The sequence below is a fragment of the Canis lupus genome, chromosome 6, assembly GCF_011100685.1.
Source record: "Canis lupus familiaris isolate Mischka breed German Shepherd chromosome 6, alternate assembly UU_Cfam_GSD_1.0, whole genome shotgun sequence".
Taxonomy (NCBI): domain Eukaryota; kingdom Metazoa; phylum Chordata; class Mammalia; order Carnivora; family Canidae; genus Canis; species Canis lupus.
The window spans coordinates 40,132,212-40,266,747 of NC_049227.1; the positions used below are offsets into that span (position 1 = coordinate 40,132,212).

Sequence of the window (134,536 nt, forward strand, 5' to 3'; positions counted from 1 at the left end):
TGCCCCCAGCCCTGCTGGGGTGCTCGGGGCCCTTGATGAGTGGACGGGTCCCCGGGTCCCGAGGGAGCATCAGCCACCTGGCACTTAGATTTCCTCATTTTAGCCACGCTCCCTGGGGGGACACTTCCTCTACCCGGGGTTCGGGGCAGCTGTGAGTGGGCTCCGTCCTCCTGTCCCCTCCTCTCCCTCAGTGGAGGAGAAGGCTCCAGATGCCCAAGAATGAACACAGAGGAACATTCTGGAGCGTGGAGACCCCCAAGCCTGGGGAGACACATCTAGGATGTGCCTTTCCATGGGGCAGGTCAGCGTAACCCTGGACGGACTTGGGAAGAAGTCTCCCAGAAATGCTCTTCTCACTGCTCTGCCTTAAAAAACAAAATCAACACCAAACAAACCCCTGCTGCTACTTTACATAGATGGAACCTTGCAGAACGTCCGTCCCCTGTCAGCGGCGGGAGCTCAGGCGGGCCTCCCCTCCTACTCGCCATCTAGTTGGATCCCCCCAATGTGTGAGAGATCATAACTCATTTATTTACTTGAAGGGTGTGGGGAAGCTCCTGGTCGGCAGCCTACAAAGAACGTTCTAGTCTAACGGAGCACAGGAGCGTGCACTGTGGCCGGGCGTGCACACGCCTGGGAGGGGACTTGCCACTCATCGGTCACCGGCCTGTGGGCTTTCCGTGGGACTGCGGTTTGAAATCGTCTGAAGGACGAGCCCTTGGCCCACGTCTTCTCGGCTCCTCGTGCGCTGCCCCCCACTCCCCCCGCTCTGGCGACCCCACGGAACCGCGTCTGGTGCGGGAGTGTTGGGCACACCTCAGGGTCTTGCTCATGCAGCAAACACTCCCTGAGCGTCCGGCTGCATCCAGGATGACCTAGGTGCGGGGTGACACTCACGCAGTCATGGCGCAGTCATCCTGTTGAGCTCAGGAGGCTGCCCATGTTGGGATAGGCCTGCCCTCCACCCCCTGCTCCCCACCCACACTGCAGCCAGGCATGAGCAGTGTGGAAGTTTCCACGCCTGTTTACTAGGGCGACCACCCTCTGGGACACATCACTTCCAGTGCTAAAATGGGAAATGCCCAGGAAAACGGGCGAGTTGAGCATCCTACGGCTAACCAAGCCCTGGGAGGGGCCAGGCTGGGTCCCCGCCCAGCAGCTCCACCTGCCTGGGACATGGCTCCGCCTGCACTCGGTGCAGCCACTCACTCCAGGCCAGAGAGGAGAGAGCTCCCCGGTGCTGAGGGAAAGAGCAGAGGATGAAGCTGGTTACCGGGACCTGCTCTGGACCAGGGCTGAGCTCACAGGCCCCTGCGTGGGGATGAGACTGTAGAACACCTCAGGGGATGCAGCTCTCCCGGGAAGTCTCTCTCTCCGCCTGTGCAGCAGCCTGGGCCCCTGTGCGGGTGCCTGCAGTCCCCTGCACTTGTCCTAGAGGACCCTTTACTGCTGGGCCAAGGGGACGCAGAGCCAGATCAGTCTCCTTCTTTAAAGCCCAGTATCTGCTGCATGATGGTCACTGGATGACTGGACAGATGGATAGATGGACAGACGGGTGGATGGATGGATGGATGGATGGATGGATGGATGGATGGATGGATGGACAGATGGGTGGATGGACAGATAGACAGATGGATGGATGGACAGATGGATGGATGGATGGACAGATAGATGGATGGGTAGATGGATGGATGGAGAGACGGATGGATGGATGAATGGGTGGATGGATGGATAGCAAGAAGGATGGATGGACAGATGGATGCACAGATGAATGGATGGATGATGATAGGTGATGGATAGAAAGAAGAATGGATGGTAGGAAGGATGGATAGAAGAACAGATGAATGGGGCAGCCCGAGTGGTTCAGCGGTTTAGTGCCACCTTCAGTCCAGGGTGTGATCCTGGAGACCCGGGATCGAGTCCCACATCGGGCTCCCTGCATGGAGCCTGCTCCTCCCTCTGCCTGTGTCTCTGCCTCTCTCTCTCTCTCTCTCACTCATGAATAAATAAAATCTTAAAAGAAAAAGAACAGATGAATAGAAAAAAGGATGGGCGGATGGATGATGGATGGATGGACAACAGGTTGCCTGGCTGGCAGGCCAGCCCCTTGCTGAGATGTGAGCCTCATCACTTTAGCTCAACAGCAATGTTGGGTGACGTGTGTTGAGTGGCTGCTTCTAACCAAATCCTATACTGAGCACAGGCTCACATGCCTCCCCCGTGTTCCCAAGAACTGTCTCTGGGGAGGTGGCCATTGTCCTTGTCATTTTACAGATGGACTGCTAAGGCCAAAGAGGCCCGTCAGCTGTGCGAAGCCATGCACCTTGGGAAGCCCAAGCTGCAGACGCCAGGCACCATGACTCAGGGTAAACTTGGACCCTGCCTTGACATCCTCTCCCTATTTGGGAAAAGGCAGAATAGATGGGTTCCTAGAGCCAGAGTCACCCAGGTCCTCAGCCACCTCATCCCTCCCACAAGAGCAACCAAGTTCCTAAGGGGACTTGAGTGGCCCCAGGAAGCGCGGAGAAGGGGAAGCTCCTCCCTCCCTGCGGGGGCAATGCCCAGGGTGCCATGGCCCGCCTTAGGCTCTCACACATTTGAGGGGGGCACACACTCAACCATCAGACAGTGAGTTGCAAAGACATCGACAGTGCTTCCCAGGGGTTCCTGGACGCCTGCCACCTGGGGGACACTTGTAACCTGCAAACAGGTGTGGCCTCTGCTCCATGCAGCGTGACTTGGGGTGGAGTCCCCCACACCCAGCAGCAGCCAGCACTCGCCCTCCGTCCGTGGGACAGGCCGTCCTCTGGTCTCAGCGGCCCGGGAACAGCCCTGGGGCCATCTGCTCCCTGCAGAATGTCGCGACGGCCAAAGGAGAGGCCACGGCCCGCAGAGACGTGCTGAGGCTTGGCAGCTGTCCAGCCGTACCTCTGTCCCCTGACGTCCAGCCAGGGAAGGGCTGTTGACTGCCTGACCAACATTGGTTTCTCCCCGATGTCCTCGTCACCCCTGGGGCAGGGGAGACCTCTACCACAGGCCACAGCCATGGGGGCATCGGACGTGCTGCAAAGCTGCAGGAAACCAAGGGGAAGATTCGGCCAGTTTTTGACCCCCTCCCAGGGCTGCGGGTCACAGGGTCAGGAGCCGTGGGCAGTGGGACCCCCTTATGAACTCCCACTTCACAGACTCTCCACTCTTGCCCTCCCAGCCTCCCAAGGAGCTCAATTTTTCTGGGTGGGAGAGCCGGATCTGTGGGTGGCACTTTTTCCCCGTGACGTCTGAATAACCATGACAGCAGCGAAGGGTGGCAGAGCCGGGCTCCGGGAAGAGCTTCTGGGTCTCCCCCTCTTTCCTCTCCGCCCCCCACCCCTGCCTTCGGCATGTCTCGTCTCACAGTGGGGGGAGCACCGCCGTGCCAGCCTCCGTCCCCCACACCCCACCCCAGGCCAGGAAGTAGCGTCCAGGAGCCAGAGCACCCATCCCAGAGTCCCTTCGCATCCAAATATTTACTGCTGTGTCTGCACACGAAAATTAATACACCCGTTCTGTCTGCAGTTCCCACTGCCCGCTTTGCCTCTGGGGATCCGGCCAGGCCCGCCCGGCCGCGATGCCAGCGCCCACAAAGCCCGCACAGAGGCCGGCTGGCTGCGCATACAAAGCACCGGGCCCGGCCATTATCATTCCGGAGCCGAAATCCACCGCGGCGCGCATCTCATCGGTCATTCAGCAGCCCTTAATGACTTGTCAGTTCCTTGCCCTGCCATTTTCTGTCTAATTAATTCTTTTATTGTGCACCGGATAAAGAAAGACAAAGGCCTCCCCGGCAATAATGATTCATTAAAATGCAGCGCCTTCGCCGGGCTCTTGGCCCCGCACCAGCCCGGCTGCTCTGCCCGCTGCAGGCCCCACCGCCGCACTCCCGCCGGGCCGCGCGCCCCTTAACCCTTTGCAGCCCTGCGGGCCAGCCCACGGCTGCACCTCTGGACCCGCCGCCTTAGGCCTCAGGCCTCAGGCCGGTGGGGAGGCTCCCGCTGCTCCAGGAAGAAGCCCCTCCAGACTCAGTCCCAAACCCGGGGGGTGGCCCACACCTTCCCACGGGGGCCTCAGCACCTCGCCCCTGTCCCCCACACCCCACACCCCAAGGCCGGGCCGTGGGGGCGGCAGGTAGGCTGGCTGTAGGTCACTGGGAGGGGGAGGAGCAGAGCCCCAGGACGCTGGGGACAAGTCTGCCAGCGGGTACCTGTCACGTGTCCCGTCACGTGCGCTGAGCCAGGTGATTCCTCAGAGCACCTTGGTGAGGCCATCACCGACCCAGGTCATGGGAGGAAACTGAGGCACACAGGCCACCCGTGAGCGGCAGATCTTCTGGCCCCTGGCGGGGACGCCCGGTGCAGAGGCCGGGACAGGTGCCCCCGCCCCCCAGCTCCTAGTGCACCTTCTCCACCTGGTTCACGGTCTGTTTTCTTGCCGACAAACCCACCGTCCTGTGCTGACGAGCAAACCCAAGTGTTGTGTGATCAGAGGTAGCGACGCGCCAATCGTCGCCCTGAGGCATCCGTGCAGAGCCCCGGGCACAGCCAGGTCTGATCTCACTGCGCCCCCCTACTCCGGCACCACCCGGGGACTCATCCCCATCTTGCAGTGGGAGAGCCCAGGTGCCGACAGGGACAGCAGGAGAAGGGGAACCCCTGGCAGCCCGGCTCCCACTCAGCACCAGGACGGTCCCCACGGGAGGGCAGGCCCACGTCCCAGGTGTGACACCCCCCCCCCCCCCCGCCCCTGTCAGCTACCCCTTCTCAGCTTTTCTCCTCGGGAGCCCCGGGCCTCCGAGGCCCCATCGGACTGGGGATGGTCTGCACACCCGCTCCCTCCAGGACCCAGGGACCCCACGAGCAGGCAGGCTTGGGCCAGAGTGACACCGAGAAGCAGGAGGCACAGATTCATGTCTCAGAGACACAGACAGAACCGTGATCCTCCACTTCCTCCCCGACCTCCTCTTCTTGGGGAGGCAGCGAGGGGGCTGGGGTGGGTCCCTGCAGGCCCCCAGCACGCCCTGCCAGGAAGCCATACCCCCTCGCATGCAGGGGCTGGCTCAGCCCCCAAAGTGTCTTTGGGGCGGGGCTGGGGCCGCAGAGCCAGCTTTGGGGGGCAGGGGCCTGAGAGGCAGCGGGGCAAGGCCGGCAGGGAGAGCAGAGGCCCAGACCAGGGAGCAGCATTTGGGGCAGTTGCAGGTGCAGGTCTCCTTCCCTTGGGAACGATTCTGCGCCATGTGCCTGGTAGCGGCAGCCCCGTCTCCCTTGTCTTGGGGACGGGAGCCCCTCACCCACTGCAGGGTAGGATCCCGCACCCCTGGTTCCCTGGCTCTGAGACGGGGCTCCGGTCAGCACAGGTTTTCCTTGAAGCCTGGTGAACATGTCCTAGGCAGGCCGTCCACCCTGGGTGGGAGCACACATCTAGCGTCCGGTGGCGGTCAGTCACCACCCACAGACACGTTACCAGCCCCGAGGTCCGGCCCTCGGCCCTGGAGGACCTGGTCAGCCGGACCTGAGTCCATGAAGGTCCTCTGTCCAGGGCCGGCCTGGAGGCCCAGGGCCAGACAGAGGGGAGGAAACACTGGAGTCCGTGCAGCGGGCCACATCCCCGAGTCTGCAACACCTGCACCGGGTGCCGTCCCCCACAGCTGGCCGGGTGGCCGTGGAGCCTGCCCCCGGGACAGGCCGCTGAGCGGGCCAGGGGCCCCTCTCAGGCAGCTGCTCAGAGCACGCAGGCCCTCCCCGAGCCCACAGCCGCCCCAGCCGGGGACCCACACCCCAGTACAGGATCCACTCCTGAAATCTGATATCGTCCCAGGAAGGGCGGTTGTGCACAGCGCCAGAGGGGCTTTCCCAATCTACCCCAGCAGGTCCGGGCTATAAACACTGTTTCCCCTTTGTCTCTGAATAGGGCACTCTGTTCAGCTGAGATCACAGGCAGTGCGCCGTGCTCTGGGGAAGGAAATGAAAAATGAGGAACTCTTCCCAGCAGCGCGTCCCCAGGATGGGCCCGTGGAACGCTCTCGGCGAGAACGGAGCTCCGGATGCGCTTGGGCGGCCGCCCCCTTGGACTTGGGCAAGGTGGGGCGAGGCCAGCCCTGTGAATAATGTTGTCTGCTGGGAGCTCACTGGAAAAACCCTCACAAGCCTGAGGACCAGGGCCGGCCGGCCCAGGGACCCCTCCCAGCTGCCCTGCCCCCTGGGGGGTGCACCCTGGACCCTCCTCACGGCGTCACTGGGGCCTGGGCCTTGGGGAGCGGAGGCCCAGGACTCTCAGGGCCCGTGGCTGTGGGCTCAGCCTCCAGTGCCTGGGAATGTTCTGACTGGGAGGCCAGCAGCCCAGCCCCGGAGAGCAGGGTGAGGGCACTGCGGCTCCGCGGCCTTGGCCCAGGCAGGGGCACCGCCTCGCCAGAAAGGGCGGCCGTCCTCGCTCTCCTGGAAGCCCCGTGAGCTCCGGTGGAGGAGATCCACACGCGGCGTGGCCGGGCCGGGGCCAGCTGGGTTGGCAGGAGGGGTGGCCGGGCCCCCAGGTTACCACGCAGGAGCCCCTCCAAGTGCAAACAAAACTGGCAGAGCCTGCAGCCCTGGGGAGCCTGGCAGGGCCCGGCCGGCGCTGGGGCCGCACAGGGGCAGCCCGCTCCCTGCGTCAGGGAGCTGGGTGCAGGGGGTTTCCTGGGGTTGGGGTGTCAGCGCGAGAGCCTGGAGGGCCATATGGAGCTGGACAGCCCTTGGCTGGACGCGGGGCGTGCTGGACGGGCTCCACGCAGGCATCCGTGGGCCTGACTGGCAGCCCCCTCCCAGACCCCGCCTTGCCCGGGAGGCTTGGCATGCCCTGGACCTCACGAATCCTCATAAATCCGGGCAGCTCTTCCCAAACACTGCTCTTGGCAGGCCCTGGACGTGGCTCTCCAGCGCGGGGTGAGGTACGCGCCCTGGATCACAGCCACACAGGCGGCTGGCAGACAAGAGGACGGGGCGGGCGCCCCCTTGCCCGGGCCACCCCATTAGAAGAGCAGAGGCAGTTGCTTTGAGGATCTGGGTTCTCGTGAGAAGCGCGATGCTCCTCCTCCCCTCCTCCCAGCCGCAGACGCAGAGGCCCTAGATGCATCCCCAGGCCCCGGCGGGTGCGCCCAGCCCGGCGAGGCCCCCGAACCAGCTGCATGTGCCGGGGAGGCCCGCCGGGGGGTGAGGCCGGTGCCTGCCGCAGCTCCCACAGCCTCTTCTCCCTAGAAACAGTCCACCAACCAGACAACCCCGCCTGGTGCCTGCAGGGCGGCTTTCACCCAGCTCCCAGCCTGGCTCCGTGCCAACGCCCGAAAAATGCCGTCAGCCACCCAGAAACCGGCTCCGGGATTCGCCTGGGAGGAAACCGCGGCCCGGGATCTGGACCCGTTTTGCCTACTGAATAGGCCCCCAGGGGAAGGAAGACTCTGGCGGCTGGGCCCGCAGCGTCCTGGGGCCTCTGAGATTTGTTCAAATCCAGACACGGCCCCTGGGGGGCGGCGGGGGGGGGCGGCATTGGCGGTGCCCCAGGGCTGGGGCACCACGTCTGCCCTCTCAGGGGCTCTGAGATGGGCCCGGGGTGAGCCCCACGCCTGCCACGGACGAGGTCCTTCCGAGCCAAAGCCCAGGCGTGTATGGAAAGCAACACGCGAAACACAGCCCACGTAGATAAAAAGCTTTTTTTTTTTTTCTTTTAATTTTATCAAATTGGTCTGTACAAAAGTTAGCGTTGCTTGGTCAGAAAGTCGCGGAACAGAGCGGGTAAGTGACAGCGGAAGCCCAAACTCCACGCAGGCGCGGGACAACAGATTTTGCATAAAAATGAGTTTGCTGAGGTTCCCTGCCCCCACCCCCAGAAAGAGATACGCCAAAAAAAAAAAATTCTTTTTTTTTTCTAGAAAAAGGTAGGAAAAAGTAGAAAAAGTAAAAAGAAGCAACTTCTCAGGTGTCTTTAAATGTACAAAGTGTAAAGGCACAAGTTTCCATGAAGTAGGGGTTATCAGTGCTCGGCACACAGCGGAAGCAAACGCGTCAATCAGGGGTTATTCGCCTAAAACTAAGACTCTAAACGCTTTAGTGGAGGTTTTACTTTCACAGCTTGGAGGTGGCGTCTGGTTCCTAAGGGCCGAGAGTCACGTGCTTCTCCAGCCACCCCATCCACTACCGGGCATGGTGGTGGGCAGGGAGCGACCGCCTGCTAAACCTGCCGTGACGCGGTGGCCGGGCCAGAGACAGAGACAGAGACAGAGGACGAAGCAGCGGGCCTCACCTCCCTCCCTCCCTCCCTCCCTCGGGGTCCTGGCCTCCATTCCGTCTTAAAGTCTACTCTCTGCACAAATCATTAATTAAAGATAAAATAATACAGAACATAAATACATTTCAACAGCTTCCGGAACTAATCGAACGTGTTTTAAGCTTCAAAAAATAAAAATTAAAAAAATAAAATAAGAAGAGAGAAGTGTTAGTTGCAGCCAAACCTCGCTCAGGAAGAGCCTAACTGCAGGGGGCACCTGAGATCTGCTGGGCTGGACCCAAGCTCCCCGCGAGGCTGGCAGGGACCTTGGAACACAGGCGGCCAAGACCCCACACCTCTTCCCTCCTTTCTGTTTTATGCTGTGGCTGCTTTGTGTCTACTGATATGCAAAACCGAGGCCTTGGTGTCCTGTGGGAAGAGGACTCCACGCGACACCACGGCCGCTGTCCCCGGTTCCAGAGTCGCCAGTCACCGCAAAGAGAGTGTGGGAGGAGAGCTTTGTCGCCAAAGATCTGGAAGCCACGTGGCCTCAGTCACAAAGTGTGGCTCCCTCCGCACACGTGACCAGGCACCTGCCAGAGCCATCACCTCCTCTCCCGTCGTGAGCGAGCACACACACCCCTTCTGGAAGACCCGAGGCTCTGTCCTTGCTGAGATAAAGGTTCTCCGTCCCCGAGTCCGCGACGCCGGTCCCCTCCCTGGACCGCAGCGCCCTCAGGGCCTGGTCAGTGTCGTGTACACGGGCTGGTCCCAGTTGCCGGGTGGGCTGTGGGCGGGTGGCACGGAGAGGCCGCCGAGCAGGGGCGAGGCGTAGGGCCGCCGCGAAGGGTGGAAGTAGGGGCACTGGTAGAGGCTGGACGGGCAGCCGGGGTACGGGCTGTAGTAGCTGGGGGCCTGCAGGTCGGTGTAGTCACACTGCGAGCTGGTGAAGGAGCTGGCGGCCGCGGCGGGGGCGGCAGTGGTGACGCTGGCCTGGCCGCTGTAGGAGCCGTAGTCAGCCCGGCCCGGGGAACCGTGCGACTGGTCGCCGTAGTGGCTGGGGCTCAGCTGCTCCGTTTTGATGTGCGGCCGCGGGGGCCCCGCCTCGGTGGGCGATGCCGAGGCCGAGGGGGCTCCCTTGTGGGCCCACACGGGGGACGCCCCGATGCCGGCCGCCGCCGAGTGCGAGTAGGAGGCAGCCCCGTAGGAGCCAGCAGCGGGCTGGCCTGGCTCTGTGGGCAGGGCCGAGTGGCCGTTGAGGGGCAGGTACTGGTCGAACTCGTGCACGTCGAAGGTGTCCATGTTGCCGATGACCTCGCTGCTCAGCTCCGAGATGTCCACGTTGCTGAAGTCGATGTTCTGGCGCCCGCTGTCCGCCAGGCGGCGGCCTTCCAGCTTCAGCTCCGGCTTGCCCCCGTGGTGTAGGTCCGTCTTGGGGGTGGTGGGCGGGGTGGGTGGCCCGTGGGTCTGCCCTAGGGACAGAGCACATCTCAGGGATGAATGCCCCTTCTGTGGGGGGCCGGCCTGGCTGGCGGCGCGCACCCAGGAGGGAAACCAGCCCGCTAACTGCCGCAGGTACCAATCAACGGCTTTTTGTTTCTGTACGTTTCCCAGAAATTCCAGCAGAGCCAGACCCAGACCTCACTCCTTGGCCAAGGAAATTCCGTTAAGCGCTGTTGTACAGGAAGAGCTGGGGCCGTGGAGGCCCCACCGTGAACACCCAGGTGGGGGGAAGGAGAGGAAGTGCCCAGCACCCCCGCACACGGCCACAACAAGAACCTCACAAAACGGATCCCCCCCACCCCACCCCCAGGCTCACAGCTTTCGCCAGCGTGACCGAGACTGCTGGACTGGCCCGGGCTCTCCCCTGACCGACTGTCTGATCCTAAGGCTGGGCTGCTGACCACCGCGCCAGGGGTGGGAGTGCTGGCTTGGCATCCACAGAAACGCCTTCAGGCAGCAGCACATGCCCACGGCGCACGGCGGCACCGATCAGGGCAGAGCTGGGACATCCCCAGTGCTCAGGGGGCTCTGAGCACACCCCCACCCCCGCCCCCACCCCGCTGTGTGCACTGGGGACTTGGGGGCGCACGAGAACATCTGGTTGTCTCCAAGCTGGCTGCCCTGGGAGTGAGCCCCTGCTCCCCACCTCCACCCTCCATCCCAACGGACGCCGGGACCCCCCTTCCCCTGCTGGGGCACCGAAGGCTGTGGGGCCCCAGGAGCCCACCTGCGTGGTCGCCGTGGTGGTGTGGTTCCCCAAGGCCCGCGTCGGCCTTGTACACGGCACTGCCGGGGTGGGGGCCCAGTTCGGCCCCGGAGTCAGAGTCGCCCTGGCCCGTCTTCACGCTCTTCCTGCGGCGCGGCTGGTACTTGTAATCCGGGTGGTCTTTCTTGTGCTGGACGCGCAGCCGCTCCGCCTCCTCCACGAAGGGGCGCTTCTCGCTTTCGCTCAGCAAGCTGCAGCAGCAAAGGCACAAGTGGGCTGGCCAGGGCCCCGAGCCTGGGGAGGCCCTCCCTGACCCTGGCACTCACAGGGAGGCCTGCGTGTGCTCCACACCAGGCACGCGCTCCCCTCTCTGCGGACACCGGGGTGGGGGGTGGCGGCAGGGGCCAGGCCAGCGAGGACTTCTGGTGAGCCCTGTTCTCGTGTGGGTCAAAGGAACATGCTAGAACAAGACCCAAACCTTTCCATCTCCATCACCCTCTTACTTCCCTTCGCCTGGAGCCTGTGTAAGTCTCCTCCCTTTGGGGCTTTCTAAGCGGGCGGGGGAGGAGGCCGAACCCAGCGGAGAACATGCTGTGGACAAAGCGACGCTTCCTGGGAAAGGGATTCCGTGGGCAACTGAACTGCCCAGACCTCCAGGAACACAGGCAACACCAGCGTGCTCCTTGCTGAGGCTCAGAACACACGCCGGCCTCTCAAACCCTCCAGAAACTCACCCCCAACTGCCCGTGGGACGGGGTGCAGGGATGCCAGGGTCTGCTGTACGCGGAGCACCCAGAGACACAGACCCAGAGGACAGAGGTGCAAACTCCCAGTGTCCACTCACGGAGAGAGGAGTAGGAAATGGGGACCAGCGCCCCAAACCCACAGCCACCCATCTTAAACCCAAGTAGAACATGTTGGGTGGGGATGGGCTGCGCTGAGCAGCCAGTGACACTACTGGTGCCCTACTTTCTACAAAATCGTCCAGCTTCACCGGGCACGAGTGTGCACAAAGCGTGCCTGCGCTGGCCCCATCCCGCATCCCTCAGCCGTCCTTGCAGAAGGGTGCAGAGGTGCAGGGTGGGGGAGCGAGGCAGCTGAACGGACATGCACCCCCTCCATGTGTGTTGACTTCCCCCACAGGCTGGTCAGGGAGTGGAAGGGAGCCCTTTCCAGACAGGCGCCTCCAGACAGCATCGCCTGGTACGGGGTCCCGCTTCCAGGCAGAAGCCGGCTTTCCTGGGGGAGGGACAGGCCCCGGGGCGCTCACAGGAGGGGTCCCCAGCCTCAGCGGGCGCGCTGGGGGTTGCGCGCTGGCCCTGCAGCCCCGGAGCGCCCGGGCGCAGTGGGTGTCCCGGGTCGGGCGGGGGTTTGCCCAGGGCAGAGGCCGGCGCCCCCCCCCTCCCGACCGCCCCCCGCAGCCCGCCCGTCCGGTCCGGGCCAGAGCCCGGATCCAGGCCGCCACTCACCGCCACAGCTTGCCCAGCGTCTTGCTGAGCTCGGCGTTGTGCAGGTGCGGGTACTGGTCCGCCAGCTTGCGGCGCGCCGCCTGCGCCCACACCATGAAGGCGTTCATGGGCCGCTTCACGTGCGGCTTGGCCTTGAGCGTCCCGCCGCCGCCGCCGCGCACCGGCATGGGCACCAGGCTCCAGTCGTAGCCCTTGAGCACCTGCGACACGGCGTCGCGGATGCAGGCTGGGAAGCGCTCGTCCGCCGCCTCCGCCGCGTCGCCCCGGCCGCCGCCCCCCGCGCCCCCCGCGCGGCCCAGGCCCTCCGAGCCCGCGGGCGACGGCGGCGCGTCCGAGTCCGAGTCCTCCACGTGCGACATGGAGCTCGCGGTGCCCGACGGGCTGCAGGGCGGCTGCGCGCGGGCCTCGCTCATGTCCAGCATCGGGGCCGCGCGGACGGGCGCGCTCCGGGACCCGCTGCTCCGCGGCCGCTCCGCACCCAGGCCACGCCGCCGCCCGGCCCCGCCGCTCCGGCCCCGCCGAGCGCCCGCAACAAGTTTCTTTAAGCGGCGGCCCCCGGGCTCCGCCCCCCGCGCGGCTCCCTATTGGCCCGCGCGCGCCCCGCAGCCCCCGGGGGTGGAGCCCGGCCGCGCGCCCCGCCCCGCGCCGCCCCACGCGGGGCCGCCGCTCGCCCAGGGCCGGGACCGGGGGTCGCGGCGCTCGGCCCGGTGGCCCGGCCCCACCGGCCCCACCGGCCCCACCGGCCCGCGCCGCGCACAGCCGCGTCCCCGGAGCCGCCCCGCCGCGCGCCCCCAGCCCGCCTGCCGCCGCGGGACCCTCCGGGGCGCCCCGAGCCCGCGCGCCGCGCTCGTCCAGGTAAAGCGCGGCCACGGCCCCCAGCCCGGGGCGGCTCCGAGTCGGGAAGGCGCGGGCGGGGCGGCGGCCGCAGGAGCCGCGGAGGGGGCGGGAGCGCCGGGCAGCACCGGGCTGAGCCTCGCTGCGAGTCCCTGGGGCCGCCCGGCGGATGGCGCGGCCGGACGCGGGGGCCCGGGGCCTTCCGGGCCTGACCCCGGAGAGGGGGCGCTGAGGCCGCGCGGCGGGGCGGCCCCGGGTGGCCTGGCGGGGAAGCTGGCCGCGCGAGGAGGAAGAGGGGCGCGCGGGGAGGCGGGGCGGCCCGGGCGCCTCCCTGGAGGAGGGGGCGCGGCGTGGGGGGGGCTGTGCGGCCTGGCGCGGAGCAGATCGGCGGGGTCGGAGAGGGGACGTTCCCCCGGAGGTCGGAGGTCAGCGCGGGCCGCCGCTCCGAGTCCCCGCCCGAAGCCGCCCCCGCGACTTGGCCTGCGTCCCCGCGGTCCCCGAGGGCGGCTCGGATTATTGGGCCAAACCCGCCCGGAGGCGACGGACCAGCTGCCCAGAGCTTCGCCGCAGGCCCTGGGGTGGCCGAGTGGGAACTCCTGCGGCTGCGAGCTGTGGCCCCCGCGCCCGGGTCACCCTAGGCAGCGGCACCCAGTTCCCTACCGCGCCCTCCTCAGGCAGAGGCGCCTGGGCGCAGGTGCAGGGGTGCGGCAGGAGGGCTGGTCAGCTACCAGGAGACCAGATTGAAAGTCGATGCGCCGGGCCCAAGCGTCTCCCTGCTGCTCGTTTACCAACCCAGAGACCACCACCGACGCTGGGACTGCCCAGGACAGGCTTCCTGCCCTCCCCCAGGCCCCCTCCGCCCCCCTGACGTGCCCCTGCCCCTGCACTTTCACCCTCACGCACCCCTGCCCCCCCCACCAGTGCCTGGGTTGTGGGTTCAGTTCGCACTTGGGCCTGGGTGGCCTGTTGGTCCCACTGCGGGTCTAGGGCAGGAGCCTGCCCCTGGGGCTCAGGGGCTGCCCAGGGATCCTGCAGCCTTGCCTCTGAAACATGTGTGCACCCCTGTGGGGGCATCTCAGGGCCTAAGAGGGGGTTAACCCACACTACCTGTCACCTGCAGGTGACTCCGAGGCCCTGCCCCACATCACAGAACCTGATATTCTGCTTATGGGAAAGTGGCATTGGGGGTGTCATTGTCTAAGGTAAACAGCCCAGGGTTGGTGGGGGGGTGTGCACCTGATGGCAGAGGTGCGTCCTCCGGGAGTGGCCTCTGTTCTGGCGTCCTGTCCTGTGGTTGGCTTCCCTTTGCTCTGTCGCCTGCCAGGGAACGCCCTCAGCTGCTGGTCTGTGGTGGCCGCCCCTCGGAGGTCCTGCCCTCCACTGGGGGTCCCCGCTGTGCAGTTGGGGACTCCGAGGGAGGGCCCAAGTGGGGGTTGCCTGAGGGCCCCCATCGATCTTACTGGCCCATGGGGACCTGTGCAAGTGCAAGCAGGGGGAGGGTTGAGGTTGGCAGACCTGGCCCAAACTGTCCTCCCCCACCCACCAGAAAACAGGTCCCACCCCTCCCTGCACCCAGCAGGCCGTCGTGCGCCAGGTCTGGGTTTTCACGAGGAGCTCTGCTTTGCGAAGCTGCACTGGGACGTCAGGTAAGGCACCCTCTCTGTGCTCCCCATCGGCCCGCAGAGGGTCAGGGATAGGTGACTACCGGGACCCTTGGAGGGAAATCGGCCAGCTCTGGTCCTAGGCCCCCCCTGGGGAGGGGGACGGGTGCTGGTGGGCGGTGCACACACGTGTGTGCAGCCTGTAACTCCCACGGAAGGGGTGGGAGGGCAGATCCTGCCAGGCCTCGGCCCAGGCTGGCTGAGGGCATATGTATGCGCTTCCCCACAGGGCAGCATCCGGGCACAGCTCACTAGCCCAGGGCAGGCAGCGGACACGTGGGGTGGCACCTAGAAGTGCCCCAAAGCCTCCTGGGCTTCTGGAAGCCCTGTGTCCTGGCCCGTGTGCCATCCAGCCTCATCCTCCACTAGTGGCGAGCCCGGTTCACGTCCTCAGCTGCCGGGCAGGCCCTGAGTGTGTACCAGGGTGTAGCCTTCAGAGGAAAGGGTGGCTGCGGTTGGTTCCTGTGTCCACCAGTATTGACAAAGCATCTGTGCCAGGGGTTTCAGTGGGCAAACACCAAGGAGCTGAGGCACTCACCATGGCGGGAGGGTGGGGGTGGGGGTGGTGTCCAGGAAGGGGGTTTTGAGGAGACCTGAAGCTTCCAGCTGCTTGAAGAAAGAGGAAAGGCCATTCCCTCAACTGAGGGGGTAGGGAGGTGCTCAACCTGTGCAAAGGCCCTGAGGCAGCAGCGAGCACAGGTTATCTGAGAGTGACACTACTGTGATTTAAAACTTGAGGGACAAAAAAAACTAAAAAAATAATAAATAAATAAATAAATAAAACTTGATGGACAGCTGTTTGAACCTCTTCTCGGTCCACCTCTTGGCATCCATCCCCCCCTTAGTTCTTCCTTTCGGCCCTCAGCGGCTCCAGTCCACATGACCTTACCTTCACTTAGTGGCCTTTGCGGTCTCAGGGAGGTGACCTCGTGGGCCGTGGGTGGACCGTATCCCTGCCCCTGGGGTGTAATGAGGATTCTAGACCTACACCCCCAGCTGAGGCTGCAAGGGCGCCTGTCAAGACAGAAATACAGCCTGGCAACCCCCGTGCCTAAGAGCCCTGGCCAGTGCAGGCCCGAGGGCTCCAGGGGGACGTTCGCCAGGAGACCCCCAAGGCTCCCAGCACGTGGCTTCCAGGGAAGCTCAGGAAGCCCGTGTGCGTGTGTGTGTCGGGCACCGGAGCAGCCGAGGGGGGAGGAAGGGCTGCGAAAGCCACCACGGACGAAGGCACCCTGCGGTCACCCCTGTGTCACCCTGCCCGTGTCTCCGCCCACCCTCCGCCCAGCCCTCAGCCCGGGCAGCCTGGGAGGCCATAGTCCGTGCAGTCCCTCAGAGGAAGGCCTGGGGCGGCCTGTTCCCTGTGTGTCTGCAGCCGTTACCTGGGCCTCAGTGAGCCAGCCCCGGGCAGTTGGCATCACGTCCTGGGAAGCCCCGCTCAGTGTCAGAGATTAATTGGCGCTTTCAATTACTGGCTAGTCCGCAGAAACCAAATGTCCAGGCCAGAGATGAGCAATCAGCTCTGAGCAGCGGCTCGGTCAGGACCGCCCCAGCCTGCCCTGCTGGGTCTCCCGAGAGAGAGGCGAGGGGCTCGCAGGGGCGCCAGGAGTCCAGCGTCCCTTGGTGACAGACTATCGGGGCTCGGGGCCAAGCTTTTTGTGGAAACACCCCTCCCCGACTTAGTTTGCCAGCTGGCGTGGAAGGTCTGGTTTGGGTCGAAGCCCTCCGCCCGGCTGGGCTGATGTCTGCCAGGGAGCTGGCCGTCTGTGCGTGCGGGGGAGCCCGGGAGGAGGATCGCGCCCAGCCTCCCCCATCCGCCCCTGGCCGGCCCGTCAGGGTGCTGGTCCTGAGCACCTCGCTCCAGCACGGCGTTCGCTGCCGCTTCGGGGCGCCTCCCAAGCTCCAGGCAGGGGTGAAGGTGCCCCAGGCTCTTCCTCTGCCCCTTCTTGCCGGCTCCCGGTGCGAAAACCCACATGGCCCCGGGGTGACTGCTGGCAGCCCAGGGGACCCCCTGCCCCAGTGGCCATTATTTGAAAAAAATTGGGGGAGAGGGCAATGCTTCATGGAGGGCTGAGCCCCAGTGAAGGTTGTCTGCCCAGTGACATGTGCTACGCAGATGTGTCAGGAACAGCTGTGGGCCTGCTCTGGCCTCCGCTCACCTCCTGACGGTAGAGATCTCCCCGGCCTCCGGCTGTGCCCATCCATCTGTCCTCTCCCCGGCCTGGGCCTGGGGGGCTGGCTCCACGGGTCTTGGTGTGGGTCTTCGACGGCAGGCAGAGGCTGCTTCTGTAGCCCACGACCATCCTCAGGCGGGGTCCCAGGGGCTCCAAATGCGGTCTTCCTTGGGCAGAGGTGAGCACCAGGTGCCAGCAGCATCATCCACGGGGGAAACCGAGTCTGCCGAGGTGTTAGAGACGTGCCATCTGCCCGTGCCTTCCTCTGGACGCTTGCACCCCCTAAGCCTTCCGGCCCCCAGCGGCTCCAGCACATTCCATTCCTTGCCCACGCAGACGGGCATTCTGTGGTACCAGGCCCCTGGGTCCCCGGGCCCCAGACCCCACCCTCATTCTGCACTCTGGGCTCCTGCCCCCTGGCCCCCAGTCCCCAGGGCCCCTGCCCTTCACCGTCACCTCGGTCCCCCCCCAACCCCCCACCCTGTGCACAGGCCCCGTGCAGAAGGGGAGCCAGGACTCTGGAGGATGACTGTCACTCCAGAAAACCAGCCTTCGAGCCCAAGTAGGCTGTGCTTGTCCTTCCAAACTTAACTTTCAGATTTAATGAGGCTTCCTGTTCAAGATGTCCAAGTGGGAACCCCTCGGAAGCGGAGCCCCGCATCAGTTATGACGGAGAAAGGCAAATGCTAGCCTGAAATAAAAATATCAGACAGAAAAAAAAAATCCTCTTTCGGAGTGAGGGGCCCTGGCTGGCTCTGCCACCAGGGAAGGTTCCAGAGACGTGCCCGTGCCAAAGGCAAATTAAAACACACCCTGTCAAAAGATTTCCGCTGTCTCCCAAGTATTTATTTTTCGGAACTTGGTGAAGGAGGGTTTAATTAAGACACCCTGAGGCGGGAGCCTTGTACTGAGTGGAAAGAAGCCGGTGGTTCCTGGGAGTCCGTGAGGCCAGCTTGGAGCAGGCGTGGTGGAGCTTCGCCCCTCCCCAACCGGGCTGGGGTCAGGGGCTCCCCCGGCTGCACACCTTCAAGGGGCTGAGCCTTCTAGTAAAGCATGAAAAGAGGGGCCTCGGGCTGGTTTCCCCAGGGCGTGGAAAGGGGTTGGAGGGACCCCCAAGAAGGTGCGGAGTTCTGGGAGGGAGGGTGTTCGAGGTCACAGGACTTGTTGCCGACGGCCCCCTGTGGCCCCTTGACTTCGAGTGAGTTGTGGAGGGGTCCGCGGTGCATGTCTGAGCTGTGGGCTCAGCGCGGGGCCCGTGGGGGCCGATGGGCGTGCGGTAGCCAGCCCCTGATGTTCCTCTGTTTGGGCTCCTCCTCAGTCCACGCCAGCAACTTCCAGAAGCACCTCTGCCCACTGCCGGAGCCTAGCTCCCTCCTCAGGGACGTCATCTAACACGAGTGCCACCCGTTCTTTTCAGAAGTGAATTGTCTGCTTTAATCACTGGGCGGGAGTCACAAGAAGGTGAGACACAGTGATGGATGGTGTTGGCCGCAAGCTCCCCGGCCTGTGAGATAAGCAGTTTGGGTCAAATCAGGGATGTTGGACGCAGGCGCCTTCTGGGGCCTGGTCAGGAGGGGAGCGTGCAAGCTCCCGTGGGCGAGGCTGGAAGGAGTGCTGGTGCCTGAGGGAGGTGGGACAGAGGCCCCCCGTGGTCCCGACGGCCAGCCAGCGTCTTGCTGCCCCCAGACCTCTGCTGGCCCGAGATGCACGCCCGAGCCCCGCTCTGTGGGTGCCAGTGTGCGCCGACCCGGACCTTCGGTTTCAAGGCTGTTTGTTACACAGCATCATCGAGGTGACTGGTAGACACAGCCTGCGGACCTCTGTGTGCGGCCTCTGGCCTGGGCAGTTTCCAGGACAGAATCTGACTCCCAGATGAAAGAAAACAAAGTCCCTGCACATTGTCTCCCTGCATCGGGCCCGACGGCCACGGAATGTACCAGCACCGTGACTGTCTGCTTTCCTCTGCCCTGCAAGGGCAGCTCACCAGCTCGCAGGGCCACACAGAGCCGCGTCTCCCTCTGGGGTGCGGGCGTGGAAGTGCTCGTGGCCCGGAGCCGAGGGTGCCAAGAGAGGAGATGGGTGAGCCAAGCAGAACAGCCGTCTGTGAGTCACAGTTCCCAAAAACCAGCAAATGGCCCAGCACCTGCTCGGCCACCCCCACCTGCTCCTGCCAGCCCTACCCGGGTCTTGGCCACTGGACAGTCACGGTGGGACCAGCCCAAAGTGACCACCCCCCCCCCCCGCCCCAGAAGAAAGTGACAGATGTTAGCGCCTGCGGGTTCTGCCCCACCCCTCCCATCAACAGATATCAAGACATGAAAAATTGGGGTAAATGAAGGGTGGGCGATTAGGTCGGGCCCAAGCTGGGTTCTCGTGGGTGCCAGAGACAGCTGCAAATGCCCGTCAGGGACACTTGCCCTGATGCAGCGGGGCTGCCAAGCCAGGGTGCCTGGGGACAGCTGGACGAGGTGCCGACACGGGGCTCATTCCTCCGTGAAGCCGTCCTGCAGCTGCTGGGAGTCCCGCCAGCCCCCGGGCCTGTGTGTGCCTCCGCCCGGGCTGTATAGGAGGAGCCGTGCATGGGACCCCCGGGCCGGGCTCCCTGCTTGGGGCTCTGGCTTATCCACAGGTCTGTGGGATGCCAGCCCCAGGCTTGAGCTGACGGGTCCTCTGGGGGAGCCTCTCTCTCTCTCTCTCTCTAGTCAAATTCTGGGCTCATCCTCCTGGCTCCATCCAGGCCGGGGCTGGGCACCAACCCCTCCGTAACCAGCTTGACTTTTTCTCAGAGTTTGGCTTGAAAATGTGGGCTCAGGAGCCCCGCCACCCACCCAGGCTCCCAGTGTGTGTGTGGGGGTAAAGCCCCCCCCCCGACCCCTGTGTACCTGCGGTTTGCAGCCACTGAGCCCACGGGGTGAGGAAGCCAGCGAGCTGCCTCCCCAGCACCAGCCTCCACCCCTGCAGTTGCCTCAAGGTTTACAAAAAAGGTTTTGTTTTTAAGTGCAGTGCTTTCTTGGAGCATAAGATGTCCCCGAATCTAAATATTAGTCAAAGCTCTTAGATGCTCCCTCATCTAGATGAAGAGGTAGGTTTGGTGTAAATGACGTGACCTATTCCAACAGGGAAAAACAGTGCCTTCTAGGACGTTCTGGAACAACATAGGGTATTTTTAAGATTTTTCTTCTTTTTTTTTGAAACGGAATTCACATGGCATAACATTCAAGCGTTTTGAAGTGTACAGTTCTGTAGCATTTAGTGCATTGCTGGTGTGCAGCCGTCCCCTCTGCCTGGCTCCGGAATCTTCCCGTCACTCCCCGCCCCCAGCCCTAGACAACCACCCATCTCCTTTCTGTCTCCGCGGATTTGCTGATCCGGAACGTGTCATGTACATGGAATCCGACGTGTAGCCCGTGCGCCTGGTTCTCCCACTTTGCATGATGTTTGTGAGGTTCCTCTATCTTGTAGCAGGTGTCAACACCTCACTCCTCCTTACTGCTGAGTTACAGACTCGTGTGCTTCTGGTTCAATTTGGGTGCACATAGGCAAGCGCCGAGCCACCGGCCAGGCTTTCCGCGGCCCAAGCCCCGCTCCGCAAGGTCCGCTCCCGCGTGGGTGGGTTCTGGACCCTCGGACTCACCGGACCTCTGCAGTCCACTCCCAGGAAGGCGGGTCCCGGAGGAAGTGTAAGAACCCGAGCTCCCAGTGGACCTCTCTGATGGCCTCGCCCACCCTGGGTAAACCCGGAGAGGGAGACTGGAGCCCAGCGAGCTGGATGCTGGACAAGGACGCCTTTCTGCTCTCCACAATGCCCCATTGTGCCCTCCTCTGGGGAGAACAATGCAACCCGGGCCAGGGGAAGCTGAGGACAAAGGGCTCTTTGTCAGGACCGTCCCCACCTGAAAAGCAGCGCCCTGGGTCACACCTGATGGCGGAGCTGTCCTTCCGTGCTGTGCCCTGAGCACCTCCTGTATCCAGGGGACGCATGGAAGCTCGGGTGGGCTTGGGCTGAGGGGCACTGGATCCTCCGCTTGGACCAGACAGCCGTGCTGGCTCATCCCTAATGCAGCCCCCGGGCCCTGGAGACGAGGTGCAGAATGTAGGTTTGCTGGAAGGACCTGGAAGCATGGCCAGGACGGACTGTCCCCTGACCTCCCCGCCCCCGGAGGCGGGGAGGCCTCGGGCACAGGCTTCCCTGCTGGGGGCTCACCAGGGTGCAATGTCTGTGCCCCCCCACTGCCGATCTTTTACATGTCCCACTTTACAGCTGGGCTCTGAAAGGAGAGTTTTCACAAGAAAAAAAAAGGGGGCACTTTTTAAAAACTCACAGTATAGGATGCACATCTGCTATCACCCAACAGCTGGAGGCTGAAGAAGTGTTCCAGCAGTTGCTGGCCTGGCCTAGATTGGGGGGGGGGGGCAAGTCCAGAGCCAGTCCCTGCCTTTATAGAGCTCACGCTGCAGGTGGTAAAGATATAATTAAACAAGACTGATCATTTGACCCACAAGTATTAATAATTTAGATGTCAGAACACTCCGCACAAGATGTCAAAAGCGAACAAAAAACTCGGGACAAACATTTGCAATATGCACACAAGAATAGGATCTGTAATATGTAAAGAGCTGTGAAGAATAAAAAAGAAAACCCACACCCACCTCAGTGATTTGCTTCCAAGGACCAGTTTGCCCACTAACCGCCTTCCTTTAAGGAGTGCCCATGAGCCCACCCACTGGGCGCCACCTGTCCTGAGCGGTGCCTGGGTGGAGTTGCTGATGTTGTCACCAGGTTCAGCGGGGCCACAGGTGGGTAAGTTCTTTCCTGGGGACCCTCAATGCACCACCCTCCCCCAGGCCTGGAGGTGCGGTCTGGAGAGGGGTGGGAGTCCTGCCCAAGCCGACGGACCTGGCTGATTTCAGGCCCCTGGCTAGCCGTGTGGCTGACACCCCGACACCCTCCCCGGACAGGAGGTGAGGGCGTGGTAAGGGGACACCCGGGGACCCCGGCCGCGCCGTGAGCCGGCTCTGCTCCAGCCCTGCCTCTGCTGGAGCGCGGCTCCCGGCTGCGCACACGGACGCTGAGCGGGCCCACCGCGGTCCCGGCCCACCCAAGGGAGGGCGCAGGCGGGCAGCCGCCCAGGTGCTTACGCGGCCCCGGTGACGGAAGAGCCGAGGCCCGCGCGGTGCAGCGGGAGCCCGGGGAGGACCTCCCGTCGCCCTCCCGGCGGCAGCACCACGCGCGGCCTGCGGGGGGCGCCCGCGCGCCCGCACTAGAGCGCGCTCCCCGCCCGGGGCGTGGCCAGTCGGGGGGCCGTGGCCAGGCTCCCGCTCGGGGCGGGGCGTCCGGGCGCGGGGCGCTCCCGGCGCATGCGCACTGGTGGCCCCCCGCAATGGCGGCGCCCGAGGAGTCGCTGAGGAAGCGGAAGGCCGGGAAGGCGGGCGGCGGGCCTGGGTCTCCGCCGGGGCCGGGGCTCGACCCCACGGGCTGCTCGGCCGGCCTCCGGGCGGGCACTTTCTGGCTGACTAGGATCGTGCTCTTGAGGGCCCTCGCTTTCATTTACTGTGAGTCCGGGGGCCCGGGGCTCCGTCGCTGCTGCCCTCGCCTCCGGGTCTCCCCGCGGGACGCGCCCCCGGGACTCCTGGCCTCGCCCCGCCTCCGGTCCACACCCACCCTGCCCCACGGCGCCCCGCGGCCCCACGTGCCCCTGGCCGGGACGCTGCCCCCCGGAACGCGCCTTCCCATGGGGGCGCCCCTCCCCCCCGACGCTCACCCCCAACCCCCTGAGACGCTCACCCCCTCCCCCGGGATGCTCCACCCTGCCCCCCCCCGACGCTCCCCCCGGACGCTCCCCCCGTCCCCTGGGATGCCGCCGGCCCCCCCCCGCCCCCCGACGCTCCACACCCCCGTCCCCCCGACGCTCCCCCTCCCCCCCACGCTCCTCCCATGCTTGCCCCTCCACGCTTCCCCCCTCCTCCAGACGCTCCCCCCAACCCCCTGAGACGCTCACCCCCTCCCCCGGGACGCTTCCCCCCCCTCGACGCTCCCCCTAACCCCCTGAGACGCTCACCCCCTCCCCCGGGATGCTCCACCCTGCCCGCCCCCCCGCCCCCCCGACGCTCCCCCCGGGACGCTCCCCGCCCCCACGTCCCCTGGGATGCTGCCCCCCCCCCACGCTCCACACCCCCGTCCCCCCGACGCTCCTCCCCCCACGCTCCTCCCATGCTTGCCCCTCCACGCTTCCCCCCTCCTCCAGACGCTCCCCCCAACCCCCTGAGACGCTGATGCTCCCCCCCACGCTCCTCTTACCCCCAGACACTTCCCCCGACGCTCCCCCTTCCCCAAGACGCTCCCCCCTCCCCCGGGACGCTCTCCCCCCACGCTCCCCCTCCCCCCCCACACTCCCTCCTCCCCTGAGACGCTCTCCCCCACGCTCCCCCTCCCCCGGGACGCTCCCCCCACACACACACACTCCCCCACGCTCCTCCCTGGGACTCTCGCCCCCCTGGGACGCTCACCCCTGCCCCTCTGGGACTCTTACCCCCTGTGCCCTCCTGGGACGCCCCCCCAAGGAGTCCCTTGTCCTGGGGATGGCCGGCCTCAGAGGACGCATCCCCCTAGACCCCCCCCTTGGTACTCTACCCCCCTATCGTCCCTCCCCCGGGACCCTCATCCCGAAACCCCTTCTTCCGGGACATTTGCCCTGCCCAACGCTCCTGCCCTCAACTGGCTCTGGGTGCCCCCCTGCGCTTGCCCCCCCTCGCCCCTCGCAGGGCCCCCTCCTTTCAGGAGGATACCCAGTGGAGTGTGTCTCCCTCTCTTCTTCCCGCTGGGTGGGCTGAGGTCTGGAGCAGCGGGGGTGGGGGACGAGGGTGCTGGCAGGTGCCTTCCCCACCCATGCTGGTGGGCCTCCACGGGCCTGGGCGCTGGGCATCTCAGCTGTGCCTCAAGCTCTCCCCTCCCGGAGGAAGAGGCAGTGTCCTTGAGCCAGGACCAAGCTGGCTTTTGTGTGTCCTGCCTCAGGGGGGCGACCCAGGGCCCTGGGGTCACCTGTGTGGGCTCTCCTGGTACCTCCCTGCCCTCTGTCCCTGTAAAAATAGTTCCTGGCTGCATGGCAGGAGCCTCCACAGTTTTAAATAGCCATCCTGAGTGGTTGAGCGAGCTGTCACTTGGCAGAAGGCAGCGGAGACAGGGTTGCCCCGGAGGTCTGCGTGGACTGTTGAGGGGGCAGCAGCCAGGCGCCTCCCTGGCAAGCACGGCTAACAGCAGCCTCAGGCTCTGGGGGAGCGGGGATCCCCTGTTCAAGTTGGGATGGTTCTGGCTGCTGGGTCAGGCACATGTCTTAGGGCGCTGAGCGCAGAGCCACCTGCCTTGAGACGTGTGTTTTCTCCCTGGCTTCTCTCTGTTTGGGGTAGACTCCGTGTTTTCGGCTGTGTGAAGGCCTCGTTTCCCATCGTCCTGGGAGGATGTTCTCTGGCCGAGATGGCCCTGGGCAAGTGGGCACACATCCTGCCGTGGTCTCTGCCTAGAGAGTCCAGATCATTCTGGTAACAGGAGCTACATCAGAGTTTCTGAAGTCCCAGGGTTTTTCATGATGCCAACGGGGGCTGCCCACGTGTCACTTGATGATGAATTTTAGAGTTGTCCTTGCGGACTCCCGACCCCACCACAGGCTGCACGGGGAGCCCCTGCCCTGGGCTTCATCCTCTGCATGGTTAAGAGAGTTCCTACAACAGATGTTGCTGTCCGTGTACCTGTTGGCACACCTGTGAGCGTGCAGCTGCCTCAGGGTTCTGTGCGTGCTGCTACCCTCCGCCTAGGGGCAGCTCCTGCTTCAGAAAACTTCCCGGACTTCTTGCTGATAGTCTTCATTGTCGCTCTTTGTCCCCATGGGATGCTCTTCCACTGTGTCTCCCTTCCATCCCCCCGTGCCCCACTCCCAGCCCCTTGGTGTGGACTCTCAGGACACAGACGGCCCACGCAAGAGGACCCTGATCCTCTCGGGCTGTAGTCACAGTTCCTCAGGTCTCACGTCACTGTCTGGTGTTCTTTTGTTCTCTCTTTGCTGGGATTTATCCCCAAACAACTTTCAAGAAAGAATTTGGAGGTGAACTTCCTGTGTTTCTCTTGCACCCGTGGGAATTACTGATTTTCTTGAGTCTTTTTTTTTTTTTTTTAAGATTTTATTTATTTATGAGAGACACAGAAAGAAAGAGAGAGAGAGGCAGAGACAGGCAGAGGGAGAAGCAGGCTCTATGCAGGGAGCCTGACGCGGGACTGGATCCTGGTCACACCCTGGGCCGAAGGCAGCGCTAAACCGCTGAGCCACCCGGGCTGCCCTGATTTGCTTGGGTCTTAGTCTCAGTCAAAGCAGGTTTTCTCAGAACTTTTTGGGTTGATGATGAGAAGTCGTCACACAGCCTGACCCCTGCTGCTCCCCAGATGCCTAAACAGAAACACATCCGTTTGTCTCCGTGTATACTCTGGCATCAAACGTGTGTGGCGGGGTTTTCGCCAGAAGCAGTCCTGACACTGTGTGCCCGGCTCAAGGGCAGGCCCTCGGGCTGAGGGCCCTCCCACGAGCCCGCCCCCACCTCAGAATGCCATCCACAGGTCCAGGCTGTCAGCCGTGCTGCTGGCCCCCCAGCTGTAAGTCGGGGTTCTCACGACCCCTTCCTGGACCCGTAATTTGCTGGGACGGCTCACTTAGGTTTCGGGGGAACACCTCACTTAGGTTTTCTGGTTCATCATCAAGGGGGTCGACTTGGGAACAGCAGATGAAAGACACCCATGGGGGGGTGGGGAAGGGGCGCCGAGCTTCCAGGCCCTGCCCCTCCCGGCACCTCCACGTGTTCCCGCCCGAGGCTCCCGAGCCCCTGCACCTCGGGCTTCTGTGCAGGCCCCGTGGTTGACCAGGCCCCTGGTGGTGGGCAGGGTGTGCAGCCTTCTGATCCCACGTCGGGTCCCCTGGCCACCAGCCCACAAGCTCTGAGAGTCACGTGGTTGGTGTGAACCCAGGTAAGGGGGCAAGGGGCTTGTTCTGCTCCCTGGCAGCCCTGACCCTCAGGAACTTCCCAGGAGGCAGGATGGGGAGCAGAGAAACACTTCTCCTCCTGGGGCGGCAGCCCTGTGACCTGAGTTTTCCTCTGGAAGCTCTCAGAGCCCCTGATGCCTTCTCATCTTATTCTGGATCCTTGCTATTTGCTGATGTGTCTGTGTGGGGGTCCCTTCCTCATTCTTTCCCAGGGACTCAGTCGGCTCGTTCATTCTCAGGACTCCTGCGCTCCTGGGCAGCTTCTGCCTCGAGGCCCTGTGTGTCTGAACACCCCGAACGTGCCCTGTTCAGGACCCCTGCCCCATCAAGCCTCCCAGCTTGGCTGGAGCCTGCCTGAGAAGCCACTTCACGAGGCTAAGCAAGGGTCTTTTGGAGCAGATGGGTCCCTCCCAGGCCCTGTGGCCTTTGTCAGTGTGGCCACCCTGGTCAGCTGAGTGTCCATGAGGGGTGACAGAGGGGTCTCCCAGGAGCTCTGAGCACTGTGGGAACACGGGATGTGGACACCTAAACAGATTGCCTGTCTCAGCTCTGCACTGGCCACGGAGTCCCTGGGATAACATCTCTTTGAAAATCCTCCTCCTGGGCACCTGGTGGCTCAGTGGTTAAGTGTCTGCCTTTGGCTCAGGGCGTGACCCCAGGGTCCTAGGTTCAAGTCCCGCATCAGGCTCCCTGCAGGGAGCCTGCTTCTCCCTCTCTCTCTCTCTCTCTCTCATCAATAAATAAATAAAATCTTAAAAAAAAAAAAAGAAAGAAAATCCTGCGAAGGGTCTCCAGGCTAGTTCAACTCTGATTCCTGCTTTTGCTTCACACGCAGGTTTTGTGCACTTGCCCTGTTTCTTTCCTTACTTCTGTTACATGTGGTAGTTTTATGCCTCCTTGCCCCCGACCAGCAGCCGCTAGAGGTGAGTCTACCCTGCACTTTCCAGAAGCAGCAGCTTGTTGCCCTCCCCGTCAGGGTATGTGACGGCTCCCCAGGCTCTCGCAGCTCAGATGGCGTCCGGTGCAGGGTGGAGCAACACCGTGGGCATCGTACTTGCACAACTCTTAGCTGTTCTTTGGACATTTTGAGGAAAAATGGAACTGAAAGAAATCCTGCTTCGTTGTATATAGTTGGTTCTGAGAGTTCGTGGAGATGAGTTCTTGTTCTGTGCTCTAGGCCACTAGGGTTCTAATGAAATGCTCTGCTTGGTTTTATAAGGTTCTTTGAAAAACGCTTCCAGGTTGTTGAAAAAATGAGTAACACTGCCTACTTCTGAGCTCTCTACAGCACGTGCCTCTAAAGGAAAAGCCCTGGACACTGCTGTGCCAAGGGCCAGAATTTCACCACACTAAGAAGCAGCCCGCAGACATTGGCATTTGGGGATGATTCGGTTTTAATTTTATAGCAATTCATCTGGATGGGAGAGAAACGTAAATATTTGTTTGTATGTTTTCTTTTTTTTTTTTTTTAATTTTATTTATTCCTGAGAGACACAGAGAGGGAGGCAGGGTCCATGTAGGGAGCCCAATGTGGGACTCCATCCCAGGACCCCGGAGTCACGCCCTGAGCCGAGCCTAAGGCAGTCACTCAACCACCCAGCCACCCAGGCATCCCTATTTGTTTTCTAAAGAAAATATTTGCAGACATCCTTGATAATGCATATTTCGGTAATTGGTCACCTCTCCTAGAGGAGTCTCTGGGTTACCCCTCCCGCCCCCCCCCCCCCCAACAGTGAATGGCTGAGCACCTCCAGGCCTCTGCCTGGCCTCCTGCCTTCCTAGGTGGGGGTGGAGGCTGACTAAGCCTTTGTAGGTTCAGTTGATTGGTTTAGCTAGCTTTTGAGATGCTGGGATATTTTGACTTTTTCACTTCTTTCTACTCAGCTGTTTCTATAACAGAAGTGGAAGTTGAAATAGGCTTTCTTTTCTGAAATTTTAATCCAAGCTAATGTTCATTGTTTCCTGGTAAGTAAGGTAGGAAGTTTCCTATGCTTGCCTTAGAATTGCTTTTTAAAACTAATTGGTGAGTGCTGCTTGGGTGCTCAGTAGGTTGAGTGTGTGCCTTGGGCCCCCGTCTCGAGAGGAGGGGGTCCTGGGATAGAGAGCACTGCTCAGCGGGGAGTCTGCTGCTCCCTCTCACTGTGCCCCCCCCCGGTGCACACTCTGTCTCTCAAATAAATAAAATCTTCAGGAGAAAAACAATTGGTGAGACTGGCGGGCCTGATAGCTCAGTCGGTAGTGCGTCCGACTCATGATCTTGGGGTTGTGAGCTTGAGCCGCACGTTGGGCATAAACATTACTTAAAAAAACGAGAGGCCCTGGGCAGCCCAGGGTGTGATCCTGGGATCCCGGGATCGAGTCCCAGGTCAGGCTCCCTGCATGGAGCTTGCTTCTCTCTCTGCCTGTGTCTCTGCCTCTCTCTGTCTCTGTGTCTCTCATGAATAAATGAATACAATCTTTAAAAAAAAAAAGAGAGAGAGAGAGAAGCCCTAGAACTAATTGGCTTAGTTAATTTAGTTTAGTTTAGCTTGGTTTAGACCAAGCGTTTTCCCTCCACGGCGATGGAGTGTGAGTTGCGGTTTGCAGGAGGAAGCACATGCCTCTGTTCAGCCGTTGCTAATTAGGTCCCTATGTGGGAGAGCCCCAGGGTTCTGGAATGGACCGCGGCCACCTAAGTCAGGGAAGAGACGGGCTGAGCTCCACCTGGGGGAGCACCCTCTGGAGGTCCACTTCTGCCCAAGGTGGAGGCAGGTGAGGGAGAAGAGCGCCAGCGTGAGCTCCGCTGCCCTCCCACTGACCCTCTGTGGTTGGGTGGTGGGCTTTCATCTTCAGGTGACTCCCACCTGGTGGCCCTTCCACCACCAGAGCCCGCCCCTTGGCCTCCCGTGGTCATGTGAAGGGCAGGCCTCACTTCTCTTTCTCCGCTGCTGTGAGCTGCATATAGTGGGCTTTCAAGAAACTTAACAAACAACTATTAGGCAAACTCCGGACTTCATTGGGATTCCCACCAGGGCCCTTTCCGGTCCCAGGCCCCCGGGCCACACTGCCCTCAGCCGCCTCGCCTCCTGCGTCCCCCTGGTCTGCAGGACTCCCCTGGCTTCTCAGGACCCTGACAGTTTGATCATTTCTGGTCCCGTATTTGGTACGACGCCCCTCACCCCGGGCGTGTCTGGTGTGTCTCCTGACGAGATGGTCACCAGATTGGGCGCCTGGGTCCACACGGCTCCACGGGTGATGCCGACCCGGGTCACCCGGTGAGGTGCGTCTGCAGGTGTCTCCTCCCGTCGGGTCACTGGGCCCAGCGTGTGCCCGGGTCATCATCTGGGATTCCTCTGTAGGGAGGGCTTGTGCGCTCCCTCCGCTTCTTCCTTGGTCCTCACCTTTCCTTACGCGTTGGGTTACGGTCCCACGTGGCTCCTTACCGTGGCTTCAGATTGCCCGGCCCTGCTCAGCACTGGTGCTTTCTGCTTGGTCCCCTCCTGCCGCGGCCACATGCTTCCATTCCTTCTGTTTCGGCTCTGCCTCACGCCAGTGCCGTCGAATGCCTCGGGCCCCTCGTGTCTCCCGGCCCTAAGGCTTGCCATTTCTCCAGTTGTAGTTCCTTTGATTGGAGAGTGGTGTTAGAGACCCAGATCTGTGTGCTGGGAGTGCCAGTCGTTGTGCGTGGGGTCATCTGCATCTCCACATCTCCGCATCCGCATCCCTGCATCTCCACCCCAGTGTCTGCTGAGGGTACCCTGAGTTCACACTGGCATCTCCCATCCGAATCCAGCACCCAGGGTAGGTGCACTCCTTCCTTCCTTGAGCGTCTGGAACTTCCTGGGCCCCTGGTGAGTATCTGGCCCCACCATCGGCCATGGTTTAATTGCTCCATCCACTGCACCTGCAGAGCAGTTCCAGAATTGTCCGCCTGCCTCGTGAGAAAAACCAGCCAGGCTCCAGTGTTTATAAACCATTCCTTTGGTCTCTGTCCTCACAGTTTTCACTCCAAGCATTTTCCAAAGTTACTTAGGGCGGCTCTCCCCCCATCAGCTCAGTGTGGTCGTGTTAGACATTGGCCATCACCTTCCATTCCTTTGTCACACTCTGCATTCCATCCCAGTGTCCCCTGACCCCCAGATTGGCTTGTTTTCATCGTTTGTAAACATTAAGGTTCACTTTTTGTGACATGTGCTTCTATGGGTTTTGACAAACCCGTGCTCACCCGTCACCCTGGAACCATACCAATAGTTCCGTGCCCCCGACACTCCTGTGCACAACTACTGCCCCCCCACCGCACGCCCTGCGGTTGTCCACATTCTGCCCCTGTGGCTTTGCCTTTTCTAGTGTAAATGGAATCCTGTAGTATGGAGCCTTTGAGTGTGGATTCTGTTAGTTCGCGAAGGGCATTTAGGACCCTCCATGCTGCGGCATAAACCAGCGGCTGGCTTGCGCGTTTTGTCTTGATGGTTATCCCAGTGTGCGCATTGGCCGCCTGTATTTCTGTTTGCTCCCACGTGAGGGACTCTGCTGTCCCGGTGTTAGCAGCAGTAAACCATGTGCGTGCAGGCCCTCGTGTCGTGTAAGTGTTCACTTCACGCTTAGGCAGATCCCTAAGCATCTGGTTTCTGGGTCATAGATGATAAATCTTTTTTTTTTTTTAAGATTTTATTTATTTATTCATGAGATACACTGAGACAGAAGCAGAGACACAGGCAGAGGGAGAAGCAGGCTCCCTGCGAGGAGCCTGATGTGGGACTTGATCCCCGAACTGGGATCATGCCTGGACTGAAGGCAGGCGCTCAACTGCTGAGCCACCCAGGGGCCCCTCGCGCTGGGGCTTTAATTGGCGTATCCTCAATAAATGATAGTGAGCATCTTTCTTGCGTGTATTTACCATCTGTGTATCTTATTTGTGTGAAACCGATGACTCAGTATCCAGATATTTTGCCCCGTTTAAACATTGGGTTGGGGATCCCTGGGTGGCACAGCAGTTTGGCGCCTGCCTTTGGCCCAGGGCGCGATCCTGGAGACCCGAGATCGAATCCCATGTCGGGCTCCCGGTGCATGGAGCCTGCTTCTCCCTCTGCCTGTGTCTCTGCCACTCTCTCTCTCTCTATGTGACTATCATAAATAAATAAAAATTAAAAAAAAAACAAAACATTGGGTTGTCTGTTTCCTTACTCTTGAGTTTTAGTGGTACTTTAAATAGTCTGGATACGAGTCCTTTGTCCGGGCCTTTATGTGGTTTGTAGATGTTTTCTCCCCATCTGTGGCTTGTCTTCTCATTCTCTTACAAGTATCATTCACAGAACAGCAGTTTCTCATGTGACGAAGTACAGTTGATCAGTTTTTTTCTTTCTTGGGTCACACTTCCGGTGCTGTGTCTGAAGACTCACTGCCACACCCGAGCCATAGATTTTCCTTTAGAAGTTCCCTAATTTTACATTCCGCGTTGAGCTCTGTAGTCCTTTTTGAGTAAGTTTCTGTGGAAGGTGTGACATCTGTGTCTGGGCTGGTGTGTCTGCATCTTCGTGACGGATCAGCTGGCTGTACTGGTGTGGGTCCATCCCTGGGCTCTGTGTCCTGTTCCCTGGCGTCCGTGACCCTCCTTTGCCAGTACCACGCTGTCTTGATTGCTGTAGCTTTGTAGTAACTCTTGAAATTGGGTAATATGAGTTCTTCAACTTTGTTCTTTCTCAGAATTATTTTGACCGTTTTAGTTCCTTTGCTTTTCCACATCCATTTTAGAATCAGCTTGTCAATATCTACAGAGAAGCTTACTGGATATTTTGATGAAGATTGCATTGAATCTATAGATCGGATCAGAGAGAATTGGCATAGATGTAATGCTGACTCTCAGTCCATAAACTCATCAGTCCATAAACATGATGCATCTCTCCCTTTATTTAATCTTTTTTTATTCCTTTTGTTAATGTTCCGTGTGTTTTCCGCATACAGATTCTGCTTGTGTTTTCTTAGAGTTTTTTCTATGTACTTTTTGGGGATTGCTATTTATTGTAATTTAAAAATTCAGATTACAGTTCATTCCTGATATATATGAATACAATTGACTTTTATGTATTGCTCTCGTATTTTGTGACCTTGATAAACTTTTTTTTTTTTTTAAGATTTTATTTACTTATTCATGAGAGATACAGAGAGAGACAGAGAGAGAGAGAGGCAGAGACACAGGCAGAGGGAGAAGCAGGCTCCATGCGGGGAGCCCGACGTGGGACTCGATATCGGGAACCCAGGATCACACCCTGGGCTGAAGGTGGCGCTAAACCGCTGAGCCACCCGGGCTGCCCAGATAAACTTATTTATTAGGTCCAAGAGGGGTTTTTTTGGTATTTTTCTGAGATTTTCTACGCAAAGCATTGTATCATCTGTTAACGAAGACAGCTTTTTTGCTTTCTTTCCAGTCTATATGCTTTTTACTTCTTTTGGTGACCTCACTGTATGAGCTGGGAGTTCCCATACAGTGTTCAGCAGGGTGGTGCGATGTCCTCGTTTTGATCAGATCTCAGGGGAAAGGACTGAGGTGCTGGCCTGGAGTCTGGTGCTGGCTGTTGGTTTTTTATAGCCGCCCTTGTGGGCTGATGCAGTTCCCTTCTGTTCCCAGTGTGCTCAAAGTTTTTATGAGCGGCTGCTGAATTTTGTCACTGTTTTCATGTGTCCGTTGATACTCTTACTTCATCTGTTATTTCGGTGAATCACATGACTTTGTGAGTGTCGAACTAGCCTTGTGTTTCTGGCATGCAGTTATTTGTGATTTATTACCTGTATTTCTTCTTTTGAGAGTCTGGGTAGTTTGTGTCTTTCGAATAATTGGTCTGTTTCAACGGAGTTGCTGAGTTTATGATCTTGGAGAGATTTGTGGTATTCCTTTATGATCTTTCTAATGTCTCTGGAGCCAGTAGCAGGGTTCCCTTCTCTGTTCCTGATACTGCTTCTCTCTTTCTTGATTAGCCTGGCTAGAGGTCTATCAATTAGGTTCATCTTTTTTAAGAACCAACTTTGGAAAAAGAAAAAAAAAAAAAAAAAAGAACCAACTTTGGGTTTTCTTGATTTTCTCTATATTTTTCTGCTTTTTAATTTCATTGACCTCTACTCTTAAGTTTTTATTTTTTATTTTTATTTTTATTATTATTATTATTATTTACTCTTAAGTTTTTATTTTTTTTATTTTTTTATTTTTATTTTTTTTTTAATTTTTATTTATTTATGATAGTCACAGAGAGAGAGAGAGAGAGAGAGGCAGGCAGAGGGACATAGGCATAGGCAGAGGGAGAAGCAGGCTCCATGCACCGGGAGCCCGATGTGGGATTCGATCCCGGGTCTCCAGAATCGCGCCCTGGGCCAAAGGCAGGCGCCAAACCGCTGCGCCACCCAGGGATCCCTACTCTTAAGTTTTTAAAGGTTTCTTTCCTCCTGCTTGTTTTGTGTATCACTGCTATTTTTTTCTGATTTTTTAAAGTAGAAGTTTAGACTTAAGTCCTTTCTATTTTTCTAACACGAGCACTTTACTGTAAATTTCCATTTAAGTGCCACTTCAACAGCGTCCTGCAATTTTTGATATGTTGTGTTTTCAATTTTTATCCAGTTATAAAAAATCTTATAATTTTGCTTCTGCTTATGGGATCCCTGGGTGGCGCAGCGGTTTGGCGCCTGCCTTTGGCCCAGGGCGCGATCCTGGAGACCCGGGATTGAATCCCACATCGGGCTCCCGGTGCATGGAGCCTGCTTCTCCCTCTGCCTGTGTCTCTGCCTCTCTCTCTCTCTCTCTCCGTGTCTTTCATGAATAGGTGATAAAATCTTTTAAAAAATAAAAAATAGGGCAGCCCCGGTGGCGCAGTGGTTTAGCGCTGCCTGCAGCCCAGGGCATGATCCTGGAGACCCTGGATCAAGACCCACGTCAGGCTCTCTGTATGATGCCTGCTTCTTCCTCTGCCTGTGTCTCTGCCTCTCTCTCTTGCCTCTCTCTCTCTCTCTCTCTCTGTGTCTCTATGAATAAATAAATAAAATCTTTAAAAAATAAAAAAAAATAAAAAATAAATCTATGGTTTATTTAGAAGTGTGTGGTGTAGTCTTGAAAGATTTAGGTATGTTTCCAGTAACATCCTGTGGCTGATTGGTTTGGGGCACACATTATTTAGATTCTAGTTCTTTTTTGTATGTTGATCTTTACTGTATGGCTCACAGCGTGAAGCATCCTGGCGAATATTGCACATATAGTTGAAAATCGTATATTATTTTGCTGTTGGGTAGAGTGTTCTAAGGATGTCACGTTATTATGTCTTACTTTTTCATACTATATGGCAATCTATAAGTGTCAGGTCGAGTCAATAATATATACATAGGATACAGACATATATGTATTATGTGAGGTTTATTTTTTATTATTTTAGGTGAGGTTTAAATATATGTAAGTTTTGTTGGTAGATTCATGCACATTAAATATTACTATGTCCATTTGTTGATTTGCTGTAATTGTGCAGTGTCCTTTCTCATCCCTCATATTATTCCTTGTTTTTATGTTTCTTTTATCTGATATTAACATAACCATCAGCTTTCTTTTTTTTTTATTAAAGATTTTATTTATTTATTCATGAGAGGCACAGAGAGAGAGAGAGAGAGAGGCAGAGACACAGAGGGAGAAGCAGGCTCCATGCTTTAAAAAAAAAAAATTCTCATTTAAAGCAACAGATTTAAAATCTGTACTGCTAGTTGTTTTCTATTTGTTCCTTCCGTTCTTTTTTTTTCCCTCTTTTCCTGCCTTCTCTTTGGTTAGTTTAGCATTTTCTATATGATTCCATTTTTGTGTCTGTATTATTATTTAGAATTGCTTAAATTTTTATTTGCTGTCCCATAGAACTTGCAGTGAACATTTTACTTTTTTTCTTTTAAGATTTTACTTATTTATTCACAAGAGACACACACACAGAGAGGCAGAGACACAGGCAGAGGGAGAAGCAGGCTCCATGCAGGGAGCCCGACGTGGGACTCGATCCCAGGACCCCAGGATCACGCCCTGGGCTGAAGGCAGGTGCTAAACTACTGAGCCACCCAGGCATCCTCCTGAACATTTTATTTATTTATTTTTTATTTATTTATTTAAAATTTTATTTATTTATTCATAGAGACACAGAGAGAGAGAGAGAGGCAGAGACACAGGCAGAGGGAGAACCAGGCTCCATGCAGAGAGCCTGACGTGGGACTCGATCCAGGGTCTCCAGGATCACGCCCTGGGCTGCAGGCGGCGTTAAACCGCTGCGCCACCAGGGCTGCCCCCTCCTGAACATTCTAAATTAACCTGAGCCTCCCTCCATGTGATAGTTACACTGGTTCTGTGTGGTACATGGTCCTTCTAGGAGTGTGTTCCAGTGTCTCTCTCCTGCGTCTGTGCTGTTTTCTCGTATGCTTTCCTTCAAAGGCTTTATTCATTTTTTTCCTTTTTTTTTTTCTTTCCTTCATAGGCTTTAGTTCATTGTTGCTGGCTTTGCCTTAGATGAGGGGTCGCACACATTTCTATAGCCTAAACCAGTGTGTGTGGAACTGGAACCCAACCACCGCCATGCTCCATTCTCTACCTCCATCCCATCCCTGCCTCGGGATGCGGTTTTACTCACCCTGCAGGTTTTACTCACCCTGCAGGCGTCATCAGCAGCACCTGGCCATGTGTGTGTGTGTGTGTGTGTGTAACCGCCCTGAGACGGCCTGTTACCTGGCTCTTTCCCCCTTGGTGGGCGTTGAGTTTCCCTGCTCTTCACGTTCACAGCTAGAAATGCTATGCTCTCTCTCCTCCCGTCACATCCCTTTGCAAACACATCCGTGCACTCAAGTCTAGAGAATGCAAATGTACTCTTGTAGGAGTGGGACTTGAAGGAAACCAGTGATCTGAGTGCAGGTGATCGTGACTTCCCCGTGAGCTGTGGCATGAGCTCTGGGCCCTGTAGCCCGTCTGGAAGGGGCACCACTGACCAGGCCTACAGGCAGTGGAGACGTGTGTGATGACGACAAATGCTAAGTGTGGTCTGGGGTCATTAACTGGCCGTTCACTGGTAACTAGATACATGTGTTCCGTCAGCGTCCATCTGGTGTGCACATCCATGACATGTGTCGGTAGACACAACCCATGTAGGTCTGTATATATGTACACATAAAGCCTCGCTTCTCCAGATTGGGTCTTCCAGTATTTCTGCCAAGATTTTGAGAATTAGACCTCTTGTGTCCCGCCTTGACTCCAAACTGTTGCTCCGACTCCACCTTGTCTACTCGCCCAATGAGGCCCCTTCCTGCGAGTGTCCACGGATGGCTGGGCTCCTGCTCATGGTCCTTTGGTCTTTTTCTTCCAGTTGTGGCCTTCCTGGTGGCTTTCCATCAGAACAAGCAGCTGATTGGAGACTGGGGCCTGCTGCCCTGCCGAGCGTACCTGAAGAGCGTACAGCAGTATTTCCGGGGCCGCGTGGGCTGGGACGCCGTGAGCTATGCGCCGACTGTCCTCTGGCTGCTGGACTGGTCACACATGGACTCCAACCTGGACGCCCTGGCGCTTCTCGGGTTGGGCGTCTCATCTTTTGTCCTGGTCACCGGCTGTGCCAATATGGTGCTCATGGCCACTCTGTGGGTTCTCTACATGTCCCTGGTCAACGTGGGACAGATCTGGTAAGTAGGAAGAGCCGGGGTCCTGTAGAGCAGGCATGCAGTACCTCAGCGTCCTGGGCATGTCACAGGCCGCAGAACAAGCCATAGCCTCAGGGCAGCGGGGGACACGAGCAAGCTTTCTTCTTACATTAGTTCAGAAGAGTATTGCCATCTTAACTCGGTGGTAGTACAGTCTGCTGGTTGCCAGTCGACCAAAATCCAAGGGACTTTCTTTATTGAGAATAATCACGACTCTGTAGGGCATGGCATGACTACCCCCAGAGACCCGGTAGTCAGCATCCTGGGGCTGGGGAAGCTCTGAGGTGGATGCAGGGTTGCGCGTGGGCTTCTGGGAGGGCTCTGGTCGGAAGGGGGGGCTTGATTTGGGAGGCTTGTTTTTTCTGTTCTCCCCCCTGTGGCTCCTTCCTTGTTCAGGAGGAACCAGTACCAGCTCATGCCAGGAGTCACAGGCCAGGCTGGCCCTGCTGGGGTTGGGGGCAGTGAGCTCCCATGCCAAGCAGTCGGAGGTGGCAGTGGAGGCCCCACTGGTGTGGAGGCTGGAGAAGTCCTGCGGGAAGTGAGAAGGGGTGTGCAGGGCGGCACACCGTCCTGGGAGGCCCAGGAAAAGTCAAGTGGCCACGGGATGCTGTGCTGTGTTTGAGCAGGTCACAGGGATGCCTGTCTGCTTTCCAATTGTGGGCTCCAGAGGGAGAGAAGAATCACCCACCAGAGGAAGCACTGGGGACTTTGAAGAAAAGGCAGTTTTGAGAGAAGCTCTGGGGAGGGGTTGGTGTCTGTGCAGATGCATAGGGAGTAGACGTGTGCGTCTGCATCTGTGCAGATGTGGAGGAGGGTAAACATTTTCGGGGTGACTTGGAGTGTTCTGACCAAGCGGCCGTCGGTCCTCTGGGCGAAAAATGTAGGTCCGGGGTCCCACCAGTCTGTCCATCGCAGGCCCAGGGTGGAGAGGCTCGGTGGTCCTCCCAGAGCATGGGCTGCAGCCCAGACAGTCCCCGCCTGGGCACGTGGGATGGTCCCTCAGTGTGGCCGTGGGCTGGGGGCTGTCCGGCGGGCCGCGTCAGCTACCCCGACTGCAGTTGCACCAGGCGTGCACCACTTGGAGAGGAATCGGGCTGGACCCTTGCCTGGCCCTCTTCCTGGCTGTGTGAAGTGCCAGTTAGCGCCGCCCTGGGGAGGACAGGTGGGCATGTGGGTCGCCCTGAAAACCCCTCTGCGGCGCCCACTCCCGGGCCCTCCTGTCACGGTGTTACTGTTGACCGTGGAGGTGGGTACGGGGCCACAGCACATTGGGTGGGGTCCGGGTGACTGTCCCACATGCCTCCTGCTCATCAAGCAGCTACAGAGCAGCGGTGAGCGTGATGCGTCCTTCACTGCCACCTGTTCCTTCCCTGTGGAGTTCCCGGAGCTCACGCCAGAGGTGCAGTCCTCTCTGCCTCCATTCCCTGGGTCAGGAGCTGGTGTTTACCCACACGCAGGGACTCTGGCTGGCTTTTCTGTGACCTCTTAAGAAGCTACCGGTTTTTGAGATGTGTGATTTTATTTTTTAATTGTATTTATTTATTCATGAGACGCACAGAGAGAGGCAGAGACGCAGGCAGAGGGAGAAGCAGGCTCCCTGTGGGGAGCCTGATGTGGGACTCGATCCTAGGACCCCAGGATCACACCTGGGCTGAAGGCAGACGCTCAACTGCTGAGCCACCCAGGCGTCCCGAGACGTGTGATTTTAATCTACGCCGGAGGAGAGAGAGTTCTCGGCACCTTTTTCCCTTCCTAGTGGTTGCAGGCCCACAGCAGCGAGCGCACCGACTCCAGAGACGGGAGGCTTGGGTCAGGCCTACTGTGCATAGCACCGGAGAAATCGTTCTCACTTTAAGTTTACCGTAAAAAGTATTTCCTAGTATTGTGAAGAGTACGGTCGGGAAAGATTAACCCCAGGTTTAAATTTTTGAAAACCAGTTTGGGTCCACGTGACCAAAAATAGTCCTATACTGTTTTCCCTGAAAAAGATACTCTGCTCCCCTTTCTTGGATATGTAAAAAAGAAAAACGTGATTCAAAAGTAACTTAAGTTCACTGAAGCAAAATAAAATAAAACTGTAAATAAAATAAAATAAAATCTTCTCAGAGATGCGGCAGGAGATGTTTTAGGTGAGAGCTCTGTCAGTGGAGACCCGTGGTCTCTGCCATGCTGGTGAGCCAGAGCTGCACACTGCTTGCTTGGCACAGATGGGAGGCCGTGGGGGGCTCCCGGGCACCTGCACCCAGGTGAGGTGGCCCTGCACCCTCTGCCTCCACAGTGTTTCCAGCCCCGTCCTTGACTCAGTTTCCCTGATGGACGAGAGTTTCGGGTCAGAGGCACATGAAAAACTTACCAAGTGAGGACCCCTCATGTAGACTGTTTTTTTCCTGGCACCCCAAAATGACAGTGACACAGACTATTCCTTGCATGTCCCATTTATTTAACATTGAGAGAAAACAATATTTATTTGGGGCGAGATGCTCAGATAACAGACACTGTCGACAGGATATCTGGCAGGTGTTGCCCAGCTGCTGTTCCGTGGCAGGGCCAGGAAGCCCGTGGGGGGCCAGGGGGAGCTTCTCCAAGGGCAGCGCTGCCCTGCTTTGGGGCCCCTGGGTGTCGGCCCTGCGTCTGGCCACTTTGCCGCAGGGGCACGGTGGCTGTGGCTGTCTCTCTCCCTTCCCTGCGCTGGGCGTCCTGCCTCGGTCCTGACACTGCACGGCAGGTGGGGGCTCACGAATCCACTCCATCTTACCCTCGGGAAAGTGGCCTCCTTCCAGGCAGCGGGGGCTCCACAGGGTGATCCTGTGCCCTCGGATTCGGCCAGTGGAGCACTGATTTCATGGAGTCTTTGTCGTGGCTGCAGGCGGCACAGCAGGAGGGAGCCTGGGGACCCTGCGGGGCGGGCTGGGGGTTAGCCAATCAGCAGCACCCCGGCGGGTCCTGGCCTAGAGCTGCAAGGCCCGAGCGCTGGGGCCTGTGGTGGGGGTGGGAGGGCCGTGGGCTGGACGCTCAGCCACTCTGAGGCCACCCCCTCGGCCCCACCAACACCTGGGCCCGTGGCTCTGGCCGCACCCTATGTAGAGTCCCAGTCATCAGGTGAGAAGCGGGGAGACCTGGGACCGACTCCCCACTTGTCCATGTTTCATCAGATGCCACATCCTCCTGATTTTACCCATAGAGTCTTTCCAGAACCTTCCTTTGCTGTCAGCACCCGGTGTGGCCCCATGTTCACCACAGCGTTCAGCCCTGCTTCCCACGCGGTGTGTTTTGTCAGGGGCACGTGCCAGCTTCACTTGAGGTCTATAACGTTCCAGTTACGGACAATTAAGACACACTATTTTCATATGTCGGGCAAGTGCAAGGTAATGAATCGTGATTTTTCCATGGACCGCACCAGCTGCCCTCCCCACCACCTCGTGTCGAAGACCAGGGCAGGCACAGTGTTGGTTTCTTAGGCCCTGGGAACCCCACGCCCCAGGAGAGCAGGTCCGCGTGCTAGGAAGTAGCTAGGGGCAGGGGCGTGAATCCCTGGGACTTCCTTGGGGGCTTTGCTGGTGGGCAGGAGGGTGAGGTGCGGGCAGGGTCATTTCCTTTGTGGCTCAGTCTTTTCTCTGCATTGGCTAAGCAGACGGAGGATGCGGCCGATGCCAGGAGGGCGTTTCTCACGCACAAAAGTGAGTGGACAGGAAATACGAAGGAAGCCCAGCAGCAGGTGCTCCAGGTCCCTGCAGGCCTTCTCCCTGGATCCCACTGCAAGCCCGCAGTTAGGGCAGGGACTCGGGGTCTCTAGGGACACAGGTGCAGGGGTGCTGGGTGGCTTCGGGGGCCCCACTTCGCAGTTGCCTCCTTTCCATCACAGCTATGGAGTGTGGCTGGAACAGGTTTTCATTTCCTGGTGCTTGGGGCAGGAGCCTGTGCTGTTAGGGGCAGAGAGATGACCACGCTGGTTCCCCTCCCGTAACAAGGGAAGGCTTGTGGGAAGGGGCACAGCATCATCTGCCGGGTGGAGATGAGGACGTGGCGCCCGACTGGGTCGACAAGAAGGGGCCTCAGGCTGGGTGGCCGGGGCGCACGGCAGCCCCCCTCCCGCGCTGACGTGTCCTCGTCCTCAGTGCATACTGCTCCTGCAGTTCTGGTGAGAACTTGAGTTTGTCTGCCCTTTTTTTTTTTTTTTTTAAAGATTTTGTTTATTTGAGAGAGAGAGTGTGTGAGCCTGAGCATCATGGAGGGGCAGAGGGAGAAGCAGGCCCCCTGTGGGGATCCCGATGCAGGACTCAATCCCAGGACCTGAGGATCACGCTCTGAGCTGACGGCAGATGCTCGACCGCTGAGCCCCCCAGGTGCCCCGACTTTGTCTGCCTCGAATGTCACCCAGAGCCGCAGAGGTTTCACCCGGTGGCAGGAAGCTGTGCTGTGCAGGCCGGCAAGTCCCTGCAGCGGCCCGGCCTGCACAGGCACCACATGGATCTGCTTGCTGGGGAGGACCCGGGCGCTGGAGGCCATTCTCCTGACAGGCACAGGTTTTGCTGCTGCCTAGCTGGTTCACCTTTTCCTTTTAATTTAAAAAACACCATTTTAAATAAATAAATAAATATTAAAATAAATAAAAAACACCATTTTTGGAATAGTTCTAGGTTTACAGAATCACTGCAGCGACAGTACAGAGGATTCCCATGTGCCCGCACCCAGCTTTGTGCTAGGCAGTCTCTTCCTTGTCAGAGTTGCTGAGCTAGTGCTGACCTCTGCTGTCTCAGGATCCCCTCCGGGAGCCACAGGTCATTGGGGCGTCATGTCCCCTTCAGTCTCTCTGGGTGGGGAGAGCGTCTCTGACCCTCTGGCATTGAGGACTGCGCAGGGCTGCAGCGGGACGTCCCTCTGCTGAGACTCGGCTCATGCTTTTCTCACCACCGGACTGGGCTGTGGGTTCGGGGACAAGGCCACAGAGGTCACACGCCCTTCTCGTCACGGCACGTCAGGGTCGTGTCGTTGCCGTGATGCGTCTGTGCAGCTGCTACTCCCCCAAGCTGAGGTCCCGGCTGCCAGGCCCTCCAGTGTCCCTGTCCCGTCTGCGTGCATGAGGACGCGCAGCCCGTGTGCCAGGCGGGGCTCTTGTGTAGGGGACCCGGGCCTCCGGGCATTCACCTGTCAGTCATGACCACGTCAGCGGGCACTTTGCTCAGGGGCTTCAGTGCCCTGGGGAGTGGCGACGTTGGAAGGGAGCGCCAGAGTTCCGGAGCCGGGCCGTGGGAGGTTCAGGTGATCATAGAGCAGAGCCTCGCTGCCCGAGCAGCTGCCTGGCCCAGACGAGGGAGAGTGTCGCTCCAGCTGCCCCACTTAGCATCAGTTTTCCAAAATGTTGGCTTTCTGATCCTTTTATCTGTGCTTTACTTTGGCAGCGCTCCTAGAGGGCTCCTTTGTTGCTAGCAAGCGCGGCTGCATGGCCGCGTTTTCTCTTCCCCACCTTCCTGGCCCCCAAAAGAAGAAAGGATTATCTGCAGAAACTTGGACCGAGGTCGGGGAGGCTCAGGGGGTCCCTTCCTGCGGAGGAAGCCGCCTTCGCTGCGTCCCTCTGAGAGAGAGGACAGAGCCTGCACTTCAAAGAGCGCCAAGAGCAGATGCCAGCGGGCTGCGGGGGCGCGGGGGGCACGGGGGGCACAGGGCCGGGTCCGTGCCGCGGGGCACACCGCATGGCTGCTCCCTCCTGACGGTGACGGGGACGACCTCGTTCTGTCTCTACAAGGTCCCACAGCCCCGCCACCCACCGCTCTGCCTCCACGGGGCCCAGAGCCCAGACGTTGTGGCCACTGAGTCACTGAAGATGGAGCTGACGCGCAGCCACGACTCCTGCTTCGCTTCCATGAGGTTCAGGGAGCAGGTGCGGCCCTTTCTGTTCTGTGGGAGCAGTGGCCTTGCGCACCAGCACCTGCGTGCTGCTGAGGACCCCGTGCTCACGTCGTGCTCCCCCCGTGAGGACAGCCCTTCCGCAGCCCCTGGCATGGACACCAGATGCCTTTCATTTAGGGTCCCCATTGTGGGAATCTGTGCCCGGCGTACTGGACACCCTTGAAACTCATATTCTAGAGCATGACATTTTCATGGTGTTTACAGAATTTATTTACTGCCAGATATCCATGGTTACATTTGTTTTTTCCTAAAAGATTTCTTGATTGGCCTGTTGTGGGCATGGCCTTAGAGCCCTGTGTGGGACGCAGCCTGGCGGCAAAGGCTCCTGGGCCCTGGGCGGTGGGTGGGCCCCACGCAGAGTTCCTGACCGCAGGTCTCCCCACCCCCACCTTCTCCCGCCACATGTAACGTCCTGGGTTCACTGAGGGGGGCTTTACATAGTTGGTAGCATGATGCTTTAATCTTGTTTTTTTGACAAAGTAAGGGAAAAAAAATTTTTTTAAGGTTTTGAGAGAAAGGGCGAGTGTGTGTGAGCAAGCAGGGGGAGGGGCAGAGGCAGGTGGAGCAGCAGGCTCCCCGCTGAGCCAGGAGCCCAATGTGGGGCCCGATCCCAGGACCCCGGGATGATGACCTGAGCTTAAGGCAGACGCTTAAGGCGCCCCTGCACGGCAAAACCTTAATTCATTTTTCTCCTTTTGTTTTTTAGGTATTCATTTGGTAAGTGAAAATCAGAACCTACTCCGAGGAGTTTAGCGTTATACGTGGGTATGTATTTGTGCGGTTTCTCTGCTTATCTCCCTGCCTGAGTGGCCGTCAGCTTGGCAGGTGTCGCCGTGTTGCCCGATGTCTGTTGTTTACCCTGGGACCCTGGCCCACGCCTGCTTCCTTGCCCGGAGCGACGGGCCGGTGCAGACAGGACTGGTGATGTGCAGGTGCTGTGTCGGCCGTCTCCACACGCTGGGACGGATAGTCCCACGGCAGTGACCGCAGTGTTGTTGCGGACCAACCCCGTTCCTTGCAGGCCAGCCCTTCCCCACTCTAGGCCGTGCCGAGATCACAGGGGACCCGTGCCCGAGGACGCCCCAGGGCAGGGGAGGGGTCCCCCTAGAGCTAACACTGGCGGGATGCCCCAGAGATAGGTTTCTGCTTGGTTTGGTCAGGGGAGGACTTGAAGTTCCCCCAGCCCATGCTCTTGGGGAACGGTGCGCCCGGAGAGAGCATGGGGAGTAGCGTCTGTCCAGGGACGAGTGGGCAGGAGGCACCAGGCTGCTCGCGAGGCTGAGCAGATGACAGGGGCTAGCCGCCGTATGTGCTGTTACCACAGAGACGTCTGCTCGCTCCTCGCGAGCGACCCACGTGCCCACTTCAACATCCTTGATGCCCAGGTACAGTCCCCAACCACAGGAGGAGGATGGACCCGGATGGCAGGCCCGTCCCAGAGGAAAATGATGGTTGACAGAGGCCAGCCTCAGGGTTAGCGCAGCTGTCGTGAGGCACCAAGGCCCCCGATGAATGACAACAAGAGTTCTCGGGACAAAATGACTTGATGAGAAAAGAACCAAGTGGAGAATACAATATTTGAAATGACTCTTGGACAGGCTGGCTGGCAGGGTGGGAGTGACAGCAGCCGGTGGAGGGGGTCTTCGAGGCCACACAGACCTCCGGTGCCCTGTGGAGAGCTCAGGGGTTGGTGGCATGTGTGTGGAGCCGGGGGTGGAGGGCACAGGTGGCTGAAGTTTCCAGATTTGGCACAAGACACGGACATCAGACCCAAGGAGGCCGGGGAACCCCATGTAGCATGGCCGGGAAGACGCTGCGCCCCTCAGGTCCTCCACGTGCTGCTGGGGGCCCAGTGGTAGGGAGCAGCCGGACGTTCTAGGTGCTTGGGCCAGCGGGAGCGCGGCTATGTGCCGAGATGGGAGCTGGGGACTGGGACCCGTGTTGGGACAGAGGCTTCAGACCCAGGGCCGTGAGAGAGCCTGGTGTCCACTGCAGGGCTCTAGGCTGCTGTGGGAGACGGGAGGGACGGAGGGAAGGCCCTAGAGAGCAGGCGTCTGCAGGCCACCGTGGAAGCCTGCCCTCCTCCTCTCACTCCTCTACAGCACAGCGGACTATTTAAAGCAAAATAAGTCACTTGCCATCTGAGATTCACGGATGCATGTGCCAGAGCTCGGTGGGTGGACCCACGTGGTCCTGGGTTCCATGCATTATGTGATGCTGCACAACTTTTTAAAATATATTTTTTATTTGTATGAGAGTGAGTGAGCGAGCACATGTGTGCAAGAGAGGGAGAGAGAATCCTGAGGCCGACTCCATCTGAGCACAGAGCCTGACATGGGGCTCGACCCCAGGACCCTGACACAAAAACCTGAGCCTAAATCAAGAGTTGGATGCTCAACCGACTGTGCCACCTAGATGCTCCTCTGCTTTATTTTTTATTTTTTCATTTGAGAGATTGAGAGAGAGAAAGTACATGTGTGCACAAGGCGGGGAGGAGCAGAGGGAGAGAGAAACTTAGCAGACTCCGCGCTGAGCAGAGCCGGACGGGGACTCAAGGTCATGGCCCTGAGGTCATGGCCCGAGCTAAAACCGGGAGTCTGACGCTTCACTGCCGCGTGGTCCCCCTTACTCCCCGCAAAGCTGCACAGCGTGAAGGAGAGCTAAGGGAGGGTGTGCCCCGCAATCCTTGAGCAGCCACTAGAAGGCCGCAGAGGTGCCGCCAAGCATGGCAAAGTGCCGTCCTGAAAACATGCATCTGCAGGGCAGAGTGGGGCTCGGAGCCAAGCTGAGGGGTCACGGGAAGCCGTGAACTGAAATACCAGGTGAGTGGGGATGGCAGCCTAAGGGACCGAACACCGATTTGGGGACAGACGGGTGGGACCCCAGGAGAGAACGCTGGATCAGCCGTCCTTGCGTGGACGCACGGCCCAGGGCTGGAAGGGGGATGGAGACGTCCCTGCGGCAGCCACAGTCAGGGCCAGCAGCTGTGTTTACACCAGCAACAGATGCGTGTCCTCGCATCTGGAGGCCTGCATTGGGAGGATGCTCAGACCCGGGACACGTGGCAGAGGGGACGCAGGAGGGCACAGCAGCAGGACAGAGAAGGGACCGCCCACTGTTGAGGGCACGTGGGACACCCGGCAGCGCCCCAGCTACGCCCCAGCCACCAGCCAGCGTGGCACGTCGTCGTGTGAGGCCTCCACTCCCCGAGAGCCGTGTCTCCTGGCCAACGGAGCAAGTGCAGGGTAACGTGAGGACGGCTGGCGAGCAGGGTATGGCTCGGGAGGGGCCGTGACTGTCCAGGGTGGGCACGGGGGCAAGGAAAGCCCCCCACCGCCCGGGTCAGCAGCTCTGTAGCTCAGGGCTCCTGTCCGCCGGCCTCCCTGGGCCAAGCGAGGCCTGGGGCAGGGCAGGAGGCCGTGGAGGTCTCCCCGGTGGCCCCTGTGGGGGCGGGATGCCCACAGACCCCGTCCCCTGGGCCCAGAGCTGCTCAGGAAGGGATGTCAACTTTGCGGGTCCCGAGGCCCTGGGAACAGGTTGTGGCTGAGGCCGTGTCCTGGACGCGGTCCCAGTCGTGCTTCCACACAGCTTGGGGTGTCGCTGAGTGGGGCGGGGGCTCGACGGGAGGGCTAGGAACCCCTCTCCCCCGGCTGCAGGTGAAGCTGGGCCCTGTGCGGCCCCGGAGGCCTGCGAGCAGGCAGGGTGTGCGGGGAGGGCGGCTGCAGTCAGAAGGCACCGCAGGCACCGAGGGCAGCCTGCTCTGGCCGCGCAGCCCCAGTGCCAGCCTCCCCCAAAACGCTCAGTTCTGTGTCGTCACGTTCCCTTTAGGGGCTGCTGTTTCCCTACATGTTTGATGTAAACACTTCTGGATAAGCACAGGTGTGCCCGCCGACGGTGGGTTTTTAAGCGGAGCCACGGTCAGCAGGGGTGCCCCCCGTGTTGGAGCGGTAGTGATGGCCCTAAGGGCTGGGCCCGCGGGCACAGGTGGGCCATGCTGGGCTGCGGCGGTCCCCGTGTGCCACGGGCTGGGGGATGGAGCGCAGAGCGCCTGAGGCTGGAAGAGACGGACGGGCGGCAGGAGAACGTGTGAAGGAATAAAAGCCGCGAACTTTACAAGTTGAATGAACGGCACGTGCTGCAGATGGAGGAGTTCAGAGGCCGCCCCACGCCCTCCCGCACACACGTCCACCGGGTGAAAACCGGTGGGAAGAGAAAGTTCCCCACAGGTGCAGGCGCCAGTGGGAAGGACACCGGTGGGCTCGGCCCTCGGCGTCAGAGCGGAGGGAGGGCTGCTGGGTCGGCGCGCAGAGAAGGGACGTGCGGGAGGCTCTCCCCTCGGGGGCCAGAGGGCCCGAGCCAGCGGCAGGGAAAGGGACGGCGGCGAAGGATCTGAGGAGGGAGCTGACACGGCAGGAGGGAGCGTGCCGACGAATGCGGAGCTACCCCCGTGTTGTGGGCCTGTGCCCCCCACCAGTCCCTAGCACTGGCCCCGGGGGGCCCCTCAGTCAGTGGTGTCCTCGCGTGGCCTTTCTGCTCAGGATCGCACTGTTGTTTGGAGCAAGAAGCAAGCAATGGAATTCCCTCCGAACTTGTGTCGTCCCCTCGCCAGCGTGCAGCGTGGGCGGCCGGCCGCCAGCGGGACAAGGAGAGGCCCGGCCGACTGTGTGGGAGCGCACCCCCCCCCACTGGGTCCCAGGTACCTCAGGCTCCTCCTCCGAGAAACCGGCCTTGTTGCTCCCTTTCTTGTGAAAATCTATTAGGTGGATTGGAAATTGTAACAGTATCGGGTTTTTCCAACTGTTACGACCAAGGAACCTGCAGAAGCGACCAAGGAACCTGCAGAAGCTCCGGCATGTGGGAGAGCCCGGCAGGGAAGTGGTGCACGAGGCTGGAACCAGAGCCCCGGCCCCCGGGGTCCCCGCAGTCAGCACGTAAGCCTTGGGGGCGGCCGTGAGGCCAGGGTGGCATCCACGGCGGGTGACTTGCCATCAGGAGACCCCGGCTTTGCTCCAAGGTCACACGTACCTGCCTACCATCTGTGAGCCCATGGGTGGCACCTGGCGCTCACGAGCCTCAGCCGGGAGCCAGGGACTCCATGGAAGTGCGGCCACTGCCAGGCCCTTCCCATGCAGCGCGGCCAGCCCGGGTCCAGGGGCCACTGCGAGTACAGGCCCTCCCTGCCTTTGGCCACCACGCAGCTCCAGATGCTCCCTCGCTGATGTCACAGGATGTGAGCCAGCTGCCAGGGCCACCAGGAAGGGCTGAGACCTTGGGGCGCTTTCCCCTCGGCCTCTCCCGGGGCCGCCCACGGGAGCCCAGTTCTGGCCCCAAGCGAGCCGTCCGGGCCCGATCGCGCACGCTCCTCTGTGTGCGTTTTCCTTATGTTTATTGCGTCTCTCTTTTGCCCAGGGACTTGGATGAGGATGAGGCCGCTCCGTGGACTCCCTCCGAGCGTGGCCGCGGGGCGGCTCCCCGAGAGGGCGAACCCCAGCTGGCGGTGCCATTCCCTCTGCGCTGCACGCGGCAGCCTTGGCAGGAGTGGGTGAATTAGGGTCAGGTGACACCCCGCGGCTCCTTAGCCACACCTGCGCCCTGGCAGGCATTCGCAGCCACGTTGGGCCCGCATGTCACAGCCTGCTTCCACTACTGTGGAGCTTCTGTGAGTTCCCCGGCTAGGACTCCAGTGGGTACGTCTGTTTTCTTCTGGGGACTCAAGCAGGTGGCGCCTCGGACCCTGGAAGGACTTGTGGGTCAAGTAAATTCCCTGCATTTTGGGGAGGGGCTTGCGAGGCGCCTTCCCTTCAGAATGACCACATGTGTCTCAGGGTATCTAAGTTTCTGGAATGTTTTCCACTGTCATACGGGGCCCCCCTACAGTGTGGGTGGCCCTGCCACTGTCCAACGGCTCTGGCCCCAGGGCGCCCGTTTGCAGCCAGCGGGGAGGGTGGCGGCTCTGGGAGTGGGGCCGTTTGCTCCAGGACGCGGACACACTGCATGTTTGCAGTTGCTTTGCTGCCTGCATCTCCGCTGAAGCCTCCACCCTGGCCGTGCTTGGAAGGCCATTGGTTCGGTGACTTCTACTTCAAAGATGGGCTTAAACGTGACTAATTCAAGTCTCCGCCAAGTACAGTTCCTGCTCCCTGCAGACTGTGCGCTCTTTGGTCCTCATGAGCTCGGGGCGGGGGCGGGGGCACGGGCACTCAGACTTCACTCTCCCCTGAAAGCAGCGTAGGAACCAGTAGGCCCAGACCAGCTGGTGCTTCTGGTCTTTTTTGCCCAGAAGGGGCTGCTCTTAGCCCACGGCGTCCCGGCATTGCTGGAGCCCTGACGGGCCTCGTGTTGGGTGAAGGAGGACCCAGGAAGGTCCCCATGTTCCAGACCTTTCTTGGAGCTGAGTCCTGCACATGAACCCCAGATGTCTCTGCTGAGACAGGACCCCCGGGCCTAGGGTGGCCCAGAGCTCCAGGTGGGGCTGGCTGGTGGCCACAGTGGGCATGGGGCCTGCGACCAGGAGCTGAGCCCTCGCGGGGTCCTTGTCCCCAGACAGACACATGCGAGGAAGATGGGTGTTTTGCTGAGGCCTCTTCTGTCGTTCGAGGCTCCTGAGGCTTCTGGAGGATTTCTGGTCCTGAAAAGGATCATGTAACTTCAACTGTGACTTTAGCACGAGGGACCTCATTGTGTGCAGGTGGTGGCCTCAGGTGGTCTCCCAGGTGGGTCCCGGGCCTCCACCTCCCCCGCGCTGATCCCCCATCGGGAGCTTCGGAAACTTGGCCGTTCAGAGGAGCGCAGCAGGCTACATGAGCGTGTGCTTGGTTTACACACAGGAGTTTTCTTTCTTTTTTTTTTTTTTTTTTTTTTTTTTTTTTAAATTTTTATTTATTTACTTATGATAGTCACAGAGAGAGAGAGAGAGGCAGAGACACAGGCAGAGGGAGAAGCAGGCTCCATGCATCGGGAGCCTGATATGGGATTCGATCCCGTGTCTCCAGGATCACGCCCTGGGCCAAAGGCAGGCGCCAAACCGCTGCGCCACCCAGGGATCCCGAGTTTTCTTTCCATAGGTTCTCGTCTCTCTTCCTGCTGCTGCGTGGGATGGGTTTGGTTTGGTTTTGGTGCCATCGTGGTTTAGCAGGTCCTTTGTCGAGGGGTCAAGGCCCAGCAGGCCAGCTGAGGGCAGGGAGCTGCAGGTAAAGGACTGATCTAAGGCTCGCTCCCCACGTGTACCCTCAGACGAGCGTCGGGGCTGGAGGTAGCTCCGGGGCCAGGTCTGCTTTGTCTTGAACACAGCTCATGGGTCGATGTCCCACACGGTGCTTGGATGTGGCAGGCAGCTCAGCACCCGTCCTCCCTGGTTGGACAAGGAGCCTGGGTGCCCCTGCCTGCCCCCTGGGGTGTGACAGTGTGAGGGAAGGACTCCGGGGGGCTGCACGCCTGGGGACGTTCCATTGTAGGAAAGGAGCACTCCGTTTTCTCTGCGGGCCCGTCGGCTGAGAGCTGGATGCTTTAGGAACCATTGGTTTCAGTAAGCAGCTCAGCGGACTACGGAGTTATCCTGACGTGCTCACCACTGAGTGTCAACTGTCCTCGGGCCGGCAGGTGTCAGGCCTAGCTGCAAATTGCTGAATCAGGGAGCAGGACCCTGGAGGAGACTGGGGCGACCTCGGTCTCAGGGAGGATCCAAAGGGGGGAATGCAGCAGGTCTGTGTGTGAGCTGTGGGGATGGGTGGCAGGTGCTGGTCCCGCGCAATGGTGTCTGGGGGCAGTGGAGGTGCAGGTGGGCCTCATCTGAGCAAGTGTGTCTGTGCTGGGAGAAGTGGCCCTTTGGCCTTTCGGCACCCTTCTCCTTTCCGGCGGGATGCTTTTCCTGGTTCCTTATTAAGTTGATTTCCAGGCAGGTCCAGTGCTGGCATCCATGCTAATGTGGCCTGGACTCTTGAACCCCCGTGTCCGTCCCAGCAGCACCTCCTGCCAGCCGTTGTGAATTAAGTGCTGCCCGTGACCCCTTACCCCTGCTGCTCTTAAATTCATGCTTTAAAAACAGCTTAATGAGGGGTTTACTGGTCCAATTGGAAGTTTTTATTAAAACCTATTAGTGCTGGAGCGGAGCCTGCCTACAGGAAGCGATTAGGCAGCCACAGAGTTCCAGGCAGACTCGGCTACAGCAGGCCCCCCCAAACCGTTTCCAGACCCTTGTGGCCGCAGCGCTGCGCTTTGCCTGGTTCTCATATCCTCTACTTTAATTTATGGTTCGTCTCATTCCCTTCCATCCCCCATGTCCAAGAAGGCAGTTTCTTTTAATCAAATTATTCCCATAATCAGAGGCAGCCTCGCCTGCCCTGTCCTGTGAGCTTGCCCGGCTCCTCACCCTTTCAAGGGAGTCTTTCCTGCTGTTGTTTCCTGGGTGCTCGGGCTTTCTGCAGCCACTCTCCTAGCGTGGGCCCCTGCAGGTGTCAGCCGGCACCCTTCCTCCCTGCTGCCTGGGAATGACCGTGGCCACTTGGCACTGTTAGGTGTGGTCCCTTGTCTGCTCGTGTCCTTAGGAAGGACGGAGACGCCTGCATCCAGTGATTTCCAGAGCTGCCATGTGACGTGTGTGGGCTGTGAACCATCTCCACTAGCAGAGATGCTCATTTCCAAAGTGAAAAAAACCATCTTGAAAGGCTTCTGTCCCAGGTTCACTGGGAGGAGCCATTGTTGGCCGTGACAGCCTGACAGGGGCCCAGAGCCTGACTGCCGTCAGCCTCTGGCCTGTTGTCTTTGCCCTGTCCTGGGCTCTCCAGAATTTCTGTTGCTTTCTCAGCCGGGGTCTTGGGGCTGGTCCTGATCTGTGGGGAAATGAAAATTTTTTTAAGATTTTATCTTTGACAGCATGAACAGGGGGAAGCAGCAGACAGAGGGAGAGGGAGAAGCAGACTCCTCGCTGAGCAGGGTGCCTGAGGCGGGACTCAGTCCCAGGACCCCGGGATCGTGACCTGAGCAGAAGGCAGATGCTTCACGGACTGAGCCCCGCAGGTGTCCCTGGGGGGGCTATCCTTGCCTCGTTTCCCCCCTGCTGTCCTGTCTTTGCCTCACCCTCTCTGTCTGCACACCATAGTTCCCTTCCATGCTCACTGGGAACACCAGCACAGGAGCCATCAGTGGGAGGCTGGGGCCCGGGGGCCACCAAAGGCACCCTCCCCACAAGCAGCAGCTGGCATGAGTCTCTCATCGTGCTGGGTTCTCCTTCCTCGTGTGTGTGCACACGGTACATGCTGCTTGTTTTTCAGTCTTTTTCATCTAACAGTTGCTTCTCCCTCCCATGTTAACCCCTAGCTTATACCCTCTCTCACCCTCATGCCTCCTCAGATCTGTGTGCAACACACGCACACACACTCAGGTTAAGATCACCATACACCAAAATGGGGCCGCACTATATGCATATCTACCATTCTGTTTTCACTCAGGACTATCGGGTGAAAATTCCTTGGTTGGACTTACAAGAAAATCTTTTTTGGGGGCATCTGGGTGGCTCAGGGCTTGAGCATCTGCCTTTGGTTCAGGGCATGATCCTGAGGTCCCGGGATCGAGTTCTACATCTGGCTCCCCACAAGGAGCCTGCCTCTCCCTCTGCCTGTGTCTCTGCCCCTCTCTAGGTCTCTCTCATGAATAAATAAGTAAAATCTTAAAAAAATAAAGATCTTTTTTTCTTACAATCATTAACATTTTGTTTATTCTCAATTTCTCCCATCACATTAGGTAACCATTTCTATTTCTAAAACTTATCTCTTTAATATGCAGAATTCTAGGATAGTGAAGAAGCATTTTGTTGCTTTAATTCATATTTCTAGTTCTGAATCCCTTTGGGTACTTTTGTCTGAAATGCTTCTAAGTTCCCTTTTTAAAATTGTATAGATATAGATGTTTGACTAACATTTGCTCCTTTTGGCTTTTGGATTTATTTCCATTAATTTGAAACATAAATGTGAAAAATGATTTGTATCCCAACCTAATACGACTTTAGAATAGGAAAGTCATGACAGATTAAATGTGGCAAAGAATGTGCTTGGGAATTAACATAGATAGCATTTCTTATCAGTCCACGTTAGTCACAGCAACATCATGGTTGTCTGACTACCAGTGCCCTAGGGGTTGGAAAACATGGTTTTGTTACCACGCTGTCTTCTGGAGACTTGTACCAAGTCTCCGTGGCCAGGGTCTGTCTGACTGCCACCCGCTCTCCCTTCCACCCTCCTGCTGTTGCCATCATGGCTGCATGCTCTTAGGAGTGGCCTTTCCACCCCCACTGCCAGCTGTAGTTCTAGCTTAACTCATGGGCAATGCTGAATGCTCATGTGTTCCCTCCTGTATTCTTGTGGTCAAAACCATCATTTTTTTTTTCCAAATAACTGGTTTTATCTGATTTAAAAAAAAATGTGTTCTGGCTCATTAATTTGTACTTTTTATATGTTGTTTCCTCTTTCTGGGAGGAAGGGGTTTATTATTTTCTAAGATTATGAGTTGATTGTTTAACTCATAAAAGAAAACTTAGTTTTCTTTTTTTTTTTAATTTTTTATTTATTTATGATAGTCACAGAGAGAGAGAGAGAGAGGCAGAGACACAGGCAGAGGGAGAAGCAGGCTCCATGCACCGGGAGCCTGACGTGGGATTCGATCCCGGGTCTCCAGGATCACGCCCTGGGCCAAAGGCAGGCGCTAAACCGCTGCGCCACCCAGGGATCCCTAACTCATTAGTTTTCCATCTTTTCTTAGCTGCTAATGAAAGAAAGCATGGAGGCAGGTCACCACTCCCCTCTGTGTCCCTGGCCCACCCACCATGTCATCTGAGATTCCAGGATCTTCCTGACAATGGCGTATATATAGTTTTATAATCATCAGTGCTGATGCCTCTTTGGTCCAAGTGCTATTCAGAGAAAAACTTCAGAAATCCCAAGCCCGGGCAGCCCGGGTGGCTCAGCGGTTTAACATCACCTTCGGCTCAGGGCGTGATCCTGGAGACCCGGGATCGAGTCCCACGTCGGGCTCCCTGCATGGAGCCTGCTTCTCCCTCTGTCTGTGTCTCTGCCTCTCTCTCTCTCTCTCTCTCTCTCTCTGTGTGTCTCTAATGAATAAATAAATAAAATCTTAAAAAAAAAAAGCCCTCAGGGCTTTATAGGTGAACTTTTGTTGATCAGTTTCTGAGTTTAGTACACTGTAAGCAGATCATCAGGCCTGGAGGTAGTTCTTTTATTTTAAAAAAATTAGACATGTATGGATTAGAAAGAAATTGTATTACACAGCTTCTGACAAAAACAATATCTTCTTTTACGTCTGCTCACTCCATCCTGCTTTCCAGAGCAACTCCTTTATTCCTTCTCCCACTGCTAGTATTTACCTCCGTATTTCTGAATAATACATTTATGTAGATTATTCTACATAATGTCACTTTTAGACTTTATATCCTTCCTATTATGAATGATAAGAATTACTCTCCCATATCTCTAATTGTCTTTCCCTCACTGTCTCAGTATGGCTATGTCACAAATATAATTTATGAAACTCATGTTCAGTCTTTACGTTGTGTAAATGTTAGCTGGTGAGGCAACAGTGGGTTGTGCTCACTAGTTTCTAATAACTCTTTGTTTTTCCTGGAGTTAATAGTTGCCTCTTCTTTTTTGGTTTGCTTTTTTTCATCTCTGATCATGTATCACCATTCCATTTCAAATTCACCAACAAAACACAACTGCTTGACTTCTCCCAATACTGTTTTTACTGAATCAAACACATTAGATGATCTATCAATCCCCTGTCCCATCTCCCCTGTGTCCCCCCCTTCCCCCAGCCCAGAGATTTCTGTTCAGGAACTGTCATCACCTGGAGTGGGTGCTTTATAGGGTTCTGGATTTGGAGAGTGTGGGGCAGGTTAATTATTTGCCAGATTGGGTACCACTGACTTATTTGTCCTTGTTCCCATCCTAGAGGTCCTTAGGGTTCATAGAGGCAGTCCCAGTTGTGCCAGAAGTTAAGGTTCAGAGACACAGCCACTTCTCTACTGTCTTCTCCCCCATGTATATTCTAGAGCATTATTCTTAAGAGGATAATTTTTAAGCCGTTGTCTTGATCACATTTATATAAAGACAGCTAAAAGCAGCTGGTGAGATGAACCCTTCCCTTTACTTCTCCAGCACTAGCAGTCGCCTGAGGCAAGATGAACCATTGCCCTCACGCTGTTTCCCTGCCAGGTAAACACTGATGTGTACTGAATCACAGTGAACAGCTGAGAGGCCGGAGAAGGGCTCTGGTCTCCTCAGACACCATTGCAGCCACTGGCTGGCCTGGAACCTCCAGAATCTGGTGTGTGTCCCTGGAGCTTCCTGGCTCCAATGCCCCATTGTTGGATGCAAGAGGAACACAGCGTCGGCGAGCCTGACCTTTGCCAATGCCAATAACAGGGAGAGGCATTGTTAGGTTAGCCCTGGAGTAGCAGCTGTGTGCCAGTTTCTTTTGTAAATGCTTTGATATTTTAAAACAGAAATTTTAAGCAAGGAAGCCATGCTTTGTTGCTATTACAATAGCAGCTCTTGTCTGTGTGGAGTCATTGAATGGAGACACTGATACCGGTGCAGTTTCAGTACCGTTAATCGTTCCTAAGTACATAGAACACATCTCTTCTTAATGGTTTGTATCCTTTTCTTACAGTTTTATGGCTCTTTTAAAGTAGGATCCCTGAGGCACCTGGGTGGCTCAGAGGTTGAGTGCCTGCCTTCTGTGCAGGGCGTGATCCCGGGGTCCTGGGATCGACTCCCACGTCTGGCTCCCTGCATGGAGCCTGCTTCTCCTCAGGACCCTGACGGTTTGAAGCCTGTGTCTCTGCCTCTCTCTCTCTCTCTCTCTCTCTCTCTGTGTCTCATGAATGAATATATAAAATATTTTTAAAAATAAAGTAGGATCCCTGTACTTCTTATGGGCAGGTTGGCGGGTCTCAGATGTAAATACCCTTGACAAGATAGAACATTGTTGGTTTTCCATTTGGCTTTAGCCTCAGTGAATGCCTTTTGAGCATTTAGGAGATTTACATTCAGACAGGATCGTGATAAATTTTTGTGCCATGTTCATCCACACTGACTGGGCTCCATGCTGGCTGCTCCCACAGTGGGACACAGCCCCCAGGACTGTGCACCTATCCACAGACTACCTCTTGTATCTGCGCAACAGGTGCTCCCAGCCCTGGGCCCAGCTTTGTTTTTCTCCAACTCCCCACCCTCTGACATGGGTCTTTATGTGTATGTTGGTTTATCATCTCTCTACCTGCTGTCCTCCCAAAAGACAGCCCATGAGGGCCAGGCTTCATGCATTCACCCCCATCACCACAGCATGTAGGACGGAGGGCACTCGATCACAGCGTGCCGGGTCCACAGTAAGCCTGCACGTGGGTCCATACTCAGGTCGCCACACATTCTTATATTGTCACTCTTCTCAAGACCCCCAGCCGCCCAGGAGCCTGTGCTTGGTGTGGTGTGTGACGTGCTATACAGAGAAAACTGATCAGTTTTTGTTTTTTTTTCCAATGACCTGTCTCCTGAACTCTGACCACTAGCACAATGGCAGCATGCATTCTGGTGCTTGAGAGATGGTTGTGTTGACGCCCATGCAGCCCTTCCCAGGGATGTCACTGGCTTCAGTAGCCTTGGGTATGGAAACAACACCTTTCCCTCCTTGGCACTATAAGCTGGACACAGGAGAAGTGCTAAGCAAAATGTCCACAGTCCATTGACTGAACCCAGCCAAAGGCTCAGCAGAAAATGGAAAACCAACCCCAGAGCAAGAGGCAACATCTGAGGTCCCATCTGAGCTCGGTGCTCCTCAGTCTCAGCCAGAGCGGATCCAGGATGAACAGCAGCACGGCCACACTTTGTTCCCAGGTTGCCAGTGAGAGGCGGCTCCTGTCTAAGGCAGAGGCCCCAAGACCCTGTCCTCTCCTCGATGGTCAGGTGTATGCCCATCTCGGGCCAACCCCAGGTGCTGACCCCCAGGTGCTGACCAGGGGTTCTAGCTTGTACCTGGTGAAATGGTGTCAACAGGACTTTTATTTTATTTTATTTTTTTAAGATTTTATTTATTTATTCATGAGAGACAGAGAGAGGCAGAGACACAGGCAGAGGGAGGTGACTGTTAAAAAGATGATCTTGATGTAGTTTCTCAGAGAAACGCTGCAGAGTCCTTATCAGCCTTCACCTTGCATCCTGGCAGGTGGCCCGTAACCATGGTCAGAACCGAGACGGCAGCCGTGGCGGGACTGGTGACTGAGCCGCACCGTGCTTGGGTTTCTCCAGCTTTCCCACCAGGGGCCCCCGGGCCACACTGCCCTCAGCCGCCTTGTCTCCTGCGTCCCCCTGGTCCCTGGCGGTCTGCAGGACTTCTGTGGCTTCTCAGGACCCTGACAGTTTGAAGCAGTTCTGGTCCCGTATTTGGTATGGCGCCCCTCACCCCAGACGTGTCTGGTGTGTCTCGTGAGTCTCGTGATGAGACGGTCACAGAGGGGAGGTGCCCTTGTCACCAGATCGGGCGCCTGGGTCCACACGACTCCACGGGTGATGCTGACCCGGGTCACCCGGTGAGGTGCGTCTGCAGGTGTCTCCTCCCGTCGGGTCACTGGGCCCGGCGTGCGCCCGGGTCATCATCTGGGATTCCTCTGTAGCTTGTGCGCTCCCTCCGCTTCTTCCTCGGTCCTCACCTTTACTTACACATCAGGTTATGTTCCCACGCTGTTCCCAGGGTGGGTATCGAACAATTTGCAGATCTACATTAAAGCCACATAGTCCTTATTCAAAATTGAGGGAGGGACACCTGGGTGGCTTAGTCAGTTATGCATCTGCTTCAACCGAGGTCATGATCCCGGGGCCCCGGGGTCAAGCCCCATGTTGGGTGCTCTGCTCAGTGGGGAGTCGGCTGCTCCAGCTCCCTCTGCTGCTCCCCCTGCTTGTGTGCATGTGAGCTTTTGCTCTCGTTCAAATAATTAAAATCTTTTTTAAAAAATTGAAGGAGATTTTTTGATATTACAAAGTTATCCTGTTTTTTCCTTCAAGATTGTGCACTGTGGGACTCCTGGGTCAGCAGTTGAATGTCTGCCTTTGGCTCAGGGTGTGACCCTGGGGTCTTGGGATCGAGTTCCACGTTGGACTCCCCGCAGGGAGCCTGCTTCTCCTTCTGCCTGTGTCTGTGCTTCTTTTTGTATCTCTCATGAATAAATAAATACAATCTTTAAAAAAAAAAAAAGATTTTGGGCAGCCCCAGTGGCTCAGTGGTTTAGTGCCGCCTTCAGCCCGGGCCTGATCCTGGGGTCCTGGGATCGAGTCCCACGTCGGGCTCCCTGCATGGAGCCTGCTTCTCCCTCTTTCTCTCTCTCTCTCTTTCTCTGTCTCTCATAAATAAATAAATAAAATCTTTAAAAAAAAAAGATTTGAGCACTGATTTGAGGCTTTTCTTCAGCCATCATTACTGCAATGTTCTGGTGGTGATTTCTGTTTCCCTCATTCCTTCTGGCATTATGAGTTGGAATTCCCCAAATGGGAAGAGCTGTCCCTTTGTCCTCTATTTATTTATCAAATACTTGTTTACATTGCTGTGGCTCCTCACTCAGTTCTCCTAGAGCGGGCTCTGGCACAGTGAGGGCTGGCCTTGCACGTTGCCCAGCCGTGGCTGGGGGCCCCCTGAGGCTGGCTGCCGCACCTGTGTTGTGCCCCCCTGACTTCCGAGCCCTCTGGGAGCTGCAGGCCCATCTTGTGGTTTCCCCTCTGCAGCCTGCATCCAGTTCTTCCCCCAGGGGCCTGGTGCCTTCTCACAGAGAACAGGGTCAGACACTGTGGACTGGGTGCTGGGTGTGCTCGTCGCTGACGGGGTGGCGCTGCTTCTCTGCCCCGCCGTGCACAGAGCCAGGCAACGTGTGAATGCTCACAACACACCACTGGGAAGCAGTGAGTGGCTAACAGGACCTGGTGAACCTGGGAGGCCTCACACTCGCAGGTGCTGGCAGGGCGGGGGCGGGGAGAGGCTGCCCGCATGCTCCCTGTGACGGGCGCGTCTCTCATCGACAGCCATGTCCGCGTTGTGGCGCCTGGAGTAAGCAGCCTTGGGACCCTGCGCTGCTCGTCAGTGTGCTGTGAACCTTGACTGCTCTAAAAGTTAAAAAAAAAAAAAACAAGTCTACAGCACAAAGTAAATGTTCGCCTATGCAAATCTTTAAAGAGCCAAGCAGGATGTGTGGGGAAGGCAAGTACGAGCATTAACAGATGAATCTATTGATAAACATGTGTTTACACACTCGTGTCTGTATGGTACGCATTCTACGTAACTTGTCCTGAATCTGTGCCGTTTTCCATTCCGTGGATGACGTACCTGCATATGGATCTACTGGATAACCACGTGGACAGATTCCCTGTGTGCCCTAGGTCTGATCACACAAATGCAGGAGACAACCTAGATGGTAGAAGGCTGTTAGCATCGGTAGAGGCATTTTAAAAATAAACTACAAAGCCGCTGTCAACGGTGAGCAGTCTGGGGTAGCTAGTAAGCGCGTGGCAACTCGGCCAGCGCCCCTGGGGACCCGTGGTCACACCAACAGTGAACTGTCGCACCCTGCCTGGGGGACTTGGGAGGGCGGCCAGCCGGGCCCCACCAGCAGCTCAGGACACCGCGCAGCCTCCCGGAGGACAGCGTAGCCGCATGGTTGCGGCATCTCTGAAGCGTGTGCTCCTGTTGGTCCCCAGCCCCACTTTATGGTTTTGTACAGCAGGACGAGGAGTGTGCAAACACACAGGTGTTTATGGCAGGAGAAAATGGAAATATACTTAAATGTTCAGCCATGGAGAATTACTTCAAATTACATCTCTGTGGATTACTAAACAGTATGATTTAATGATGCAAAAATACACTGAAGATGTATTAAATTGTGCTTTAAACTGTGTGCTTTAAACTTTAGTTTTGCTTCTGAAGAAAATCTTTCAAAATTGTTTTGAAGTATGTGATCAAGGAGTCAGATTTAGCTCTGAGTGATCAGATCACTTTTTTTCTTAGTTCCAGTTTATTTTCATTGAGCATTTTTGCTCTCAAGAATGAATGAATTTGTTTTAGTAACAGTAGTTGTAATAAATTGGGTCTAGTAACTTGAAATCAGTGTTAGATCAAAGGTGAACAAATGTGAGCCGGGCACAGGGCAGGAGGAGACAGACCATGGTCCCACCAGGCTTCGGGGTGTCCAGGTGGAGACAGGGCAGGAGGGAGAGGGGAGGCTGAGGGGTGTCATGGGGCCCGCTCCCAGCCTGGTGCCCTTGGCCTGCTGGAAAGTCTCCTGGGCCTGGGCTTCAGGGTGTTTATGGCTGCAGGTGGGATCTGAGTGGCTGTGGTGGCTGCTGGGGCTTGGGGAAGAGTGAGGGGCCCGGAGGAGGGCAGGGTGTCATGACCCGGAATGGACTTAGATCTGTCTCTTGTCTGGGCAGGTCCGAGGTTGACCTATGCTCAGCGTTGCTGCTGGCAAGACTGGGCACCGTCTGCCTCGGCCCCCCACCCCGGGCAGTGTGTGGAGAGCCCCCCACCCCGGGCGGCTAAGGGTCCAGAGAACAGGAGTCTAGGGCCCCGTGCCCTGTTACGGAGAGGGCCTGCTAAGGGTGGGGAATGGTCCCTGGAGCCACCGCTGGAGCCCAGCTGGGCCGCGGGCCCGAGGAGAGCAGGGCCCACCGAGAACTGTGTCATCAGTATGACTTAGTGCCGTGGGCGCCTCCACACGGGCTCCAGAAGCCGTCCACAGGAGGGGGGCGCCCCCAGGGCCAGGCACGGGGTGGCACTTGGCGCTTCCCCAGGGCCTGGTGAGTCTCCCGCCCGCCCTCAGGCTGTGCTGTGTCCCTGACTCTGTGTTTCCTGACCCAGAGACCTCCTTCCATCTGAGTGGGCGTCGCGTGATCTGCCTCAGGAAAGGCCCAGGGCTCGGGGATGAAAGCGGTGATTCAGGAAACAGGAAGCCGTGAGTCTCCCCAAGCCAAGTGGCTCTCCAGGCCTCAGAGGCTTCTGGGCCCCCCACAGCTTGGCCCCTTCCTAAATTCCGAGCATGTATGTGGTTGTGGTGACTCACGTGCAGGCCCCATCTCGGCGCAGCGCCCGTTCCTGCGGGGCGGCCTCTCACAACACACCCCACCGTGCAGCTCTCGCGGGGGAGCCTTGCCCCCACCATTTGGTCACCTGGCTTCGAGGCCTGGATCCAGGACTCTGGGCCCAGCATCCATAAGTGACAATTCTCTTCCTTTTCCCCCCGATGGTGCCAAAGTCAGCAACTACGGTCAACCCCCACTGACGACGGCGAGGGGGGCTCTGCTGCGCCCACGTGGGCCCTGTGGTCTAGGAGCAGGACAGAACCCGCGATCCTGGAGACCGTGGCTGCCGTGTTCCGGGACCCCACGCCCCCTTGCCCCCTCAGGCCCTGCCATGCGGCCTGGCGTGCGCAGGATGAGCAGGCCTCTGTGGGTATGCATGGCTCCTCAGCCCCGCTTCGCCTCCAGTTCTCAGCCTCCTCGGGGAAGCTAATCACTCAGAGAGTGGATCTCCTACTTTGGGGGGAGGGGGGGAACCTTCTTTAGAGTCACACCTGGATAGTTTGGCTACACGCACCGTCCTCGCAGAGACTGTGGCTTTCTGAGCTCTGGGTGGTTCTTCTGGAAAATGCATGTTCATTCTGCTGGCTTTTTAAAAACTTTTGTGCATCCCTCTATAAAGTGTAACGGGGTTTCTTTACAAAGCTTTTAAATACCTTTTTAAAAGACTCCTTCCCATACTCACTGTAAGATTGGTTTCTAGAACAAATGGCAATTTAAGACGGTGCGTTTCACAGTTTGTTGGGATCTGTGAACATGCTGTCAGTGAGTTCCAGATGTCCCCACAGATGGGAGAGTCCCTCGCTTATTTTTCTTTGACTTCTGATTATGAATACTTTGGGGCACCCACAGCCTCAGAGCGCCCCCGTTAACGGGCACTGCCTCCCCTGCTACGGTGCTGGGCCAGGTGCCCCAGGCCCGGCTGCTCCAGCTGGGGCCCCGAGACGGGGCTTTCTCAGCAGCGCCACCGCTGTACGGCCGGCCCGGCTGAGCCATCGGCGGGATCCTATCAGCCGCTTAGCCTGCGTTCCCATGGTGCCGGCCACCTCAGAAGTCTGCGCGTGTCTACAGCTGCTGTGTCCCCACGGGGACCCCGGACACGCTTGATGGATGCAGTCCTGTAGCCTCTTAAGGACCCCCCCCCCATGTCCCCAGACGGGGTTTTGTGGCAGGGCAGGGAGCACGGCTGCCCTGCACAGAGCTCGCGGCCTGCTGCCCGCTGCCCCCTGCCCGCCGCTAGAGGGGACGCGTCAGGGAGCTGGGGCCTCTTGCTGCGGCTCGAAAGCACAGGCTGCCTTTCCTCTCTTCCTGCGGCGGCGGATTGCTGAGCCCTTACCAGCCCGACCGCCCGTTAGCCGACGGGCCGCGGTGGCCGGTTGCCATGGCGAGTGCCTGGACCTCCCCACCCCGCCTCTCCCGGGCCTGCCTGGCGCGCATGCTCTCGTGCTATCGCTCTCTTGGCATTTTTCTGGGATTTTTTTTTAAATCAAAGCAACTTTCATCAACTATTTGGTTGCTCGAAATCCAGCTTCTCTGGAAAACTCAAGATAGAACACTTTATCCTTTCCCTTGTCAACTTTCAGAAGAATCACCTGGTCCCCACGTACCCTATAGGGTTCCTTTTAATGTCATTTGCAGTTGCTGCCGGTGCCACTCGATAGTTAAGCTCATTTTCTGTAGATTTTTTTTTTTAACTTTCTGTGTAGGCAATCGTATTTTTTTCTATGTCAAGTCTTAGAATTTTTCTTATTTTTACAGTGGCTAAGAATAAGTGTTACATAGGACGTTTTAAATCATGTCATCGTGAAAAATTTCAAGCGTACCAAAAAAACTTAAAGGATTGTATAGTAAAAACCCATATATGGACCATGTAGCTTCTACAGTTTTTATTTTACTAGATCTTTTCCTTTATATAGTTAATCTCTTCATCTCTCTATGCGTCTATTGTTCCATCATATATTTTGACGCATTTTGAAGTTAATGTCACATATCCGTGAACTTCAGTATGCAGGTCATTAACTAGAGCTCAGTGCGTGCTCAGGTTTTTCTCCCTCCGACAAGGAATCCATGCACAATGAGATGCTCCGGTCTTAAGTATAGAGTTTTAGAGTTTGACAAATGCATGCACCCGTGCAATCCAAATCCCCATCATTCCCATTTATGCAAAGGTAGGACTCTCATCTGCTCCGAGACTGAGCCTGGGTAGGAATTTATGGGACTTTGTGGCTCCACCAGGAGGGAAGTCCTGCTCAGTTGGCAGCTCTCTGCAGACAGCTGTGTCTTGTTTGTCCCATACTCGGGATCCTTGATTCCAGTGGCCCGTGCTGAAGGGCCATCGTGAACGGTGAACAACAGCTGGAGGACTCGGCAGGTCTGAAAAATGAAATCAAAATAAGTCAAATGAAAGCAGGTCTTCGGTGGTGACTATCGGGGAGACTTCTGTGCACTGAGGCTGCAGCATCTTCTGTAATGAGTGATGGGTCTTTCCACCTCTCTGTTGTTAGTAACGTAAGGCACAGACGTCACGTTCTTACCACTTTATGTCCAAAAGAAAATGGCTTGTGTTCCCGGCTCCTTTGCAGCACAGCCTGTGCTGGCGAGCCACCTTCCGCCCTTGTGATGCTCCTGCTGGTGGGGGTCAGTGCTTCTTCCTTTCACACCTGTGCTGGAACTGCCGGTGCTTGATCTCCTCAGATCTTTGTGTCAACATCCTCTCTGAAAGCTTACGGACTCTTGGTTCTGTTTGATCTCAGACCAGATCGTTGCATGAGGTGGAAGACTCTGCGTTGGGTTCTCTGCTTCCCACCTCCGTCGTTTCTGACAAGAAGTCAGCTCTCATTCGTCCTCTCATTTCTCCAAATGTCAGGCTGCCTTTTTCTCTGACTGCTTGGGAGGTTTTGTCCTTGGATTATCACAGTTTGTAGTGGGCTTCTTTGTGGCCTTTTTTGGATACTATCTTATGATTCTCTAAGGTTCTTGAACTTGTAACATGTCTTTTACCAAGTCTGATCATTTTTGCCAATATATTTTAGGGTTTTTTTTTTTCTGCCCATTTCTCTCCTCCTAAGATTCCAGTTACATGTATGTAGGACTTTTTGATGATGCCCCACCAGTTCCTGAGAGTCTGTTCTTTTGTTATTCAGTCTTTTAAAAAAAAAATTAGTAGGGGCACCTGGGTTTCTAGGGATGCCTGCGGGGCTCAGTCAGTTAAGTGTCCCACTGTTGCTTCCTGCTCAGGTCATGATCTCAGGGCCTGGGATCTAGCATCAGGCTGTGGGCTCAGCGTGGAGTCAGCTTGAGATTTTCTCTGCCCCCTCGCCCCCACCCACTCATATGTGCTCTCTTCCTACAATAAATAAATCTTTTTAAAAAATCGTTATTGAAAAAAAATCTGTTATTCATATTGAATAACTTCAGTTGAGCTATTTTCAGGTTCACCACCTTTTTGTTCTCTGTCCTCCCAACTGCTATTACATTAATCTAGTAAAATTTTAATTTCAGGTATTTTCCTTTCCAATTCTAGAATTTGCTTGGTTCTTTTTTTATGCTTCTGTTTCTCTGCCCAGTTTCCCTATCTCTTTATGCCTTATGGGCATGTTTTCCTTTGTATCCTTGAACACACTTACATGGAGCCTCACTGTGTGCTCGTGGAGCTTGCATTCTGGGCGCAGCGTGAACAGAGAAGGGGAACAGAGAAGGGGAAGAAGCGAGATATGCTGTCTGTGGCGTGGCGAGTGTGCTGTTCGGTACGTTAGGCTGGGATGGGCTCGGGCCCACCTGTAAATGTTACGTCCTGGGAGGGCCTCCCTGAGAAGGTGGTGTGTGAGCACTGGGTACAGAGACCCAAGACAGGAGGCCTGGGGTGCGGTGGAGGCGGAGGTAAGGCAGCCAGCGGATGCCAGGTAGCTCGGCCCTCCCTGCGGGCCTCTGTGGGCCTCTCGGGTGTTTTCCTGTGATGACACACATCGGAAACCAATGTGAGCTGAAACCCTCCCTCCACTGCACACTGATCCTTCCTAACAACAAAGCATTTCTGGAAACATGCCCTGCGGGCATCGAGGCATGTGCTGCCTGGGGCTGGCCCTCCCATCGGCAAAGCACCGCCCTAGGCTTCTTCAGGCACCACTGCTGAGTGGTGCCGGCTGCCACCGTGCCCACTGGGTCCCTATTCTGGGACCGACACCTGTCCCCATGCAGAGAACATGCTGCCCACAGTCAGGTCTCTGTGGTGGGGAGGCTGTGCCTCAGTGGCCATCCTGGCTTCTAGACTCAGGAGTGCCCGTCACCCCACCAGAGGGCCAGAAACCATTCCCTTTCCAAGGGGTGTGAAGCTGGTCCTGACGTGTGTGGGAAAGGCAGGAGGAAGCCTGGTGTGCCCCCCGCAGCGACCCCCCAGTGGAGACCATGTCTGTGTGGGGTGAGGCTGCAGGGCCGCCCTGACCTCTGACCTGGGCGCGTGCCCTCCTACTTTTCAGATGAGCCGAACCTCCCCATTGTTTCTGATGAGCGTGTGTGTCAAACTGGACGTGCGAGCCTTGCGCATCAGCCAGGCCCTGTGCTCCTTCAGGTGACAAGGCGGTGCCCGTCAGCAGCATCAGGGAGGCCCAGAAACCGTGTTCACTGAGCACGTGGAAGACCCAGGACAGTAGAAAGTGACCCAGGTCGTTCTCCAGAACCGGTGGGAGGAGGGGGCCCTGCTGCGTGTGCACACAGGCAGGAGCTCAGCTGCGGTGCTGGCGGGAGGCCCTCCACGCAGGGCCCAGGCCCACACGGGTGCTCTGAGCAAATGTGCCGCCCGGGGTTGACGGGAGCAGAGTCCACAGCTACCCCACGCGCCTGAGCCAGCACTCCTGGCTCCCTGCGGCCAGGGGGCCCTCCAGGACACCCCTGTTGTCAGCCGCAGAGCAGCACTGACCGGCACGTCTTCAGGATTCCAGCAAGTTACTGCGAGACAAGCTTCGGTTAATTTTCATGCACAGGAAACAAAAGCCAAAGAAATGGTAATTATCGTGCCCTTCAGCCTGATATATGTTAAATACTTGGAATATATTAATCCTAAGAAATCTCTGTTGCTAGATCTAATTTCCGTCGACAGGAAGCATTTTCCTCTTTATCCAGAACCAGTAAAGCTAGCTGAGGTCATTACCGTGAGTTTTGGTTTTGGGGCTAGCTGGTGACACCTGCATAGATCTGAGCAGCAGGGGACACCTGGGGCTAGGAAGTCTGGTTGCCGTGGTAACTGAGTGTTAGCACCGTGACAAGTGCAGTGGACGGAGGGTTGCTGTGTGGGCGTGCGGGTTACACAGGTCACTTCCTGCTCCCTGCAGCGCCCAAGGACATCCTGACAGCACAGAGTAGCAGTCCTCTAAACGATTCATAATTGGGAGCGTGCAGTTTAAAATGATTTAAGGTGTGAAGCTTTTAACCAACTCTTTCAAAAGTATCTATTTGCCAGAAAATTCACTGCTGTTCACGCAGTGATCAGACTTAAGTCCTACATGTGAAAGGTGGCATCCCTGGTTTGCCTCTCCTTTCAGAGATTAGGCTTCGTCTCGTGGACGAGAGCGCCACAGGTGCACGTCCTCCTGCCCAGTCCAGGCTGGCTGCGGAGGGTTCTTGGGCGGGTCCAGCTCCACGCAGGCCCTGGGGGCCAGGGCTGGGAGGGCAGGAGTGTGGCCCCATCTCTGGGGAGAGGCTGGCATCAGTACCACCCGTTCCCGAGGAGAAAGGACTGTCCCCATCTGTCCCGAGGGCAAGGTCAGCTCTGCCAGCCCCTGAGACAGCCAGAGGGCTTGCGTGGGCCGGGCCCCCCAAACAGGCCCACTGTACCTGCTGGCATGGTGGGCGGCACAGGGGGGCACGGGGCGGGGTGAGAGGCGTTGGCACCTGTGAGGGGCACGGTCACCCCAGAACTGTGTCTGGTGCACTCATCCTCACGGCACGAAAAGGGCCCCTGGTGCCATGTCAGCAACTGTGCAAAACAAACTGCCAGGCTGCGTCGTGGCTTCCCATCCGGCACAGGACCCGGGAGGATGAAGAAAGCGACTTTGAAGAGCTCCGCGCGCTCTCCAGTTGCCGTTGGGAGCCCCAGGCGGCCGCGGGTGGGGCCGCCCCACACAGGAGTGACAGCCCGTCAGAGGGGAGGCATCTTTCTCCTTTTTCCTGGTTTCTAACCTGAAGCTAATGGGTTTCCTGCTCCTCATGTGGATGGTGGCTGTCACTCTTGAAGGATCCATAGGTGCCACGCTTCATCATTCTAAGTAGCAGTAATGATGTGCAGGAAGGTGATGAGCCCTCGGTTGGCACGGTCTCTCCAGAGCGGCCGTCTGCGCGGCTTCCACCTCCAAAGCGTTGTCTTAGGTGATGTTTTTCTCCTGGGTCAGAAGCGGCCTCCTTTGTGGACCGTGATCCAAGGAGCCTCCGCAGAGGCCTGGCGTAGGCCTCCCGTCTGAGCCACCCCGTCCCGGGAAGACAGACCACAGAGGGGCAGCCAGGGCCCCCCACCCCGCGCTGCTCTCAAGGTGCCATGACCTTGGGCCACGTGCCCCAGGCCCAGCTCAGGCCTCTTGGTGCATTTTCTGGATGTTTAACAGACGAGCGTCTACACTGTCCGTGTGTCTCTAAGTAGAATAAAAACGTAAGCACCACTTCTATGTTCGCTTTATTTAGGGAGCAGGTGCCCCGAGCTGAGCCAGGGGCCAAGTGGGGCCAGGAGACCGAGGTCCACCCTCAGCATGTTTATGGGGTTTCCTCAGACTCACCCGCGGCCATCCTGGCAGACATGGCCGTGCGGCTTCCAAGGCTGGCTCAGGAGGGCACGGCCGGAGAGCACCCCCTCACCTCAGGATCCGTCCCCAGATGGTGGGGCTCTGGGCTGTGGCCGCTCACGGACACGGAGGGTGTGGGCAGCGGTGGCCGGCGCTGGGCTCTGGTCAGCACGGCGACAGGTTCGCGGTCCTGTGGGCAGGGGCGGGTGGCCGCCCTGCATGCAGTGACCAGGCCGCTCCTCGAAGGGCAGACGTAGCTCGGGTGCTGCCCTGCTGCTGCCTGACGGGCACACCGGCTGTCACGGTCCAAGTGTGTCCCCAACGCAGCCTGTTCAGCACTTGTCCACATTATTGGAAATTAGCCGTAGCCACAGAAGTGACCGTTCCAGAAACCGGCAGCTGCATGGCGTCGGGCGTGGCGGCTTCCTAATGGGTGTTCGCTAACCATCCACCCCAAGGCCACCGGCAGGATGGGGTGGAGCCTTCTGGGGCCACCATGGAAATGACATTTTTTTTTTTTATAAATTTTTATTTATTTATGATAGTCACACAGAGAGAGAGAGAGAGAGAGGCAGAGACACAGGCAGAGGGAGAAGCAGGCTCCATGCACCGGGAGCCCGATGTGGGATTCGATCCCGGGTCTCCAGGATCACGCCCCGGGCCAAAGGCAGGCGCCAAACCGCTGCGCCACCCGGGGATCCCTGGAAATGACATTTTTTTTAAAAAGATTTTTATTTATTTGAGAGAGAAAGAGAGTGAGGGGAAGAGCCAAGTGAGAATCTCAGACGCCGCACTGAGCGTGGAGCCTGACATGGTGAGATCACGACCTGAGCCAAAGCCAAGAGCCGGACACTGCACTGGCGGAGCCACCAGCGCCCCCAAAGCTGTAAGCAGGGTCTGCACGGCTGTGAAGGAGCCAGCCTGCTGCCTCCCCTCCGGAAAAGGACCTGAGGACGGGCTGACAGGCACAGGCACCTCACGGCGGGACTCAGGACGTGGGGCCCAGTGGGACGTGGCGACTGCGTTGGGGTCAGACTTGCAGCTGGAGCCCGACCTGGGAGCCCCGCGCCCACCGTGTGCTATGGGCAGCAGGCGGGTAGCACGCCGGGCATCTGCCTTCCGGGGTCACGGCCGTCAGACTCGACGCCATGCAGGCGGGGCACACCGCGGCAGCGGGTTGTGCGGGTGGCCCTTTCCCCTCCACGGCCGCGGCCGGCGAGGAGGCGGTTCCTGCCACATGCGGGGGGGAGGTGACCATGTCCCAGCACACGTAAGTCCCCAAGGTGGCAGTGTGTCCCCTGCCCACCCCGTCACCTGCTCGCTGGCACTTCGGTGGTCTCTGGGCTCTGCCATTCGCACATCACTTTGATTGGTGTCACTCAAACAGCGTTATTAAAATTCTGCTCGTCACATCTGTGCAAAGTGATGTGGCAATTAGAGAAGGCGGGCCTGCGCTCTGGGGAACGCTCTGCATCCACGTGAGCGTCTCAGAGTCCACGAGGGGTTTCCAGGAAGCACAGGCAGGGCCAGCCTGCACTGGGGGGCTCAGGGTGCCCGCAGTCTTCCCGTCGACCGCCCCCCTGGCCACGCCCGGTGGCTCACTTGTGCTGGGCTCCATTTCCTCCCCACACGGGAGGGCCCGGGGCAGGCAGCAAGGACGGGGACGCCCTCCCACCGCCCAAGCAGCCACCCCTGGGCGTGCCACCCTTGGCGCTGCCTTCGGATCCCGTGGCCGCCCCACATCCTGAGGTCACGTGTATTTTAAACCGACCCCAAGTGAAAGGAGTTACCCTCAAGATAAAAGTAGAGAAAGTGTCCTGTAAGAACAAAGCCTGTTTACCCCGGGTTGAGCCCAGAGGGGAGTGTGCAGCTGTGGAGCAAAGGCCACTGTCAGCATGGGCGCGAGGACAGCCTCCACCCAATGTCCGCAGCCGGTCTGCGTCCGGAACCTCGTGAAACAGACTCACGGCTAATGCTTCCTGCATTTTTCCTTCTTGGGGTTCTGACCAAAGCTGGGGTTCCCAGCTCTGGTTCGGGCAGGTAGTCCAGGGGGCCGGGCTGCGCCCACGTGGGCGTCCCACACACCGTGTCCCCACAGAGGGTGGCCCCGGGGCCCCGGGCCCGGCCTTGCCCGAGCAGTCTGCCCCACGGTGCTCCCCTCGACCGACCTGGCGGTACCCTGGGTCCTGCTTCCCCACCTCACATCCCCTCCCTGGGAGCTCCCTCCCCTGGGAGCCCCCCTCCCCAGTGCTGTCCAAGCTGGTTTCTGAGGCTGGACTCCTCTGGGCAGAGGCATGCTGCACGCCAGTGGCCCCGGCGTCCCCAGCACAGGTGCGCGTGGCTGCGGCGAGCCCTCAGAGATGCCTCACTGCAAGCCGACCCCTCCCAGGGAGGGGCTGGAACCGGGACTTCAGAAAGCCACAGAGCCCAGGAGTAAATGCGCTCCCCCATTTTCCTGATGAAAATGCCAGACTACAGGAAGTATCAAATAGGGGCACGGCGAGAACCCCTAAACCCACACCAAGGCTGCACGGGGCGTCCACTCCATGGGTTTGGCCGCGTCCCTCGTCCTCACCTTTACCACGTCTCAGAGCAAGTGCAGACCTCCAGAGCCGTCTGTCCAGCCCTAAAATCTTGGGTTCAGAACTCATTTAGGTTTATCTGTAAATCCCAAGCAGTGAAACGCACAGACCTTCCTTCAGGTGCCTGATGAGGTGTCACCCCGGCGTCCCTGGTGGCCAGGTTCCCCTTTCTTTCTCCTCTATCAGTTTTGCTCATTCTAGAACCTGCTGTGAATAGAACCATAGCACGTGGGCCCTTGTCTAAGCATCTTTCGTGTTGCATAGTTTCTGAGCAGAAGGAGATTAAAGGGAACGTGTGCAGCTCACACAACGACGTGCGGCTTCCTCCTAAAGGCTGAGACCTGCTTCAGGTCCCAACGCAGGGAGCGTGAGAACACGGAGCCCCCGGCCCACTGTGTGTGCCCCAACGCCTACAGGCCCTGCTGTGGAGCCTGGGCCCCCCTGCCCTCGCACCGGGCAGATGGGGGCAGAGTCGCTGTGTGTTCAGACCCTCGCGTGAGGTCATGGGGCCAGTTGAGCCCCTCAGGGAAGGACGCAGTGAGCGGGAAAGGCTTCCCAGGCCTGCGGGCTGCGGGTGCTGAGTCCGGGTCCCCTCCCGCGGAGGGCCAGCTGGGGTGCCGCGCTCGTCCTGCCATGCCCACTGCCAGACGCCCTGGCTGGAGGCCGGGATGGCCTGGGGCCAGAGGATGCATCCCGGGTTAGGGGCCACGGAGGTAGACCACGTTGGGTGGGGCCACGTCCCTGGGGAACGTGTGTTGATGCTGACCCAGCCTGTGCTTTCGCTGTCATCCCTGCAGGATGGGAGTCCCAGCTTCTGGAAACAGGATTCCTGGGGATCTTCCTCTGCCCTCTCTGGACTCTGTCTCGATTGCCCAGGGGGACCCCCCCGTCCCGGATCGTTCTGTGGGGCTTCCGGTGGCTGATTTTCAGAATCATGCTTGGAGCAGTAAGTAGAACTTTTATTTGCTGTGTTTCAGGGAAACACTGCCTGGGTGGCGGGGCCCCTTCCGCTGTTCCCGTGTTCCCTGTGTTCAAGCACCTGAAACACCACGGCCCCCCGCCCTTTCTGTGGAATGGGTCACAACTCACAGGAGGAGTCTCTGGGCAGCTGCACCTTTGTCCCCTGCCCTCCTGGAGTTTCTGGAGTGCCTGAAACGCTGGGCCCGTGGATTGGCCACTAAGATGTGCCAGTCGGGGCTTTGATCATGCCCCCACCTACCGATCGGGTTAGGCCCCTCGGTGGAGGCTAAGTGACAGCGACCAACGCTATGGGAGGCTGTTCGGCCCGGCCTGTCGCGGTCCCGTGTGTGCCGTGGGACAGGTGTTGGTGTGGTTCTGCGCTCGCCGCCTTGGCTCTCCCGCGTTAGGTGTGCAGCGGGCTTCTGACGGAAGGGCGCACGGCCCCGGGCCCACCCCAGGGACGCCACGGCCTCAGCGGGGTCTCCTGAACGCCAGCCTGTGGGCGGCCCCATCTCTCCCATGTGGCTGGTCCGTGGCGTACGCACTTCCCACCAGCTGTTCTCTCTGTTCGCGCCTGCCCTGGGCCCCGGACCCCGGCATCCCTGGGCCCTTGCAGGTGCACAGGTGCTTCCGCCTCCGCCTCCACCTCCGGGCTTCGTCAAGTTCTTCAGAAACTCTCTGAACCTTTAAATCCAGAGTGACCTGCTTCCTTCTGGCCCCCAACTAATGAGGTGCAGGACTTGGCAAATGGCGTCACTTCCTCTTGCGTCCTTCCGTCGTTGTCCTGGACGCCCTGTCACGTGGGTACCGAGGTACCCGTCTGCTGCAGCCCCCGGGCAGAGCCAGCACAGGTCACGAGAGCCAGCAGCTCCGTCCCCTCAGCGCAGACGCCCGTAGCCCGCAGGAGGCCCCTGTCCCTGCCGGCGGCCCCATGTGGCCCTGTCGGACTCAGGCAGCCTGGCCAAATCTCCGGGAGGCCACCTCCACCCCCCCCCCCCCCCCCCGCGCTGTGTAACTGGTGTTTCATGGTGGGCTCCCATGGACCCCTGGGGCTTCCCTGATGCCCCCACACCCCGTATCTGTGTGGCCAGCCTGTCATTGCCCTGTTGCCCCCAAATCCTGAGGGTCCGTGAGAGACGGGCTTCCCGGGGGTGCGGACCGCTCCAGCTCCTTAGTCACAAGCCTGCACTTCACGTGCCGCCCAGACGCTGCAGCAGCTTCATCCTACGCAGGGAGGCCGCAGGTGCCCGGGAGTGCAGGGGACACGGGGGCCGGGCTGCAGGTGAGGGAGCCCAGGAGCACACGCTTGGCCCTGGCATGGCGGGCACAGTGCCCAAGTGGGGACAGGTGTGTGTGGCCGCGGGGCTCAGACCCCCCACGCGGCGCGGTCCCGGGCTCCCTGCCACACAGGCACAGAGGCGGGAGTCCTGAGGCTCACAGCCCTTCCCTGGCGACACTGACGTCACTGTGTGGTCACGACACACGGTATCAGGCTGTGGCTCTGTGTCCACCTAGTGCTTCACTTTGGATTTTCTCCTCAGCTTCTTTTAAAAATCATAACATGTGCAGCGTCTCCGCTCCCCCCGGGGACCAGCCTGGGACGGCAGGTTCGGGGTGCGAGTGGAAAGGCACGGGCCCCACTAAGCATGGCCAGGGCGGGGGGCGCAGCCGTTGGGCTGCCGTGTGCCAGCCTGGTGATGCGGGGGGGAGCGGCGCCCACGGTGCCTGACAGCGCCCTGGAGCACCGTTCACGGCGTTTTGATTGACTGTTCACAGCAGCTGGATGAAAATTGTCAGATGCGCTAAAAGGGGTAATTACTGGATCCCGTGTGCGTGCCGGGTGTTACTCATCCTCCTCCGCGGGCAGGTGGAGACCCGGCGGGCCTGTGAGGCGGGGCGCCGTTGCCGGGCCTTGTGCGCCCAGAGGACCCTGGAGGCCTGCGGGGAGAGCTGCCCACCGCACCTTTGTCACCTGCAGCCGGGGCACACACCCAGAGGCTGGGGGCTCCTTGAGCCCGGGCCCAGGGAGTCGCAGAGCTGTGCGTACCCGGCCTCTGGCCCTGGAGCACCCAGGGTGGGTGCGCGTGGCCTCCCGGGGCTGCCGGGGCCAGAGGGTGGCCGCTGCAGCTGCCCGCTCTCAGCGCAGAGCTAGAGCTGGACCCAGGGCCTGTGCGACTCGTCACACCCACCGCACGACAGCGGGGCCGGGGGGACACGGCAGGCGCCTGGCTGGCTGCTCTCTGCCTCGCAGCCTGCGGAATTGGAGGGCAAAGTGCGGAGGGGAGGGCGCTGGGCACAGGAGCCCCCAGGACACGGCACTCCTGCGACTGCAGGCTTGCACTCCTGTGGGTGCTGGCCTCATCGTGAGAAGCGCACACACACACACACACACACACACACACACACACACACGCCAACCTCTAGCCCGAGGACACTTCCTGTTGCTGAGCAACGTTCTCCAGGAGCAGAGCTGAGGCGGGTGGTTCAGGGCTGAGGACCGGCCAGCCTCGGGGATCACGCCACCGAGAGGTGGTGCCCTGGGCCGTCCTGGCAGGGGAGCTGCTGATGTGCAGGCGGGGGGGGAAGGTTCGCGGCAGGGACCCAAGGGGGCTCCGTGCTGCTGCTAGAGCTTTCCCGAGCGCTGAGACGTTTTCACAATACAAACCTGAACACCCTACGCACTGGACGCACGTAAGGTTGGCAGTTAGAGGAGATAGTGTGGGTCTCAGACGTGAATTACCGACACTCACAGAAGAAACAGAACATCAGAAACTCTCGGGGATGCAGCACCTTTCCTACTGCGAGAACCCGAGGCCCAGAAGTTCTCACTGAAGAGCTCGATGGACATTTACAGAAGGAACGGTGTGGGGCCTGCCCATGCGTATCCAGAAAGCAGAGGGGAGCCTTCCCAGTTCCCGTCCATCAGGCCAGTGAGGACAAGGACGTTTCAGAGCACAGTCCCGTATCCTGGGACGCACTGACCGAGCACCAGGTGTGGGGGAGACCTCAAGGTCTCATTGGGGGTCGTCATCTCGACTAACGGGGGGAAGCACTGTTCACTGGTGTACAGCTGGCGGAACCTCTCCCAACACACGAGGAACAGGAGGTTTCTTCAGCCTGATGCCTGATGCCACGCGCACCCACTCCGGGTGCTCCACCCCAGGTGCTCCACCCCCATGCTGCTCTTGCCTGTGGGGCACTGCAAGTCCCCAAGGTGGGGAGCACCCAGGCATCCCCCTTGTCACACCTGGCTGACACCGTTCTAAAGATCGCGGCTTGTACAAAAGAGCAAGAAAAAATAACCAAATGCCTGTGGCTGCGAGTGACACAAGGAGGTCATGTGTGGAGAATGGCGAGGTCCCCGGAGCCACTGAGTGCAGTCAGCCAGGTCAGAGGCTGTTGGACAGTGAGATGTTAGGCGGTCACAGTCCCACTGTCCCGAGCTCTGTCTCCCCATCCATACCACCCAGACGGCCTACCGCATCCACGACCCAGTGGCCGCCAGCGCCAGCCGGGATGCTGCCAGGGGCCCCCGTGGGCGAGAGGCTGCACCCGAGCCAATGACCTCGTGCTGCCGGGTGACAAAGCAGTTTCTGCGTCCCCAGAATCAGACCTCATCAGGTGGGCCGGAGGACAGTCACGGGACGGCTGCCGAAGTGCATGAAGACTCGAGGCACAAGCCCTCCCCGCGTTCCCAGGGGCCCCTACGGCTCGCCCACAGCAAAGCTCCTTGCGCCTGCCACCACCCCAGCGTGGACGCCCCACAAGGCGGGGGGTGAGGGGCCCCCGGTGACTTCAGGAGCTGGGAGAAACCAACACCGAGTGCCCTCTGGACACGCCTGCTGCCGAGCTCTGGGAAAACCCATGGCCCCTCAGAGGAGCCTGCCAGAAGCCTCCTTGGGGCAGGTGTCCAGCCCAGAACCCGGACCGGGTCCCTACGTTGCCTTTGTATGTTCTCCTTCAGTGGCTGTCTTTTCCTTCATTTCTACCGAAGCCTCTCTGTCTTGATCTGTGGTGTCCTTGTTGTTTCATTTGTTTTTCTAACCAAGTCTCTGGTTGAGCCTTTGTGAATGTATCAAATAAATACATTGAGTCATTGGGGTTTTTTACAGAAAAATTTTAAGTACGTCACTAATAACATCCAAAAGCATAAAATACTTAGGAAGTTTTAACAGCCGCCCAACGCTCTGTACCCGACCAGCTACCAGACGTTGCTGAGAGAAATTAGAAAGCCGTCAATAGACAGCTAGCACATGAGTCCCAAGCCCCAGAGCTGCTCACTGCCCGCTGTCCCCGAACTGATCCATAGATTCCATGCTACCCAGACGTAATCCTGGAAAGATTCTCGACCTAGAAGCTGATGGACTGACTTAGACTTGTATGGAAATGCCACAGGCGTAGAACAGCCAAAAACTCTCCGGTACATTATAGGAGTCACTTGTTCCAGGATTTCCCAGAGGTCCCAGCTGGCGAGACTGGACAGTGAGGGCATAAGGACAGATGCCCGGATGGGCGGCACAGTCCACGGTCCGTAAATAGTACCCCACGGAAATCACTGTCACGTAATTTTTGACAACTGACCGAGTCCCTTCCCGTGAGAAAGCCCAGCACCTTGGCCGTGTGGTGCGGGGGCGTCTGCGGGGGTGGCCCCGGCCTGCACACCACGCCCACGTGGGAAGTTACCTGCGATGGGCTGCAAATGCAGAAGCTGCAGCCCCAGCACTTGAAGATCACCAGATATTTTTACAGTTTGGGACGGGCCACGATTTCTTAAAACACGGAAAACATTAACACAAAAGGCAAAGATGGATACGCTGGACACCATTAGAATGAGGATCCTCCGTTCCCTGCAGGGAACCATGGGGACACAGAGCCTGTGTTGGGTCCGTAAAGAACACGTAAAACCCAGTAACAAAGATGATTCAGCATCAGAAGGGGGGATTTTTAGCAAATACTTCACACGACAGGCCTGCACATGGCCGTTACAAGCCCCTGAAACACTGCTCGAAGCCCTGGCCATCAGGGAACCAGAGGCCGCGCACCCACAGGAAGAGCCGAGCTCAGTGACGACAAGCGTCCTAGCTCGAGCTGCACAAAAGACCGCAGAGTGGGTGGCTTGAACAGCTTTTACTGCCTCGTGGTTCTGGAGGCTGGCAGCCTAAGACCCGTGTTCCGGTGCATTCTGTCCCTGCGGGGACTCTTCCTGACTTGTGGATGGCCGTCCTCATGCAGTGTCCTCAGCCGGTGGGGGCAGAAGCTCCAACGTCTCTAACGCATGCACGAATCCTGTTGGGTCAGGACCCCATCCTTATGGCCTCGTTTACACTGATTTCCTCAACCTGTATACGCCACCCTGGGGGCCAGGGCTTCAGCCCACAGATCCCCGAGGACACAGAGGTCAGGCCCTTCACAGCAGGGCTGCATTGCTCTCCTGCGGGCTTGAGAAACGGTGCCGGTGCTGAGTGGTGGCAGCCGCTGAGGCAGTTCCACGGCCAGCCTGCTGCACGCTCTGCCCCTCGGGGCTAACCCACGGGGGCTGGAGACACGCTCTAGAAGCCTTCTCCTGGCCCCAGGAACTGGAAACCAAGCACGATCCATCAGCAGCAGGATGGGGGACCCACGCTACATCCCCGGAATGGAAAGCACTCAGCAGAGTAGAGGAATGACCACCGACACTCAGAGGACCCAGCCATCTCGCAGGCGGATTCTGGGCACAGAAGCCAGGGGCGCCCTGTGGGTCCTTGTGCAGCAGCTTCCAGAACCAACAGAGCCGGCCGTGGCCGCAGACATGGAGCAGCTCGCCTCTGAAGGATCTGGGGTGGGGACTGACCGGGGGGGCATGCAGGAACTCTGGGGCCATGGAAGTGTCTTCTGTGCGGACGGGGGAGGGTCCACAGGCACGCGCGTGCACAAAAGCTTCTCAGCTGCGTGCTTTGGGGTGGGACATAAATCATTCTTTGAAGCCTAACAAGAGGTGAAGAGCCGGGGGAAGCCTGGGGGACAGGGCCAGTTGGCCCCACCCAGAGCAGACATCTGACAAAGTGGCAGGTTTTCCTTGGCGTTCTTCCATTGAACAGCAGAGGAAAGACCATTAGCCCGGCCAGCGGCTTCAGCTCGAGAGAGGACCACAGGATACGGCTTCCTGGCCAACACCCCGCACCCACCGCAGGCATGGGCGGTGCGGGGCGAGACGTGGCACTTCCTCTCCTAGCTGTGCGCGCCCACTGACAGGTTACGCGACGGCCCCGGACCCTGTGGCCCCTTACTGTTGGCACGTTAGGTTCCAGGCGGTGTCAGGAGCACTTCCCCGCTACCCCGTGCAGCCTCAAGCCAGCCTGGGGTGCTTGAGGCTGCAGGTGGTTCTCCGGGGACCGGGGCCTCCCGCTTCAAGCTGCTGGGTTGGCAAGTGGCCCTGCGGTGCAGGTGACCCCACTGGACTTCCTTCCTCAAAACAGATGTTCACCTGTGCCCTCCTGCTGGAACGGGGCAAACGCGCACCAGATGCTTCTCTGGAAAAGCTTTGGAACATTTCTTGCATGTTTCAGCTCAGTTTTCTTTTAAATGCATAGATTTCAACCATATTAAGGTGGAGAATCTTTTTCATTTGCAGAAAATGGCAAAGAGCGTGGGTGTCTGAGTCACTGTATTTAAGATAATAGTTTGCTCTTCATTATGCTCTAAAAAGGTTTTCACTTTGTTCTGAAATCTCCACTTTTGTCAAGACAGAAATACGTACGTGTGTCTGCAGCTCAGTTGGTACCGGCCGGCTTCATCCCAGAGCACGTGAGCGAGCGTCTCCGCTTCTGGTCACCGAAGCCCAAGCCCTTTGCGTCTGGCACCTGCGCTCCCCAGGGCGGACCGGACAGGGGGACAGGGTTGTCCCCGTGGCTTCAAAGCCAAATTGTCCTGGGCTGGTCCTGTGCCAAGGGCTGAGGCCTCCACTGCTAACATTCTGGGGAGCAAGGCAGGTCCTTGTTGCCAGGAATTTTCAGAGCTAGACAGGGAGGCAGGATGTGGTTTCAGTCTGGACAACTGAGACACACCTGCTCTGTGTGCTGCCCCCCTCAGCTCCCCTCTGGGGGTGCACGCAGCCCCAGTTTGCAGGCCGCAGGCAGGCAGAGGCTCTTTGCTGCTCCTCCTCCTGTGAGAACTCCTGGCTTTGGCTCAGGTCATGATCTCAGGGGCATGAGATCGTGCCCCACGGGGCACTGCTCAAGATTCCCTCTCCCTCTCCTTCCCGCTCTGCCCCCCCTCCCAAATTATACCCTGAATTCTTACCAGATTGCAGCTGAAGCGAGCCGTTGTCATCATGAGCTGTGTATTTTGCTGTGGCTGCAGCAGGCTGTTTGCAGGTACAGTGAGCGGAGGGTGCAGCAGGAAGGGGGGCGTGCAGCACAGCCCCCGGGCGCCTCTCACAAGCTGGCAGGGCGTCTAGGTGACCCCCGGGTGACCGCAGTGAAGAGATGCCAGTGTCCTTTCCAGCAGCTTGGTCAGCAGGGGTGTGACTGTTGAGCCCTGGGCCACTCACGCTCATGGCTGTCCTGCCGGCTGTGGCACCCGCGGTGAGGCCCTTCCGATGCTGCTCGCGTGCAGACCGTCCTGTTAACGCAGGAGCAAAAGCCGTACCTGAGATGAAAAAAAGCAGCCTGTGGACCGACGTTATTTCCAGGTCCACGTCTGGCAGAGCCGGAGTCACAGCCAGGCTGTGAGGAGAGACTTTCCTCAGACGCAGGCGGTCGGCCTGAGGCCCTTGGGTATGGGTCACCCGTTTTAAACCAATAGCTTAGATGACACGGATAGATTCCTTCACAAATGCAGCGTCCCAAAACTGAGGAGGAAACAGGAAACCGACACAGCTCCGTGTCTGTTAAATACATTGGACCTGTAATCAAAACCCTTCCAGACAGAAGTGTGGGCCCAGACGGCCTCCCAGCAGAATCTAGCAGACGGATGGCACCCCGCCCCCAGACTGTTGGGGACCGGCAGAGGCGGGAACACTTCCCAGGGGGTTTTGATGTGACTGTGAAACCAGACCTGACGAGGTCATTACAGAAGGGGGAGAGAGACCAGCATCGCCCAGGAGCAAAGGCACAGACACTCTTCGCAAAACATCAGCAAATCAAATCCAGCAACAGAAAAAGGCTCTGTCTATTTCAGGAATGCAAGGTTGGTTTAACATTTGAAAAAAGGAACGCAGCTCACAACAGTGACAAGAAAGCAGCACGTGCAGGGGCAGCACACGCGATAGTTTGACAACCGTGCGTGATGGCGGGGGGACTCCCTCGTGACAGCCAGCCCGGCCTCGCTGCTGGGGACGGGAACGTCGTGTTGGAAGCCTCGCTGCAGAAGGCTGGAGAAAGAAAGCAGCAGCACAAAGCTTGGAAGGGTAACGAGGACACTGTTGTTCACACAGGCGCGATTAGAGATGCAGAAAACCTGGCGGAACGTGAAAAGCAACTAGTGAAACGAGCATGCGAGCTTCACGAGGCTGCAGGACGCGAGGGCGGGGTGAAGCCGGTCGTACCTCGTATGCTCTGAAGAGATCATCAGAAGACAAGGCCTTGAAAGTACTGCCCTCCACCGCCGGGAGAGCCTTCCGTGCCTGCAGGAGCCTGGCTGCGGACGTCGACTGCCCGCGCGCAGCAAGTGCAGGCATGGCGGCCCGAGCCCGACCTGCCCCGCGCGCCACACCTGTTTCACCCAAGCTTAGTGCAGAGTCAGGGCAGTTTCCGTCAAAGTCCCAGTGGGCTACTGGGAGAAGTTAACATGCTCACTGTAACGCGCACGAGGGAAAACAGAGAATCTTGAAAAAGAACAAAGCTGGGACACAAACTGCCTGATTTTACAGCTTAATTTAAAATGAAGGGATCCCTGGGTGGTGCAGCGGTTTGGTGCCTGCCTTTGGCCCAGGGCGCGATCCTGGAGACCCAGGATCGAATCCCATGTCCGGCTCCCGGTGCATGGAGCCTGCTTCTCCCTCTGCCTGTGTCTCTGCCTCTCTCTCTCTCTCTCTCTCTCTCTCTCCCTCTCTGTGGCTATCATAAATAAATAAATAAAAATTAAAAAAAAATAAATAAAATAAAATAAAATAAAATAAAATAAAATAAAATGAAGGGATCCCTGGGTGGCACAGTGGTTTAGCCCCTGCCTTTGGCCCAGGGCGTGATCCTGGAGACCCGGGATCTAATCCCACATCAGGCTCCCAGTGCATGGAGCCTGCTTCTCCCTCTACCTATGTCTCTGCCTCTCTCTCTCTCTCTCTGTGTGACTATCATAAATAAAATTTAAAAAAAGAAAAAAGAAAGGTAAAATGAAGTGTGGCGTTGACCTGTGCTAGAAAAATGGACCCGGAGCCGAGCGCCCAGAAATGGGCCACAGCTCCCCTGTCGGCTGGCACTCGACCAGGGGCCCCCTCTTAACCAGCGATACTGAAGCGTGGGGAATCAGAGCAAACTCTGCCACCAGGTGGACCGTTGGCCAAAGCGTGGAGGGACACCCGGCGGTACCTCGCGGAAGCCCAGCCACACGGGTACAGTCGACCCTCCAGCCCAGGCACGAGGTCCCTGGGGCTCACAAACGTAAAAGCCAAGAACATAAATGTTCCTGCAGACAACACGGTTACCGTGCGGTGGGCACACATTTCTTTGGCCGTAGCATTAAAAGTAATTTTTGCTAAACATACTTCATTTGATGCTAAAATTTGCATTATGAAAACCCAGCACTGAGAACGAGCGGGGAAGCCAGTGCCGGGAGAAACCCCCACAGTGCCCAGGCCCAACCCCACATCCCGGACAGACCGCCGCAGCGGGAAGGTGGACACACGGCTGAGCACACGCGGAGGAGACCCGATGAGCCCAGAGGGGCGGGGGCAGGGGTGCAGGCCCCCACCAGGCAGGGCGCATGCCTGCCGTGTGAGCCGGCCTCCCCCACCCTGTGGGCTGCGTGGAAGGAGACCCTGGCCCACGCAGAACAGCTCCGCGTCCATCCACGGGGTGTAACAGAGGCGCGTCTGAACCCCGAATCCTGAACGCGTGGAGTGCAGCCTGCCCGGCCCGGAACAGAGAGCAGCGTCCAGCAGGCAGGGCCTCCTGTGAGCGGGGCATGGAATAGTCTGGAAGGCATCCGGAGGACGTTCTGTGGGGGGCACACCTGCATCCCATTCCGGGCGACAGGAACCTGCTCGTGTGCAGCCGTCAGAGCACTTAGGCGGTGTGTGTGTTTAGTGTAAGCCAGCCCAGCCTTGGGGAGCACGGCTCGCAGGGTGACTTCTGACACGCCCCCTTGCCGTGGGACGCAGCCCTGAGATGGCGCCCACCTGGGGGGGCACCAGCGGGTCGTCGGCGCCCCGGGCCCGGGCAGCATAGGCAGAAGCGTGTTCCTCACGGCCTGACCCGTGCACGTCGGGGTGCTGTCCAGCGAGGCTCTGACGCTTGCTGGTGGGGCCGGGCCACACCTCCTCTCCATGGGGAGACTCCCCCTCCCGCTAGGAAGTTTCCAGCAGAGGTGGGGCTGCAGCGGGGAGCGAATTGGGCTGTGTGCGGGTCCCCTCTTCTCCTTCGAGGCCTGGCGGCCGCCTTGACAAAGAAGCCAGGCTCGTCTCCTGGGCCGCCTCCGTGTTCGCGCTCCACTACAGAGCGTGGGTCCCATGGGGGCTCCGGCCCTGTGGAGGTTGGACTGTGGCCAATACCGCGGGGGGCAGGAGGGGGCCTGGAGCTACAGGGCAATGGGCTCCGAGCAGAGTCCTTGAAGTCAGGGCCCTTCCCCGGACCCGATGCCCCCAGTGGAACCGTGTCACACATCACGATGGCAATGTGGGAATGTGGTGCACCCCCGCGAGGGCCAAAGCCAAGTGGGTGCCACGGGGTCCCAGGGCCCCTCGCATCCAGTCCACTCAATCGCAGTCGCACGGATGGAGGAGCATTGGGCTTTCCCGCAGGCACTCCCAGGATGCCAGACCTGACTCCAGCTCCGAGGTGTCACGGGGGCTTCTGGGAAGTACGGTCCATGGTCCTCCGACCTCCGGCCTGAGCTGCAGCCCCGCGCAGCCCCTCTCGGCCTCCATGTCCAGATGCTCCCCTCACAGTCTGGGCTTAAAAGGGCACTGAGTCCTCCTGGTGGCGAGGGCCTGTGCCTCCTCCCGCTCCCTGTGGCCCTGGCACGGCCGTGGGCAGAGGCCTCCGGGACCCAGGGGGACAGTGACATGGGGACAGGGCAGTCCTGAGACGGGCCCCAGTGTCAAGTAGGGGGCACGCGGGGTGAACCTCAAACGCTCCCGACGTATAGCGATCCCCCGACTCCCCGCTCAGGGACACCTGGGTCCTGTGGGCCCAGCCCAGCCCGAGAGGGACTGCAGGAGGCCCAAGTGGCACCCACACCACAGGCCTGCCCATGGGGGGAGCGGCACGCCCTCCACGCCTGGGACCTCACGAGTATGCCCTGCCTGGGGTCACAGAGGCCTCCCAGGCTGTTGGAGATGGAGCGGCGCTGTCCGCGGGCGCCAGGTCGCTCAGGAGGGGGTGCTCCATGGGTGGGCACCCCCGCGAGGACCACTGGGCACGGAGCGGCCATGTGCGCCCTGGCCTGGCACCCCGAGGGCGGCGGTGGGTGGCTGCAGGTCCTGGGCCCTTTGGGTCTGAGCCATTTTCTTCAGAATTAATTGGGGGCTGAAGAGGCTGGCAGGAGTCTTTGTTCCTTTGACGCTCACTCAGGAAGGAGGAATCCGTGGAAGATGTGACATGTGCACTATGGGGACGAGTCGGGAGGGAGGAATATAATTACTCTCCGCTCCCGGAAGAACGTCTCAGATCTTTCAGTGTCTCGTATCAGCTTAGAACTTGAATGACATTTTAATTATTTTGTTTTTTTTCTCCTCTGCCTGGTGAGCGTCTCTGAAGAGCCCCATCCGGATTCTGTGGGGTGTGGGGAGCAGGCCGTGCTCATGGGGCTGTCGCGTGACGGGGCTGCGCTCCCGGCCGGCCTGCTCCCCGGCTCTGGGCCACGGGTGCCGGGGGCCGCCGAGGTGCCTGGGGCTGGCACTGCTGCGACTGCAGCCACTTTCCAGAAAGATGGGCCTCCGCTCTTCAAGCCGCACCGCCCAGGTGCCTGGGGCGTGGCTCTGCGTTGGGGTGCGCATGCCCCAAGACGCTGGGTGCCGGGGTGGCCGGGGGGCATGGCGGGTGCACGACCCCAGAGCTGGTGCTGAGACGGCGACCCCGTCAGAGGGTCGGGGCTCGGGGCAGCGGAGCCCTAGGAGCCCCCGGGACACGTCTGCACAGCGGGAGCATCGTCCCTCGGCCCGTGGGGGCCTCGGGCTGCCCGCGTCGCTGGGACTGTCGCTCCTCGTCCGTGTCGTCTGAGGGCTGCTGTGTCCACGGGACCCACCGAGCCAGAAGTGCCCCCGCACCCACTCGTGCATGACGCATTGGTGGGCTCCACATCCCATGCCCCGACTGCTGCGTGGACGGCCACGGAGGCCTGCAGACCGGGACCGTCCCATCCCAGCGTGGAGCCTCACCACCCAAGGTCCTGCCCCGCGTGAAGGTTTTACGGTCAGCCGGCGGGACCGCGACCCCAGTCACGCAAGCACACACGCCACTCAACACTGCCGCGAGGGCTCCACATTCTGATCAAAGTGCGTGGTCACGCTGAGGCGGCTCCCTGGAGCCCAGGGCAGCGCCGCCCCCGCTGGCCCGTCCCTGCCCCTCGTGACTAGTGTCTAGAGTCTGGCTCCGGCGCAGGGCATCCGCGGTCCACTCTTCCCCCAGTGGCGGCCTCTGCGCCCGGCCCCTTCCTCAAGCCCGCCACCCCAACCAAGGCGGCGCCTCCCCTGCCGACTGGGGCTGGGGGGCGCGGCGGGGCGGGGGGGCGTGGCCTGGAGCTGCAGAGCCTGCATCACGGAAGCCGACCGCGTCCCGCAGGGAGGACTCGGGGCGGAACCCCAGGGCCCACAGGGGCGGCACAGCCAGGCCGCTCAGGAAACCCGGGCTTCTCGGGCCTGTGGGTTCCGGCTCAGCCGTCGGGCCCTGAACATGGCGCCACTACAGCTGTGCTGACGCCTTAGCAGGAGACGCCGTGGCCCCCGAGGTTTCCCCAGGTCCCCCTGGCTGGCACCCCCCGGGACGGCTGCTGCTCGGGCGGCTCACAGCCCGTCTGTGTGTCTTGCCTCGGCAGGGCCTGATCAAGATCCGGGGAGACCGGTGCTGGCGGGACCTCACCTGCATGGACTTCCACTATGAGGTGAGCTGCATGGCGCCCGGGCCGAGTGGTGGGGCTGGGGCTGCACACAGGGCTCCTGGGCTCCTCAGGCCGAGCAGGGGCAGACGTGTCATCTGGGCACCCGCCCGGGCGGGGATGTCACACCTGAGATGTGGAGTCGCATCAACTGCCCTCCCTTCCTGCCCAAGGGCCCGGGAGTCCCTCCCTCGGGCCTGCAGCTGACTCCCTGGAAGGTGCCAGAGAGCGAAGGGACTGCGGGGCCCCAGGGCTCAGCCAAGTGGCCCTCCCGGGCCCCCCTGAGCTCCTTCCACTGGCCACACAGCCGCCCGCGGGCAGCAGCCCGGCCGCCAGGGCTCAAGCAGGGGCGTCCTCCGGGCCTCGGTCCGCGGGGGCGCCAGGTGGGCCCACACAGTGCCAGGGGAGAGGGTTTGAGTCGGGCGCCGGCTTCCTGCGGTTTGGGTGGATGTGGACGTGTGACCGTGTCCTGGGAGTGGCGGGGGCAGCCGCCTGTGAGGCTGGTGGGGGCGCCCCAGGCTGCTGGACTCGGTGTGCTCGGACTGCCGATGGCTCACTGATCACGTGGGATCCAGGGCGCGAGCACGGGGCTGCTATGGGGCCCCCATCAGGTTCTTGGAGGAACGGAACCATCCAGACCCTGGAAAGGAGAAGTGTCCCCTCAGCGGACCTCACTCCAACCCGCCCCATAAACTGGCTTAGGGTGAGGGCGCCCGGGGGCGGGGGCGGGGCTGGGGCACGGATTGGGGCCACGCGGCCTGTGTCCCCCACGGTGGTGGCACCGCTGGCAGGAGCCTCAGAGGAGGGACCCGCCGGGGCAGTGGCAGAGCGTGAGCAGTGGGCGGGGGCCTCCAGCTGGGCCTGGCACGCTGCCCGACGGCTGTGACCCGGCAGCAGGGCCTCCCGGGACACCCGAGCCCCCGTCGCCCCGTCTGTGCCCCGGCTTCACCCAGATGCGGCTGTCGACGGACCCGATGGGTCGGCGCAGAAGAGGGGCTGGGGCAGCGCCATCTGGGGACAAGAGAGGGGCCGGTGACCTCCACAGCACGTGCAGGCCGAGCCACGGTCCCCGCGGGTCTCAGGGTGGCCCTGAGCAGCCATGGCAGAGCCAGTCACCCCTCAGAAGGCGGTAGCGGGGGCGCTCGTCCCCAAGCTCCTGCGCTCTGCATGTAACCCCAGGTCGACAGTGAAACCCCCACAAGGTGACCCCAGGGTCGCCTCGCTGCCGGGCGCTCAGCAGAGGCAGGTGAACGTGGCTGATGGGCCCGGTGGGCTCTGCATGCATGTGCAGGGCCAGCGGCAGCGTCCACACCAGGCTCATTCCCATGCGAGCCACACGCTCGGCAGGATGCGTGCTTGTGCCCTTCACAGCCCCTGGGGACCAAACATGTCGCTTCTGCTCCTGCGTGGCCGACACGCACGTGCTGCGAGGGGTGCTGGCCGTCTGGCAGGTCCCATGTGCAGCCCCCGGGGCTCAGGGGTCCCGGCCCCATCCCCTGTCACGTCCGTGGCCCGGGGTGCCCCGGAGGGGATTGTGTCCTGCCCAGTGGGCGTCCGCAGGGTCTGCCTCAGAGCCCGGATGCCGCAGCAGACCTCCCGGGCCGGGGCCGCGCGTGGGGCAAGAACCTCGTCACCGGTGTGCTCCCGTCTCCCCTCCAGCTGCCCGTGAGGCAGGGTCCCCGAGCACCTGGCCCTTGGCGCTCGCTTGCTGCTGCCCATTACCTGGGCCACCGAGCGCAAGGGCTGCTTCAGGAAGGCCCTGCCACCGTCCAGGACAGCGGTGACGTTCCTAGGTCACTGCACCGCAGGGTGGACCGTCGGCCCCCGTGAGGTCTCCTGTCCCCGGTCCTGGTCGCCCTGAGGTCTGCCCATGTGATGCCCACAGAGCCACTCCTGCGTCGGTGGGCGCGTCTCCCACCCTACCCGGCCCCCCTGCGCCCTCGCATGAGAAGCGTGTGTCGCAGGCAGCGAGCACTCGGGTCTTGCTGCCGGATCCAGTCTAACAAATGCTGCTTCTTCTTTTAAACATTTTATTTATCAGTGAGTGCACACAGTGGGGGGAGCAGAGGGCGACGGGGGCCTGCAGCGGAGCGGGGAGCCCGACACGGGGCTCCACCCCAGGACCCCGAGATCACCACCTGAGCCGGAGGCAGACACTTCAGTGATGGAGCCCCCCGGGCGCCCATAAGCCTGGCCCCGTGCTGGTGTGACGCGAGCACCTGCCGCAGGCGCTCCAACGTGGTCCCAGACCCCATTTGGCTGCCTGTCTCTCGTGCTCTTTGGCTCGGTCTTGTCTCCCCTGCCCCTCCCGGGCCCCTGCCCCCTCCTGGTTCCTGTCCCCTCCCAGGCCCCTGCCCCCTCCTGGCCCCTGCCCCCCAGCTCCCTCCTGGGTCGCTGCCCCCTCCTGGGCTCCTTCAATGTTACGACTCGTTACTTCTCCCGGCTTCTTAGCGGTTTCCTTTCGTGGGAATTCTAGGCCTGGGGGTGGGCGTCCTTCGGGTGTCACGGCTCCCCTCAGAGTGAGGACCCTCGCAGGCGTGCCGGGCCTGCGCCACCGCCCTCCCCCTGCCCCCCCACCCCCGTCCTCCCAGCTCCAGGGCTGCCCCTCCTGCAAACCCGGCTCCACCCAGCGGCGTTCCACACGTCTCTTGTGGGATTTGCCGCCGGCGGGCTCTTGGTCCGCAGCCGTGCCGATGCGCGGTGCTAGCCCGGCCACCCCCGGACGCACCCCTCTCCACGGCCAGGCACCGCCGCCCTCACAGCCCCCCTTCTTTCTCCATTCCCGTCGTCTGGGTGGGAAGGGAGCAGGCAGCCGTCGGGGGGCCCGAGCCCCCAAGATGGGCACCACGGCCTCCCTGTGTGTGCCTGGCCTCCCCCGGGACGGAGCCTTCAGCCCCGACACCCGCCCAGGGCCCAGGGGAGACCAGCCGCCAGTTGCCCTACTTACCCCGAGCCCCTCACCCGACCAGTGTCCCCCCTTCCCGGCCATCAGGGGGCCGCCAGCAGGCAGATGCCCGCATCCCAGGACGCCTGCCAACAGCCCCAGCGTGCAGGCGAAGAACCCCCCGACACTAGAGGGAGACGGCATCCGGGGCACGTTCCCAGCGGCTTCTCTGGGGACCCGTCCCCCGGGCTTCGAGGCGGGCAGGCGCTGGCCCTCCGCGTGCAGCTAGACGGTGCTCAGGAACTTGTTCTTCAGACAAGAATTACGTGTGTTCCCTCTCGCTAAAACCTCCAACATATAATTTACAGTCGCAGAGGTGGGGAATGGCTGAAAAAGCTATTTCTGTCTACTCAGACTTGTCCCCGAGGCCTGGAAGGCAGGGCGTTGGAAGCACCACGAAGGGACGCTGCTGTCCCCAGTCCCGAGACTGGTTTTATCACCGTCCGGGTTTTCCTCATGTTTGTCTGTTCTCAAAGCGCCTCCTCTTGGAGGAACCAGCGTGGGAGGCTCGGGCCCACTCCCCTGGCAGCTGCAGCAACGGTGCGCGTGGCCGTGCATCCTGCCAGAGGAGGCACCAGCCTCCTTCCCTGCTTTACGGGGTGCGATGTTCCAGGCGCCACTTCCAGGGTTTACAGCCGGGCTTTATGACCCGGTGTTTTTTTCCAGCTTCAGCGCAAATAGAAATAAAACTCTGTCCCGGGCTCAGGACCGCCCCCGGCCGTGCAGAGGAGCGAGTCCCTCGGCGAGTGGGGCCATCCTTCCAAGGCCTGCACGTCACGGGAGGCGGCGAGCGCCAGTCACCTGGCCTCTGCCCTCGCTTCTGGGTGCAGCGAGGCCATGTCTGTGCAGAGGGCACAGCCCGTCACCCCAGGACTCCGGCCGGGCCCCCCACGGTCACCCAGCTGTTCCCTGGCGGTCAGCTGGGGGCTTCCAGTGAGGTCTCTGGCGTCTCGCACATGAGCGAAGGCAGACCGCAGCTGTCCCACGCAGATTACAAATTAGGGTTCTCTTCTTCTCCCCAAAATCCTGGTGTCCTCAGCCCCAGGCCATGGCTGTCGCAGCTCTTCCGTCCAGGCTCCCGCGGCGAGACCTGGAGGCGGTATCAGCTGCGCTGCACGCCGGGTCCCTTCCATGCCCCCTCATCCCAGGGATGAGGCTCCCAGAGAAGAGGCCCCGGCTGGGGGCAGCCCTGCCCCAGGCGCCAGCTGGCGGAGGTCGCAGAGGTCATGGACACGTGCGGCCCAGGGCCCACGCCTGCTCCCTGGGCAGGAAGCAGGAAGGACACAGGAGCTGGATCCAGGCAGGAGCTTGGCTTCCCTCCCGTGGCTCCAAGCGAGCACTGCGAGTCGCTGTCCAGTAGCAGGACCTGCCCGTCCCGCGAAGTCCTGGACGATGGATGGCTATCGCTGGGACCCGCAGCCCCGGGGGAGCAGGTGACCCCCGCTGGGCACTGACGTCTGGAGTAGGGCCGCGCCAAAGTCCAGAGAAACCCATCCTCTCGCCACGTCCTTATCTGTGCCCTTGTGTCTGCTCCCGTCACCCACGCAGCCGTGAGCGAGGCAGCCCTGACACACCCCCATGCCCAGCAGGAGCCTCGTCCGCGCAGCTGGCACCAAAACCTCAGTGCGTGCCAGCCGCTCAGGCCAGCCCACTCTCCAGGCTGTAGGACGGGGGCTGCCTTCTGGAGGACCCCGTGGGACAGTGGTGGGCCGCGCCACAGGGACCCACACTGCACTCCGCCCACGTGTCCGCCGCTACGCATCTGGTCCACCGAGTGGCAGCCACAGCTCCAACCCGGGGCGCCCTGGCTGGGGGACTCAGTGCAGCCGACTGGGAGCGGCCAGCCACCTGCCACCCGGTGCTGCGGAAGCTGCTCAGAACCCAGGGGCACACAGAGCCCCGTGAGCGAGGCTGGCGTGTGCGCAGGGCGGCTGACCCGCAGTCACGCCATGTTCTGCCCCCGAGGGACCCTGAGACAGCGACCCTTGGGTCCAGGCTGGCTTCCTCCCACTGCAGGGACCAGAGCTCAGAGAAACATGCACCCCGCGCCGCAGCGGGAAGAGGCTCACGGGACCCTGGAGCATCCTTGGTGTCAGGAGGTAGGGGAGCCCCTAAAAGTGCTATGGGGGGTGAAGACTCCGAGCCTTGTGCCCACGAGCAGATGCACAGGCTAGAGGACTCCGTGACCTTGTGGTGGCACCAAGTGAACGCACAGCGACAAGGAAGGACAGCTCCGGGCGACATCCGTCAGCAGCCGCTGGAACGTAGGAGGCCAGTTAGGTCACAGGCTCAAGGCGCGGGGCAGGGCTGGCCGCCACCCCCTAGGACAGTCCCCATCACCTCTGTGGGCGTCCCGGTGGGGCCACGTGCCCCAGACCCCCAGGAGGGACACGGGACAGACAAGCGGCTGGAGATCGTGGGGGCTGCAAGCAACACGGCCCAGGGGCGTCTTTCACTGAGCACACTGGGTCGGGCCGCGGGTCACCAGGGTCCCCACCCCCGGTGGTCGCCACACGCTGGTCTCTCCCGTTGGAGGAAGAGGAAGGACGGGCAAGAAGCGCAGCATCCGGGGATGTTCTTTGCTAGTGTGACTTTACTGTGGGTCAGAAACCGTCCAGGTGAGATGTGGCCGTGGACTCTCCTGCCCGGGACAGTGGCCCTTCCGCAGCAGCCGTCCCGCCTGGAGCCACCTCCAGTTCCGACGGGGCGGCAAGCACACGGTCAGCCACGGGGTGTGCTGTGCGTGACTCCTGTGCCATTACCCGCTCCCGCCACCCTGCGCAGCCGCAGCAGGCTCCGTGCGCTTGGACCAGCGGTCCCCACCCTGCCTCACGACAGCAGCGCAGGTGCCTCCTTGTCGGGGGGGGGGGGAGCACCCGGGCCATGCTGGGGAGCAGGGGACCGCACTGCGGTTGGAGTCCTCGGGAGGAGGCTTGTGTTCAGACCCCACAGCAGCGAGAAAAGCAGCGAGGCCGCTCCCCGGGCCGGGCTCCCCACTTGGGCTTGCCTTGCAGTGGGTGGGGGTGGGGCCATGCTGGGCGCCCCCCCGCGGCGGTGTAGACTCCGTGGAGCTGCAGCGGGGCTGGGGCGCTCCCCTCCAGGTTGGGGAGCCGGGGGGTCAGGGCCCCCGTGGTCGGAGGTGCAGGGCCTGTCAGCTGGGCCCTAGGGCGGCCAACTCCACGGCTGAGTCAACACGCAGGCCTCCTGGGACATGCCATTCCCACCCCGCACGGGGGCCACGCCCAGGAACACACACAGGCCCGGAACCCCAGCTCCCACCAGCCTCCCAGCGGAAACCTCCCAACGTGTGGCCATCCCGTTGCCCAGGACAGACCCGAGCTCATCAGTCCCCAGGACGTTCAGTGTGCCCCCAAGGGTCAGTGTAGGATCACAGGAGACCCGGCAGGGGCAGGAGTGTGCACCCCGGGAATCTGGGACCCTTGGTTGCACCACCCTCCCCACCCCGGGGCTGGCTTCCCCCAGCCGGGATGCTCCCCGACATCCCCTTCCCCAGAAACCCCCTGCTCTCGGGGGACGGCCAGGCTCACGGGCCTTCTCCTGTCCCCCAGACACAGCCGGTGCCCAACCCCGTGGCCTACTTCCTGCACCAGTCCCCATGGTGGGTCCATCGTGGGGAGACGCTCGGCAACCACTTCGTGGAGCTCGTGGTGCCTTTCTTCATCTTCCTGGGCCGGCGGATGTGCGTCCTGCATGGGGCCTTACAGATCCTGTTCCAGGTGAGCCCGCGCCGATTGAGGGTCGCCCCTGTACCTGCGTCCCCGAGATGAGAGTCTGCTGGGAGGACGGAGTGGCCCAGGGCACGCTCCTCCCCGCTTCCGCCAGGCAAGCCCCCGAGGTGGGTTCTTTCCTCACGTGTCAGTTGTCCAGCTGCGGCGAATCGGGTCTCTGAGGAAGGGGCTGGCGGGGGTGGTTCCGCATGGACAACCGCCCAAGCCTCAGCTCGGGGTGCGCAGCCGCCGTCAGCCCCCATCCTGCGCCGGAAGCGCTTTGGTCCCTGGAACCAGGCCTGCTCCCGGGGGCAGAGGCTCCCCCACCCGCTTCTCCAGGCCGCTACCATCTCTGGCCTCTCCCTTCCCTGGACTTCAGGGTCTACTTCTCGGGTCCCAAGAAACACTGTCGGGGTTTGAACTCCCCCACGTCGTCCAGGTGGTCCCGGGGGCGGCGCGCCGGAGAGACCTGCACCGCGAGCGTGTACTGAGCGCGAACCCCACACCTTCAGGCCGAGGCACCCGCGCACCTTGTGGCCAATTCCCCGGCAGCCGGGCCGCTGTGCTGCCGCAGAGCCCATGTCCATGGAGCAGTCAGGGTGGGGTGAGGCCGCTCTGCTCGGGCCGCGCCCCCTCCGTGACCGTGTTCCACGCACACGCCCTACAGCTGGCTCCTCTCTTGCTCTATCAACAGGCATCCGGGGGCATTTCTAGGTTTGTGTCATTAGACGTGAGCCCGCCGCGGGTATGTGTGCTGGGGGCCCGTGTCCCAGGCGGGCATGGCTTGTCCCTGCAGCCTGTGAGCCCCTCTTGCCTCGCCTCCTCGCCCACCATGCTGTCGTGTTCGTGGCCGTGGTGTCGGCTGCTGCAGGGGGTGACGGCCTGCCGGCAGGGGGCGCAGTGTGGGATCCAACGGGAAGGGCCCCCCCTTCACGGACTGTCCCCCGGCTGAGACCACAGAGGTCACCCCTGCAGTGGCCGGGTGGTGCGCGCAGGAGGGGGTTTCACACACGGGCTGGATCCAGGCCGGGCACCATTTCTGTGGACGTTCACGGCTGCCGGTCTGCCCCGGGTGGTGCCCGGGCTCCTGAAGCGCGCACATCCCGCGGCCCAGGTTGGTTTGTCGGCGGCCACCCCGTCAAGCCTGTCTGCCCCCAGCTGCTCTGGGTATGTTGAGTGTTGAGGGGTGAGTGACGCGGTTAAATGGCTGCCTGCGGCCTGCCCGAGAAAGCACGCGGGCTCCCGTAAGGCGCTAACCTGCTGAGCCACGGCCACGCCCTCGGTCACGTGACTGCCTGCTGCACTGCGTCCTCCCTGTGGTCCCTGTGGTCCCTGGGATGAACCTGCCAGCGTGGGTCGCGTCTGCGTGGCTGTTGGTGGGGGAGCTTCCACCCCGCCGGGCGTGGCAAGGGCAGGAGGCCCCAGGGGTGTCAGAGAAGCCGGGTTCCTGCTGCTCCCGAGGCCACCCTAGCAGCAAAGGTTTTCCCAGGCACAGGGCCACATGCCACGGCGGCGGGGCACACGGCTCAAGTGCCATTTTGGGCTTGCTTCCCTAGCTTTGTGTTTTCTTTTGTTCCTTTTAGCTGTTCTCACCACCCCCTTTCCTCTTCTGCTTCATCGGTTGCACACAGGGTTTCTTGCGGGGGAACGCGTGCTCCTGCTCCTCCGATGCTTTAGCTGTTCTGTTTAATAGTCTTTTTTAGGGCAGTTTTAGATTTACAGGAAAACTGAGTACAGGGTGTAGAGGGTCCCCACGTGGTGAACTTTTGCATCCACGGGACATATCGCTTACAACTAACAAGTCCAGGTGGACACTTCCTCATCAGGTGACGTACGGTTTCTTCACCATCACCCGACATTGTGTCCTCTGGGCTTGGGCAGAGGTACAATGACGTGTGTCCGTGGAACTGTCAGAGTCCCCTTCGCTGCTCCGAACACCCTGAGGGGCCCCCCAGGCGGGCAGAGTGCTGGGCGCCATACCCGCCCCGCGCCCTCAGCCCAAGCCACCAGGAGGCAGCCCCGACAGCGTCAGCAGCGCGAGCACCACCTCAGGCTGGACCCTCCTCGACCGTCCCGATTCCAAGGCACCTCCGAGGACCCTGCAGAGCCGGGCCAGGAACGCGGGTCCACTCGGCTCATGGTCGCCACGGTGACCGAGCAGCGCACTTGGGTGTGCGGGGTGTTAGCCCATGCCCTGGCTGCCCCTCCGGCTGTGGCCCACCTGGGACCGTCTCTAGGCTGTACGTCTGCCTGGCTCTGGGGATCATTTCCCACCGAGGGCTTTTTCTCCCCAAAACCCAAAGCTCGGCTCCGACAAGTGCTAACTAGAAGCAAACTGTCCGGTCACCTGAATCAGTGAAGAAGTCTGTGCTGCTGGAGCAGATGTAACGGGCTCAGCTCCTGGAAAGGGGGACGAGAGGCACTGACCTGACCACCAGGCCGGCTCTCGTGCGCGTGCTTCTGCTCCAGGGCGCACCGGCTGACTGGACCGCTCGGCAGCAAGTCTGAGCCCCATCTGGGCACCAGTGTCCACTGCACGGGGAGGCTCCCGCCACATGGCCAGGTCCTGAGCCAGCCTGGGCCCTGCTGCCAGGGTGGGTGGCGGTGGGTGGTGGGGAACACGGCCGGGGACGGACGGCCACAGGGGGACTGTGCCCACCCGCAGCCTTCTGGATGTTACAGAAGCCCCACCCACCCACTTGCCTTTCGTCCCCCGAGGGCTCAGTGCTCCCACGGGGGCCATGCCGTGCCCAACGCAGGGCAGGAGAGCCCCCTCCCAGGACGTGGAGGGTCTCGGGCGCGGGGGCTGCAGGGCAGTGTCGAGGCAGGAGCTTGGCTCCCCAGGGGCCAGCGGCTGTGCGGTGGGTGGGCCGCTCTGGGAGCGCTGCAGCGTGGGAACCCAGCACCCCAAGGAAAACCTCTGGATCTGTTTGTTTCCGTCCATTCCTTCGGGAGAGGGTTGAGGATGTGTACACGCTCGTGTCCTACACTCCATTTACACAGCTGTCCTGAAGGTCCTGTGAGGCCACAGGTGTGCTGTGTACGGGAAGAGGTGCCCATGAGAGCCTTCGGGGAGCGGCACTGCCAGGCCGGGGCCGCCCCCACCCTGAGGCCAAGCACAGAGCCTAGGGGACAGAGCGGGAGGGGCAGTGGCCAGACGGCCATCCCAGGGTGGGGGCGGGTATCACAGGTATCGCCAGGCGAGTGGCGCGGCATCGGTGCAGACTGGTCCTAGGTCCCAGAGCCACTCCGACGTCGGCCGCTTAGCACCAGGTCACAGTGAGGGCCGCCACCACAGCAACCGACACAGCTGCCCCCCCAGCCCCTGAGCCACATGCCAGCGGCGGGGCCCGGGATCACTGCCCGGGGTGAGTCGCCCACAGGCACGTGTGTTTGTGGCCTCAGGCACCGCGAGCCCAGCTCCGGAGTTCTGGAAGCCCGTCCCCTCCTCTGCAGGTCCGTGGCATCACGCGGGCCACAGGCACCACCCACACACCCCGTCCCACATGTGGTCTCGGGCAGCCCGCACGGTGCCCCACAGGCCAGTCACGCTCCACGGCCCTGTAGACAGAGACCACGCGCTTGGCCCCCTTCAGGAGAGGCCGCAGCAGCGCAGTAACGCAAGACAGACAGCATCCCCTCGGCGCGCTGGGGCCAGGCACTCCGCACCAAATTCCCTTTTTCTTAATAAATAACTACCATCCAGACAGATGGGGGAGGGGGCCGGTGGGACGCAGCCATGTGCGCCTGATGAGGGCTCCGAGTGTGCACCCCTGCATCCCCGGGCTCCAGCCCGAAACCCATGCCCCCCTGCTTGCACATGCACTGTTCTCGCTCTCATAAATACAGATCTTTAAAAACAAATTATTCATGAGCAGATGTGCCTTCCGGACTGGGCTCCTGGGAACAGACCTGTCCCCCCAGGGACCCCTGTCCTTCCCTCGACCACCACCTTCAGGGACGTTTTCTCCAGCACGTGCTGGGGCCGGCGGTGTTCTCCTCTCAGCCAAGAGTGCGCTGGGCCCCTGCGGGAGACCCCGGGGCTCATCCCGGCTCGCCCAGTGACTGTCCTCCACCTGCCTGTGGTTCTTCTTTCCCACCGTTTGTGCAGTCGGTTGGTGCACCTGGTGGGGTTTTCGTAGGCTGCTGTGATCGGGGTGCGTGTCCTGTTTTGTCTGCCACCCCCCCCTTCTGGGACACGCACAGGCTCTCGGGCATCCTGCACCCCATCCAGCTTCGGTCTGCGCATCGGTTCAGAAAGCACTTAGGGGGATCCCTTGGTGGCGCAGCGGTTTGGCGCCTGCCTTTGGCCCAGGGCGCGATCCTGGAGACCCGGGATCGAATCCCACATCAGGCTCCCGGTGCATGGAGCCTGCTTCTCCCTCTGCCTGTGTCTCTGCCTCTCTCTCTCTCTCTCTCTCTCTCTCTGTGACTATCATAAATAAGTAAAAAAAAAAAAAAAAAAAAAAGAAAGCACTTAGGGCTCCACCCCCTCGCTCGTGTGGACTTTGCTGTTATGGAATCGCATCCAAAGTCAGTGCAGCAACTGCTCCATGTCGTACGCGACCTCTTCCAACTCTGCACGTGCATGTGGTTAAAGTTTTCTTATTTCTCTTGTTTATGGTGACATCTTCTTGTAGATGCCGGATTTTATTCGCAGCAGTTATCCTAAAGTCCTTATCTAGTACTTTCAAGTTTTCTCCTATACCTGACTCTGTTCCTATAAGCCTTCTCCCTTCCAGCTGTGGCTTGCTTGTCTGCAAATCTTGACAGGACACCGGCCCCATGGGCTGCTGGGAGGGTCTGGAAGCTGTGTCCCTCACTCTGCCGAGCAGCTCAGCTACTCGAGGGTCCCTCGGGGCCTCCGCCTGGGTCTCCACCCGCACCCTGTGGGAGCTTCCAGGGCCCATGACCCAGTGGCCAGCAGACTTGAGGGCACCCAGGCCATCCCCGCAGCTACGGCCTGCATGCTTCCTCCCCAGCGCAGCACCAGCCAGCCGCCTCGACCTTCCCGGCATCGAAGCGCTGCCCTCCCAGGGGTGCTTCCTGAGCTGAGGGCTGCTGAATACCTCCGGGGAGAGCAGGGGCTGGCCTGGGTCTGCCCCCCGTCCAGCTGCAGCGCTGCTTCCTCCTGTCGGGCCCTTCAGCCTTGAGAAGCCGGCGCTCTGCGTGCACAGTGTCCCCAGGGTCACTGAGTGATCCTGCAGCACAGCCATGGCCTTTCCCAGCTTTGTTGGGAATGAAGGAGCCCTGGTCCGCGGCCGAGTCTTGACAAACCCCCAAGTTCACCAGCCAGGCTCGACTCGGTGGAAGTGGAAGGAAGGTGCCGAGTGTGTGACCGGCATGTTCCAGGGAGGCAGATGGGACCCCCTGGACAGGGTATCTGGGGCCTGCCTCTGTCCCGGCCTCCCTGCTGGGTGTTTGCAGATGGAACTCAGGAAGGCCTGGCGCGTGGGCTGACACCGGGCCACTGGCTGGCTGCACTCAGTTCCCAGGGCCGAGCCAGGCCTCTCCTCCCGCACAGAAACCATGTGACCGCCCTGCCCCCCACATCCGTGCCTTCCAGGCTCTGCAGACCAGCTTCCCTGCCTTTTCCATCTTCCAGTAGAAATGCTGAGGGCATCTCCCTTGATTCATCCCGGGATACGAGAGACCCCTGGAGTCCTGTGAGCCTCCCGCCCCACCGGGCCCCTTCCCCCGGGCAGTTCCCATACCGTCGCCTGGGAAGCCCTTGGCACTGCTGTCTGTCGCCCCTCCCTCAAGCCCGCCTTCCGAAGCACCAGTGCGTCACTGCAATACCGAACCGCCTTTGCCTGGCGTGCCTCTTACTGTGCTGCTCCTCGCCCCCCCGCCCCCCCCCCCGAGGAGGACATAAAGAATGAACGTTCTCGGCCAGCGAGCATCCTTCCAGAGGAGCGGCTTTGGGCCTGGGTTTCCACGGGGGTGTCAGCAAGGAGCCAGGGGTGACTCCGTGTCCCGGTACGTGCACAGGTCGGGCTCGTTACACCTGGAGAGGCTGGCCCCCGGCTGCGCCCCTGCTGGCTCTTCCAGCAGCACGACGGTCGGGGTGAGGGTGGGCCCCGACACAGCTGTCGTGGGCCGACGCGGGTGCTGCAGCCGGCAGCCTGGGTGGGCCCAGCACTGAGAACAGACTTCAGGAAGGCACCCCGCTGGGGGCTGTGGGGAAGGGCGCGGGGTCCCTGGCTCAGCTGCAGTCGGGCTACAGAGCAGTGAGGGAGCTGCAGCAAGACCCCCGGCCCCTCGGCACAGCAGCTTGTCCTGAAAGGGGTCCCGACGGAGCACCAGTCGGCACCACGCTGTCGTCAGGAGGTGCAGAGCAGCCCGACGGCCTGGACTCCTGGGAGGTGGTGGCTGAGCCAAGCTTCAGGGATGCTGTCCCCCCCCGCCACCCCCCGTCACTTGCTGACGCAGTGGGAGAGACGGGCCGAACAGCACGGCGGGGCCGCTGGGAGATGGCGGCTGCCCCCGCCAGTGGAGGAGGAGGGCCAGGGACGCAGCGCGCAGCAGCCGCCGGGGCAGAGCCCGGTGTGCCCAGAGCAGCCTGCCAGCCGGGACCAACCACGGCCCGGGCCCCCTCAGGGAGGCTGGGGCGTTGCAGACACTGAAGAATGAGAAGTCACTACTGGGGACTCAGGACCAAGCACACTAGTTTTCCAGATTAATCCTGGGAGAGCCATGAATCCACGCATCTCACGTCACACCTCGTAAAATGCCATCGTAATCCATAAAACTGACACGAGCCATCGAAAGCACAGCTCCTCTTGCCAGACCCTCATTAGGTTGGCGTCTGCGACCTTGCATTCCTCCCGATTCCCAGGATCAGGACCCGGCTGTAATGAAAATTCGGGAGTGAAGGGGCTGGGCCTCAGCTGTGTCGCCTGAGCACAGAACTGAGGCCGACCGGCTCCCGGCGTCATCGGGCCGTCCAGGGCCAAGGGGAAGCCGGGGCGCCAGGAGGTTAGACTCCGATGCCCCGCAGGCAGGCCGCTGCCACGCCTGCCTGTCGCCAAGCAGGAGGCCGCCTGCTCTGCTGGCTCCTGAGGGTCAGGCCTGTTGCGAGGTACATCATTTGGTGACACGCGCACAGGCACTCCAGCTCCTCTCGCCTCTGGGGCGATTTTCTCAAACTTTTTCTCCAAGTTCCTCCTGCAGCCGCAGCCCAGCTCACCGGTCCCACCGCGGCCTCCGCTTCCCCTGCGGCCACGCGCGACAGCGGGTGAATGCCGGAACTGCTTCAACTCCCGCGCCATCGGGAGCCGCCTCCCCGGGCCGCCCCTGGGGCCGCTCCTGGGCACAGGCAGGGCCGGCTACTGCCCCACAGCGGAGGCCGCGTGAGGAAGGGCCCTCAGCCCCACTCCTACTCAGGCAGCACCTCCACGGAACGTAACACCAGACTGACACTGACACTAACATCCCCGAACCCCGGATGTGCAAACGTCTCAGGACACACAGCACCAGGGCGAAGCTCTTAAAAATTGGTAACTTGTAACTTCGTGAAAAGCACGTTTCTCCCTCTATAGACACCACAAGGAACCCGCTGGCGTGAAAGGGTGGCCGGGCCCGGCAGGCACCCGAGGACCCACTGGCAGGGCTCCCTCGAGGCGCACCGAGACCGCTGCAGCGTCCCGCAGGCACACGCACGGGCAGGTGATGTGCGGCCGTGGACGCCTGCGCGCTGGCTCACGGGACCCCAGGCTGGAGACCCTGGGCGCCAGAGCTCCATGCCCACCACGTTTGGGAACAGGCAGGGTGTCGGGCGGCAGAGGTCCGTCCACAGGTCACAGGCACCAAGGGGACTGTCTGGGGTGGAACCTTCTGGGCTTTATGGTGATTTGCACAAAGGTCAACATTTGTCAAAAGCCACTGAACTGTAAGCGGGGCGGGGCGGGGCGTGTATCTTATTGTTTGTTTCAACGAAACCTGACGAGAAAGGCGGCAGATTTGCCAGGACTACAGGCCGCCTGCCCGCTCCCGCCAGGCTCCCGAGTCCCTGCCGCCCCATGGCACCTGATCCCCCGGGAGCTGCACCCCAGGGCGTCTCGCCTCACGGGGGCCTCCGCCCCGTGCTCACTGGGCCGGCTGCATCAGAGCCGGTGCCTGCATAGGGCCTGGGCGCCGCGGCCTCCCCTCTGCTCCCCCTCCGGCGCCCAACGGCCGGGGCATAATCAGGCCAAAGACGTCATTTTTAAGTCTTGTAGTACCTTACAAGACGTGCAGCTGCCCGGACAAAGTTCCCCAAAGGCCTGGCTGGCAGCGGCTCCGGGACGCAGCCCCTGACGGCCGGCAGCTCTCGGGCAAACGGGTGGGGGGCATAGGAGACCCCCAAGCTGTCGGCACCCCACCCGCTCTGAGGCTTTGTGACTCCAGTCTTACGACCAAGACGCTAAGTCGCTTTCAGGAGCGAGCCTTACAGGAGAACTGCCACCGTCCAGCTCATGCCAAGTCCGTAGACAAGCCCAGCGGAACGGGGACACGGGCGGGCCCATCTGGACTCCCAGGCCCTGTGCAGCCCCACCTCCCGGTGCCCAGAGTGCGGGAGGCCGGCCTCCTGCGTGGTCACAGTGGACGCATCTGGGGTGCGAGCTGTGGAGGACAGGCCAGCCAGACCCGGGCAGCAGAGCCTCATCCTCCTCCTGCCACCACCGCCTCGAGCACGGGTCCCCAGGGCTGCCCACACCCGAACCCGGTGACGGTCAGCGGAGCACAGCGGCACAGCCCGCCAGCTCACGGCCCTGTGGGCAGGCACGGGGCAGCCTAAGAGGCCAGAACCCGGGTGTCCACAGGTCCCACTCCAGGCTCGAGCAAGAACCCGCCCCAAGATCAGCTGAGGGGTCGACACCCTTGGGGCCCGCCGGTGGGGACACGGGCACGCAGCCTGTGGTGGACAGGGGCCTGGCCCTCAGTACCAACAGTCGGCCGGGGCACTGCGCGTGCTGTTCTAAAGGCTCAACTCCAGGCTCCACAGTCTGCCGTGGGGGGGGGTTGGGAGGGGGTGCCCGGGCTCCATCAGCCTGGACTCAGGCCCTGCTCCATCCCCTGCAGGTGATCCTTATCATCAGCGGGAACCTGAGCTTCCTCAACTGGCTGACCATGGTGCCCAGCGTGGCCTGTTTCGATGATGCAACTCTGGGGTTCTTGTTTCCCTCTGGGCCTGGTGGCCTGAAGTACCGAGTCCTGAAGATGCAGGAGGAGGCTGCCCGAGGGGCCCTAGCCCCCCTGAGATACGGTGAGTGGACCCCCCAGGCGGGGACAGAAGCCTCTTTTCCCCAGGACCAGGACCGCCCACCCATTAGCGAGTTCTGGCCTAGAAACAAGGGGCTGTGGGCGGGGCCCCTCCCTGGGCTCCTGTGAACCTCAGGGGGTCCTCCCTGCCGAGGGTCCAGGCCTGAGCACGCAGCTGACCCCACCGCCCCCCTCTGCCCCTGCCAGGCTGCATGGTGCGGCGGGCAGTGCACCTGGCACTGGCTGCCCTGGTGGCCTGGCTCAGTGTCCCCGTGGTCCTCAACCTGCTGAGTCCCACCCAGATCATGAACACCTCCTTCAATCCTCTGAGGATCGTCAACACGTACGGCGCCTTTGGAAGGTACAGGGGCAGCCTGCCCTCACCCTGTCCACTGTGTGCACGTGGGACCCCGGGCCCTGGGGGAGAGCCACCCCCGCCTCCAGGGCAGCCCCTTACCATGATCCGCTCAGCAAGGAAGCCAGGGTGTGGATGCACAGTGGCCACCTTCATGTGCCTGCAGCTCCCTGCCTCGGTCTCCCCACAGCATCACCAAGGAGCGCACGGAGGTCATCCTACAGGGCACGGCTGCCCCCAACGCCAGCTCGCCCGATGCCGTGTGGGAGGACTATGAGTTCAAGTGCAAGCCGGGGGACCCAGGGCGGCGGCCATGCCTCATCTCCCCCTACCACTACCGCCTGGACTGGCTCATGTGGTTCGCAGCCTTCCAGGTGGGGCCTCCCCTGCCCTGCCCCTCCCGCTGTGCTCCCGAGACTGCAGTGCCCTCGGCGGGGACGCCCACGGCCCGGCTGGTGGGCGTGAGGTCACTGCCTCCCGTGCCCTCCCCGGGCCTGGCTGACCTGGGAGAGGAAGGTGGGGCCAGTGTCAGGGCACCGGCGGGGGATCTTCATCTCCAGCACTGCACCCCAGAGCGGCAGGCGGGGCACAGTGCACAGGACGGAACTCCCACCCCCCCGGGCCGTGTCTCCCTCCTGGGTATTCCCCTTTGTGTTCTCTGCCTCTGCGTCTGGACGGCCGTGGGCCCACAGGTGGAGCCCCCACACTGCCGGACACCTTCGCAGCAGGGTCTGCAGCTCCCCCAACCCTTCCAGCAGTGACAGGACCGGCGCAGCCAACAGTAGGACGGTGGACGTCCACAGGCGCGTGCTTGTGCCAGAGCAGGCCTGGGGGCCCCTCGTCCTCCCGCTCATCTGCTCGGGCTGTCACTGCCCCACCTGCCTGGAGAGACACAGCCTCAGGAAGACCATGCCTCCCACAAGCCCCCAGGGCTGGCAGGCGACAGCACCGAGAGGCCAGCACGTCCCCACGCGGGAACAGCACAGTGCCCTGGGAGCCCGTCCCCCAGATGAACTGTCTAGACAGTGGGCCGACGGGCGGGAGCAGGCAGGGAGTGTGGGCCCAGCGTCTGGGAGAGGCTGGCCCTGACCGCACCTGCGTGACCAGGCGGGAGCTGGAGCTCCAGGGCCAGGCAGGGGCTCATCCTGGGGCCCCTGGCACTGGGCTGCGCGCCTAGAGCCTGCACCCCTCCTCTCACCCCCAGACCTACGAGCACAACGAGTGGATCATCCACCTGGCAGGCAAGCTCCTGGCCAACGATGCCTCAGCTCTGTCCCTACTGGCCGTCAACCCTTTCGAGGGCAGGGCGCCCCCCAGGTAGGACTTGCCTCTTGGACGGGACACCTGCCCACTGCTTCCTCGGGGGCCTTTCAGGGCCTGGACGGATCAGGCACCCTGGGCCCTGCTTGGAGCCTCTGCAAACGTGCCCGGGGGTAAGGTCCCCAGGCTCTGGACCAGCCCCTCTCTTGCGCCCTGCTGGCCTGCGCCGAGGGAAGGGGCCTCCAGAAGGCCAAGCGTGCCCTTTGCTGCCTTCGGGCTGTAGAGCCAAGTCTCTGGCCCTTTCCCAGGCATCCCCGGAGCCCCCACAGTCCCCATGGCAGCCATGGCAGCAATGGGGCCGGGGCTTCCCCGGGCAGCATCACCTCCGAGGAGCGGCAGCTCGACAGGTGGAGGGCGGGCCTCCTGACGAGGGGTCTCTCTTGCAGGTGGCTGCGGGGAGAGCACTACAGGTACAAGTTCAGCCGCCCTGGGGGCCCACACGCCGCCGCAGGCAAGTGGTGGCTCCGGAAGAGGATCGGCCCCTACTTCCCCCCCGTCAGCCTCCGGGACCTGGAGGACTACTTCCGCTCCCGGGAGTGGCCGCACCCGGCCGTGGATGTGGACTAGAGCCGCCCAGGCACCGACGAATAAAGCCGGGCCTGGCCGCGTGAGTGGAGTCTCGTGGGCCGGGCAGCGCCACCCACTGTCCTGGAAGCGCCCTGGGGGGCGGTGGGTCCCTGGGAGCAACTCTCCTGGCCTCTCCAGGCAGCCCCGGGCACCAGGGGCAGCTAAAGCCCCGCGTGCCTGGCACGGCTACGAGGAAGCTGCCAGTCCCTGCCGGTGCCCCCACGTCCGGCGGGCCCCGCCCTCCTCCCTGCCCGCAGCCGCCTCAGGACCTTCGTGCCGCCCCGAGGCCCAGTGCCCAGACGCGGGCACAGAAGCCCTTTGTTCCTGCCTGGGCGGGGCTCCTCCCCTGCTCTGCGGCCCCGCCCCCCCAGCCTCACACCCCGGGGTGCAGCCAGGGCTGGGGTGCCCACAGTGGCCATTCCGAGGCCCCGCGGGCACAAGTGAAGCTAATTACCCTCGCCTGGCGGCCTCTGCCCTGTGAGCTGGGGTGGCCCCAGGGCCCTACCGCCTGAACTTCGCGGAGAACAAACAACTCCCGCCCAGGGAGAGGTCTCCCTGCTGAAGCGACAGCCAAGCACCGGGTGGCATGGCCCCCCCCGGCCCTGGGCAGCCCCCCCTTCTCAGCCGGGCAGCAGCAGGCGCCCCTCCCTCTCCCCCACTGTCCGGAGGGCCGGGCTGCAGCAGGGAGGGTCCCGGCGGGAACGAGGTGGGCACAGTGCGGGTCTGTGTGGGGCCAGCGGTCCAGGTGCCGACAGAGGGGCCGTGTTCCTGCTCGCAGGCAAACAGCCTCCCTGTGTCTGTCAGCACAGACCCGGCCTCAGAGCAGAGCCTGGAGCCAGCAAGTCTGCCCGCGGCAGCCACACGGAGCTGACCACCGGCCCGCTGTGGCCTGGGCAGCCCTGCCCGGGGGGCTGTCCTAGGAGTCCTGCCAACGGGTGGGGGCCCCGAGGACCGAAGAAGCCAGTGCCTTGGCTTGGGTGCCACCCCCCAGGACCACAGCAGGGCCCTGCCACCCCTCCTGCTGTACCCAGAACCCCTGCCCGGTGGCTCCTCCCTGGGCCCTCAGGCCAGCTGTGCCCCCCAGGCCCCCCACGACCCTTGAGAGCCACACAATGCTCAGGCCTTGGGGCACATGGGGACACTTCAGGGGACCCCAGGTCCAGGCACTGGGCCCTCTGACCAAAGACCCCCTCCCAGATCTACTCCCACAGCCTCCACCTGCGAGTCCGCAGACAGCTTCAGAGCCAACCCCGAGGCCCGCGGCCTCCTGAGACTGCATCCCTCCTCCACCCAAAGCCCTCCGTGGCTCCCCTGCCTCACCGAGCACACGCTGGGGTCACCATGTCCCCCCTCCAGCACCTGCTGCGCCGACACCCACAAGCCCGCACCCCCTCAGGGCCCGCAGCACCAACACAGGCCTGCATGAAACGCCTGAAGAAGGGCCCGAACTCCGCATCTGCCCTGCCCGCCACTGCCCTCTCTCGGCACCTGCCGTTTCCTGCTTGACACGGGAGACACTTCAGGATCTGGGGATGCAGGGACACAGGACGTCAGCCTCCCTCCCGCGGCCCTCTGGGGCTGGGGACGCTGCACGGCTGTGTCCAGGCGGCCGGGGCCATTCGCCCCTCCTCGCTCTGCCCCACCGAGTCCTCTCCCTGGGGAGCAGGGTCTGCTGGGTGAGGTCCTCCCAGGCGGCCAGAAACCTGCGGCAGAAGCCAGGCGGGTCAGGCTTAAGTCGACATGCTGGCAATGCTGCCCTCAGCTCCTGAACCCAATGGCGGGGGCACAGCCCACATGCGCCAGCCTTGGCTGGACCGTGGGGCATGGGCATCTTCTCGTTTGCTGAGAGGGTCCTCACTCAGATCAGAGACCCGCAGGGCAGCTGCTGTGCCCCCCTCCCCCTGGGGCTCCCGGGACGGCCCTGTGCCCCGTAGTCCCAGGCTGCTGCGGGGTGAATTCAAGAATGTTACAGGTTGCTACAAGTGGCGCAGGTGGGACTACTCCCGCCCTCCACCGCATGTTCCTGTAACTTCCAGAACTCTCCCCGTCTCTGGGGCGATGGCTCTTTCCATTCCTGATGCTTACTCTGGGCTTTTCTTTCTTCTCTCCTCGTCAATCTCAAAGCACCGACACTGGGTTTTCTAGGCAGCTTTCCTGTTCGCAGCTCACAGATGCACATGCTTCCTTCACAGTCCAGGTGGAGCTCTTTACCATCTTGGCCTGAAAACTTCCATTTCTTTCTCTTCCTCCTCCTGATCTCATAAGGAATGCAGCTGAAGAGCTCCAGTTGCGCCTACACTCTGCCAGATGCTGTGATCCTTGCCTGTGAATTCTAGAAATGTTGATTTCCCCTTTAGCTCATCAAAACAGAGGTGGGGATTTTAATTTCCAGATGAATGGATTTGGGCCTACCTTTCGTTTATCTTCAGTTTTATTGCATGCTTTGCCACCCCCACGTGTCCTGAGGATTGACGTCCCTTTTAGAAGCAAACAGTCTCCTGGGAAGGACAGCCTCTCCAGCCCTGAGGCAGCTGCTTGTCCTTCTCTGCTGAGAAGTTCCCTGGGTCCATTCCCCATGCTGACCTCTCTGCCCTGTATCCACACAGTATAAAGATGCTTTCACTCTCAGGGATGCGGTTTCAAAGCCACTGAGTAAAGTGGAGCTGACGTATCAGCCAATCAACCTTTAAACTCCTGACGTAATTGATGAAACTAACAAGCCTCTATCTAGCTTGACTGACAGAGAAAGAAAATGCAAATAACTAAAGTCAAAATAAAGTGGAGGCATTACTTTTTATGGAAATAAAAAGGATTACAATAGTACTATGAGCAATAGCATGCCAAAAAATTAGATCACATCAAAGAAATGGACAAAATCCTAGAAACATACAAACTGCCAAAAGTGACACACAAAGAAATAGAAAATTGTAAAAGATCTGTAACAGGTAAAGAGACTGCATCAGTAATCAAAAACCTCCCAATTAAAAAAAAAAATGCTGGACAAGATGGCTTCACTCGGTCAAGAGTTTAAAAGAGAATTAACACCAATCCTTCCCAAACTTTCAAAAAATTAGAAAAGAGAACAATTCTAACTCATTTCGAGGCCAGCTTTACACTAATAACAAAGTCAAAGACCCCAATATCCCTTATGAATTTTGCATCCATAAGCAAAAATCCTCAACAAAATACTAGCAAAATAACTGCATGATATGAGAATTATATGCCATGATTTAATGGAACTGCTTTAAAAAAAATCAGTCATTGCAGTATATCACATCAACAGAATACTACAGGCAGGGGGAGGGTGGAGTATCAGGGACAGCACATAGTCCTCTCAACTATACGGGAAAAGCATTTAACAAAGTCCAACAACCTTTCATGAGAAGAGCCACTCAGAAAACTTCCTTAACATAAAAAGGTAGTTAGCAAAAACCCACAGCCAACATCACACTCGATAGTGAAAGAGTGAAAACCTTCCCCCGAAGATCTGAAATAAGTGGAGGATGCCCATTGTCATCAATACCACTTACTGAAGTTCCAGCCCAGAGGAATTAGTCAAAAAAATAAAAGGCTTTAAATTAGAAGACCTCTACTGAGAAGTGATGTGATCCTATAGATAGACAATTCCAATGATCCAACAAAACAAAATGAAAAACACCACCTAGAGCTAATAAATGAACTCACCAAAGTTTCAGGGTACAGAATCAACACAAAAAAATCAGATATGCTTCTATACACCAGCAATGAGCAATCTGAAAAAGAAACTAAGGAAACAATTTCATTTACAATGGCATCCAAAAAAAATATCTACTAAAATACTTAACCAAGGAGGTGAAAGACCTATACACTAAAAACTATGTAACACCGCTGGGAAAATTCTAAAGGAGACCTCTATCAGTGGAAAGGCAGATATCCACATCTGTAAACTGGGTGACAACAGTCTTAAGATGACAGTACTACCCAAAGCAGTCTACGGAGCCAATGAAATCTCTATCAAAATTCCAATAGCCTTAGCCTATAGAAATTGAAAAGCCAACACTCAAATTCACATGGAATTGCAAAGCACCCCAAACAACAATCTTATAAAAGAAAGGATAGGGGCACCTGGATGACTTAGCCAGTTGAGCGTCTGCCTTCAGCTCAGGTCATGATCCTGGGGTCCTGGGATCGAGCCCCACGTTGGGCTCCCTATTCAGTGGGGAGACTGCTGCTCTCTCTCCCTCTGCTTCTCCCCCTGGCTTGTACTCTCTCTCCGTCAAATAAATAAATAAAATCTTTAAAAAAAAGAGAGAGAGAGAGGATTCACATCTTCTGATTTGAAAACTTACTACAAAGCTATAGTCATCAAAACAGTGTGGTCCTGGCATAATAACATAACATGGACCAGAGGAATAGAATGGAAACCTAATAAACCCTCACAGATAAGGTCAAAAGATTGACAAGGATGCCAAGACCATTCAGTGGCAAAATGGTGATGGGAAAGCAGGATCTAAGCACTAAAGAATGGAGATGGCCCCTTGCCTCACACCATATTCAAAAATTAATTCAAAATGGATGAAAGAGCTGAAACTATTAAAAGTCCCAGAAACATGGATCTAACAAATGGATTCTTAGGACACCAGCAGCAGGAGCAACAAAAGGAAAACCAGATAAATTGGACACAACATGGGCAGCCCTGGTGGCGCAGCGATTTGGTGCCACCTGCAGCCCGGGGTGTGATCCTGGAGACCCGGGATCGAGTCCCACGTCGGGCTCCCTGCATGGAGCCTGCTTCTCCCTCTGCCTGTGTCTCTGCCTCTCTCTCTCTCTCTCTCTCTCTCTCTGACTATCATAAATAAATAAATTAAAAAAAAATAAATTGGACACAACAAAACTTAAAAGTCTTGTGCGTCTAAGGCCATTATCAGTAAAGTAAAAAGTCCACAGAGTGGGAGAAAATGTAGGTTATATAACTGGTAAGAGACTAGTAACCAAGATATGCAGGGAACTCTTACAGCTGAGCAGCAAAAAAGACCAACCCCAATTCAAAAGGGCTCATCAGCCATTTCTCCAAAGACAACATAGAAGTAGCCAAAAAGTACAAGAAAGGGGACTCAACATCCTTAGTCACTATAAAATGCATGTGAAAACCACAATGAGATACTACTTCACACAGGATGGCTGTGATTTTTAATAAACAACCAGCATTGGCAAGGATGTGGACAGACTGGAGCCTCTGTCCATTACAGATGGGAATGTAAATGGTACAGCTGCTGTGGAAACAGTCTGGCAGCTCCTCAGAAAGTTAAATGGAACAATAACCAAAGACCCAGCAACTCCTGGGTCGGGTACACATACGCAGCAGAAATGAAAATGGACTCAAACAGATACTTGTACATGAATGTTTGTGGCAGCACGATTTACAACAGCCAAAAGGTAAAAATGACTCAAATGCCCACCAACAGATGAGTACATAAACAAAATATGGTCTCTCCATACAATGGAATAGTTTTCAACAGTAAAAAGAAAATACTGACACCTGCTACAACGTGGATAAACTTTCGAAGTATTACACTTACGCTCCGTGAAATAAACCAGACACAAAAGATCACCTATCATATGGTTCTATTTGTATGAAATATCTAGGGCAGCCCAGGTGGCTCAGTGGTTTAGCGCCACCTTCAACCCAGGGCCTGATTCTGGAGACCCAGGATCGAGTCCCACATTAGGCTCCCTGCATGGAGCCTGCTTCTGTCTCTGCCTCTCTGTCTCTGTCTCTCTCATGAATAAATAAAATCTTTTAAAAATATACCTATAACAGGTAAGTCTGTAGAGACCGAAAGAACTGGGATTGATAGAGGCTGGGGTGAAGGAGAAGAGGGACAGAATCATGGGTAGTGTGGTTCCTTTTGAGGGGATGAAACTAGAACTAGACAGAGATGGTGATTACACAACACTGATACACTAAGTGCCACCAACTGTTCCCTTTACAACAGTTAGCTCTGTGGTAATGTCTTTTAAAATAAGACAAAAACCAGGGCCCCTGGGTGGCTCAGGGATTGAGCATCTGCCTTTGGCTCAGGGTGTGACCCCAGGGTCCTGGGATCGAGTCCCGCATCGGGCTCCCTGCATGGAGCCTGCTTCTCCCTCTGCCTGTGTCTCTACCTCTCTCTATGTGTCTCTCATGGATAAATAAAATCTTAAAAATAATATAAATAAAACAAAAACCAATAAAAGCCTTTTAAGTGTCCCAAGACCTGGACCTCCCTGTCTCGAGGCCAGGAGACTTCACACTGCTAAGACCTACTGGGACTGCGGGGGAAGCCAAGCAGATAAAGCACTCATCCCTTTTGTGTTAAGTGCATAGGGCTAGATTCTCTTAAGGCCAATACATAAAGCGATGCTTAGCCAGTGGGATAGAAAGTATCCAGAGGCAGCATATGACCATACAAGAACTCTCTTAACTGATGATCTAGGAAAGACAGTTACAGATATGCAGCTACCAATTAGTCACAGAAAATCTGAGTAAATAAAGGCAGCCATGGTTACACAATACATAAAACTTTTGCCATCTAGGTGGCTTTCTGCCAAGGCTGTCTTCCCCGCCTTTACCTGGGATCAGCTCAATACCTAGCATAGATGGGGTGTGTGGGCACACTGGGACTCCACTGGGACTGACCTGGCTGGGTGGGTAGCAGGCTGCAGGAAAGCAGCACCTTGTCCTGATGACATGGGGACTCCCAACAAAGATCTTTGTATAAAACCAGAACCCTTTCAGAGCCAGAACATTTTAGAACAAAACCTGTGAAACCCTACCTGGTTTTTTGAAAATACCAGTGAAATGGATAAACCTCTAGCTACAACAGTCAAGGATAAAGAAGAGAAAACGCAGATTATGAATATCAAGAATGAAAGCAGAGTCATCACTACAGATCCTACAGACTGTGAAAGGGAAATAATATTATCAACTGTATTCTAATGAATTTGGCATCATAGAGGAAATGAAAACAATTCTATGGAACATATAAATTACTAAAACTGACTCACATAGAAAGAGAAAACCCAAGTAGCCCCATAACAACGAAAGAAATTGAATTCATGATTTAAAACCTCACAAAGAAAATTTCAGGCTAAAAAGACTTCACTGGTGTGTTCTAGCCAACATTTAATGGAGAAATATTATCCTAAACAAACATTCATATGCTGCTGGTCAGAATATAAAAAAGTACAACTGCTCTGGATAAGTTTGGCAATTCTGAAAACACTAAACACATTTACAACCCAGCCAAGGATCTACCCAAAAGAAATGAGAAAACAGACCTGTGAGCAATGCTTTTAGCAGATTCATTCAGACTGGCCAAAAATGAGGAAATAGCCCAGGGGCCCGGCAGCAGTAGGAATCCATGGTGTTGTATCCACACAACAAATAATCCTTGGCAATAGATGTTAATGATACACATAACAACACACCTGAACCTCAAAAACATGCTAAGCTAATGAATCCAGACACAAAAGAATATACACCAAATGATGCCATTTATACGGAACTCTAAAGAGCAAAAGAAGTCTCAACTGCAGTGACAGAAAATAGGTCAGTGGTTACATTACCTGGGGCCGTGTTGGGGAGGGGTTGACTGGGACGTAGAACAAGGGAATACTTGGAGGGCCGGAAACACTCTATATCTCAATTGCATGGTAGGTACCCTGGTGTACACACTTGTCAAAAAACCATCAAGATATACACTTAAAGTAGCTGCATTCTATTTTATATAAATTGCAACGGACTCTCCAAATAAAGCTCTGTTTTGTAGGTTTTTTTTAACTTCCATGATCTAAATACTCCCACTGCATCTTATTTTTAAAGCGGCCAACATATCATCACTCAGCAGAGTTGAAAAGGGAGGGATACACATGGTCAGCTCTTGCATGCTAGCATTAAGCCACCACCTGCATGCTACCACCTGTACCTCAATTGAGTTGATTTTGAAAACCAAAGATGACAAGGAAACCCTGAACTCTGCCTAGAACGGGCTAAGATAAAGAACGCGGGCAATGCCAGTGCTGAAGGCGTACAGCAACCAAAATGCTGGCACATCTGGGACCCAGCAGCCCCTCCCTCAGTGTGTACACAACAGACACACGGGGATCCCTGGGTGGCGCAGCGGTTTGGCGCCTGCCTTTGGCCCAGGGCGCAATCCTGGAGACCCGGGATCGAATCCCACATCGGGCTCCCTGCATGGAGCCTGCTTCTCCCTCTGCCTGTGTCTATGCCTCTCTCTCTCTCTGTGTGTGTGACTATCATGAATAAATAAATAAAATCTTAAAAAAAAAAAAAAAAAACAACAGACACATGGACAGACAGCCTCCAAGAGACCTACAGTTAAGGTAGGTCTGCTCGTAAGAGACAAAAATTGCCAAAACTCATCACCAAGAGTAGAACGGACAGGATACTTTACAGCAAAAAGAATTGACGATTTACAACCATGACAGATGGAGTGAATGTCACAGGTGTGCTGCTGAGCAAGAGGGGCACATGCGCTGGGGCACAGGCTGCGTGGCTAACTCTCACAGACGTGCAGGACAACACTGGGGGCTACGCTGGGCCAGGCTTATGATGCGGATGGACACCAGGAGCCACAAGGGTCTGGCAACGTTCCAGTTCTTGGCTTAATGGTCATTACACTGATAATCAGTTTGTGAAAAGTGTTTTGAGAGGACATATTTTGTGGACTTTTTTGTATAAGTTCCAATTCATGATTAAAATATTTCCAACAGAAAAATACATTTTCATGGTCAAGCATGAGAGCCCACTTTGTTTCTGGTACGTTTATCATAAAGAGCACTGAGCTGCTTGTACTGCCACAGACACAGAAGTGTAAGCAAAACGGATGTCTGCATCCACCGTGCGTCCTGAGGTACTTATGTCCCCCCATCCTCATGTGTGTCTTTAAAAAAAATTTTTTTTAAGATTTTATTTATTCATGAGAGACACACAGAGAGAGGGAGAGAGAGGCAGAGACACAGGCAGAGGAAGAAGCAGGCTCCCTGCAGGGAGCCCGACGTGGGACTCGGGACTCGATCCCAGGACCCCGGGATCACAACCTGAGCTGAAGGCAGACGCTCAACCACTGAGCCACCTAGGTGTCCCTTCTTGTGGGTCTTGACTATGCTTTTCCTTTGCTTATCACCATCTCTCTCCACCCTCCGTTTTCTACTCTTTCCAAGTGTTTTGTCTTTTTTTTTTTTTTTTTTTTTTGTCTTCTTTTTAAGCTGTCATGGGACCTATCGCAGCCCAGGGAGGGACTGGGAAAGCCCCACAGGCCCCCTCTCTCCACACAGGGTACCCGGTTGGTGCCCTGGTTCTCCTGTGAGGGTGAACCTAAAGTCAGCCTGAAACCAGAGGGACACATGCAAACTTGACAAAGGCTCACGCAACAGAGAAGACGGCAGGCGGCCCCATTCCCGCCCACGTCTACCTGTGAGGACACCTTGGTTTAGGGCTAAAAGCCAGGAAAGCTGTGATGGGCAAAGCCAATGAAACAAGATGATGCCTCCTGTCTAGAGGCAAACGATGCCTTTATCCTCAGGGAGGGTCACTGGCTCTGGCAGGCGCTGCACCTGGGCCGTGGAGGGCACTCGGCGCCAGCCCTGCAGCTGCAGGCCTTTCTGTGGCGGGCACACATTTGCATCTCAATAACCCCTGATTAATATTTAAGGAGCCAGCTGTCTGTGCCACATGGAAAAGGGGGGAAAAAAACCGCCTTGTTCCTTTAAGGGGTGGGCTCAAGGCTCTTCATCAAGTGGCCTTCATCTCCCTACTGGGTCTTCACACTCAGACAATTCTTCTCCATGAAAAAATATGAAGCGCCATTAGCGAGTTATCAGGGGCCGACTGTGTCCCCATCAATGCCCCTCAGTCCATTGTGGCCGTCGTGCAGCTGCAGGGCTGGCGCAGAGCAAGCTGCCAAGCTGGGCTCTGTCCCTCTGTCTGTCCGTTGTCCCTGGGCACCATGTCCAGCGTGGCCTATCACTACCCCATCGAACGGAAGCGGACAGCATGTTCAGAGCTCAGGCACTGACCGGGGGGTTGAGCCAGCCAACCCAGGGGCCCGCAGGCCCGACTGCTGTCCCCCGATGCCTGCAGTCACGGTGCAGAGTCCTCCTCTTGCTAGCTACCGCCCCAAGTAGGGTCTTGGCTCACAAGTCCGCCCCAGAGGCCTCTGCTGTGGGTCTCTGGGCAGGTGTCAGCTGTAGTAAGTTGATCAGGGTCCCCCAAAACACATGTCCACCCAGAACCTCAGAGTCTGCAGACGTAATTAGCTAAGAGGAGGTCATGCTGGAGGAGGGTGAGCCCTGAATCCAATGTCTGGTGTCCTTGTAGTAAGAGGAACTAGAGGCACACGGAGACCACGGGACTCCAGGCCCCCAGAAACCTACACACAGCAGTGGAGGCAGCGACTCGGTGCAGGAGCCCCACGTACCCAGATTGGCCCTCACAGCCACACTCCCCTTCCAACCTATGGGGCAGGGGCCAGTTGCCTCCTGGGACAGCAGCCCCACCAAGGCCAGTGAGGCCAACAGTTGTCCAAAGACTGCCTCCCCAAGCCTCCTCTGGCGCCTTGACCCCACCTGCCCCTGGGAGTCCTGGGTCCCCTCCAAGCCCTTAGCACCCAGCCAAGAACCACCTAAGACTCTTCACCCCCACCCTCAAAACACACAAATGCCAGGGGATCCCTGGGGGGCTCAGCGGTTTAACACCAACTTCAGCCCAGGGCATGACCTGGGGGTCCTGGGATTGAGTCCCGCATCGGGCTCCCTGCACGGAGCCTGCTTCTCCCTCTGCCTGTGTCTCTCATGAATAAATAAATAAAATCTAAAAAAAAAAAATGCCTGGATCACTGAGTTCCTGGGGGCCTCAGCTGGGCGTTCATAAGGCCTCCCCTGGGGAGGGCGAGGATCCCAGGCCCTCCACTCCCACTGCTTCCCCCACCTGGGAGCAGGTCTAGACAGAGTCCCTCTTCCTCAGAGTTCTTCCACAGATTCCTCCCCAGACAGCATGGCTAGGTCCCCCAGACCCACACACAGCCCCAGGGGGGCCCACCTGGCACAGAGGAGGGGCTGTGGGCAGCACCCACATCCCTCATGGCAGGTCCAGGCTAAGGGGCACTGAGACTGTCCGACTCGCTCTGCCCTGGCCAGAAGAAAGCATGCCCCAGGTCTGGCACTGCACACCCACCTGCCTGAGAGGGGACCTGCCCACCCCACCCCCAACACTGTTCCTGCCCCTTGATTCCTTTTTTTTTTTTTTTTTTTTTTAAACTTTTTTTTTTAATTTTTATTTATTTATGATAGTCACACACACAGAGAGAGAGAGAGAGAGGCAGAGACACAGGCAGAGGGAGAAGCAGGCCCCATGCACCGGGAGCCCGACATGGGATTCGATCCAGGGTCTCCCGGATCGCGCCCTGGGCCAAAGGCAGGCGCCAAACCACTGCGCCACCCAGGGATCCCTGCCCCTTGATTCCTATAGGGTCCCTGACTTTCTGAAACTCCCCAGCTTCCACCTTTCACCTTCAAGGAGCAGAAGAGTTCACCTCATCTGGTCCCTTCCTTGCCACTGGGGTTCAGAGGCAGGGCCTGGGCAGCCCCACTGTCACCAGCACTCGGGGTTTCCACAGGGCAAAGACACAGGATAGGCTACACTGGCCGTGGATTCTTCCCAAACCTACAAGAAAGCCTCTGGTTTCCAAGTGTGGGATTTGGCAGTGCTGATCAGAGCGGTGGACTGACCTATTCATGGATTTTCCTGAGGACAGACACCCCACTCCCTAGGGACAGAAAGTGAGGAACAAGGGATCCCTGGGTGGCTCAGCAGTTTAGCAACTGCCTTTGGCCCAGGGCATGATCCTGGGGTCCCGGGGTCGAGTCCCACATCGAGCTCCCTGCATGGAGCCTGCTTCTCCCTCTGCCTGTGTCTCTGCCTCTCTCTCTCTCTCTCTCTCTCTCTGTCTCTCATGAGTGAATGAATGAGTAAATGAATGAATAAATGAATAAATAAATAAAGTCTCTAAAAAAAAAAAGAAAAAGTGAAGAACACTCAGAGAGGGCAAAGGCACTAACGAGGGCCCACACGCACACAGTGCACAGTCGTAGATGTGACACAACCACACACCCCCATGTGCATAGAAACACAAGTATGCAGCAGCACATATGACAGCACATGCCAGCATCACAATTTTATAAATTACGTGAATGGCTAGATATTCCAGAACTAGCAGTGACCACCCAGACTGACCTTCCGCTCTGTGGGCCTGCCGGGGGTGGCCGTGCCCTGGCCTGCACAGAGCACCCAGGCCCAAGGGCATTTGTCCCAACAGACAGCCTCTAAGCAGGAGCCGCGTGCCCAAGGCATCAGCTCCCCTTTCCTCCTACAGGAAGGAACATAAGCCCCCCACAAGCTTAGAATGTCAAGGGAGGAGCTCTCTCTGAGCTCAGATGCCCCTTCCAACATCCCAGGGGTGGGGTATCCACGGCCAGCCCACGGCCCCCACTGCACCCAGCCTACTGGCTCATTCCACATTCACTGGTGTCACAGGATTTTGGCTGATGGGATACAAAGCAGGACACCCCGTATCGCCCCTGAGTGCTGGGGTGGGCAGCAGCTCTGGGGGCCTCCAGGCAGCTCTGCCCTCTGACCCCACAGAGCACCACACGGTAGGATTCCTTTCCTTTGCCGCTAGGCCCAGTGGAGGGCCCCTGGGGGGGCTCCATGCCTTCCTGGCACTGGCTCTTCCCCAACCCAGCCATCCCCTAAGGGCCAGGGCAAGAGCACTGCCAGAGAGGGACAGCCCAGTGGAACACAGGAAGAGGAGGACGCCCGGGGGGCTCAGTGGTTTAGCACCGCCTTCGGCCCAGGGCATGACCCCGGGGTCCCGGGACTGAGTCCCACGTCGGACTCCCTGCGTGGAGCCTACTTCTCCCTCTGCCGGTGTCTCTGCCTCTCTCTCTCTCTGTCTCTTATGAATAAATAAATAAAACCTTTAAAAAAAATGACATAGGAAGATACCAGGTCCCTGGACTCAGCGGGACCCACCTTTCTGGGGAGAGGGTCAGTGGCTCGGGTTCCAAGAGCAGCTTCTCTCAGGAGTAAGACCTAATTGGGAGTGGTCTCCCAGGAACAAGCTGGCAGGGAGGCAGGGCAGTGAGGAAACCCAGGACACAGCTGCCACTCCAGCTGTGAGGGGACAAGCCCAGGGGACAAGAGGAAAACCCCACGTAGAGGAGTGAGGCCCCAGAGCCTATTGGAGAGCAGGCACCCCGCTGGGCTGGCCACACGAGGCTGGACTCTGATCCCAGACAACAAAGTGCCCATGTCTGCTCTGTGGCTACCGGGAGGACGTGAGCCGGGCCCCCAGGGCAGCATCCACCCCAGGCCCAGACCTGGACACCAGGGTGCTCAGGAGTCCCCAAACAAGGTGGGAGCTCTGAGTTTGGGTCCCTCCCTGAGAGGCTCCCGGGGACCCCACCACCAAACCAGGCACAGCCCCTGTCACTCCCACAAGAATAAGAAAAGAGCCCTGAAGATGAGAGCTTGGCTGACACACATGCACACACACGTGGTCCTCGCCTGCCTATGGGGCTGCGACACCCCTCCACACACGGTGAGGGTGGGAGCTGAGAAGACTACAGGAGTCTCCTGACTCGATGATCTGAAGGACGGGTGGGTCCAAGGATGGGTGATCCAAGGACGGGTGGGTCACTCTGTGGGCTTGGAGGCCTGTGTGCCCCACCTCCTCAGGGCCCATGGGTCCAGATCAGGGCCAGGGAGATGTACCCCTGCCCTGATGTCAGGGGCTGTGCCAGGGAGCAGCCCGCGCTGCCAGTGACGCACCCTGGTAGGCTGAGTAGCAGACTCCAAAATGATGCATCCACACCTAAGCCCCAGAACCTAGGGATGTGACCTTACTTGGACTGCTCTGATGACATCTTCGTCTCAGACTTCCGGCCTCCAAAACTGTGAGAAAATAAGTTTCCATCGTTTCCAGCCACCAGTTTGTGGTAAATTGTTATGGAAGCCACAGGACAATGACACAGCCATGAGGTGGGTGTAACGGAGGCAGCCCCATCACCCCACACCTCCTGTGACTTCTCTGGTCAGCCCTGGGAGTACAGCTGCCCCTCAGCCTCATCAGGACTCACCCTTGACCTCAGGCTACACAAGATACACCCAAAGTAAGAAGCAGAAATGCCTCCCTTTGATTAATTTAGATGAAAGAGACCAATTCCTCAAATCCATAGAACACCAAACTCACTTAATGGATATTGGATGGTCCCATATCTATTAAAGACACTCAATTTGCAGTTAAAGTATGAAGGAGAAACGTCCAGGCCCAGATAGTTTAACTGGTGAAGTCTGCCTAACATTTAAAGAAGTAACACCGGGATCCCTGGGTGGCTCAGCGGTTGAGTGTCTGCCTTCAGCCCAGGGCATGATCATGGGGTCCCAGGATCGAGTCCTGCATCGGGCCCCCCGCATGGAGCCTGCTTCTCCCTCTGTGTCTCTCATGAATAAATAGATAAAATATTTTTTATTTTTTTATTTTTATTTTATTTTTTTAAGAAGGTGGCCACTCTACTGCATAGCCTGGGGGGATTATGGCAATTAGCAATGCCCAGACTATTTTGGCCTGTTTTTTTTTTTTTTTTTTAATTTTTATTTATTTATGATAGTCACACAGAGAGAGAGAGAGAGAGAGGCAGAGGGAGAAGCAGGCTCCATGCACCGGGAGCCCGACGTGGGATTCGATCCCGGATATTCAGGATCGCGCCCTGGGCCAAAGGCAGGCGCCAAACCACTGCGCCACCCAGGGATCCCAATAAAATATTTTTTAAAAAATAAAATAGGGGATCCCTGGGTGGCTCAGCGGTTGAGCATCTGCCTTCAGCCCAGGGTGTGATCCTAGAGTCCCGGGATCGAGTCCTACATGGGGCTCCCTGCATGGAGCCTGCTTCTCCCTCTGCCTGTGTCTCTGCCTCTCTCTTTCTCTGTGCCTCTCGTGAAAAATAAATAAATTAAATAAATAAATAAATAAATAAATAAATAAATAAAAAATAAAGAAGTAACATCCATTCTAACTAACAGCTTCTAAAAAATACAAAAGGAGAGAACATTTCCCAATTCATTTTATCAAGTCAGCATTACTCTGAGATCCAAACCAGGAAAGACAACACAAGTAAACTACAGACTAACATCCCTCATGAACACAGAAACATCCTTAGCAACATACTAGCAAGTGCACCAGCCGTGTACACAGGTACACAGAATCGGACACTGTGGGGCGCCTGGGTGGCACCATCCTTGTCTGAATTTTGGGTTCGGCTCAGATCTGATCTCTGGGTCATGATACTGTGCCCTATGTCAGGCTCCACGCTCAGCTGGGCATCTGCCTGAGATCCTCTCTCCTTGCTGCCTCTCCCTATGCCCCTCCCCACCCCACACTCATCCACACTTTCTTTCTCTAAAATAAATAATCTAAAAAAAAAAAAAAAAAAAAGATCACACACTGTGACCAATGACCAAGAGGGGTTCATCACTGAAACACAAGGCTGGTTTGAAATTAGAAAATCAACTAAGAGACTAAGGAAGAAAAAATATATGATCCTATCAACAGATGCAAAAAAACACTAGACAAATTCAGTACCTATTCACACTAAAAAATTTTTTAATTCTCATCATATTAAGAGAAGTGAACCTGCAGCGCACAGGAGGAAGAGATGGTGCTTCCCAGGGGTCTGGCCCAAGGCAAGGATGCCTGCCTGCCACTGCCCTCCAGGCGCGAGCGGGCAGGGAGGGGACAAAGGGGGCATTACAGTGAGTGAAAGAAACCAGATCAATGAGGCCGTGTACTGACTGATGCCACTTGTGCAGTTTCAGGACAGGTGGGACCCCTCTGGATGGACAGACTGGCAAAAGCATGAGGGGCTTGCAGGGCGATGGGGTGGGGCACAGGTTACTGATAGGCCCTTCGTCAGAACCCACAAATTGTAGTAAGATGTGTGCATCTTGTGATCACAATTTGATGGTTTCACCACCAGAAGAGTTGGGGACCTCAGCGTGTCTGTGGCTTCAGTCTCCCCATCAGTACGTAAGCCACGGCCCAGGTACCTCTAAGCCCCTGAGGATCCGACACAGCCCAGCCCCTCACCCACGACTTAACTACATCTGCAAAAATCCCATTCCCAAACAAGGTTGTGCTCAGAGGTTCTGGGGACACATCTCTGGCCCACAACGACCTGTGAACCCAGCCTGCCGCAGCAAGGCACCACCAGCCTCGGCACATTCACGCAGCCCGATATGCACCTCCCAGGCCAGTCCCTGGCAACCCCGCTCCCACACCCCAGCATTCTTGACAGCCCACGCGGGGTGCTCACACAGGATTGGAGGGGAAGAGCCTCTGACCTCTGTTTCTGCACTCAAAGATCCCCTGGCGGGCCTCCCCACCCCGAGTTTGCTAACACCCTGGTCCAGTGTCAGCCCGGCTGAGGCATGCCCACCTCTGCCCTCCTGGCAGCTCTCAGCCTGAGGGGCCCCAGAGGGATGAATCCACATCAGTAGGACTTGTAGGGACCATCAGTGACGGCTGGAGGGGCGGGAGGCTGCTGCCTGCCTTGCTGCTTTGTGGCTGAAAGGGTCTAGGCCAAGCTGCCTCCCCATGAGTCCACCGACACACACTGTGATGCCTTGTGGTAACTCTCGTCTCTGGGAAAAACGAGAATTTACCAGGCTTTGCCCCTCCCTCATAGGACTGACAGGCTCCGGGCGTGGCCTCACCAGGGACTGGCACCCAGGCCTGCAGGCAGCACAGAAGTCAGAGCCGGGGCCTGCGCTGGGTCCTCCTGCTGCTCCCAGCTCAGGCTGACAGCCTTAAACACTCAGCAGGATCACAGTGGAGCCACCTGGGCCTGGGCTTTCCTCTGTGGGAAGTTGTTAAAGTATGAGTTTAGTCTCTGTGTTTCTTACAAATGTATTCAGAGTGTCTATTTCTTCTGGAAGCAGTTCTGGTGGTTTATGTCTTTCTAGGGATTAATTTATGCATCTCGCCAAGTAACATGTTGGTATATGGTTTTAACTTATCCCCTTGTGACCTTCTTCATGTTGACAGTGACGCAGCCTCCAGGACTCACAGAGACTCACAGGAGCTGCTGCTTCGTAACTTTATAGCAGAAAGATCAGGATGTCCTCCCCGACACGTTACGTGGGCATTTCTGCTACATGCTCTCAAGTTAGACATGACATGCCATTCCTAATTCCTGAATGCTTTTTATCATGAAGAGTTGAAAGTTAAATACTTTTTCAGCATTAACTCATAAATAAATTGAACGGATTTTCGGATATGAAATTACATTATTGAATCCCTGAAATAACAACCTAATAACAACATGTGTACTCATAAATACCTATTTCTAAATTATAAATATTCAGGATCCCTGAGTGGCGCAGCGGTTTGGCGCCTGCCTTTGGCCCAGGGCGCGATCCTGGAGACCCGGGATCGAATCCCATGTCAGGCTCCCGGTGCATGGAGCCTGCTTCTCCCTCTGCCTGTGTCTCTGCCTCTCTCTCTGTGTGACTATCATAAATAAATAAAAATTGAAAAAAAATTATAAATATTCATAAATGCAAGTAAAATTCACTTTATTACCAACAATATTCTAATTTTCTGTAGCTTTGCTTACCTTTGCTCTACTTGTTCAGTGTCTTGGAGGATCGTGTTCAAGTCCCCACAGACATCCCCACCTCTGCCCCCAAAGTAACCTGTCACCTCTGGGGCCAGGTCGTACAACCAGAGCCAGCAGTGACAGCTGTTAGCATCTTGTCCGAGAGTCTCCAGACACTGCTTCAAATACCAGGGTGCTTGCCACTGGTGGCATCTCCCCTTGGGGCTGCCGCTTCAAGAAAGCTGGCAACATGCTTTAAACCTACAAACTCGGATGGAACTGGAGGGGATTATGCTGAGTGAAGTCAGTCAGAGAAGGACCATCATCACATGGTCTCACTCATACGGGGAATACAAGAAATAGCGAAAGGGGTTATAAGGGAAGGAGGGGAACTGAGTGGGAAAAATTAGAGAGGGAGACAAACCACAGGAGACTCTGAACTCTAGGAAACGAACAAGGGGTCGTGGAAGGGGAGGTGGGTGGGGGTGGGGTGACTGGGTCACGGGCTGAGGGCACCTGATGGGATGAGCACCGACTATTAGACTATATGTTGGCAAATCGAACTCCAATTTTAAAAAATGGAAAGAAAAAAAAACACCCTACCAACTCTAAGTCATCTCCACAGGCTTTGCTTTGAACATATTTATTCATTTCCTTATTTGTAGTCGGCTTGTTTGGTTCAGGTTTTTTTGGTGTGGGGTCCTCCTTTGTTTTTAATCATCAAAATAGTCTGTGTTAGGGTGAGAATTTTGGGAAGCCCGGGAAAGGCAGAGGAATTACATCTGACTCTAAGCAAAAGCCATGGACATATCGTGTCCAGTTAGTGGGGCCAGAGCAGCCCCGGTCCTCAAACCGCAACCGCAGCATTCTGGGCGGGGACAACCTGGCCCTCGGTCCCCACACAAGTGCATTTTCAAGGTGCCACTTAGCTTTTGATGCTGAGAAAAGACAAAGCGCAAAAACATGGAAAACCACACAGCTTGTCTTCCTGCTGCATCTCCTGGTGGGCTCAGCGGGCGGAGGAACCTGCCGGGTCGCGCCTCTGTTTCCAACCATGACTCACACATCGTCCGCCCTGAAGCCGGGGCGCGCCCTCCCGGGGTGCGGGAGGCGGTGCACGCAGCCAGGACCCAGGGCCCACCCAGGGCCGTACCACTCACGGCAACAGGGACCCGGGTGCCCGGGGTCTGTGCCCGTCGAGCGGCTCCAAGACGGGAAGAGGACGAGGCCCAGCGCAACCACCGCCCTGCGGCCCCCACGGGGTCCCTGGGGACCGCCGCACCCACCTGGGCCGCCGGGCTCACCCCGCCCAGCCTCCGCACCCGGCCCGGCCCCCAGCACACCCACCCGGCCCGGCCAGCCCCCGGGCGCGCCCCCCCCGCCCGCCCCCAGCCCTCGGGGCGGACCGAACCCGCGCGGCACGTCCCCCCCCCCCTCCGCCCCCCCGCCTGTCCCGGTCCGACCCGGGGCGGCCGCGCCTGCGCACCAGCGCCTCCCCCAGCTCCCGTGGCCCCCCTCCCCGGGCCGCACACGCGGCGCCCAGCCCACAGCCAGCGAGCCCCGCTGGGCTCCCGCGGCCGCCAAGGCAGGACAGCCCTGCAGGCGGCGGTGGGCGCGGCCCCTCCGGGAGCCGACGGGCAGGGCGAGGCAGGGCTCCGGTCGTCGTGCCGCCTTCCGAGGATGTTGTCAGTGTGAACGCCCAGGTGACGTGGCCGAACCGACCGCTGCACGGGAGAAGGAGGCCGCCCCCCAGGAGCCGCGTCCCCGGAGACACCCGCCCCAGGAGACACCCCCCGGAGACGCCCCACCAGGAGCCGCCCCCACAAGCGGCCGAGGCCCCGGGGAGCCGCAGAGCCTCCCGACGGGACGCGCTGGACAGCGAGCGGGGCAGGGCCGCCCACCTCCGGCCACCCCCGGGAGGCCCGCAGACGGAGCCCATGCACGGGAGGAGGGCACCGGACCCCGCGGACCAGCTCCCAGGCACCCCGGCTGCTTCTCCACTGGGAAACCCAGGGATGCTACAGTGACCTTCCAGGAGAGACGGCGGCTTCTCCCCAGAGGTGCACAGGGACCTCGGGCAGAATGACGCCCACTCCTGATGAACACGGAAACAGTGGGACGCCTGGTGGTCCAGCGGTCGTGGCTGACTTCAGCCCAGGCCATGACCCCAGGGTCCCGGGATCGAGTCCCTCATCGGGCTCCCTGCGTGGAACCTGCATCTCCCTCCTGTGTCTCTGCCTCACTCTCTGGGTCTCTCAGGAAACAATCAATAAATAAATCTTAACAAATAATAATAAAACGGAAAGAGTAAAGACAGTAGGAATTGATTGCTGCTTTCTTGGCACAGTGACATGGATATGCCTTTTGGTACACCTATGCCTAACTGAAGAAGCAGATGTGGACGTCCTCGGGGGCAGGATGGCAGCCATGCCTGCTCCCCCCACTGCCCATGAAACCGGCACCAGAGGCCTCAACCACTACGGTCCAACTGGGGAGCGCATTGGGGCTACAAGAATGGAGCCCACAGGGGCTGACTCCATTTGCAAAGGTACACTTTTGTACCTGGAAATCCCGTGGAGACTTTTCGTGATGATGGGATGTTCCACATCCTCAGCATCCGCAACCAGCCCAGCACCTGTGGCCACTAAGCACTGGAAATGGGGTACACATGGCTGAGGAGTGAGCATTTCATTTCATCTTCTCTACACTCAAACCCAGCCTCACGTCGTGCCTCCCAAACAGGCAGCACGCACAGCCCCAGACCATCGACAGGGAGATCACAGACTCAAATAATAAAGGACCTCGGTAAGGCTAAATACAACGCACAGAAGCCAAGAGTCCTCATATCCGCACAAAATCCCCAGTGGGAGGATGGAATGGCCGAGAAACCCCATCAATGGACACCGAGATGGTAAAATGCCCGGCAGTGACCCGAGGGAGCAGTGTGCAGGGTCATTATCGGGCCAGGTAACAGATTGCAGAGTAGAGGAGGTACCTCACTGTGTCAGCACTAACAGCCCCCCACAGGTGCAGCACAAGACCCTGGTTTTCGAGAACACGCCCTGAAAGAGTCCGCTCTGCAGCTTTAGGTCTGAAGCAAACATGGTAAAATGTTCACGGTTGGGCAACCTGGCAGAAAAGAACACAGGGAATCGTATTGTTTCTGCAACTTTTCTCTAAACATGAGATTATTTCAAAATAAAAAGAATTTAATTACAAATGCCCACCCTGGGACCAGGTGCTTCCCTGGCAGGAACTGATGTCATGCTTGGTCTGTGAGAGTGACTTCTGTGACAACAAGCTTTGCTCTTTCTGGCCTTGGTGATCACGTCCTGAAAGTCACCTGACCGCTGAGAAGCGACGCCCACGACGGAGAGCCAGGCAGCTCCAGACACAACAGATGCTGAGCGATCCCCAAGGGGTGAAAGAGGGGAGCAGATGGTGCATGTGGAGAGCAAACCTGTGTGCACAGGCCTCTGCACGCACAGTGTCCTGGGGATGCCCAGCCTCGTGAGCCCTGAGGTTAGGAAAAGCCATGTTTCTGTGCATGTCTCTAAAAATTATTATTTAAATTTTTTAAATTTTTATTTATTTATGATAGTCACACAGAGAGAGAGAGAGGCAGAGACACAGGAGAGGGAGAAGCAGGCTCCATACACCGGGAGCCCGACGCGGGACTCGATCCCGGGTCCCCAGGATTGCGCCCCGGGCCAAAGGCAGGCGCTAAACCGCTGTACCACCCAGGGTTTCCCCTCTAAAAATTATTCTTAAAACTATAAATGGTTTTCAATACTGTCAAATACAAGAGGGTACAGCTGGGACCCTGCAGTAGATTGAACTGTCCCACAAACTGATATGCCTCAGTCCTGAACCCCAGGATCAGAGAATGAGGCCTTATCTGGAAATAGGGCCATTGCAGGTGTGATTGATAAGAGGGAGGTCGGTTACCTGGAGTCAGTGAGTCTGACCCCAACAAGAGTGTCCTTACCAGAGGAGAGATGCCATGTGACCCCGGAGTCAGAGATGGGGTGATGCATCCACCATCCAAGGGACGCCAAGGAACGCCAGCACCACCAGAGGCTGGGAGAGGCTGTGCCCAGAAGTAGCACGGCCCTGTGACACCTCAGTTTGAGCCCTGAGTTGGTGGCTTTGTTAAGGAAGCCCTAGGAAAGTAATAAGACCATGAAAACAAACAGAAGTGCCTGAGTCCAAGGTGGGCCCAGCATCCAGAACATGCCACGGGCCGGGGACACCCCTCCTCCATCCTCTGTCCCCATCCCTGTTACAGGATGCTGAATGGCTCCCACCTGCTGTAGCTAGAAACCACCTCTGGCTCATTCGGTGCAAATGTGGATTCTTCCCCATGCTAATCAGAACATGCGGGAGGCCCTGGAAAGCTCAGAGACGCTACAGATGTGGATCTGCCACCTGCAGCAGCACTGGGGGCCGGGAGGAGGTCTGGTGACCTCCAGAGAGGACAGGGACAAGCACAGTGGCAGGCATTCCCGTGGCCGCACTGGAGCTGGAGGAGCCGTGTCAGCCTGAGGATCTCACAGGTGCCCAGCAGACCGCTGCTTCTGCTCCCTACACGCGCACACGTGCCACACCCGTGAGCACACGCACACGCGTGCCCCAGCCGCAAGGCTCACCAGGCACCACTGCACCTTCACATGCATGACCTGACTCCAAGAGGACAGTCAGTGTCCCCAGCATCCACCCTGAGGGGACATGGGGTGGATGCGCCCGTACCTAGAGGTGGTGGTGGAGCTGGGGTCCCTTCCGTCTCCCTGCTGGCCCTGAGCAGAGGCCAGGTGGCTCGGTTGTGCCCTGCCCAGAATGAGCCCTGCCCAGAGCAGGGAGGGATGGGATGAGGCAGGCTCCTCCCTGGGGACTAGCACCCCCACAGGCACGGCGTGTGGATTCGTGCGGGGGAGACAGGAACCACAGGCTCAGACAAAAAACCCGAAGGAGCCCAGGGACACAGTGGATCTGGCGCATCAGCAAACTCACGGCTCCGATGTGAGTGGTGGTACGGACGCGCCCGCGTGCGGGTGTGCGCCCAGTCATTCTCAATCCTGCATCCGCCAGAGACACCAGGACAGAGGGCAGGGGCAGAGGGTCTCAGCACCTGTGTCCCCGAAGGCAAGGAAGGACACCGAGCACCGGCCCCATACAGGCTCCCACCGGTCGCGGCCCCAGCAGCGGAACCGTGAAAACAAGAGGAAATCACATGAATCAATGAAGAGTTTGACAAGAAACAGGGCACTGACAGTTCCCGGGCTGCGAGGGAGACGGGCCTGGAGGACTGCCTGCTGACAGCCGCACATGGGAAGCAGGCCCTCCTCAGGGGACGCGCCCCTGCCACCTATAGCGAGGTGCTGTCGGACAGACTCAAGCTGGGGGACCCACCAGGCAGTCCAGCTCATGCACGCGTGTCGACCTGTTCCCTGAGAGCCCACCCCATGCTGCACCCCAGCTCGCACAGGCCCCCGCCCCGTGGTGGCTCGTGGGTGTTCAATAGCTAATCCCCTTCCCAAAAGGCCTGGACTGATGACCTGAGGTTCCAGGTGAGGGTCCTGACCCAGAGGAAAGGCCCCCCAGTGACTTCCCTGCTCCGGGCAACAGCCTTGCCCTCGGAGAGATCTGCATGTGGCAGCAGGTGCGCCAGCCTGCGCGGCTCTGGCGGATAACCCGCCCAGGGTGCTCGGCCGCGGGGGGCTCCGGACGGACACTGCCGCTCCCCCTCGCCCGCAGCACACCCTCCACTCCACCAGCTAAGATGGGCACCGGGCACAGCGTGTGTCCGACGGCACCCGACAGGAGCCCCGAGCCCCGGCCCCTCCCTGCGGCCCGAGGGGTGGACAAGGAAGCCGGCCGCCACGAGGGGAGGCCTCCCCAAAGCCCGTCCTCCGGCACTGTGGCCCGAGCTGATGAGGGAACGTGGCTCTGGGGCCCACATGTGCGGGCGCAGCCAGGCCGCCGCTCTGAGGGGACGTGCCCCAGCCCCATCCTGCCCTCACCCCAGAGCCGCCTGGCGAGATCCACACTCGCTTCTTTTCTTTGTGTGTATTTTCTCTGGAGCCCAACCGACCGGGGACTTTTCTGCATTCTCTTAGAGATAAAAATCAAAAGCAAATCTTTAAAGGCCATCTCCAAAAACCACAGAATGGCTGGAATTAAATAAACATAAAGCTTGTAGTTTTCCTCTCAGGAATTTCCTGCTTATCTGAAACGCGGAGTCAGCAGCGCTGGGAGCCCAGGCGGAGGCTCCTGGGGCCCCTCAGCCCGGGGGCCGGGGCCAGGCTTGCAGGTGACGCCCTGCCCTCGCGTGCACGGGGTGGGGGCACAGCCAGACCTGCGGGCCTAGCACAGGTGCATGCGTGTAACTTCCCACTTGAGCCCAAGTTCGCCAAGGCGGGCCTGCCACCCACACGGTACGGGCTGCACAGCGTCCCCCACACGCTCCCGTCCACGGGTGAGAGGCCCTTACACCCGCAGGCGGAGACTGGGCCCCACGCACAGGGCACAGGAGGCAACAGGGCGGCCGGGCCACAGGCTTGGGCACGGGGACATCCAGCACCGTCAGGCCCCTGGTGACACGGGGATGAGAGGCGGATCAGGAGCGGTGAGGCCGTGCACTCAGGACCGGCCCGTTGCACAAGAGGCCCCACACCTCCTCCTCCTCCCACCCAAGAATGCCCCCACGTCAGAAAGGCGGCCGCGACACTTCCCACGCGGCTTTTTCCTGACATTGACGGACTCTCCGGCTCTCTGGACACCCCGCCTCGGGTCCTGCAAGTGAACTCAGTTCAGACACTCACCGCTGGCTGCAGGGACCCAGAGACATCCTCCACTTCAGGAGCCACAGTACCGGGTCCGCAGGTTACCCACACTGGGGCCCCAACTGGCTTCAAAGTTTGGGGTATGCTTGTAAAGGATACGACTCAGGAACAGCGGATGGGGGCAGCCCGGGTGGCTCAGCGGTTTGGCGCCACCTGCAGCCTGGGGTGTGATCCTGGAGACCTGGATCGAGTCCCACATCGGGCTCCCTGCATGGAGCCTGCTTCTCCCTCTGCTTGTGTCTCTGCTTCTCTCTCTCTCTCTCTACGAATAAATAAAATTAAAAAAAAAAAAAAAAAAGGAACAGCAGATGGAAGAGACCCACAGGGTGAGGGGTGGGGAAGGGGCACAAGCTTCCAGGCCCTGCAGAGTAGCGCCCCCTCCTGCCCAGTAGCCTCCCAGGAACTCACCCCCCGCCCCCGCACCTCTATGTGTTCACCTGCCTGGAGGCTCCCAAACCCAGGACTTGAGGGGTTTTTATGGCATCTTGCTACAGAAGCGGATTGATTAAGTTGATGGCGGTTGGAGATTAATCCTCATCGCTTTGCTCCTCCACTGAAGTCAGGGGTTGGGACCAAAAGGTCCAGCCCTCTGATCAGTAGCGCCCACCTCAGCAGCACACAGAAGACACTCACCCTCCACGGGTGCCAGCGTTGGGGGCACGAAGACCAGCAGTCTACTCTTTATTATCCCACGGACACCTTCTGACAAACCTCATGCTGTTTTGAAAGCCGAGTACACGAACACCTCTTTTAATCTGTAAGTGGAGGGCTGCGCCCCCACGAGCCTGTGCACAGACATGCGTTCTGGCAGCTCGTGGACAGCAGGCGCCGGCTCCCCCGCAGCCTCCTGGCCTCCTGGAGGGCAGACCACCCTTGTCCTACAGAGGGGCTCCCAGGACAAGACCCTGGGAACCACACACCCCCCACAGGCCCTCACCCTCACTAAAGTGCCCCGTGGCCGCAGTCCCACCCTTGGGCGGGCGCCCGGGCACAGCATCCACTCCTGTCCACGTGACAACTTGTGCACAAATGTCCACCCACAGAGGACGGGTGAACAGGACGTGGACCATCCACAGGATGGAATACCACCCAGCCTCAAAAAGGAAGGAAATTCTGACATGAGCTCCAACGTGGAGGTCCTGCTTGGGGCAAGAAGCCATCACGGGAAAATGCTGTGGCTCCTCTCAGGGAGGTCCCTGGACGAGTCAAATCCACAGACACAGGAGGTGGACAGTGCGCGCCACGGGCGCGGGATGCAGTGCCAAGCAATACGGAGTTCCATTTGGGGATGGCGACGTGTTGTGGGCCTACAGAGGTGGTGTGGGTGGTGAACACCCCAAAAGCCACTAAGCTATTCCCCTTAGAGCCGTCATTTTGTGCCACGTGAATGTTAGCTGGATGAAGACGCCGGTGGCCCCTCTGCAAGGCTGAGCGGCCCTGTCCCCGGCGGCCAGGCAGCGCGCTGTCCCTGCCCTCCTCCACCTGATTCCACGAAGCCCTCCCGCACTTCCTCGACTCAGACCACACTGCACGGCTGTGTGGCCTCCGGCCTTCCCTCCCCCCCAACGGCACACCCATTCAACCCCCAACATGATCACCACCCACGTAAGGGGCCAAGAGGATGAGCCCAAGGTGGCCCAACACAGATGTGCCCACAGGCCCCCACTTACACCTGCCTCAGGTGAGCCCGGGGGACGGGGGGTGGGGGTTGGGAGTCACCAGCCACTTCAGGTGGAAACACAGGCCTCAGGGGCCTCAGGGGTCCAAGTCCCGACAAGCCCCCCGCCCCCCTGCAGGGGCCTGAGAAATGAGTTCTGGACCCATCTTACCATAAAAATCTTGGTGTTTAAATACACTCGTATACAAGCCTCTTTCAGCCAAGACTCGAGCAAATGGTCAGCCTCCGTTCCCTGATGCCTGTCGTGTGCATCTCAGCACAATGAACCAAACTGGCTGCTCCAGGGCCCGAAGCCTGGGGGCAGCTCCGAGAGGCTAGCTGGACATGGGGGCGAGCGGGGGACTGCCAGCACCGCAAGGACCTCAGGTGGGATGCAGCACACTCGGGTCTGGAAACAACACAGGGATTTTTCCAAGCGACCGAAGGGGCTGTGCCAGAGGACTCAGAGTCCTTCCTGAAGGGTGGCCTCACCTCACCCTTGGCACAGACCCTGCAAAAGTAGAGGTGGGTGCTCAGACTCAGCCCCGCATCACAGCAGCATGACCACAAAAGGCGGAGGCCAGCCACGCGTCCACCCACAGTGGAGTGAATACAGCACACCACCCGCACACAGGACTCCGCTCACGTGAGACACCCAGAGCACACAAGTCCACAGACACACAGAAACCACTGCTGGGTTCGGAGTCTCTTGTGGGGCGGGTGATGGGAAGGTTCTGGAGCTAGATGGAGGTGGTGGTTGCACGACACTGCCAATGTGCTAAATGCCACTGAATTGCTGAATTTTAAGTGGTTAATTTTATGTGCATTTCATCTCATTTTTAAAAAAAGAAAAGAAACTGTAAAGAAGCAATTCATCTTGAATCCTGGAAAAGTGGCAGCAGGGACAGTTGGGGGTGGAGAGGGGCTGGTATGTCTGACATCCATTCTGCAGGCACTGTCCGAAGCTCCCACAGAGATTTAACACCCTGCGGGGACAGCATTCTCAGGACATGTGACTGATACAGACGTCAGGACAGGGAACATCACTTCCCTGCCCCTCCAGCAGCCTACAGGGCCCCACTGCCCAGGGGTCAGCTGGAAACCAGCCTGTCCTGAGAGGATGTGTGTGTGCGTGCATACACCGTGCACTGTTCCATTCCTGTCTGCATGCACATACAGATATGTGTGTGTGCGTGTCTGCGGGTGTGTCTGTGTGATGGTGTGTGTGTATGCATGTACACCTGTCCCAAGAAGGTGGCCTGTGGCCTGGCTTCCTCCAAAAGAAGTATCATATGAGCTACAGATTCAACTTTTTTTTTTAAAGATTTTATTTAAGTAATCTCTATGCCGGGGATGCCTAGGTGGCTCAGTGGTTAAGTCTGCCTTTGGCTCAAGGTCATCATCTCAGGGTCCTGGGATCGAGTCCCGCATCTGGCTCCCTGCAGGGGAGCTTCTCCCTCTGCCTGTGTCTCTGCCTCTCTCTCTGTCTCTCGTGAATAAATAAATAAAATCTTAAAAAAAAAAAGTAATCTCTATGCCCAACAAGCAGCTGGCCCTCAGAACCCCTCAAGAGCCACATACTCCTCCAACTGAGCTAAACCAGTACCTTTCAATTTTAAGTTTCCTAGTAACTGCCCATATTTGAAAAGTAAAAGGAAATAAAATTAATGATAGATTTAACCAGACCTATCTAAACCATTGCCACTTCACCAGTAATGAGGATAGGAAGTTACTAATCCGCTGTCTCGTTACCTGTGCTAAGTCTTCCTGTTAGCAGTGTTTCACACTCAAAGGACCTCACTCCAGGCCAGCCACACTCCCAGGGCACAGTGGCCACGGTGTCCAGCAGCACCACAGTGTGCAGCCCATCTCCTTGTCACCCAGTGACAAACAATGAACAAAACCACTGTGGCCACCCCCAGCCCAGTGGGCAGCAGAATGGCTGCTAGAATGGCCACCGTAACTGGACGTTGGCTCTCGGCTCTGGTCCAGAGCCCAAGACGCAGTAAGAGGGCCATATCTCACCTGCCGAGTTCCCTGTTCCAGGCCCCTCTCCCCCTGGGTCTCCTCCAGGTCCTCTGAATCCACAGTCCCAAAAATGTTCCAAGGGATTTAGGTAATGTCGTCTTGAGATGGCATCAGGAAACCAATAAAACTGTCCATTGAACTGCTTTCAGCTGCCCAGGGAGACCGTTGGGGCAGCAGTAAAAATCAGGGGAGGAGTGGAAGGAAATCCCTTCCAGGGAGTTGTAATGTGTGTCTGTAAGGCCGAGCTGGCACCACAGAAAGAAGAGGCCCAGAGAGACGGAGGAGGGTTTCATCCCTGGGAAAGCCACTTTGTGGATGACTGGCCCTCTGACCACGGCGTGACCCTGACCACAGGCTCCCGCCACACTCGCGGGGACCGACTGCGTCAGGCACCCTGGGGGAAGGCGACTGTCGCCAGCTGCATTCGGTGCCCAGGCTGTTCTGCCACAGGCGGCTCCCCGCCCCCACGCCCTGTAATGCCCTCTCCCACGTGCTCAATTTAAGTCTGGGGACGTGTAGGCTGAGGCTGTCCAAAATGCACTCAAGGCCTCTGCTGAATTCCACAAAGAATTTAATAAGAAACCAACCCCCGGGGGCCAGCGCATCTGCAACCCGTGACCACCTCAGTGGTCTATCCCCGGATGTTTTCCGACCATGAGCTATCAGCTCCGCTGGACGGCGCGACATCCTAGTTTCCGTGCAGAATAATCTTTCCTTTCCTGCAGGCAAGAAACAATCGCTGTTCTTAAAATTCGCTGTCCACGCATGGTAACAGATGATAGCAGACTATCAGAACCTGGTTTTGCTAAAAAGTGGCTGTTGGGAGACAAACCCAGTTCTATTTAGGTGGATGAGACAGCAGGTTAGCTTTGCCAAGAGCAAGGACTTGGAGAGAAGACACAAGACGTGAGGAACCAGATGAACTTCTTTGTGAGGAGAATACTCTCATCAGTTTGCAGCTATAAACTTCTAGCAAGCTTTACTGACGAGAAGAGAGAAACCACACACACGCACACCCAACGCAGAGCCCAAGGACCAAGCTGTTCCGGATCGGATGGAGCAGATGCAGAATCGCATTTGAAACTAAAGCAGGGAGGCTCGATGGGACGCCTGTGGGGCTCAGGGCCTGACCCTGGACACCCGGAATCAAGTCCACATCGGGCTCCCTGTAGGGAGCCTGCTTCTCCCTCGGCCTGTGTCTCTGCCTCTCTCTCTCTGTGTCTCTCATGAATAAATAAATAAAATATTTTTAAAAATAAATAAATAAAATAAATAAAAATGTTTTAAACAGGGAACCTCGGGATCCCTGGGTGGCGCAGCGGTTTGGCGCCTGCCTTTGGCCCAGGGCGCGATCCTGGAGACCCGGGATCGAATCCCACGTCGGGCTCCCGGTGCATGGAGCCTGCTTCTCCTTCTGCCTATGTCTCTGCCTCTCTCTCTCTCTCTGTGTGACTATCATAAATAAATAAAAATTAAAAAAAAAATAAACAGGGAACCTCGAGGAAGCCACAGTGCATCCCTGTCTTCGTGAATCTACCCCTGGGCACCTACCACCCAGGAACCAAGAGATAACAGTAAAGATCTCAGATAAGAACAGACAGGTGAGGGGTGGGTGGTGGGGAACCAAGACGCATCTAATTTTACCTGGCATCTTTCCAACAATAAAATCTAATCCATCATTTTCTCCAGTTGAAAGCTCTTAATGAAAATGTAATGTGACTAAAATTTGGAATTCTCCAGGGACTCTGCTGGGATGGGCTCTGACACCACGTGAAGCTCCCTCCAGCATAGCCCCCCCTGGGACAGGCCGTGTGCGAAGCCTCTGGGCCATGATGTGGCTCCTGACCACTGCCTCCTGAAAATGAAGCCAGGCTCATGTTCCCGCCTCCCAGCCTACTCCTGTCCCGGGGAGAGGGGGTGGTTCCTCCGAGCCTCTCTGAGACCCTGAGAAGGAGCAGGAAGGGCGAAAAGAGAAAGGCTGTCCTCAACCCTGCCCCTCAGCCCCTCCCCCCCCCCGCACCCCCCCCCCCCCCCCCGCTCCCCGACACACAGCCAGGTAGTTTTGCTCTTTCCTGCCATGCAACCATCACAGTATCTAGGGTCAGACTTCCCCGTCACCCCAAAATGAAACCACCTGCGTTCAGTGGTCTCTCCTGACCCCCTCCCCAGACCCTGGCAGTCACTGATCTTTCCTCTCCACAGATTTGCCTGTTCTGAGTGTCTCCCATCAGTGCACAACTACGATACGTGGCCCTCTGTGTTTGGATCATCTCATTGGGCATAATGTTCTCAAGGTTCCCCACGTTGTGGTGTGGACCAGCGCATCATCTCTTTCTACAGGCAAATAATATTCCACCAGTGGACAGACCACACTTTGCTTATCCATCTACCTGTAGACATTGTTGTTTCCACCTTTTGGCTACTATGAATAGACCAAACCCGATGTAGAAGGATCTGTTCGAGCCCCTGTTCTCATTTCCCTGGGGTGTATACCCAGGAGTGTGTGCTGAGCACTCCAGTCCATCTACCTCCTTACCGACACTTGTTATTTTGCATTTCGTTTTGTTATAATCACCGTGGTGGGTGTGAGGTGGTGCCTCAGGGTAGTACTGATCTACAGCTGGCTAGGCATCCTTTCACCGGCCTGCTGGCCATCTGTGTAACTTATTTGAGGAAATGTCTGTTAAGCCCTTGGTGCATTTGTTAAAATGGGTGGTAGTTGTTTCTGCTCATCTTTATCGAGCCCCTGAATGTACAGGGTTCTGGGCAGGGCCTGGGTGCAGGTGGGTCCCCCAACACTTGGGGTAAGGCTCGCAGAACCCTCTAGCACAGCCTGCCCTGGAGAATGACAGGCTGTGCCAGGCACAGCAGCCTTTGGTCAATCCTAGAAACAGGCAGGAGGGGCCGCCTCAGTCTTCTGATGTTCTCCTGGGTGTTCCTTTGTTAAGGATCTTCCATCAAAGGACTTTATCATCAGTATATTTTATTTTCTCCAGGAAGAAATAAATCTCAATTATCATAGAACTTGTATAAGCAACAACCCAGAGGCTAGGCTGACATCCTGAACCAGAGTAATGTCACTAACCAAACCATCCAAACAGAAGCCCACTGTAACCTGAAATCCTTGGAAAGTGTTTAAGAACCTAACTTCGGGGCTCCTAGATGGCTTAGCTGGTTAAGTATCTGCCTTCGGATCGGGTCATGATCTTAGGGTCCTGGGATTGATTCCTGCATCCAGCTCCCTGCTCAGCAAGAAGTCTGCTTCTCCCTCTCTCTCTGCCCCTCCCCTGCTTATGCTCTCTCTCTCTCACTCATTCTCTCTCTCAAATAAATAAAATCTTAAAAAAATAAAAACACTTCACCCTCATGCAAAGGGAAAAATGCTTTATGCTTCAGACAGACAGTACGTAGCGATACCAGATGTCACCATTATGCTTAAAATAGCGACAAATACCAAACACAAAAGATGCCTTCTACCACTTGAAGGCTGTGCCACCAGCTCTACTCCCTGCACAGTGGGCTCTACGTTTTTTCAGTTCTCTGCCTATGATAAATACACAGTTTGGACTCATTTCCACAAAAGCAGGGTGCACATAACCCTCAACAGACATGCTCTCAGCACACGAGACTCGAAGAGCCACATTACAGCACTTTGCATTTTAAATTTCTGACATTCTAAAGTGTCTCTCCCTGAAACACCAGCATAACTTAAAAGGAGCTACCCAAAATAGAGAAACCACATTTTTCTGTATCTCCGTGAAAATATGGGCATGACTATGCATACCTGTGAGTTCCAAATGATAAACATCCCAGCCATGTGAGCACACCTCTGCCCAGGCAGGTAAGAGAGCAGGGGTGAGGCCTCCCAAGGTACAAATGGCTGCTCCTACACAGCACTGTCCCACTCCCAGTCCTCCTGCTGCTGGAAGCTCGCTGGAGCTGGTGAGCCCCTGGAGTCTCTACTGGCCCAGGCAATGAGGGGCTCCCAATTTTCTCTGAGCACCAAGGAGTTGACAAGCGTGGGGTAGAGTAGTGACATGTGTCAAATCTCCCTTTCATTTCTTACACAGGACATTTTGAATTTAAATTAAAACCGATTTAAACCAAACACAAGGGCAGCCCTGGTGGCGCAGTGGTTTAGCGCCGCCTGCAGCCTGAGGTGTGATCCTGGAGATCCGGGATCGAGTCCCAGGTCGGGTTCCCTACATGGAGCCTGCTTCTCCCTCTGCCTGTGTCTCTGCCTCTCTCTCTCTTTGTGTGTCTCTATGAATAAATAGATAAAATCTTAAAAAA

General features: G+C 58.5%; 2 protein-coding genes, 2 long non-coding RNA genes and 1 other non-coding gene across 6 annotated transcripts; 2 read left to right on the top strand and 3 right to left on the bottom strand.

Moving 5' to 3' along the window:
• Positions 1-8,936: 8,936 nt before the first annotated feature.
• SOX8 (SRY-box transcription factor 8) lies at positions 8,937-12,407 on the bottom strand. The gene is made up of 3 exons (XM_038538887.1): positions 11,947-12,407; positions 10,499-10,728; positions 8,937-9,740 (listed from the first exon to the last, which is right to left on the bottom strand). The coding sequence occupies exons 1-3, from the start codon at positions 12,366-12,368 to the stop codon at positions 9,004-9,006; spliced, it is 1,389 nt and encodes a 462-aa protein (XP_038394815.1). The 5' UTR covers positions 12,369-12,407; the 3' UTR covers positions 8,937-9,003.
• Positions 12,408-13,680: 1,273 nt separating this feature from the next.
• LOC119876375 lies at positions 13,681-21,611 on the bottom strand. Its single transcript, XR_005360990.1, has 3 exons — positions 19,495-21,611; positions 15,331-18,116; positions 13,681-14,254 (listed from the first exon to the last, which is right to left on the bottom strand). It is a non-coding gene; the product is annotated as an uncharacterized LOC119876375 (long non-coding RNA).
• Positions 21,612-21,959: 348 nt separating this feature from the next.
• Positions 21,960-104,851, top strand: LMF1 (lipase maturation factor 1). Of its 2 annotated transcripts, XM_038540861.1 has the most exons (11): positions 21,960-22,165; positions 35,973-36,282; positions 42,914-42,924; positions 70,473-70,621; positions 83,806-83,871; positions 90,379-90,546; positions 99,601-99,784; positions 99,988-100,141; positions 100,326-100,509; positions 101,340-101,452; positions 101,842-102,066. In XM_038540861.1, exons 1-11 carry the CDS (start codon positions 21,994-21,996, stop codon positions 102,020-102,022), a joined length of 1,692 nt encoding a protein of 563 aa, XP_038396789.1. In that variant the 5' UTR covers positions 21,960-21,993; the 3' UTR covers positions 102,023-102,066. The 2 variants fall into 2 exon arrangements, with proteins under 2 accessions (XP_038396789.1, XP_038396790.1); XM_038540862.1 differs by lacking the exons at positions 21,960-22,165; positions 35,973-36,282; positions 42,914-42,924; ... (1 more) ...; positions 83,806-83,871; positions 99,988-100,141 and adding an exon at positions 89,851-90,185 and having other exon boundaries at positions 101,842-104,851.
• On the top strand, positions 91,333-91,461 carry MIR8877 (microRNA mir-8877). The gene has a single exon (NR_128833.1). It is a non-coding gene; the product is annotated as a microRNA mir-8877 (primary transcript).
• Positions 104,852-121,622: 16,771 nt separating the features above from the next.
• On the bottom strand, positions 121,623-126,764 carry LOC111096334. The gene is made up of 4 exons (XR_005360390.1): positions 126,538-126,764; positions 123,705-123,879; positions 122,944-123,233; positions 121,623-122,845 (listed from the first exon to the last, which is right to left on the bottom strand). It is a non-coding gene; the product is annotated as an uncharacterized LOC111096334 (long non-coding RNA).
• Between the last annotated feature and the right edge of the window lie 7,772 nt (positions 126,765-134,536).

Coding starts and splice junctions, on each gene's coding strand:
- LMF1 (XM_038540861.1), top strand. CDS start 21,994: ATGGCGGCGCCCGAGGAGTCGCTGAGGAAGCGGAAGGCCGGGAAGGCG. Junction 83,872..90,378: donor GCATGGACTTCCACTATGAG/GTGAGCTGCATG, acceptor CCTGTCCCCCAG/ACACAGCCGGTGCCCAACCC. Junction 101,453..101,841: donor GAGGGCAGGGCGCCCCCCAG/GTAGGACTTGCC, acceptor TCTCTCTTGCAG/GTGGCTGCGGGGAGAGCACT.
- SOX8 (XM_038538887.1), bottom strand. CDS start 12,368: ATGCTGGACATGAGCGAGGCCCGCGCGCAGCCGCCCTGCAGCCCGTCG. Junction 10,729..11,946: donor ACGCTGGGCAAGCTGTGGCG/GTGAGTGGCGGC, acceptor TTGCTGCTGCAG/CTTGCTGAGCGAAAGCGAGA. Junction 9,741..10,498: donor CCACCACGGCGACCACGCAG/GTGGGCTCCTGG, acceptor CTCTGTCCCTAG/GGCAGACCCACGGGCCACCC.